Source organism: Eurosta solidaginis, chromosome 4 (genome assembly GCF_040869045.1).
Source record: "Eurosta solidaginis isolate ZX-2024a chromosome 4, ASM4086904v1, whole genome shotgun sequence".
Taxonomy (NCBI): Eukaryota; Metazoa; Arthropoda; class Insecta; order Diptera; family Tephritidae; genus Eurosta; species Eurosta solidaginis.
The window spans coordinates 247172386-247285534 of record NC_090322.1 but is presented as its reverse complement, the minus strand read 5'-3'; the positions used below and the strand labels follow the sequence as shown (position 1 = coordinate 247285534).

Here is a 113149-nt window from a genome sequence, read left to right as displayed (position 1 = left end):
TTCAAATGTCTGGCAGAGGTAGATGTTTCGCTTTTCATTAAGTCCATCAGGGAAAGCACAGGGTTCGGTGAGGACTACTAGGAAGTAATCTGGCTGGACGAATGTGACTCCACCTGGAACTCACTGAGGCCATTCACAATTAACAAAAGTGTGTGCGAGCGAAAGTGTGGGGAATTTTTTTTTTTTGGCGGATCAACTTAACGAATTTTATTTAGTCCTCAGATAAATATGCAATGGCTTTCGCTTTTCGCAAAGCATTTAAGAACTCAATACTGCTAACCACACATCCCATTTCTCCCCTCACCAATGTGAGGGTGCTCCGTCTATCAGCTTGAGCGGTTTATTATCGCGCCGCCACTTCGTGTATACATACGTAGGTATGAGCGCACACATACCCATGCATTACGCCAGACAACAATGCCCACTCAAACTCACGTGCGAGAATGCGTGACTTTTGTGGGGCGCAGCTTTAGAAAGCATTGCCATGGAATTGTCGTAACAAGCGCGCTGGTAATTTTGTTTATTGTTGTTGATTGATGCATTTATTTATTTGCTTTTGTTGTTGTAAAGTAGTAGTCATCAAGCTTGTGTAACATATTTTTAATAAACATTAAACGAGAAAAAATTCTCATTGCAGCGCGGCGCAAATTTCACGTACCAGCTATATCGATTGTTTGACCGACCGGTTGTTTTGGTATCTCTTACATCCGCAGTGGAAATTTCAAGTGGGGAGTTCGGCCGCTATAGACATTGAAGCAAAAATAATGTTTAGATAGGTAAATTCTACAGTGGGCAATCGGTATGTTATTGATAATAACAGTCTTCATTTAAAGCTTAGCTTTAGCTGAACTGAGCGATCTGTCATAACCTCACAAAGACCAAATGTTCCGTCCCCGAAACAAAGAAAGAATTCATACTCGCTGCAACTCAGAACAAAACCGGCTACGCGCCGAGAACGGAATGCAAGTGCTGCCTGCTTACTGATCCTCTGCATTATCCCTAACTACCCGTTATAACTCTTTATAACTCATTTACCTTTTTTTTTCGTTTCAAAAATTCTTTCACCTTCTTCTGAAGAACTCCGAGTTTTTACGCTTAGGTTAGTGAAGTTAACTAGTCAAAAATTTTTTGGAATTCGATGCAGTCCATGTGTTTCTGATTAGTCTTTTTTTCCTTTACTACAAGTTAAGATAACATGCACTGACTACGGGGCTCGCTGGGCGCGACCTGCAAAGGTGTTTATAGACACAGCGTGGATTAGGCATATGCAAGAGGGGAATGCTTGCTTTTGAATCAAAGGGCTATATTGTTATGAATTTCGTCATAGTACTAGTAGGAGAGGTTTCCTTATCAGTACGGGAGGCGGGGCTAGATCAAACAGCTATTTGCTGGCGTGTACCCGTCCTAGGATAGGGTTAGAATATACCCGCGGTAGGTATGCCTTTCGTAAGAGGTGACTAAAATACCAAATAGATTCAAAAGGTTGCCAGCGCAATATATAGCTTCTCCAAACCCAATTGTTAGCCTCACCTATCCGTAGCGAATCCTGTTTCATTAACAGCCGAGGCTCTGGCGACCCCGAACTCCTCATGGATCTAGGGAGTGCAAGGGCTGAATGGCCTAGAAGGTCGCATGTGGTCATAACAAATCGTTCCCGAAACGGTCGGCCTTGGTACCGGAACGTACCGGATCGTACCGGCAAAGGACCATCAACATCGATAACACTCCACAAGGCCTTCGGAGAGTGTCCTTATCGCTACAACAACATTGCAGAGTTTTTGTAGGTTGCATCCTTTTTTGGTGTATCTATATTTTTAGCGATGGATGTAAATAACTAATCGATAGCGCTAGCTCGCCTCATGGTCCTGGCTCTGGGTGTTTACCATCTTATCGCTTTCAGCTGATCGGCGCCCTTTTCATTCTACTCGAAGTTTCTTCCTCCCCTTTCGGGTTGCAGTATTAAGGTTCCCCGAGGCAAATATGTTATCAGATAATTATTTTATACCTGTTTCTACTGGAGAACGTTAAGTGACCTGAATTTGGACTAGTTCTCTTATCATTCTCGATTCGATTATTAGTGTTGTTTTTAACAAACTTATAGAGTTTAGTTTAGGCTAGTTACCTAACGTTGCTATATAAATAAATTTTTTAAGACTACCTGAAAATTATGGGGACGCATCGAAACGTGTAGGAGGGAAAAGGAAAATTTTGATTTTGCCTTATAATTATCGACCGTGAAGCTCCAACTCAGTCTAAAAAATAAAAAGTTAAAAAATTAAATACAAATGGACCAGAAGAAGCGAAAAATATCTCGTTGAAGAGAGACGTAAACTCGTTGAACTTTGATATTCAAATGTTTACATAACTACTGTAAAAATTTGTATTAGGAACAAAAATATATAGGCGGGACGCACTTTGCCGAACTTAGGGTGTTCTGAAGTATGTTCTCAGTTTCAAGAATCTCTAGCTCAACGGGAAGTGACTAATAACTGTCGCAAGGTTCCACATGTTGTAAATAGACCTTCTAAATATCTCTTAATATCTCGATCGCTGTCCAATATAGAAAACGTTTTTACCGTTAATAATATAAGCTAAAAGAACCCAAAGTATCGTTCAAAGTTTCAGGTCACTGGGTTATCGGGAAGTTCACGAAAACTAAATTTACAAGTTTGGTATATTTTTTGAATTTTTTCGGTCCCTGGAGCACCTAGCGAAATGTTTTTTTCCTGCATTGTCATGGGGTTCTGAAGTATGTTCTTAGTTTAAAAAAAATAGCTCTAGGGAAGGTTGCTCAAATAGCTGTCGCAAGTTTCCACATGCTGTAAATGAAATAAAATAAATATCTCTGAATATCTCAATCCCAGTCTATACATTACAAAACCTAATAGAGGCCAAAGTTTCGTAGAAAAATTCAGGTCTCTGGGTTATCGGGAAGTTCCTTAAAAATAGAAAGTAAAATTTTCAAGATCGGACGATTTTTTTCACGATTCCTGAACCACCTAGCGAAAATTTTTTCCTTGATGTTCCATTGTCATAGGTTTTGAAGTTTGTTCTTAGTTTCAAGAATCTAGCTCTACGGAAAGTTGTTCAAATAGCGGTCGCAAGATTCCACATGTTGTAAATTGACTTTCTAAGTATCTCTGAATATTTCGATATAGAAAACGTTTTTATACTTAATATTATAACCTAATAGAGCCAAATTTTTCTTTCAAAATTTCAGGTCACTGGGTTATAGGGAAGTTCTTTTAAACTCGAAAGAAAAATGTCTAACTTCGGACGATTTTTTGAATTTTTACGATACCTGGACCTTCTAGCGGAAATTTTATCCCTCATGTTGCATTGGCATGGGGTTTGAGGTATATGCTTATTTCAAGAATCTAGCTCCACGGGAAGTTACTCAAAATTTCATTGCAAGATTCTCCAAATTCGTACATAGAAAATGTCGGAAAAACATCAAACGAAACTAATATATAGGAAGTAAAAAAAAAACGTTGTACTTATCGCCCCACCTTCCTAGTTAAATATAACTTTTCCATTGAGGTTTGTTACATGAAAAATGTCCTAAAAAACTGTTTAAGACAGAATTTATAAATAAATACTAAATAAACAAGTAAGGAAGGCTAAGTTCGGGTGTAACCGAACATTAAATACTCAGTTGAGAGCTATGGAGACAAAATAAGGAAAATCACCATGTAGGAAAATGAACCTAGGATAACCCTGGAATGTGGTTGTATGACATGTGTATCAAATGGAAGGTATTAAAGAGTATTTTAAGAGAGAGTAGGCCATAGTTCTATGGATGGACGTCATTTAGGGATATCGCCATAAAGGTGGACCAGGGCTGACTCTAGAATGTGTTTGTACGATATGGGTATCAAACGAAAGGTGTTACTGAGCATTTTAAGAGGGAGTGGGCATTAGGTCTATAGGTGGGCGCCTTTTCGAGATATCGCAATTAGGGTGGGCCAGGGGTGACTCTAGAATGTTTGTACGATATGGGTATCAAACGAAAGGTGTTACTGAGCATTTTAAGAGGGAGTGGACATTAGGTATATAGGTGGACGCCTTTTCGAGATATCGCCATTAGGGTGGGCCAGGGTGACTCTAGAATGTGTTTGTACGATATGGGTATCAAATGAAAGCTGTTAATGAGTATTTTGAAAAGGAGTGATCCTTAGTTCCATAGGTGGACGCCGTTTCGAGATATCGCCATAAAGGTGGACCAGGGGTGTCTCTAGTTGTACGATATGGGAATCAAATGAAAGGTGTTACTGAGCATTTTAAGAGGGAGTGGGCATTAGGTCTATAGGTGGACGCCTTTTCGAAATGTCGCCATTAGGGTGGGCCAGGGGTGACTCTAGAATGTGTTTGTATGATATGGGTATCAAATGAAAGATGGTAATGAGTATTTTAAAAGGGAGTAATCCTTAGTTCTATAGGTGGACGCCTTTTCGAGATATCGCCATAAAGGTGGACCAAGGGTGACTCTAGAATGTTTGTACGATATGGGTATCAAACGAAAGGTGCTACTGAGCATTTTAAGAGGGAGTGGGCATGAGGTCTATAGGTGGACGCCTTTTCGAGATATCGTCATTAGGGTGGGCCAGGGGTGACTCTAGAATGTGTTTGTACGATATGGGTATCAAACGAAAGGTGTTACTGAGCATTTTAAGAGGGAGTGGGCATTAGGTCTATAGGTGGACGCCTTTTCGAGATATCGCCATTAGGGTGGGCCAGGGGTGACTCTAGAATGTTTGTACGATATGGGTATCAAACGAAAGGTGTTACTGAGCATTTTAAGAGGGAGTGGGCATTATGTCTATAGGTGGACGCCTTTTCGAGATATCGCCATTAGGGTGGGCCAGGGGTGACTCTAGAATGTTTGTACGATATGGGTATCAAACGAAAGGTGTTACTGAGCATTTTAAGAGGGAGTGGTCATTAGGTCTATAGGTGGACGCCTTTTCGAGATATCGCCATTAGGGTGGGCCAGGGGTGACTCTAGAATGTTTGTACGATATGGGTATCAAACGAAAGGTGTTACTGAGCATTTTAAGAGGGAGTGGGCATTAGGTCTATAGGTGGACGCCTTTTCGAGATATCGCCATTAGGGTGGGCCAGGGGTGACTCTAGAATGTTTGTACGATATGGGTATCAAACGAAAGGTGTTACTGAGCATTTTAAGAGGGAGTGGGCATTAGGTCTATAGGTGGACGCCTTTTCGAGATATCGCCATTAGGGTGGGCCAGGGTGACTCTAGAATGTGTTTGTACGATATGGGTATCAAATGAAAGGTGGTAATGAGTATTTTAAAAGGGAGTAATCCTTAGTTCTATAGGTGGACGCCTTTTCGAGATATCGCCATAAAGGTGGACCAAGGGTGACTCTAGAATGTTTGTACGATATGGGTATCAAACGAAAGGTGTTACTGAGCATTTTAAGAGGGAGTGGTCATTAGGTCTATAGGTGGACGCCTTTTCGAGATATCGCCATTAGGGTGGGCCAGGGGTGACTCTAGAATGTTTGTACGATATGGGTATCAAACGAAAGGTGTTACTGAGCATTTTAAGAGGGAGTGGGCATTAGGTCTATAGGTGGACGCCTTTTCGAGATATCGCCATTAGGGTGGGCCAGGGTGACTCTAGAATGTGTTTGTACGATATGGGTATCAAATGAAAGGTGGTAATGAGTATTTTAAAAGGGAGTAATCTTTAGTTCTATAGGTGGACGCCTTTTCGAGATATCGCCATAAAGGTGGACCACGGGTGACTCTAGAATGTTTGTACGATATGGGTATCAAACGAAAGATGTTACTGAGCATTTTAAGAGGGAGTGGGCATTAGGTCTATAGGTGGACGCCTTTTCGAGATATCGCCATTAGGGTGGGCCAGGGGTGACTCTAGAATGTTTGTACGATATGGGTATCAAACGAAAGGTGTTACTGAGCATTTTAAGAGGGAGTGGGCATTAGGTCTATAGGTGGACGCCTTTTCGAGATATCGCCATTAGGGTGGGCCAGGGGTGACTCTAGAATGTTTGTACGATATGGGTATCAAACGAAAGGTGTTACTGAGCATTTTAAGAGGGAGTGGACATTAGGTATATAGATGGACGCCTTTTCGAGATATCGCCATTAGGGTGGGCCAGGGGTGACTCTAGAATGTTTGTACGATATGGGTATCAAACGAAAGGTGTTACTGAGCATTTTAAGAGGGAGTGGGCATTAGGTCTATAGGTGGACGCATTTTCGAGATATCGCCATTAGGGTGGGCCAGGGTGACTCTAGAATGTGTTTGTACGATATGGATATCAAATAAAAAGTATTAATGAGGGTTTTAAAAGCAGTGGCCCTTAGATGTATATGTGAAGGCGTTCTCGCGATATCGACCAAAATGTGGACCAGGTGATCCAGAAAATCATCTGTCGGGTACTGCTAATTTATTTATATATGCAATACCACTAACAGTATTCCTGCCAAGATTCCAAGGGCTGTTGATTTCGCCTTGTAGAACTTTTTCATTTTCTTCTACATAATATGGTAGGTGTCACACCCATTTTACAAAGTTTTTTCCAAAGTTATATTTTGCGTCAATAAACCAATCCAGTTACCATGTTTTATCCCTTTTTTCGTAGTTGGTATAGAATTATGGCATTTTTTCATTTTTCGTAATTTTCGATATCGATAAAGTGGGCGTGGTTATGGTCGGATTTCGGCCATTTTTTATACCAAGATAAAGTGAGTTCAGATAAGTACGTGGGCTAAGTTTAGTAAAGATATATCGGTTTTTGCTCAAGTTATTGTGTTAACGGCCGAGCCGAAGGACAGACGGTGGACTGTGTATAAAAACTGGGCGTGGCTTCCACCGATTTCGCCCATTTTCACAGAGAACAGTTACCGTCACAGAATCTATGCTCCTACCAAATTTGAGAAGGATTGGTAAATTTTTGTTCGACTTATGACATTAAAAGTATTCTAGACAAACTAAATGAAAATGGGCGGAGCCACACCCATTTTGAAATTTTCTTTTATTTTTGTATTTTGTTGCATCATGTCATTACTGGAGTTGAATTTTGACTTAATTTACTTATATACAGTAAAGATATTAAATTTTTTGTTAAAATTTGAATTTAAAAAAATTTTTTTTTAAAAAGTGGGCGTGTTCTTAATCCAATTTTGCTAATTTTTATTTAGCACATATATAGTAATAGTAGTAACGTTCCTGCCAAATTTCATCATGATATCTTCAACGACTGCCAAATTACAGCTTGCAAAACTTTTAAATTACCTTCTTGTAAAAGTGGGCGGTGCCACGCCCATTGTCCAAAATCTTACTAATTTTCTATTCTGCGTCATAACGTCAACCCATCTACCAAGTTTCATCGCTTTAGCCGCCTTTGGCAATGAATTATCGCATTTTTTCGATTTTTCGAAATTTTCGATATCGAAAAAATGGGCGTGGTTATAGTCCGATATCGTTCATTTTAAATAGCGATCTGAGATGAGTTCTCAGGAACCTACATACCAAATTTCATCAAGATACCTCAAAATTTACTCAAGTTATCGTGTTAACGGACGGACGGACGGACGGACGGACGGACGGACGGACATGGCTCAATCAAATTTTTTTTCGATCCTGATTATTTTGATATATGGAAGTCTATATCTATCTCGATTCCTTTATATATGTACAACCAACCGTTATCCAATCAAACTTAATATACTCTGTGAGCTCTGCTCAACTGAGTATAAAAATCGTGGGCAGCAAACTTAATAGAGAATCTATTGTACGAGTAAAAAAAGTGCAAAATTTACAAACTCGTGCGCTTTCGGAGAAACACACTTTCTCGCAACTTTGTTTGAGTGTATTTCGCATTTATTTATATGTTTGTAAATTTGTGCATAAAATTTCCCACTCAAACTGCACTCAAGCTACGAAATCGTGTAAGGCTGTTTGATTAACGTCTCCAATATTGCCATAAACGATTTGAGTAAACATTTTATGGAAGCAACGTTTCAGTGCTTTTAGGAATTCAAAAGTGACAACTTGTCGGAGCGCATTTAATAACCGTTAAATATTGTGCATTAAAACTGTATTTAATAAAAAAAAATTACAAAAATTTTAAAGTGTCTACTATACACAATCACATTTACATAATAGTGTTTAACGTTCTCTGTTGTGAACAGTTATTGCAAAAAGGGTAAAAAAACATTTCTCGCAAACAGTGTGAATAAAAGTTGTCACTAAACAAATGCAAAGCACAAAAAATAAAAACAATACAAAACAAGTAAGGAAGGCTAAGTTCGGGTGTAACCGAACATAACATACTCAGTTGAGAGATATGGAGACAAAATAAGGAAAATCAATCTGGGGTAACCCTGGAATGTGGTTGTATAACATGTGTATCAAATGAAAGGTATTAAAGAGTATTTTAAGAGAGAATAGGCCATAGTTCTATGGATGAACGCCATTTAGGGATATCGCCATAAAGGTAGACCAGGGCTGACTCTAGAATTTGTTTGTACGATATGGGTATCAAATGAAAGGTGTTACTGAGCATTTTAAGAGGCAGTGGGCCTTAGGTCTATCGGTGGACGCCTTTTCGAGATGTCCCCATTAAGGTGGACCAGGGGTGATTCTATAATGTGTTTGTACGATATGGGTATCAAATGAAAGCTGTTAATGAGTATTTTGAAAAGGAGTGATCCTTAGTTCCATAGGTGGACGCCGTTTCGAGATATCGCCATAAAGGTGGACCAGGGGTGTCTCTAGAATGTGTTTGTACGATATGGGAATCAAATGAAAGGTGTTACTGAGCATTTTAAGAGGGAGTGGGCATTAGGTCTATAGGTGGACGCCTTTTCGAGATATCGCCATTAGGGTGGGCCAGGGGTGACTCTAGAATGTTTGTACGGTATGGGTATCAAACGAAAGGTGTTACTGAGCATTTTAAGAGGGAGTGGGCATTAGGTCTATAGGTGGGCGCCTTTTCGAGATATCGCCATTAGGGTGGGCCAGGGGTGACTCTAGAATGTGTTTGTACGATATGTGCATCAAACGAAAGGTGTTACTGAGCATTTTAAGAGGGAGTGGGCATTAGGTCTATAGGTGGACGCCCTTTCGAGATATCGCCATTAGGGTGGGCCAGGGGTGACTCTAGAATGTTTGTACGATATGGGTATCAAACGAAAGGTGTTACTGAGCATTTTAAGAGGGAGTGGGCATTAGGTCTATAGGTGGACGCCTTTTCGAGATATCGCCATTAGGGTGGGCCAGGGGTGACTCTAGAATGTGTTTGTACGATATGGGTATCAAATGAAAGGTGGTAAGGAGTATTTTAAAAGGGAGTAATCCTTAGTTCTATAGGTGGACGCCTTTTCGAGATATCGCCATAAAGGTGGACCAAGGGTGACTCTAGAATGTTTGTACGATATGGGTATCAAACGAAAGGTGTTACTGAGCATTTTAAGAGGGAGTGGGCATTAGGTCTATAGGTGGACGCCTTTTCGAGATATCGCCATTAGGGTGGGCCAGGGTGACTCTAGAATGTGTTTGTACGATATGGGTATCAAATGAAATGTGGTAATGAGTATTTTAAAAGGGAGTAATCCTTAGTTCTATAGGTGGACGCCTTTTCGAGATATCGCCATAAAGCTGGACCAAGGGTGACTCTAGAATGTTTGTACGGTATGGGTATCAAACGAAAGGTGTTACTGAGCATTTTAAGAGGGAGTGGGCATTAGGTCTATAGGTGGACGCCTTTTCGAGATATCGCCATTAGGGTGGGCCAGGGTGACTCTAGAATGTGTTTGTAAGATATGGGTATCAAATGAAAGGTGGTAATGAGTATTTTAAAAGGGAGTAATCCTTAGTTCTATAGGTGGACGCCTTTTCGAGATATCGCCATTAGGGTGGGCCAGGTGTGACTCTAGAATGTTTGTACGATATGGGTATCAAACGAAAGGTGTTACTGAGCATTTTAAGAGGGAGTGGGCATTAGGTCTATAGGTGGACGCCTTTTCGAGATATCGCCATTAGGGTGGGACAGGGGTGACTCTAGAAGTTTGTATGATATGGGTATCAAACGAAAGGTGTTACTGAGCATTTTAAGAGGGAGTGTACATTAGGTCTATAGGTGGACGCCTTTTCGAGATATCGCCATTAGGGTGGGCCAGGGGTGACTCTAGAATGTTTGTACGATATGGGTATCAAACGAAAGGTGTTACTGAGCATTTTAAGAGGGAGTGGACATTAGGTCTATAGGTGGACGCCTTTTCGAGATATCGCCATTAGGGTGGGCCAGGGTGACTCTAGAATGTGTTTGTACGATATGGGTATCAAATGAAAGGTGGTAATGAGTATTTTAAAAGGGAGTAATCCTTAGTTCTATAGGTGGACGCCTTTTCGAAATATCGCCATTAGGGTGGGCCAGGTGTGACTCTAGAATGTTTGTACGATATGGGTATCAAACGAAAGCTGTTACTGAGCATTTTAAGAGGGAGTGGGCATTAGGTCTATAGGTGGACGCCTTTTCGAGATATTGCCATTAGGGTGGGCCAGGGGTGACTCTAGAATGTTTGTACGATATGGGTATCAAACGAAAGGTGTTACTGAGCATTTTAAGAGGGAGTGGACACTAGGTCTATAGGTGGACGCCTTTTCGAGATATCGCCATTAGGGTGGGCCAGGGGTTACTCTAGAATGTTTGTACGATATGGGTATCAAACGAAAGGTGTTACTGAGCATTTTAAGAGAGAGGGGGCATTAGTTCTATAGGTGGACGCCTTTTCGAGATATCGCCATTAGGGTGGGACAGGGGTGACTCTGGTATGTTTTTGTACGATATGGATATCAAATTAAAGGTATTAATGAGGGTTTTAAAAGCGAGTGGCCCTTAGATGTATATGTGAAGGCGTTCTCGTGATATCCACCAAAATGTGGACCAGGTGATCCAGAAAATCATCTGTCGGGTACTGCTAATTTATTTATATATGCAATACCACTAACAGTATTCCTGCCAAGATTCCAAGGGCTGTTGATTTCGCCTTGTAGAACTTTTTCATTTTCTTCTACTTAATATGGTAGGTGTCACACCCATTTTACAAAGATTTTTCCAAAGTTATATTTTGCGTCAACAAACCAATCCAGTTACCATGTTTCATCCCTTTTTTCGTATTTGGTATAGAATTATGGCATTTTTTTCATTTTTCGTAATTTTCGATATCGATAAAGTGGGCGTGGTTATGGTCAGATTTCGCCCATTTTTTATACCAAGAAAAAGTGAGCTCAGGTAAGTACGTGGGCTAAGTTTAGTAAAGATATATCGGATTTTGCTCAAGTTATTGTGTTAATGGCCGAGCGGAAGGACAGACGGTGGACTGTGTATAAAAACTGGGCGTGGCTTCCACCGATTTCGCCCATTTTCACAGAGAACAGTTACCGTCATAGAATCTATGCTCCTACCAAATTTGAGAAGGATTGGTAAATTTTTGTTCGACTTATGGCAATAAAAGTATTCTAGACAAACTAAATGAAAATGGGCGGAGCCACGCCCATTTTGAAATTTTCTTTTATTTTTGTATTTTGTTGCATCATATCATTACTGGAGTTGAATTTTGACTTAATTTACTTATATACAGTAAAGATATTAAATTTTTTGTTAAAATTTGAATTTAAAAAATTTTTTTTTTAAAAAGTGGGCGTGTTCTTAATCCAATTTTGCTAATTTTTATTTAGCACATATAGAGTAATAGTAGTAACGTTCCTGCCAAATTTCATCATGATATCTTCAACGACTGCCAAATTACAGCTTGCAAAACTTTTAAATTACCTTCTTGTAAAAGTGGGCGGGGCCACGCCCATTGTCCAAAATCTTACTAATTTTCTATTCTGCGTCATAACATCAACCCATCTACCAAGTTTCGTCGCTTTATCTGTCTTTTGTAATGAGTTATCGCACTTTTTCGGTTTTTCGAAATTTTCGATATCGAAAAAGTGGGCGTGGTTATAGTCCGATATCGTTCATTTTAAATAGCGATCTGAGATGAGTGCTCAGGAACCTACATACCAAATTTCATCAAGATACCTCAAAATTTACTCAAGTTATCGTGTTAACGGACGGACGGACGGACGGACGGACGGACGGACGGACATGGCTCAATCAAATTTTTTTTCGATCCTGATTATTTTGATATATGGAAGTCTATATCTATCTCGATTCCTTTATATATGTACAACCAACCGTTATCCAATCAAACTTAATATACTCTGTGAGCTCTGCTCAACTGAGTATAAAAATGTTATTGTGTAAAAACGAATTTAAGAAAACGCTAAATAACGAATAAGTATGTAAAGATATTTCAAAAGAAAACGATTTCTTTTTTATATAAAAAAATATTTTTAACCTCCTCCTTTACACATTTTGGATTTAGTTTTCATTCAGTGTACTCAAAATCCCCTTTTAACATAAAAAGGTTTAACTGGGACTGTGAGCATTCCTTTGTATGTCAACATTTAATTTAGATATGTTTACATTTTTTATACCCAGCTGTACTTTTACACATGGTATTATAACTTTGTTTGTATAACGGTTGGTTGTACAGGTATAAAGGAATCGAGATAGATATATACCTCCATATGTGACCCGGCCTATGAAAATGTGGCTTATGACTCAAAAAAGAAATTGCGAGAAACAGTTGTTAAAGATAAACAATGCATTTCTTCAGTTTCTTAGTAGTTTTCTTGTTTTTTTTTTTTGAGTCATAAGCCACCTTTTCATATGCCGGGTCACATATATCAAAATCATCAGTATCGACAAAAATTTTATCAAGCTACGTCCGTCCGTCCGCCTGTTCGCCCGTTAACACGACAACTGGAGCAAATATTGAGATATCTTTACCGAATTCGGTATAAGGCAGGGATGCACCTTAACTTTAAGCTAATCGTTTATCAAAAAATTTCCACCGTTTCCGTTGAAACACTTCGAAATATTATCGATAAAGAAATTATCAAGATAAATTGTATCTCGTTTTTAACCGAAACGAAAAGCCTTCGTTAACGTTAAAAACTTTTACAAAAACGTGATACTTTATGTTTGAATTGTGCTGGCAATGCTATAGCCATGGTGAAGTCGTAAGGTGGTAACAGCGAGCGGACATACACACAAACAACATGTAATTTGTTTGTGTAATTCGTTGGTGGCAATGTCAATAATACTCTGAGAAATGTTCGTACTGTCAAAATTCATGAGAGTTGCAATCAGCTTGGCTAATGCTTTCACCTTTAATGTCTCCGCCATCAATCAGATTTGCTAGCATAGTTTGAAATTAATAATCAACCTAAACGATTTGATTTCGTTTTGATATGGCAGAAAACGAAACAAAATCATTTCGTTAATTTGACGTTCTTAACGTTAATAAACGAAACGAAATGAGTATGTTTCGTTTATTAACGTTAATTATCGTAACGAAATGATATCGGTTCGTTGGTTAAGCATGCCTGGTATAAGGGAGTGGCACCACCCACATTTAGAAGAAGACAACTTGGAAGTTTAACAAGCCGCAAATCAAAAGCCGTTAAAGGTATTACATTGAAGTTTGGCAGTGATGCTATCCTTGCCAAATTATATAGACTGAGTGAAGGTAACCAAAATCAGTTAAAGACCACGCCCACTTTTCCTAAAGGTCTAACAAAGTTTGCACTAACTCTATTGTATTTAACTACATTATGACTACTGAGGTAAGTGGTATGGTTGCGCTAAGAACGAAACTAAACAAATTTCGAAAATGGGCGTGACCTGCCCCTTTTTTTTTGTTACTCTTTCCAAAATACTTTTAATGCCATAAGTCGAACAAAAATCTCCCAATCCAAAAGAAATTTGGCATACACATTTTTTTCACAGCTACAACTGTTAAACTGCATTTTTACCCGCTCAAGCTCATTAGTGGTAGCCTCTGTATCCTGTTTGCTTCTTTTGAACAAAAATTAGTTCAGAATAGAACCATATATACATTACTGCACAGCCTTATAACACTATTAAGCACACAAAACAAACAACAACAGCGTTTCAAGTGCACTGCTGGGTATGTAATGTTCGGATTCACCCGAACTTAAGACTTTCTTACTTGTTCTTTTTAGTTTTCCATTATTAAATTTAATTTATTTTTTAATTTTAATTTTTTTACTCAGTTGAGCAGAGCTCACAGAGTATATTAACTTTGATTGGATAACGGTTGGTTGTACAGGTATAAAGGAATCGAGATAGATATAGACTTCCATATATCAAAATCATCAGTATCGAAAAAAAAATCGATTGAGCCATGTCCGTCCGCCCGTCCGTCCGTCTGTCCGTTAACACGATAACTTGAGTAAATTTTGAGGTATCTTGATGAAATTTGGTACGTAGGTTCCTGGGCGCTCATCTCAGATCGCTATTTAAAATGAACGATATCGGACAATAACCACGCCCACTTTTTCGATATCGAAAATTTCGAAAAATCGAAAAAGTGCGATAATTCATTACCAAATATGGATTAAGCGATGAAACTTGGTAGGTGGGTTGAACTTATGACGCAGAATATAAAACTAGTAAAATTTTGGACAATGGGCGTGGCACCGCCCACTTTTAAAAGAAGGTAATTTAGAAGTTTTGCAAGCTGTAATTTGGCAGTCGTTGAAGATATCATGATGAAATCTGGCAGGAACGTTACTCTTATTACTATATGTCCGCTTAATAAAAATTAGCAAAATCGGAGAACGACCACGCCCACTTTTTAAAAATTTTTATTTTTAAATTCAAATTTTAAAAGAAAAGTTAATATCTTTACAGTATATAAGTAAATTATGTCAACATTCAACTCCAGTAATGATATGGTGCAACAAAATACAAAAATAAAAGAGAATTTCAAAATGGGCTTGGCTCCGCCCTTTTTCATTTAATTTGTCTAGGAAACTTTTAATGCCATAAGTCGAACAAAAATTTACCAATCCTTGTGAAATTTGGTAGAGGCTTAGATTCTAGGACGATAACTATTTTCTGTGAAAAAGGGCGAAATCGGTTGAAGCCACGCCCAGTTTTTATACACAGTCGACCGTCTGTCCTTCCGCTCGGCTGTTAACACGATAACTTGAGCAAAAATCGATATATCTTTACTAAACTCAGTTCACGTACTTATCTGAACTCACTTTGTATTGGTGTAAAAAATGCCGAAATCCGACTATGACCACGCCCACTTTTTCGATATCGAAAATTACGAAAAATGAAAAAAAATGCCATAATTATATACCAAATATGAAAAAAGGGACGAAACATGGTAATTTTATTGGTCTCTTGACGCAAAATATAACTTTAGAAAAAAACTTGGTAAAATGGGTGTGACACCAACCATATTAAGTAGAAGAAAATGAAAAAGTTTTGCAGGACGAAATCAAAAGCCCTTGGAATCTTGGAAGGAATACTGTTCGTGGTATTACATATATAAATAAATTAGCGGTACCCGACAGATGATGTTCTGGATCACCCTGGTCCACATTTTGGTCGATATCGCGAAAACGCCTTCACATATACATCTAAGGGTCACTCCCTTTTAAAACCCTCATTAATACCTTTAATTTGATACCCATATCGTACAACCACATTCTAGAGTCACCCCTGGCCCACCTTTATGGCGATATTTCGAAAATGCGTCCACCTATAGAACTAAGGCCCACGCCCTTTTAAAATACTCATTAACACCTTTCATTTGATACCCATATCGTACAAAAAAATTCTAGAGTCACCCCTGGCCCACCTTTATGGCGATATTTCGAAAAGGCGTCCACCTATAGAACTAAGGCCCACGCCTTTTTAAAATACTCATTAACACCTTTCATTTGATACCCATATCGTACAAAAAAATTCTAGAGTCACCCCTGGCCCACCTTTATGGCGATATTTCGAAAAGGCGTCCACCTATAGAACTAAGGCCCACGCCCTTTTAAAATACTCATTAACATCTTTCATTTGATACCCATATAGTACAAACAAATTCTAGAATCACCCCTGGTCCACGTTTATGGCGATATCTCGAAAAGGCGTCCACCTATAGAACTAAGGCCCACGCCCTTTTAAAATACTCATTAACACCTTTCATTTGATACCCATATCGTACAAACAAATTCTAGGGTCACCCCTGGTCCACCTTTATGGCGATATTTCGAAAAGGCGTCCACCTATAGAACTAACGCCCCGCCCTTTTAAAATACTCATTAACACCTTTCATTTGATACCCATATAGTACAAACAAATTCTAGAATCACCCCTGGTCCACGTTTATGGCGATATCTCGAAAAGGCGTCCACCTATAGAACTAAGGCCCACGCCCTTTTAAAATACTCATTAACACCTTTCATTTGATACCCATATCGTACAAACAAATTCTAGGGTCACCCCTGGTCCACCTTTATGGCGATATTTCGAAAAGGCGTCCACCTATAGAACTAAGGCCCCGCCCTTTTAAAATACTCATTAACACCTTTCATTTGATACCCATATAGTACAAACAAATTCTAGAGTCACCCCTGGTCCACGTTTATGGCGATATCTCGAAAAGGCGTCCACACATAGAACTAAGGCCCACTCCTTTTTAAAATACTCATTAACGCCTTTCATTTGATACCCATATCGTACAAACAAATTCTAGAGTCGCCCCTGGTCCACCTTTATGGCGATATTTCGAAAAGGCGTCCACCTATAGAACTAAGGCCCACGCCCTTTTAAAATACTCATTAACACCTTTCATTTGATACCCATATTGTACAAACGCATTCTAGAGTCACCCCTGGTCCACTTTTATAACGATATTCCGAAAAGGCGTCCACCTAGAGATCTAAGGCCCACTCCCTTTTAAAACACTCATTAACACCTTTCATTTGATACCCATATCGTACAAACAAATTCTAGAGTCATCCCTGGTCCACCTTTATGGCGATATCTCGAAAGGGCGTCCACCTATAGAACTTAGGCCCACTCCCTTTTAAAATTATCATTAACACATTTCATTTGATACCCATATCGTACAAACAAATTCTAGAGTCAGGCCTGGTCCACCTTTATGGCGATATCCCTAAATGGCGTCCATCTATAGAACTATGGCCCACTTCCTCTTAAAATACTCTTTAATACCTTCCATTTGATACACATGTCATACAAACACATTCCAGGGTTACCCTAGGTTCTTTTTACAACATGGTGATTTTCCCTTACTTTGTCTCCACAGCTCTCAACAGAGTATGTAATGTTCGGTTACACCCGAACTTAGCCTTCCTTACTTGTTTTTTTTTAATTTTTCCACATTAACCAACGAAGTAAGCATTGGCCAAAGTAAAGCAATTTTTCAGACTTAGTATTGAAAAGTTACCGATTAGTTATCGATAAGCTATCGAAGTCGTTGTCGCTAAAAAATTTTCGAAAATTTATCGAAAAAATATGAAATAATAAAAGTTATCCATATTTTATTGAAAGATTATTGATTATTATAGAAACGCTATCGATATGTTATAAAAAAATTATCAATTTGCCATCGAAAATGTATCAAATGGTTATCAAAACGTAATCGATTTCATCTTAAAAAGTTATCGGTTTGTATTGTTACAAATTTGTATCGGCGCGTTATCGACGACTCGTCGGTTTATTATGAAACAGATACCGATAAAAATTCAATATATGTAAAATCGACAGTACATTTGTAACCGATCTGTAAAGCCTATAACAAACCGATTAGTTGACGATAATAGCTCGTTATCCATAATACGCCAATAAACATTAGTTTTCTAGACATACACACCCAACTTCACAAGTACTTGATACTCAGGCAATTGAAGCTCGGCTAAAACTGATTTGCAGATTAGGACACTTTGATTACGGCTTATCGAACTAGGCTTACAATTTGGTAATATTTGCGGTATCGGTATCGGTTTGAATTTCGTTTGTTTTGTTTTAAGTTCCGTATCACGTGTCTGCCCCTGTTTCAATTTCACTTTCGGTTGAAATAAATAAATAAAGTTCTGGTTTTTGTTACTTCTAATTTTCCGATTCATACTGTTTGGCTTTTGTCCCTTTGATGTTAGTTTCGCTTTTTTTTTAGTTTAAATCTTTGTTGAATTCATGTTTTGGTGATGTTTTGATGCGGTCTAGGGTTCAGGTTGGGGCTCCGACTTTAGTCCGATTCTGGCTTTCGGGTCCGTTTTGAATCGAGTTCCTCCCTTTGCTCTCCTTATTTTTATCATATAGAGTAATAGTAGTAACGTTCCTGCCAAATTTCATCATGATATCTTCAACGACTGCCAAATTACAGCTTGCAAAACTTTTAAATTACCTTCTTGTAAAAGTGGGCGGGGCCACGCCCATTGTCCAAAATCTTACTAATTTTCTATTCTGCGTCATAACATCAACCCATCTACCAAGTTTCGTCGCTTTATCTGTCTTTTGTAATGAGTTATCGCACTTTTTCGGTTTTTCGAAATTTTCGATATCGAAAAAGTGGGCGTGGTTATAGTCCGATATCGTTCATTTTAAATAGCGATCTGAGATGAGTGCTCAGGAACCTACATACCAAATTTCATCAAGATACCTCAAAATTTACTCAAGTTATCGTGTTAACGGACGGACGGACGGACGGACGGACGGACATGGCTCAATCAAATTTTTTTTCGATCCTGATTATTTTGATATATGGAAGTCTATATCTATCTCGATTCCTTTATATATGTACAACCAACCGTTATCCAATCAAACTTAATATACTCTGTGAGCTCTGCTCAACTGAGTATAAAAATGTTATTGTGTAAAAACGAATTTAAGAAAACGCTAAATAACGAATAAGTATGTAAAGATATTTCAAAAGAAAACGATTTCTTTTTTATATAAAAAAATATTTTTAACCTCCTCCTTTACACATTTTGGATTTAGTTTTCATTCAGTGTACTCAAAATCCCCTTTTAACATAAAAAGGTTTAACTGGGACTGTGAGCATTCCTTTGTATGTCAACATTTAATTTAGATATGTTTACATTTTTTATACCCAGCTGTACTTTTACACATGGTATTATAACTTTGTTTGTATAACGGTTGGTTGTACAGGTATAAAGGAATCGAGATAGATATATACCTCCATATGTGACCCGGCCTATGAAAATGTGGCTTATGACTCAAAAAAGAAATTGCGAGAAACAGTTGTTAAAGATAAACAATGAATTTCTTCAGTTTCTTAGTAGTTTTCTTGTTTTTTTTTTTTGAGTCATAAGCCACCTTTTCATATGCCGGGTCACATATATCAAAATCATCAGTATCGACAAAAATTTTATCAAGCTACGTCCGTCCGTCCGCCTGTTCGCCCGTTAACACGACAACTGGAGCAAATATTGAGATATCTTTACCGAATTCGGTATAAGGCAGGGATGCACCTTAACTTTAAGCTAATCGTTTATCAAAAAATTTCCACCGTTTCCGTTGAAACACTTCGAAATATTATCGATAAAGAAATTATCAAGATAAATTGTATCTCGTTTTTAACCGAAACGAAAAGCCTTCGTTAACGTTAAAAACTTTTACAAAAACGTGATACTTTATGTTTGAATTGTGCTGGCAATGCTATAGCCATGGTGAAGTCGTAAGGTGGTAACAGCGAGCGGACATACACACAAACAACATGTAATTTGTTTGTGTAATTCGTTGGTGGCAATGTCAATAATACTCTGAGAAATGTTCGTACTGTCAAAATTCATGAGAGTTGCAATCAGCTTGGCTAATGCTTTCACCTTTAATGTCTCCGCCATCAATCAGATTTGCTAGCATAGTTTGAAATTAATAATCAACCTAAACGATTTGATTTCGTTTTGATATGGCAGAAAACGAAACAAAATCATTTCGTTAATTTGACGTTCTTAACGTTAATAAACGAAACGAAATGAGTATGTTTCGTTTATTAACGTTAATTATCGTAACGAAATGATATCGGTTCGTTGGTTAAGCATGCCTGGTATAAGGGAGTGGCACCACCCACATTTAGAAGAAGACAACTTGGAAGTTTAACAAGCCGCAAATCAAAAGCCGTTAAAGGTATTACATTGAAGTTTGGCAGTGATGCTATCCTTGCCAAATTATATAGACTGAGTGAAGGTAACCAAAATCAGTTAAAGACCACGCCCACTTTTCCTAAAGGTCTAACAAAGTTTGCACTAACTCTATTGTATTTAACTACATTATGACTACTGAGGTAAGTGGTATGGTTGCGCTAAGAACGAAACTAAACAAATTTCGAAAATGGGCGTGACCTGCCCCTTTTTTTTTGTTACTCTTTCCAAAATACTTTTAATGCCATAAGTCGAACAAAAATCTCCCAATCCAAAAGAAATTTGGCATACACATTTTTTTCACAGCTACAACTGTTAAACTGCATTTTTACCCGCTCAAGCTCATTAGTGGTAGCCTCTGTATCCTGTTTGCTTCTTTTGAACAAAAATTAGTTCAGAATAGAACCATATATACATTACTGCACAGCCTTATAACACTATTAAGCACACAAAACAAACAACAACAGCGTTTCAAGTGCACTGCTGGGTATGTAATGTTCGGATTCACCCGAACTTAAGACTTTCTTACTTGTTCTTTTTAGTTTTCCATTATTAAATTTAATTTATTTTTTAATTTTAATTTTTTTACTCAGTTGAGCAGAGCTCACAGAGTATATTAACTTTGATTGGATAACGGTTGGTTGTACAGGTATAAAGGAATCGAGATAGATATAGACTTCCATATATCAAAATCATCAGTATCGAAAAAAAAATCGATTGAGCCATGTCCGTCCGCCCGTCCGTCCGTCTGTCCGTTAACACGATAACTTGAGTAAATTTTGAGGTATCTTGATGAAATTTGGTACGTAGGTTCCTGGGCGCTCATCTCAGATCGCTATTTAAAATGAACGATATCGGACAATAACCACGCCCACTTTTTCGATATCGAAAATTTCGAAAAATCGAAAAAGTGCGATAATTCATTACCAAATATGGATTAAGCGATGAAACTTGGTAGGTGGGTTGAACTTATGACGCAGAATATAAAACTAGTAAAATTTTGGACAATGGGCGTGGCACCGCCCACTTTTAAAAGAAGGTAATTTAGAAGTTTTGCAAGCTGTAATTTGGCAGTCGTTGAAGATATCATGATGAAATCTGGCAGGAACGTTACTCTTATTACTATATGTCCGCTTAATAAAAATTAGCAAAATCGGAGAACGACCACGCCCACTTTTTAAAAATTTTTATTTTTAAATTCAAATTTTAAAAGAAAAGTTAATATCTTTACAGTATATAAGTAAATTATGTCAACATTCAACTCCAGTAATGATATGGTGCAACAAAATACAAAAATAAAAGAGAATTTCAAAATGGGCTTGGCTCCGCCCTTTTTCATTTAATTTGTCTAGGAAACTTTTAATGCCATAAGTCGAACAAAAATTTACCAATCCTTGTGAAATTTGGTAGAGGCTTAGATTCTAGGACGATAACTATTTTCTGTGAAAAAGGGCGAAATCGGTTGAAGCCACGCCCAGTTTTTATACACAGTCGACCGTCTGTCCTTCCGCTCGGCTGTTAACACGATAACTTGAGCAAAAATCGATATATCTTTACTAAACTCAGTTCACGTACTTATCTGAACTCACTTTGTATTGGTGTAAAAAATGCCGAAATCCGACTATGACCACGCCCACTTTTTCGATATCGAAAATTACGAAAAATGAAAAAAAATGCCATAATTATATACCAAATATGAAAAAAGGGACGAAACATGGTAATTTTATTGGTCTCTTGACGCAAAATATAACTTTAGAAAAAAACTTGGTAAAATGGGTGTGACACCAACCATATTAAGTAGAAGAAAATGAAAAAGTTTTGCAGGACGAAATCAAAAGCCCTTGGAATCTTGGAAGGAATACTGTTCGTGGTATTACATATATAAATAAATTAGCGGTACCCGACAGATGATGTTCTGGATCACCCTGGTCCACATTTTGGTCGATATCGCGAAAACGCCTTCACATATACATCTAAGGGTCACTCCCTTTTAAAACCCTCATTAATACCTTTAATTTGATACCCATATCGTACAACCACATTCTAGAGTCACCCCTGGCCCACCTTTATGGCGATATTTCGAAAATGCGTCCACCTATAGAACTAAGGCCCACGCCCTTTTAAAATACTCATTAACACCTTTCATTTGATACCCATATCGTACAAAAAAATTCTAGAGTCACCCCTGGCCCACCTTTATGGCGATATTTCGAAAAGGCGTCCACCTATAGAACTAAGGCCCACGCCTTTTTAAAATACTCATTAACACCTTTCATTTGATACCCATATCGTACAAAAAAATTATAGAGTCACCCCTGGCCCACCTTTATGGCGATATTTCGAAAAGGCGTCCACCTATAGAACTAAGGCCCACGCCCTTTTAAAATACTCATTAACATCTTTCATTTGATACCCATATAGTACAAACAAATTCTAGAATCACCCCTGGTCCACGTTTATGGCGATATCTCGAAAAGGCGTCCACCTATAGAACTAAGGCCCACGCCCTTTTAAAATACTCATTAACACCTTTCATTTGATACCCATATCGTACAAACAAATTCTAGGGTCACCCCTGGTCCACCTTTATGGCGATATTTCGAAAAGGCGTCCACCTATAGAACTAACGCCCCGCCCTTTTAAAATACTCATTAACACCTTTCATTTGATACCCATATAGTACAAACAAATTCTAGAATCACCCCTGGTCCACGTTTATGGCGATATCTCGAAAAGGCGTCCACCTATAGAACTAAGGCCCACGCCCTTTTAAAATACTCATTAACACCTTTCATTTGATACCCATATCGTACAAACAAATTCTAGGGTCACCCCTGGTCCACCTTTATGGCGATATTTCGAAAAGGCGTCCACCTATAGAACTAAGGCCCCGCCCTTTTAAAATACTCATTAACACCTTTCATTTGATACCCATATAGTACAAACAAATTCTAGAGTCACCCCTGGTCCACGTTTATGGCGATATCTCGAAAAGGCGTCCACACATAGAGCTAAGGCCCACTCCTTTTTAAAATACTCATTAACGCCTTTCATTTGATACCCATATCGTACAAACAAATTCTAGAGTCGCCCCTGGTCCACCTTTATGGCGATATTTCGAAAAGGCGTCCACCTATAGAACTAAGGCCCACGCCCTTTTAAAATACTCATTAACACCTTTCATTTGATACCCATATTGTACAAACGCATTCTAGAGTCACCCCTGGTCCACTTTTATAACGATATTCCGAAAAGGCGTCCACCTAGAGATCTAAGGCCCACTCCCTTTTAAAACACTCATTAACACCTTTCATTTGATACCCATATCGTACAAACAAATTCTAGAGTCATCCCTGGTCCACCTTTATGGCGATATCTCGAAAGGGCGTCCACCTATAGAACTTAGGCCCACTCCCTTTTAAAATTATCATTAACACATTTCATTTGATACCCATATCGTACAAACAAATTCTAGAGTCAGGCCTGGTCCACCTTTATGGCGATATCCCTAAATGGCGTCCATCTATAGAACTATGGCCCACTTCCTCTTAAAATACTCTTTAATACCTTCCATTTGATACACATGTCATACAAACACATTCCAGGGTTACCCTAGGTTCTTTTTACAACATGGTGATTTTCCCTTACTTTGTCTCCACAGCTCTCAACAGAGTATGTAATGTTCGGTTACACCCGAACTTAGCCTTCCTTACTTGTTTTTTTTTAATTTTTCCACATTAACCAACGAAGTAAGCATTGGCCAAAGTAAAGCAATTTTTCAGACTTAGTATTGAAAAGTTACCGATTAGTTATCGATAAGCTATCGAAGTCGTTGTCGCTAAAAAATTTTCGAAAATTTATCGAAAAAATATGAAATAATAAAAGTTATCCATATTTTATTGAAAGATTATTGATTATTATAGAAACGCTATCGATATGTTATAAAAAAATTATCAATTTGCCATCGAAAATGTATCAAATGGTTATCAAAACGTAATCGATTTCATCTTAAAAAGTTATCGGTTTGTATTGTTACAAATTTGTATCGGCGCGTTATCGATTTGGTATCGACGACTCGTCGGTTTATTATGAAACAGATACCGATAAAAATTCAATATATGTAAAATCGACAGTACATTTGTAACCGATCTGTAAAGCCTATAACAAACCGATTAGTTGACGATAATAGCTCGTTATCCATAATACGCCAATAAACATTAGTTTTCTAGACATACACACCCAACTTCACAAGTACTTGATACTCAGGCAATTGAAGCTCGGCTAAAACTGATTTGCAGATTAGGACACTTTGATTACGGCTTATCGAACTAGGCTTACAATTTGGTAATATTTGCGGTATCGGTATCGGTTTGAATTTCGTTTGTTTTGTTTTAAGTTCCGTATCACGTGTCTGCCCCTGTTTCAATTTCACTTTCGGTTGAAATAAATAAATAAAGTTCTGGTTTTTGTTACTTCTAATTTTCCGATTCATACTGTTTGGCTTTTGTCCCTTTGATGTTAGTTTCGCTTTTTTTTTAGTTTAAATCTTTGTTGAATTCATGTTTTGGTGATGTTTTGATGCGGTCTAGGGTTCAGGTTGGGGCTCCGACTTTAGTCCGATTCTGGCTTTCGGGTCCGTTTTGAATCGAGTTCCTCCCTTTGCTCTCCTTATTTTTCCTTTCGAACCTTGTTTCTTTCCGTTTCCCTCCCACTTTCTTTTTTATTTTCTATTCTATTCTTTTCTTTCCTCTTCTTTTCGACAGTGAGCTAAAACAGTAAAAAATGGAGTGGAATATTTGGTTTAAATCTTAAACTTTTTGGTCTACATATATTACCAAACTTTTTTTGGTTTTAAATATAGACCTTACAAAGTTTAAAACAAAACGAGCTCATATGACTTGTTTGGAATTTAAACATTTTGGGCCAGAAAATTTCCCCTTTTTAAACTTATCGACTAAAAATTAAACCCAAATATATTAAAAACTGAGTTTATCCTTTAATAGTTTATAATATAGACCAAAAAAGTTTAAAAATGCGGTATAGGTAAAACTTTTTGGTTTTAATTTTAAACTATTCATCGAAAACTTATATTTTTTAAGTGTCTGGACTAAAATTAAAACTAAAATATCTAAGAAATTGTTTAAAACTATTAAGTAGTTTTAAAAGTAATATAAAAAAGCTCAAAATCAGCAGTAAACTTTGCTCGGTTTAAAAAATAAGAGAAAGTTTTTGACCGTGTACGAAAACCCGGAATTTTCTAAAATTCTTACCTCTCGGTTTAAGAAAACACCTTAAAAAGAAAATGAAATTCTTTACCGTAAGGGTATGACAAGATTTATAGATTTCGGCAATATTCATTATAGCCAATTAGAAACAGTTGTTAATTCATACAAAAGGTTAGCACCAAATTTGCCTACCAATGATACATTCAATTTGATCCATTTCTTGTAAATTGTAATTCCTTAAAGGAGAAGAGCTGTCGGTACCAATAAGTATAACAAAATCATCAGGATGACGAGCTGAGTTGATTTAGCTTTGTCCATCTGTCTATTTGAACGCAAACTAGCCCCTCAATTCTTAAAATATCTTAAGTAGACTTGGTGAGCGGACTTCTTTTGATGTCCGCTATATGACATGTCGGAACCGATGAGATCGGATAAAAATATTTTCGTCAATTCTCCGTAATATTAGCAGCTTGAAATTGAAATTTCATGAGATGTTTACGTTTATGAAATGTAAAGATGCCTTAAAAAATTGTAAAGATCGGTTATATGCATATACATTATATATCCAATACAAGCGATAAGAGGATCACCATACTGTTATATGCAATGTCCTAGTATTAAAATCTGTACCGTTTTATGGTTGACATTTCCTAGGGGGTTAATTTGCTTACTCATCATCATGTCAATAAGTTACTCATACGCCCCACTCCGTCAAATGACTGCTTTGCTCATAAAACTTAAAAGTTAAAAATATTTACTAAATATTATGCATATTGTCAGAAATATAATTTGTATTAAGTAAAATAGTAAGCTTAATGAAGTCGCCGTTGTATGGAGGTAGCGTACTCGCCTACCATACCGCTGGTCCTTGGATTCAAGGGATTGATAAGCGCAATAAAAATAAATAAATGTAAGGCGCGATAACCTCCGAAGAGATCTAAGACCGAGCTTCTCTTCTAATTTGCGTCGTGCTACTCTTCATTTTCTCTACAAATTGGCCGGACGGGACCTACATGTTTTATGGCGACTCCGAACGGCATCTGCAAGGCAGATGAGTTTTCACTGAGAGCTTTTCATGGCAGAAACACACCCGGAGCGCTTGCCAAACACTGATATGCGCATTACAAAGCTTTATATGTAGCTTCAAAGCTTCCGCAACCCTCAGGCTCTGAGGCTCTGGCGATCCCAAGTACCTCATAGATCTAGGGGGTAGAGGAGGGTGGCTTTATTGCCCTAGAAGGTTTAATGTGGTCATATTAATCGTTCCCGAGATGAACGGGCTAGTACCTTAATCCGGCAAAAGACCATCAACACCGATAACACTCCCCAAAACCTTCGGGGAGTGTGTTTATCGTTAATACAGCAACGACATACCGCTGATCCTTGGTTCATGTCTAGCAGATGCCGCACGGATCCGGCATACAATGTGTACGTTCCGCTAATTTGTAGGAAAAATTGAGAAATAGCACGACTTTACTCTCCTCTACTTATTAAAACAAGTTGCCACAAATGCGGTGTGAAATTGAAAATCGGCTGAACTTGTACCTTGCATGTTAGCGACATTTTTTCTTCCCGTAGTACTGCCGGCGAATGACTGGAAAATATTGTTACAGCTCTTGGTCGTAATCTTTATAGGAGAGAAACTCTGAACGTGATTTCCTGAACTTACGGCAGCAAATGTTGTTAATCGTGAGTAGTTGTCATATGAAATTATTCCGGAGATGGTCGGCTTAGTGCCTTAATGATACTGTAATTCGCAAGCAGAGAAAAGAGTGCTGAAGCTGAACGGAGTGAGTGCGAAGAGCTTGAGATGCTGGCTGATAGTAATAATGCTCGAAAATTGGAAACAACTATACGAAAGAGCAGATTACTGCATTGATGATAATGTCTACCTGATAACCGATGTACGTAGTGAGCATTGCTCCTCCTCACTGCTAAGTGGCGGGAAAAGGAACGAAATCGATACATCAATCCCTGGTGACTCAAAGAGGGACCCGCCGTTACCCGACAATGACGAAAAGATAATATTCCGGAAAAAAATTACACTCGAGCTTTAAATATTGACGCGAAGACGTGGTAGAGAGCATGCATAAACTCCTAAGCAAGAAATTGGCAGCATATGGAATTGAAAGGCGCTTTAAGTGATCTAGCAAACCATGCCAACTACAGCGAAATCAGTCTGCTTGATATCGTATGTAAGTTCTATTAAATGGTCAACGAACCGATTGGACCTTTAGCAGCGGAACTTCAGATCAAGTTAATCTTATATCCAATAGATCTTCACGACATCCCCAATCCTGCAGAAGGTTTATGACAAAAGAGTCAACAAACACAATCTCTTTGTTGACTTCCAAGCAACTTTAAATCGCCAAAGTTGTTCACCTCACTTCAGTTAAAAGTCCCTGCAAATATTGTAAGGTTTTGTAAAATGATGTTGAGTAACCCCATCAACTCAGTAAGGATTAGAAGGGATTTCTCCAAGTCTTTCGGAACTAAACTAAGACTTAGGCAATACAACTCTCTATCGTTCGATTTCTTTGAGGTTATATCACAAGTTATGCCTTCTCTGGTTTTGATAAGGAGGGCAACTTACGAAAGTCTTTTGGTGAACGAGGCCAAAGCTATACTTGATATCTTCAAAAAAAAAGTTAGCGTTGGGGTATATTCACTAGAAACTGTAAAGTACTTTATTCACTTGACAATTAGTAAATGCTAGTATTGACTGAATAGGCCATTAAAAGGTAAAGCTCTCTCGACGAATAAAATCACGCTCTACTACCTTATCATGGCAACCCTAATGTACGCCACTGATTCATGAACGTCGTGATATGAAAGGTGTGTTTAATTAAGATCTCTTGAGTTTTATACATCTCTGAGAGTGTACTTCTATTGACATCCATGTTTGGAAGCAGCTGAAAGTGGATACCTGAATTGGTAGGGGCAGTAGATGATAGATTTGATCTCCTTTGATGTTCCCTGTTTGCGTGATTTATGACCGAACAAGAATGACTTGTATGGCATGTTATGCAACTGCCAAAATCCCCTTTGCCGTTAAGCGCCCTATAATGCTGATGATGATAGCGTCTAGGACATTCGATTTGATAACGTTTTTCTTAGTCTAGGGCTTGCAGATAACAGCCAAATTGCATTTGACTACGAAAGCATGCATAGCCTGTAGTACATATATATGTATGTATGCATTTACATTAGACTGGGTCGAGAAAAAAACTATAGACCCTTATTTGAAGCATTTATTAAGATAGTCTCTGGAAAAAAATGTATCCTTCTGAATAGAGGTGGAATTGTTCTTTGTTATAACAAAGTTTATTGACTTCCGATTTTGATTGGTATGTCATTATTTGGTCTTGAGAAGCTCTTTAAATTGGCCATTTAAAGTATGCTTCCCGTTTCGCCAAACCAGAGATCGCAAATAAAAGATACCGAAACCGATATTTTCAATTACAAAAGTTATTTAATCACCACTCCTTAAATAACTCTTAAATTATAGTAATGCTGGCTTCGGTTTCTCATAGAGAACGATCATTTTGCAAGCCAAATAAAGGAAATAGTCAGGGAACGAGATCAACCGTTTACCAACTAAATCTAAATGACGTTCTGTGAAGATGTACGTATGTATGTGTGTGTTCAGAGTTGCTCCAAGTGAACAACATACCTGTGAACAATTTTTGTGCTATAACATGAAATTTTTGATGCGTGAAGAATAGAAAAGGCAAGGAAGGAAAACAAAATCAAAGGTGAGAAAAAAAGTAGGGGACAAAAGGAAATGAAAGAGAAGAAGGTTAAGGAAAGACAGGAAAGGAAAGAAAAAAAGGGGATAACAATCGTTACTGACGAGCTGTCGGATTTTTGCCGACGCTTTATGGACGTGTCAAAAATTTATTTTGGATAAGTTATCGGTTTGTTATCCATTTGTTATAGGCGAGGTATAGACAAGCTAGCGACTTGTAATCGAAGAGTTATAAATTTGTTATCGGTATTTTCTTATCGAAAAGTTATTACTTTAGTATCGAAAAGTTATCTATTTCCTATCGATAAAAAACCTTTTGTTATCAAAAGATGTCGGATTTGTTATCGATGAGTTATCGGTTTGTTGTCGGTATTTTATCGATAACTTTCTGGTAACAATTCGTTAGTGCCTAGTAACAAATCGTTAACTTTTCGATAATAAACCGATAACAATCCGGTATAACGGCAGCACGATAACTTTCCAAATTCATAAATAATTTTTTTTAAGCTTCGATAAATGATTCCAAATAAGTCCCGAAATTATCACGAAATAGTCGTGCAAATTCTCGAAATGTTTAACTATTATCTCGAAATAGTACCTCGAAAAATCTTTAAAAATCAAAATTAGTCCCGAAATGATCTCCAAATAGTCCCGTAATTATCACAACATTGCTACAAAACAGTTTTGAAATTATCTCCGAACCGTCCAAAAATATACTATCGGGACGTAGTACTATTTTTCTGGTTTAAGTTTTGAGGTATAACATTTATTTGCAGACCCTGATAGTAACATAATGTTATGTTCGCATTATGTTAATTCTAGCAGAGCAGATGAGAGATTTACCGTTCCCGAAACCTATTTCGGTAGCAAAATAACAGTTTTAAAAAACCCTTAGACAATAAATCACACTGAACGTTCTCAGTCATAGTGGCAAAATATTTGAAACAGTACAAAAATAAACATTTTTCACGGAGAAGGCTCTTTTTTGTTCTTGGATATCGATTGTTATCCGTAATAAACCGAATTGCGTTTTCTGGTTAACTTTAAAATACCTTATATGCACCAAGCATTGAAAAAAGGACTGTGAAAAGCGCCGCAGAGTTTAAAAAGAGCTTCTGAAAACAAAAGTAATGACGTATGTATGTATGTACTAATTTTAAATATCGAATATCAAATAAGTAAGATATAATATAAAGACGATTTCAGCTTTATTGCAAAACCAAAAAAATAAATTGGTTCCGCCCGAGCTCCTCCCGGCCCAGTCTAATACACATTCTTATGTATCAACTAACACATGTGGCCAGCGTAACGTATGCGGTTGCACGTGGCTTTTGTGCAATTTAACAAATACGTTTGTGTGTGTAGGTGTATGCGTTCAATTGAGCTAAAGGTGCGCGCACGCTTTTTTAACTGAGGTCAATACCATTTCGACTTGTACTTGATATTATGTATACGGGGTACATATATTCATGTGTATGTACATATGTATGTGTGTATGTTTATTTATCATACAATAAAAAATGTATTCATTTTTCAATCAACGTGATATTTTCTCACGATACGAAAACTTTTAAGCTGAGCGTTCGGTTGCTCACTCCCATACACACACACACATGAGCTATATCAATTTGTTGCTGGTCATGCGCTCTGTGACTTACTTCCGCAACACGCAACATTTAGGTTAGATTAACTTCTCTCTTTTGCCTCACTCTGGTGAGGTATGCAGAGCTCTGAACTTTTCCGTTAAGCACATTTTCATAACCATGGTGTCGTTAAAATTTTTATATAACTCGCAATACATGAAAAAGTGCAATTAGATATTGTGAATGTGGAAAGTTTAAGTTTCATAATCTTTCTAAAGTGTTTGGATGAAATTATGGGGTAGGCACAGTTCAAATAAGAAACTTTTCCTGTCCGCCTATGAACTAGCAATTGCATTTGTCATATCTCTATTTTTTACTGCGCTTAATGTGTTGAGGGATTGGTTAGTGTGCAGAAGTCCGCACAATTCTGGTTTGGTCGAGTGACAGCATGTCTACGCAGATAGGAGGAGGCAAAGCTCAGAGAACAAAACTGGTGTGAAACACAGGAATGCGGCAGGCAGCGCCCTCCGTACAACTTCTAGGGGATGTACAACTCAAAGCGATATAAAGCCATGATTGACCGCCCAAAATCTTGCATTAGAATTTTAACGAGCATACTCACAGTGGCTGTAGACAATGGCTGTAGAATCGAAAGCAATACGGGCAAACTAATCAAATGATCTAGTAACCTACATATGTGATCTGCGATAACGGGACTTAAGAGCACACTTTCTCCTTCTTCTTCTTCTTTTTCTTCTTCTTCTCCTTCAAATTCACTTCTTCTTGTAACGATAAATTTTATCGATGTTGGTGGTCTTTCCTCGAATACAAATCCGATACATTCCGGAAAATAGCATAATCTCAGGAACGCCTTTATATGACCACGTTGAGCCTTCAAGGTCATCCAAATTAACAGGATTAGCCACGGATAGGTGCGGTTGGCAATTGTGTTGGATGAGCTATAACCCCTTGAAAGTGTTACGCTACACAGCCTCTTGAATCACAGCACAACCGGTCGTCATTCTCGGCTTATCGTCCTTGGAAGCTCGGTCTGGGCGATGTGCTGAGAATGGAATGAGGACACAATGGACCGATTGGTCGCAGTGTATAACTGTGCAAGAAAGCTACCTACCTACATATCTACGACTACTTAAAGAATCTCTGTTTTGCAACGATATAAACGGAGAACACAGTTCGTTTGCACAGTTCACAGTATACAGTTCTAATAAAAACTGGACAGGTAATCACAAAATGGTTCGATGATTATACCTTAGTTGTTATAGCATATAATAGCAGAGACTTAAACTATAGCCAAAAAAGTCTTCGGCATGCAAAAGCTGATCGATGATTCAATGTAATCGGATGTGCTCATGCGGACTATGAGATTTTCTTGACATTTGCTGTGATACTGATATGCCTTTCGACTCAAATTATCCTAATTTGTAAATAGCTCGATGCAATCACAAAAGAGGTCAGTACTCCCATACCACCCTCGATAGCACTTAAGTTGACCTCGGGACTTTAATAGCCGCGTAGCTATCCGGTATATGTTAATTTTCTAACCATAGTAGCACTGGAAATCACTCCACCCACTGCATTCTTGATAGCGGCAACTTCCGCTTGGGAAAGGCCAGCTTGAACTTAAAGCTTACGTGGAGCTCCTGCCAGTTCTCACCCGAGAGCCATATATCGGGTCAGACGAGTCCCGCTGCCAAGCATTCGTTTGACTGAAGTGAATCACGATTTGTTATCGAAAAGTTATCGATTTGTCAACAAAATATATCGATTTTTTCTTAAACAGTTATCGACGGAATCACAAATCCTGCCCTGTCAAGTATAATAAGAGTTGAGAGCCATTGGCTGCACCGTGGTGTGATGGTAGCGTGCTCCGCCCACCTACACCGCAGATCCTGGGTTCACGCCCCAGGCAAATCAACATCAAAATTTTAGAAACAAGAGTTTTCAAATAGAAGAAAATTTTCTAAGCGGGGTCGCCCCTCGGCAGTGTTTGGAAAGCACTCCGAGTGTATTTCTGCCATCGAAAGGTCTCAGTGAAAACTCATCTGCATTGCAGATGCCTTTCGACTCGGCATAAAACGAGTAGGTCCCGTCCCGTCAATTTGTATTCGGAGATTATCGCGCCTCACATTTATTTATTTTTTTTATATAACTGGTTTAGCCTTTCCAACTGTTGAGTTATTGTGTTCGTAAAAAAAATATCATAAAAGGATGAATTTCAAAACAAAAATATTGCATGCGCATGCAAAAACAAAGCTTAAGGATATTAAATTACAAATATAGAGCTCTGAAAACGTTTGCGGCGATTGCCATCGTCTTCTTATGCAATGCAATGCAACTTTGAGTTTCCGTATTCTGCTCAATTGGGGGCACTGCACTCAACTTTTTAAAGATGCACGTTTAGCTGCACTTCAATAGTTAAAACCACTAAATCTTCCCTTATTTTCACGAAGATGAAAATCTCAGCCCTTCAGCAAGCCAACACAAATACTTATACATATACGGTATAACAGTACATTCGTGTATGTAGGTGAAGGCAAAATCATTCGGCCATAAATCTAAAAATGGTCAAAAACCACCACCCCCTCTGTCGTATTCATTGTCGTAGTTAAGTGCTCGTTGCTCGCATTGATAAGCACACGACGTACAGTGCAACATTTTCATAGAAATTGACGTCAAAACTATGTAGAGAAATCCTTTCGTATAAACACTGCAAACAAATTTCGGAATTTGTACTTAATATTCTTAATATGTACTTCTTAAAATCTTGCTAATTTTTTTCAATAATTTAATGGCTGTTCAGCTTGTAATGTCCCTTAAATCATTGGACTGACGTGTGAATGGTTTGATATTCATTTATTAATTTCTTTCAAATTATAATCTAGAATACTTAAAACTTCTTTATGCGAATTTCACACCGAGGCGTAATCAAATAATTAGTCAAGTTTTCTACATCAAAGTCCCTATTGAACTCAATCTTCCATTCAAAATACAACTTCTTAATTATCTCATTATTGCTTTAATGAATGCCTAATGGAGATCAAAATCTAGTCGGTTTTGTTTGGTGTTTCGGATTTTATTGTCAATATAACAAATGATAATGACAAACAAAAACAGTAAAACGCCAGAAAAAGTTTTTTTTTATTTCTGCAGCATTTTCAGCGAAGGATAATATGGCTTTTATAAAAATGAACACATACCTTGTTAAGTGTGGCATCTATGAAGAGTTGCGCATGCATTTTGTTTCGATTGTCTTTGGAGCTAATAAAATAATTTTAAAAAAAGTTTAAGTTAAACGGTTTTATTGAAAACAATACTTACATGAAGTAATAATAATACTAAAAGTAGAAAATAATTAGGTAGGTCTTAGGTACCAGTCATCACACTCCTCATCAATCTAGGGCGTTGATAAGACCATTAAATAAAAGCGTTGGGCGCGTGAAATTGCTAAAAATGTGAGGCGTAGCATAACCTGATTAAAGTTCCGTTGGTCTTATATATGACTATCAATAGAAATTTGACGCATCCAACGCTTTTATTTTTAATTGTCTTATCAACGACCTAGATTGATGAGGAGTGTGATGACTAGTACCTAGGACCTACCTAATTATTTTCTAGCTTTTAGTATTATTATTACTTCATGTAAGTATTGTTTTCAATAAAACCGTTTAACTTAAAAAATTTTGTTTAATTATTTTATTTTCAAGTTTTTAGTCTTTATTTAATTGCCTATTATTCTCACTCATTCTATTTAGCTCATTTAGTGACTCATTATTACAAGGACTCTTTCCTGACAATTTGTTACAATCTAAGTACTCAATACATAATCCTTCCAAAGACTTTACTCGACTCTGCGCCACGTATGCTTGTCCCTCCTCCAACTCCAAAATATTTTGATGTCACTTCTGCCGGACTGTATGTAATATTTGTTCCAAATATGAGCCAAATCGGACATCATAGGTTGCTTTCCATTCATGTATGTATTATGTGTTCCAAATATGGACCAAATCGGACCACAAATACGATTTTTGTGCATATCACGATCCTTGCGCCACCTAGCGGCGATTTTTTCTTATTATTGCGTTGTCATCGGGTTCTGAACTATATTCCAAGTTTCAATTACAAAATTCGTGCCAGCCAGCCATCCAACCAACCAGCCTGTCAAGTCAAACTAATTCTATCTTAAATATGACTTAACAACAAATTAAATTAATTAGTTCAATAAAAGTTTAAACTTAAATTTAGTTTATGAAAAATCAATATGCTTCGAGATCACGGGTTATATTCTTTCGCCGCTCTAACAATCAGAGCAATAGAAGCATACATTTTTCTAATTCTATCTAGTGAGAACTTCGCAGGGCTCGACATCCTTGAAATGTATGACTTCAATAAAAAAGCAAATAGAAAAGTGAGCGATAGGAAAAATCCTAAAACTGAATTATGGGACTTTATCCTGAAAATGCAGAGACCAGATTGTAATTTACACAAATATTTTCTAGATCTGCTGCAGTCATTCTTTATGACAAGCTTGATATGGAAAACAGCATATTCCAACTTGGATTGTACTATAGATGTGGTTGAGCACAAGTAGAGCTTACGATTTCTCTCCTTCTCGCGAGATTCTCGAATCTCGAATTACTCGTAAGGCTCGCGAGCTTCTCGACATTCAGTTTAATCGATTAGTTGGCTGTTTTATATAGAGCTTACGATTTCTTCTGGAGCACAAGCGAAAATGTCCACTAGCCACAAGTAAAAAACACCGAAATGTATAGAATATTGCCAATTCAACGACTGAATTGAAAGTCGAGAAGCTCGCGAGTATTTCGAGATTCAAAAATCTCACGAGAAGCCGTGTTCTCGATGTCTCTTTAAAAAAAATATTGTGAACAAGGTTATATCTATAATAAATATGTTTTGAATTAAGTGTCATTGAAAAGCAATATAATCAACAAAAAAGTCACAAGTAAAAAAAACAGGTGTATAAATACTGTCCATACAGCGATTAAGTTTATGTCAAGAAGCTCGCGAGATTTACGAGTACTTTGAGACACGAGAATCTCGCTAGAAGTCGAGTTCTCGATTTCTTGGGTCTCGAAAATCTCGCTTGTGTTCGAGAAGAAATCGTAAGCTCTAAACGCAAGCGAACTAGTACTTTCCAATTACATATTTGAATATGCTACGAAAAATAAACTCAAGGATCTGATATCACATCGACATACATAAGTACAGTAACCAACATGCAAACTAGCAAGTATGATATTTCTGGTTTTTTAGAGCTTTCTTCGCCTGTACTCGATTTTATGTCAAAACATGGGGGATATCTCCAAAAATTGTATACTGGACGTTTAATACTGTTTAGTACTAGTTTGGTGGCAGAAGGTCACGCAAATAACGGCAACAACAAAACTAGGCAAACAGCATCAAATAGTTTGCATTGGCATAGCGGTGCAATGAAAACGTCCCCTGCTGATGCACTATAGTGCTTTAGCTGGAATACCTCCCTTCCCTATTCTGATAGAGAAAAAGGTAACACTAGGCACACTAAGATTTCAAAATATTTCGGAGTTGAAGCTAGAAAACCTGATAGGGCATATGAAAGTAATAAGAAAATGCATAGGAAATCCCATATTACAACTACATGACGTAATGTCCTCTTATAATGACCCTGACTCAGAGTTCCGGTTCACGGATGGATCGAAATTCGATGACGGAGGAACGGGAGCTGACATCTATGTGCCGAACTTCAAGAAATCGATACCAATAGGATGCTACTCCATCATATTTCAGGCACAAATCGAAGCAATAGATGTTTGTGGTGGAGAATGAACTGCTAGTGGCATATGTATTCCCCACTTTGACAGGCAGTCGAGAAGCTGCCTTTAGACAGACAAAGACGCGTGGTAGGCAAATTGCTACGGTTGTGTCCGGTATGAAGTAGGTCTGCGAAACCAGGCCTATCCGGCCTTTTCCAATCTTAACTACAACCATTATCTTTAGCTACTAACGATGCCGACCTAACCTCGATCATCCATGTAATGACGTGTTTAAGAAATAATTTTTTTTATTTAAATGTGACCAATTTTAATCAAAAAATATTTAATTATCATACCCCAAGATGATTAAAAACGTTCAAATTTAAAAGCATTTTCTGTTCGAAAATAAATGTATCGTAGGGAGAAAAATGTACCTTAAATTTGATTATTCTTGAATAATCATTTATGATTCCTATTTCGAAACGCTTTCTATTCATATTTGATATCATTGTAAAATTGAGCTTTAATTGTTTTAGTCATTTTCTGATCATATTCGTGAACATATTTCAATCGTTTTGGTTGAGATTTTTGAATCATTTTAATGCGATTATCATTCATTTATTCTTCATATCTCATTCAAAATAAGATACTACATAATAATCTTATTTCATCAGGGGAAGAAAGCATGCGAAAGTGAGCTATGCGAACCACAGGTAACTAGCAAACAAACTTGACCGATATACACCTGCGACTACAACATCCAACATCAGTATTATCGTCTGCATCTTAAAATACGGATACGATACGGGATGTTGAACACGTATCCAGGTACATACATATGTCAAGATAGTTTCACTTACCTGGGGTTCAAATAGCTCGCAACCTTTGTATTGTCCAATCATTATGTATTTTCTGGGAAGCCGAAAGTGGAGAAATGGTTGGGGAAATCTCACGAGCAGCAATACATTATTTTTTGTCTTGAAGAATATCTTTTGCATAAATAATACAATTTTTATATATTTTTTCTTAGCTTCATGATTGAAAAAATATGTTTATGAGAAAAAAATAAGATTTTTAATGAAAAGTAAAATTTCAACAAGTATAAAATTCATTATTCAGTCAACAAATATAGTCAGAAAATATTCAGAAAGCTGAATGAAAAATGATTATAAATTTTTGATCACCTAAAGTAAACACATTTGATTCAAATATGATTCCAAAATGTGATTGAAAAACTATATTCAGTTATTGTTCATCGAAAGGTAAGCATATTTGATTACTCTTTTTGAAATATTAAAATTTAATCATCAAAGGACTTCAAAAATTATTCCAAAAAGTGATCGAAAAATAATTTTCGGTTTTTGATCATCAAGAGTATTCATATTTGATTATTTCTTTTGTGCAATTGTATGATAACTCAGTATTTAGTCAGAAAGAGAAATCAAATTGTATTGATATGTAGGGGAATTCAAAATTGAATCACCTAAATGCTGAGTGGGTTGCTGGTTTAACCAAAATCAATACACTGTGCGCTGTTGCGATCTGAAAAGCAAAAAGTGTGTGTACGCAACGACAACGCTAGCACGCTAGCAAAAGCTGTCAAACAACGTGCAGGCATTTGTGATATGGCTTTGCTGCGTGCTGCACCGCCAATGTTCAAGCATTTGTGACCGGTCACATCACACAGCACATACGAAAAATGCCGATGGTGCACGGTAATTGTATTGGATGTTGGCGATGGCGATGGCCATGAAACGTGATTGTGTGATAACACATTTGCGAATAAAACCAATTGTATGGACGAGCAGGAGCTCAGTCATAGGAATACCATCAAGCAAAAGCAATGTAAAGTTAACAAAGTGAAAACAATTAATTTTACTCAAAGACTGAAGAATGCATAAATTAAGTGATTAATTGAAGTAACATAAAGTAAAGTGCGTTAAAAATGTGATAATGCGTTAAAAATAAAAATTATTGCGGAAAAATGAATAAATAAAAATATGTGCAAAAAAATTTATAAAATCATTTATATTTGAAAAAAAGAACCAGACATTTAAAAACTGTTCACACTACTGTAAATTTAATCGAACAAACTTCTTGCTAAGCTTAAAAACCTATTAATTAAAAGAATAAAAATTAAAAAAATATATATATAGTTAATATATTCATTTATTTACAGATCTTAAAACTTGTGTAAAAGAAATCAGGCATAAGGTAAATTGTGTATTTCTCAGACAAAAAACTAAAGCTACCCATATGGTAAAAAAGTGATTTGAATTTTTGTGCAAAGAATCTTAAATAAAAAAAAAACCATTTGAAAAAGAAAATAATCACAAAAATATCAAAAATAATCAAAAAAACAAATAATCAACAATGGAGGCCGAAACAACAGAATCAACACACAACACAAAAGTTTCTGACTCTGCATATTCAAATAGCTGCAGCAATTCCCAGTCACAACGCAGGTGAGTTTTGAAAAATATTTTAGTAAGTAAAGCAAATTTAAGTTCGGCCAATTCTGTGGTACAAAATTTTATTATGATTATGTGATATTGCTTCTTTTTAATATCTTAGAAAATAAGTTTTAATGATTATTTATGAAAGAATTTCAAGAAAAAGTATAATCAATTTATTTGCTTTAACTTAATTCAGTTTTTTTATTAATCCAACATTTTTTCCAATTACATTGCTACCAATATTCAACAATTAAACTTTTAATTTTTTCTTTTCACCTACTCAATAATCTTGTTTTAGTTCAGGGTCATTTTTCAATGTTTTTGAATTCATTATTTTACTTTTTAAAATTTTGTTTTATATAACTTCGTTAATATTTCTATTTTTTTTTATTTTTGACTGGTAATTTATTAAATTATTTGTTTTAAATCTTTAATTTAATTTATTAATTACGAAAAAACAAGACCTTTACATTTTTTTTGCAATAATTATTTTTTTTAGTTAGTTAAATTATTTGATTATTCCAAGTTAATTGATTAATTTTTTTATTTCAAGCATTTTTTTCATTTAAGCTGCTCACTAGTCTTATTTTAATTCAAGCTCATGTAGTGTTTTTGAAATACACTTATTAAACTCTTTTTAAATTTAATATTGTCAATTTATTCTAAATTTTGGACCGAAAATTTGTTTATTTATTTGTTCACCCTAAATTTTTAATTTTCCAGTTAAGCGGTTAACAAAAAAAAAAAAAACAAATTAAAATCACTTAATTTTTTGCAATCATTTTTTGACCTCACGAGTTAAATATAGTAATTTAATTACTTAAATTTTTTCTTTACATGACTAAAGACTAATTGATAATTTTGATTATTTCAAAATTTTTAATTTCAGCTCTTCATTTTTATTATTATTATTTTTTTTAATTCATAGTATGAATACATATTAATTCAAATTGTTTATTTTGTTTTTATATGTATGATTAAAAACTAATTGATTATTTAGTTCATTCAAGGTTTTTTAATTTAAATTCTACTTAATTTTAATCGAAATCGCGATTATTAATTGATTATTTTTAATTGAAATTTTCAGTAGTTTTAATTTAAGGTCAGTAAGGATTTCGAATTGAATTTTTGTTCTTATTTTGAATTAATACTTTGCAATGCAGTTAATGCATTAAAACGAAAGGAAATTGGCAAACAATCAATTACCTAAAACATTGCAGTAACGAATAATCATATATATTTTTCATTAATGCTTTACTTTAAATATCAAAACAAAGAAGAAGAACAGTAAATAAATAAATCCATTTAAAGTCAAATCGCACGTTTTATTGTAAACAGATTAACTCAAAATTTTGATTTTTTTAGAATACTAAAAGAGACCAAAATAGTGAACATAAATGCCTTTTAATTTCATTTTTCCTTAAAAAATAATACTTTGTTTTCGTATTCCTAAAATAATTCAATTTTGGATTACATGTCTTTACAATAAAGTGTGCGAAATAATCGTGACTAATTGTCATTTTTTCAAATAGTTTAAAACAACCAATTAATTAAACTAATCACTTATTTAAATTAAAAGCAATCATTGCTATTTTTGATCAATTTTTTAGTTTAACTAAATCTCACATTGCAAAATAGTTTATTCATATATGAGAAAACATTTAAATGAATCAAATAATATGGAAATTTATTTAAATAATTGAAAAGAATAACATAATTTAAACAATCAAATTATTTATTAAAATCAAATAACTAAAACTAGGTTATGGCAAATAATCTTGTTAGTAGTCATTCTTATCTAGTAAACTATTAACGGTTGTGGTTAAAATATTTAAAGTTCAGTTTTTACTGCTATGAATAATAAACGAGTCAATCGAAACATTTGTTTCTTGCAATTGACTTTTGAAATGTTTTCTTGAGTTCTGCATAAAAAAATAGTTGATTCCATCGAAAAAAAACAGTTTGTGTCAATTGGAGATAAAGAAAAAGAAACAGAGAGGTTGTGAGAAGGAGAATCGAAGAAAAGGAAGAGGAAAAGGAAGGTAGGGGAAAGATGTAGTGGAAGTGCGAGCGAGAGAAATGGAGGGGAGTAAGAGATAAACACCTCTAAAATTCATTTAGATAAACCAAAGATAGCCGGGTCTGCTAGTACATACGTACATACATATATGAGAGGGAAGAGAGACGCCCGCTTAGAAAAAAGTGATGTGGGGCCGAGCAGCGAAAGCACAGAGTCTTCAGATGCCGGCTGATGGGAAAAACGCCCGAAATTCACCAGAAAATTGGGTGGATGATGGATGGTTTCAAGACAAAAGCAAATTACTGTAGAATTTCATTACGAGGAAGTGCAGAGTGCGAAAAATAACAACACGCGAAACTATGTTCTATCCTCCAAGCTCTTCAAACAGGGAGGTTAGATATGGTTGAGCTGGCGCATGACCCCAGGCCTAGTAAATATACTAGCTGTTATGTCTTATAAGCATTTGCCAAATTACGTTGAGCAACACTATCAATCTTGTAAGGAATCTGAGGGGCCTTTCCAAGTGCTTAGAAAGCGAAGAAGGCTGTTGACAATGAGACTCCTCATCGAGCGATTTCTTTAAACCTTATGTTGTAGAAGAGATCTCTAGCAGAAAATCTAAAATGCAATTGTACAATCAATTAGAAGAGAACCACACTTTGGACTGAATGGGCAATTTAAAATAAAAGCCTTCTTTTGTCGAACAAAATTTTCTATTTTTTAAATCTCTCATCACACCTAACCTGATGCATGAGTCCGAAAAGAGGGGGGAGGAATTATAAGTCCAAAATTAAGAGGGTGACTTGAATCCTCTTAATGCTCTCCATTTATGTCAGTTATCGCGAAAAAAGAGGGACTTGTTTAGCAAAATCGACGAGCATAGTCATAAATTGTGGATAAGGGAGGTGGCTGCAGGTTATTGTCCATGGAAATGTAAATGCAAATCGAAATTTACATAGCTGAACCTAGTGCTCTGTTAGGATAATTTAGTATTTTAAGAAATATTTAACAATTGAAAGTTGAATATGTGTCTATTTTTTTATTTCTTTATTTTAGTGGCAGTTCGAAATCACGTCTCAGCGGCAGTCATTCATCTGGCAGCAGCGGTTATGGCGGCAAACCATCCACACAAGCTAGCAGGTATGTAATCGGATACGGGCGCAATATGCCCAAATTATCATCTGATTCTAGGTCGTCAATAAAACTTATTCTAATGCGTTGCGATTTCATTTTACTTAATTACCATTTACAGCAGCGACATGCATATTAAGCGTGATAAAACACGCAAGAAGAAGAAATTGAAATGTTCAACACAAACAGAAAATCAAGATGATGTCCCAAATACAAACGAGCCCCAGAACGAAGAACAAATTACGTTGAGCTGCGACACGACAATCGGTAAATTGATACTTTCGTATCTCGTACGCAATTTCCAAAATAAAAATTAAAATAAAAACAATTATATAAATACCTATACTTATGAAATGGTAAATAACGATTATCAATATACCGTTAATGAGAAAAAAAATTATTTATGAATTTGTAGCACAATGCAGTCGCCAAAAGGAAAATAAAGAGACATCCTTGCTATTGGAGAAGGAGACAATTGAACAAAAAGCAGAGATTTCATTACAGTTTCCTATACCATCACCTCAATCCAGTAAGTAAAAAATAAAAACAACTTTTTTGCGGATCTGTTATTGTAGACTAGGTTGTATGTTATGGTGGGTCAGTTTTCAATTAATTATTATTTTACAACTTTTTTAATTATTAATTTATTTAGGTATTTTATTTTACTTACTTTCTTTTATCTTATTTTATTTTATTTCATTTTATTTGGATTCTAATTTCTTTTATTTAATTTTATTATATTTTGTTTTAATTTATTTTATTTTATTTTATTTTTTTTTTGTTTATTTTTTTATTTCATTTTATTTTTGTTTTCTTTTATTTCACCTTGATTTTTTTATCATATTTTGATATTTAATTTTTTTTTTTTTTTTGTTATTTTGTTTGTTTATCTTCGTTTTTATTTAGTTTGATTATTATTTAGCTTTCATTCCAATGTTCAGAAACTTTCATTTTCAAGCGTAAACATCCGGGCTAGGAATAGAAGAAACGGCTCTGCAGGGACGGCTCGAAACTGGAAAAGGGAACTGGGGATAAGTGGTAGTCGAACTATCTGCCGGGCAATCAGTCTAACCGACTTTCTGACTCTTTCAGAGAGAGTGCAGTTAGGCTGCTCGAGGACTATACAGCTTTAAAGACCAATACAATGATCTTAAAGGCGTAAGGGCTTCAGAGACAAATGTGATGATTTTTATTGACAAACAGGCTTCCTTAAGGGCATAAACGTCTAACATGTTGAAACTGAATAGCCTCTCTGCCGTTCCCACGCCATCTCGGCCCGGACCCCATTGAATGGAATTAATTTGCTGATGGAATGGGCACGAAAAATTCAATATAAACTCGGCTCCGTTCGTCTACCACTGGGTTATCGAAGCAGACTCTACTAGGGCAATGAACTTGCAGTGGACAAATCATAATGTCTATGTGGTCTCAAGGACGTTACGGCCATGTTTGGATAGGAAAGGGTCGAGCTTCCTTCCCAATCTAAACAAATGGATAGTAGTACTTACTACCGTTATCAGAAGTCGCTTTGCTATTGAATGGTGCATATCGAAAACCTTTCTTTTGTAGTAGCTGTCTGCATGATGAGGAAGAAAAGCCGTTGCATCACTTCCTTTGCCAATATCCAGGACTTCCAATAAAACAACTTAGTTGGATCGTTCGCTTATACTGAAGTCCATATGCGAAAGCAAGTGGATTTTCAAGACTAATTAGGTAGGAGCCGCCACCCAGCAATCATTGCAGACACAATGAACAAAAATTTCTATGAGTGAAGGTGTGGCAAGCTCCAACGAACGTGCTTTCAATCTAACCCAACAGAACCTCTCCGAAACAGTAACCACCCGAACACTGTGTCATTAAACATATCGTCGGACAAGTTGAAAATCATTCTGTTGAATGTTATAAGTTAAGGAGCCGAGAAACGATGACCTTTTACTTTGCCCATACATGCTTCTGCTTTACATGATTTCCATAACATAAAATTTTGTTTTTTTTTTTTGTTTAATTTCAGCTACAACTCAACAAGGTGGAAAATCCGAGAGAACCTGTGATTCAGCGCCAGGAAAATTGGAAACTTCCGGAAAGGCAGAAAAGCTTAAAGAGGTAAGAGCAAATAATACATCTACAAGAGCTACTTTATATGCTAAGACCGCTTGATATACAAATTGTGGTTAGACGCTTCTAGAAGCGCCCCTAGCCTAAAGTATGTAGGTCAGTGTAGCATTTTCTAAACATAAAAGTTTCCAGTGACATAAACCACGAACGCTACGTCCACAAAAAAACGACATGAGCCAAAGAAAATGGAGTATTGATGAATTGTGTTTCCATAGGTCGTTCCAGAGTTAATTTCGTCGACAAAAGCTACGAGCGGATGTCTGCGAAGACCATGTTTATTAATGTGTTTGAACGTGTGACGAATGTTATTCTGATGATTCTATGGTTCGTAGGAAAAATGAGTGTCTCTACTTGGTTCCAATGTGATACTTGAAACTCTTGTTTTGTGCCTTACATAACCTGCAGATTAATGGTGACTCAAACTTATCTCCCTTTTGAGTTTTATCCAAGAGCCTCGGGAGGAAATCGATTCCGTTGAGTTTATATATTTGAGAAGATTCCCAAGTCTTAAATCCTTGAGTTCTGGGAGGTTATCGAAAATTTGTTACACTTTATTTTGTTTCGACAGTGCGCTGGACCTTCACCCCTTCGCCAACAGGAGGCACGCCGCGCTAACTGATCGGTCACCTCGTTGCGTTGGTTGTATGTTACGATGCCCTGCCACCGACTTCTACGAAATGTTATCGGTGTAATGTTACCGGTATCATTTGTATCGATTCACATACCTAATGAATAGCGAAAATCTCGATTTGAAATACAATCGCTGAGTCCATATGACGCATATATGTGAACGTGGTCGGGAACAAAACAGGCTGTCCAATGTGAGATGCAAAATTTCTGATTGAGCCCTCAAACTTCAAAATCTTTCCTTATAGAAAAGATAATCGTATAGTTTCCATCGAAGACTGTCATAGGACATATGTAGTGTGTATTTGTTGTGACTAAAAAAAGTCTCAGGGCTGCGCCGGCTAGATCATTTTATGAGAATGAAAAGAGACCCTATCGACACCCTACTGTGGAAGTATTGGAAGATCGATATCTCCTCTGAGTTGGGCGAGACAGGTGGAGAAAGGCTTAATCTCCCTTGGTGCTTCCGTCGGTTAAGCAAAACACGGATAGATGACGTGACTTGTCGTGCAACATTCAAAACCGCCTTGACAGTTAACAGTCAATTAATAATGATGATGATGATGATGTTATTTTTGTTGATCAGTGGAATATAAGAAGCTCTTTCAGAAAATATGAATCCTGCACCTTTTAGAAACAGCCGTTCTGCAGCGGGAAAAAGAAATAGGTTTACCCCCTCTAACTTTCACGTCGTTTCTACGTGTTTATCTATTCTTCAAAGGATGTTTGGAGTGAACAGTACTACCTATCGCGTCGAGTTGCACGTTGCTCTTGTAATACTCCCACAAGGTTTCGATGGGTCTTGCGGATGGCCCTTTGCTGGATATCTACATCCCAAAAACAAACAACATTAGGGTACGCCAAACATTCCAAGCCATCAGGAGGGGGTAGCCTTGCGTAAAGAGTCGTTAGAGTCTCCATGAGACCCTCATCCCTGCTAAGTAATTTTTGAAAACTAATCCTCTCCGGCAAATCGCCTTTACTTCTACAACCGTATGTAAATATGGAGTTTTGCGAGGGCTCTACGAAAAATCCTTTTTATATATATTTAATCTCCCCCCACTTTCCTTTCTAAAGGAGAGCTTTTGCTGTGTTATATCAATGCATGATGGCATCGTACTTTTCACTACACCCAGCATAACCGATGTACTCGGTTTTCCACGCGACATGTGGCTGGGACGTTCCTTCATCGATTTTGTACATCCTAAAGATCGTGCCACCTTTGCTAGTCAAATCACAACTGGCATACCAATTGCTGAATCACGCAGTAGTGCACCCAAGGATGCACGCACCACATTCTGTGTTATGCTACGACGTTACCGTGGTCTAAAATCTGGAAGTTATGGTGTCATCGGACGTCCAGTGAGTTATGAACCTTTTCGTTTGGGATTAACATTTCGTGAAGCGCCCGAAGAGGCACGTCCTGACAATCTGGTATCGAATGGTACCAATATGTTACTAGTCATATCTGCTACACCCATTAAGAGTTCCTATATAGGTATGTATGGCGCGTAAGAGATAACTATTTTTCTGGCTAATATAAATCAGTACGTTCTGTTGCACCCTATGTTGCAGTGCCGAATGAGATACTATCGCACAAGAGTCCAAAGTTTTCAATACGTCATACTGCAACGGGGATTATATCGCATGTGGATAGTGCTGCCGTTTCAACATTGGGTTATTTGCCGCAAGATTTAATTGGACGTTCAATATTTGATTTTTATCATCCGGAAGATTTGATGGTATTGAAGGAGATTTACGAAACTGTGATGAAGAAGGGACAGACAGTGGGCGCCTCATTTTGTAGTAAACCATATCGTTTTCTGATACAAAATGGTTGCTATATTCTATTGGAGACTGGGTGGACAAGCTTTGTGAATCCATGGTCGCGGAAGCTGGAATTTGTTATAGGACATCATCGTGTGTTTCAAGGTAAGAATGGGACAAACAAAAACTCGAGTGATAAGTTTTTATCCGAGCGAAAGAAAAATTCAAAAAATAAATATTTATATGATTAACCTCTGTAATATGGATCCATACTTTTAAGGTTTAGCTACCAACCTGTGTAAATATGTTTTTTTTTTTTTTTTTGAATTTCAGGTCCCAAGCATTGCAATGTTTTTGACACGGCACCCGGTAACAAACCCAAACTCTCCGATGAAATACGCAGCCGTAATATGCGCATAAAAGATGAAATACTCAAGCTCCTCGAGGAGACGATATCGCGACCGTCCGACACGGTAAAACAAGAGGTTTCACGACGCTGTCAAGCTTTAGCCTCATTCATGGAAACCCTCATGGACGAGGTAACGCGTACCGATCTCAAATTGGAACTACCTCATGAGAATGAGTTGACCGTTTCCGAACGGGACTCAGTGATGTTGGGTGAAATCTCACCACATCATGACTATTACGATAGCAAAAGTTCGACTGAAACTCCACCTAGTTATAATCAACTCAATTACAATGAAAATTTGCAACGTTTTTTTAACAGCAAGCCTGTTACAGCGCCCGTCGAAGTCGACCCAATGAAAATTGAGCAATCGTACTGTCTTGCCGCCGATGTACGACACACACTCTCACCCGTGCAATGTTTTGAGAGTAGCGGTGGCAGTGGTACGTCAGGAAATTTTACATCCGGCAGCCATATACACATGAGCAGTATTACGTGTGCGGGTAGTAATGCCGGTACAGGCACTTCAACGGGTAGCGCCCAACAAGTGACACTAACTGAGTCGCTCCTAAATAAGCATAATGATGAAATGGAAAAATTTATGTTGAAAAAACATCGCGAGTCACGTGGACGTTGTGGTGAGAAGAGCAAAAAGGCTGCTGAAAAAGTGACGGAGTATAGTGGGCCGGGGCATGGATTGAAACGTGGCGGTTCCCACTCGTGGGAGGGCGATGCTAACAAACCAAAACATCAGCATACAAGCTTAATGGATGTACAACGTGAATATGTGGACCATCATAATGTGGCGGCTAACTCGAATAGTAAAGGTTATGGTACGCTACAAGCGACACTGGGTGACGCTGTTTCTTTTGCTGATACATACGCGGCAGCGGGTATTTCCTGTACCGGCAATGTTAATCTTTGGCCACCATTTTCCGTTGGACTCACCACATCACATAATACTTCGCAAACGGTGGCGACGGCGACAAGTGGTTTTGCGCCGCCTCAGCATAGCATCTTTCCTACAATCTATTATATACCTGCAGCAGCAGCAGCCGCCGCACAAACTCTTAATAAGCCGCCAAGTATTACCGATATGCCAAGCACATCAGCGCAGGCGCTACCTCTACAGTATATGGCTGGTGTTATGTATTCACATCCGTCTCTCTTTTATACACATCCTGCAGCAGCGATGATGTATCAGCCCATGTCCTTTTCTACAGTGACAAACTCGTTGACGCTATCGGAGCAGGCAAACAGTATGAGTGCCTTTAAGACGGTGAGCTTTGAATAAAATAGAAATAACCATAACTTTGCAATTACATTACATTTATATTGCATATACATAACTTTTAAACTACAATTATCATTACAATTGAAATACATTTACATTACAATTGCATTGCAAATACATTACAATTAGGGTACAAGCACATCACAATGATATTATAATATCAATAAAGTACATTCCAATTAAAATTAAGGCTGGGTGCGAGTTCGCCTAAATTTTAAGTACCTAAACTAGTATTCCACTGGAACTTTCCAGCACTGCAACAATTTAGGAAAAAGCTGTCAAAACTGTGCGAGTTCATTTGAAAACCTAAATTGTTTATTTCTGCTAAGAAAATAATAACAATACTGGAAATTTGGTATTTTTGATGCGTTTTCACACTTAAAAAGAACAGAGGTCAATTAGGGTCCGGCTTAAGTACCTATCCCAAGATAGCAGTACAAGAAAATGCAGTGGCTCCGTTTTATAAGGCTTTTTTTCCGGACATATTGGAGCACATGCACAATGACCTTTTCCACAATCTCGAATTCAATACTGTGATGTTGGTGGGCCTCCAATAACTTCTTTATGCCAATTAGTGCACTTGGTTGCCAAACATGTTCAGATTGTGGTCCATATTTGAGAAGGATCCAATTCTTGTGACGCCAACATCAGCTTGAATAAATTTGAGTTCACCATCACGTACAATTGATCGGACCTTAATCGCAGCAGGGATCATCGCTCTATGATCTATGATTTACCTCAATTGAATTGGATCATTTATTTGCATATAAAATATTGAAAAATCCATATTTTTGTTTTTGAAATTTGACATTTGAAATTAGGCTGAAAAGTATGCTCATAAAAATTCTAAATTTTTATTTTGCACTGCCTCACCGACAGTTTCCAGTGATTTAGGGGTTTTCCCTATTTAGGTAGAAATTTAGGTCAACTCGCACACAGCCTAAATTACTTATTAATTGTATAAAGTAATTAACTTCATCAGTGTAGAGCAAACTAGTTTCTAAATTGTTTCTTAATTCGAAAAATCTTAAATAGAGTTACATTACAATAACATTACGATTATAACACAATTGCAATTCCACTACTCAATAACTGTTACAAGTAATCTATCTATTTAGTTTACAAACACTTTTTCAATTCCCGCTTAGTAATTACAGAAGTACTTCCGCTTCAACAGTAAGGCCTTTTTCGACTGCACGGTCCCTAGGGACCTCACATGTTGTTGCTGTTGTAGCGATAAGGTTACTCCCCGAAGACTTTGCTTTAGCTACCTGTTGTTGTTATAACCAACTGGAAAACACTATTTAGAGTCAGGCCCCATGTTATGAAATAACTTGGCAAATACTAGAAGCTTCTGGATCTGATAGCAGTGTCACTCCTTATAGCTGGTGCCTAAATCTGGCGAGCGTTCGACACGAACACGCACAGGAAGGCTGTACACCGACTGGTCCAAAATGAAAAAAAAAATAGGAGGTCGCTGTTAGTCCGTCTTCCTTACTTGGATAGTATCTAACAAACATACATAGTCGATTTCAGGAGATAATGGGTTGCAATTAGTACTCTTCGGACAGCTGAATGGTGGACCTACTTAATAGGTCAAGAAAAAAATCTTTAGAATCAATGCCACAATCGCGATGCACTGGCCGCTGAGCCTGCATGCTGAGAAAAGGGGGTCTCTTTTAACAGCATTTGCAGCAGCTTTGGCGAGGAGGGCTTCAAGGAAGCAGTCACGCACTACCTTTACGAATGCTCCACTATAGTACACACTGGGACTGAACTATGGAGCTGATAAATGCTCCGTAAAAGATATCAGCAGCTCCATTGTCCGAACCCAATGGTTTGAACGGAGTGCCGATTAGCCCTACTGAAATCAGCGGGCTATATCCTTTCAAAGGATTGCCAGCGCAATTAGTTGCTTCTTCAACCCGATTGTCAACCTCAGCTACCAGAGGCGAAACCTGTTTCCTTAGAATCCGAAACTCTGACGACCGCATGCTCTTCATAAATATCGAGCTTGTACCTTAATGGTGCTTGTTACCGGAACGTATCAGATCTATATCTGGCAAGGGACCATGATCATCCATAACACTCCCCAAAAACCTTTTGCGCCAACTGTTTTCAGTAGAAAGTGCTTCAAAATGGAGTTCCATGCGCTGCTTGGGCTCAGGTATTTAATATACGGGCACCACATCAACCAACCAACTAACAAGCCACGAACGCATAACTTGCTCAATCGCTGGCTCACGAGCCATAAGAATAAGCAAATAAATTATTTTAAAAAAATTTTTCGGGATCTGCCAAAATAAACCATTACAACCCCGTTGTTTAGCTCTTTTAGCGACTAACAATTATTTTATTCTTCATCCTTACAGAGTCAACCGATTATGTTGGCTCCCACGCCGACAAAGACACAAGGCGCTTTCCATTCAATCACACCAGCACAATTGCAACGTCCATCATCGCAGGCGACATCTGTAAAGGCCGAACCCGGGTCGAATATGGTGAGAAAACTTTTTCTTAAGTGAACCACCTTTTTTTTTAGTAGGAAATTTATAATTTTTTTCCATGTATATTGTACTAAAGGCACCTTCGGATTCGTCGAAAAAGGGCATTGCGGACTCTCCAATTCCATCGATTATTGGCGATTACGTTTCAAATCAAAGCAATACAAATGGTCTGAAGGTGCGTAAGTCGTAATAGTCGTTTTTCTTTTTTACAAAAATTCCATTCGTCCTTGATGTGATGTAGTCCTGCAAAAGAAATCCTTTTCACATATGCATAAATGTTTTATAAAGTTATTATCCTTCCGTTTTATAGCGCAACACCGACAGCAATGGCAATAGTGATGACATGGATGGTTCAAGTTTCTCATCTTTTTATTCTTCGTTCATAAGGACCACCGACGGTTCAGAGAGCCCACTAGAAAACGAAAAGGAAGGAAAGCACCGAAAATATAAAGTGAGTTTTTTGAATAAAAAATTATTGATATACTTCATTTTAGTAGATATGCGCTCAAGGGCTGAGTATTCAATCCAGATTCCGACAACTTTCAAGCTACTCACTGGAAGAAGCTGCAGGCCTGCCAAAATACTGCTCTCAGAACCGCCACGGGCTGTCTTCTTATGTCCCCAGAACACGATCTACATAATGAGGCGAGAGTACTCCCCACCAGGAAGAGAAATGAGATGCTAACCAAACAGTTCCTGTTGAATACCCAGAAACCTGGGCATCCCAACAGACATCTGATTGATGAGCCAACACCGCCCAGGGGCTTAAGGAGTCATCTCCGTAAACATTATGAGGAAATACGGCACCTGAGAACTCAGCCGTATGAAGCAAGAAAACACAAGCAGGTCCTCAGTGAACTCCAAAAACAGGCGTCGGACCTTTATGCCAGGAATTGCCCGGTGAATCCAGTACTCAAAGAACAGTACCCAAAACTTGCGCAAGAGGAACGCACACTCCCCAGGGAAACGCGAGTCACTCTAGCTCAACTTCGATCTGGATTTGTAACAGGTTAAACTCTTACCTATCCAGAATCAACCCCGACATACTAAATGTATGCCCTGCTTGCAATGTGTCCCCACATGACACCAACCATCTCTTTAGTTGTAATGTGGGACCAACGCCTCTAACACCCCTCACATTATGGTCCACCCCTGTTGAAACAGCAAGTTTCCTTGGACTCCCGTTAGAGGATATTGATGACAATTTGTGATCGGTCGCACCTATTGGATGGGGCGAAGCACTGCTGCAACAACAACAACAACTAAGACATTGCTAACTTCCATCGTGAGCTTCGCAGTTGATGATATCTTTCTAACTACACATAAAACTTGTATGGAGAAGTTTCGGACGACGATTTTTATTCCCCTCTACCCGAAAATGTCTTAAGACCTTCATAATACGTAAGAAAATTATTAAAGTACACATGCTCATATACCAAAATGTCAGGAGTGTATATTCTTTGAGGTCAAATGACCTTTTAATGGCGGATAACGGGAAAGGATCTGTAGTTTCGGCTGTTTTGCCCTTCTATATGCGTACTGAGGACGCCTCAGAAGCGGTCAATTAATATTTTCATATTTTTCTTTATGTACCACGGAATATTGGCTGGGAGGCCAAAACCGTTCGGTTACGAGTGTGGGGGTTTTCGCAGTCGCTTTCAAATCAAATCTTTAGCACGGCTTCATACCTTCAGCAGTGCTGTAGATGAGCAGAAAAAATACCATCCGCTGCTAGTTCTGCACTGAAGACGCCATAACTCAGAGTGGGAAGGTGCAAATTATCCGTGCTAAAATGGGTTCAGTTGCTCTCTGACTTCTGGGCAAAAAATTGAGGTTTTTTGTAGGAACTTTGTTTCGTTTTGTAAAGGACGTACGATGATTCTTAACCGTCACGTTTAGTTTTGTTAAAATCTACTCTATGTGTTAATCCAAATTAGGAGGTCTGTCAGAATAATTTATCTTTTTTAGCGGGCGCGCCCTAACCAACAAAGTTTTACATTACTGACTAGAAGTATTAACGAGGCTTACCGCTGTCATGATCGTTGTCTAAGGCGTTCTTCGGAGTCCTTAAGCCACAAATACTAATATTAGTGATCCGAGGCTCCTAAGCCTTGCCCCCTGCGAATAATGGTGGACTTAGAATATACCCACGGTAGGCTTGCCTGCCGTAAGTCGACTACAATCCAAATCCCGTTCCTGGCTTGTGCGCTACCCACCACCTAGTTCCATTAGCAGCTTGAATTCGTCACGAGTAGGTGAGGTAGGTTGACAAACGGAGAAACTATAAATGGCGCAAGCAACCCTTTGGAAGCGTTACGCTACACCTCCTATCCCGCTGGAGCGGTATCCCATCTTTAGCGTTGCTGTCATCTATCACGCCAATCGGAAATTCAGATTATTGGCTTCGTCCACGAAAGACTGCGTTCAGCCTTCCTCCCCCCTTCGTAATGGCGCTCTACGATGCGGTTACCTGATCCGCAGAACGCTTTCGTTTTGAACTCCTCGCAGCACAGTCGTCAGACCCCGAACGCTAAGTGGCAACACCACTGGTTGAAGCTGTGAAGTGTGAGGATAGCTGCACTGCCAGCTTGCCGAACAACATCTCGGTTTGAATTTCTGGCGTTAGGACTACGCGATCCGGACATTCACTCAGCACGTACAATATTTCACAACGCAGAAATTCGACGGGCACTTCTTCCGTCTTTAGCACCGGTGCAAGGTTCTGCTGTTGCTCCTTTTGCGGAGCTAGCTCCTATCAACTTCATCGAACAGCCAATTCTTCTTATGCCCGGTTTTTCAGTGCGAGTTTAAACTACAGTTATAGTTGACTAGAATTTAATCTTGCCACTTCACTTAAGCTGAGATGCGCAGCAGAATTTTATGTTATAGAACAAAGTGGCAAGGTTAAACTCTAGCCAACTCTAACTGTAGTTTAAACTCGCACTGAAAAAACGGGCTTTAGACTTGATAAACTTACTCTACATTCTTTGTACCCACGTTTAGCGAAAAGGGAAAGTTGCGCCCGGACAAAAAGAGGTCACCGGTCAAATTCGCTGCTGTAGCGATACCAGATGTCTCCACGTGGAGCTCCTCTCCTGCATGGCGATGGGTGAGAGCACCTACGAACCGACGGTTTGGGGCGACACTTGTATATGTATGCAAGATACCCCTACCTATTTTTTGTCATCTGATGCTAATTCAGATTCTGCAGATTCGTTCTCTGATTGGTCCATCTAACGGAGTAGAGGACTCCGTATTCCTGTTGTTGTTGTTGTTATTGTTGTTGTTGTTGTTGTTGGTTTCGTAGCGATAAGGACACTCCCCGAAGGACCTGGGAGTGTTATCGATGTTGATGGTCCTTTGCCGGATGCTGATTCGGTGCGTTCCGTTAACAAGCACCATAAAGGTACTAGCCCGATCATCTCGGGTACGATTTAGTATCACCACATGAAACCTTCTAGGCCATCCCGCCCTCCCAGCCCCTAGATCCATTAGGAGTTCGGAGTCGCCCGAGCCTCGGCTGTTAATGAAACAGGATGCCCACGGGTAGGTGAGGTTGACAATTCTAAGTCTAGATATGTACGTTGAACTATGTTCATGGCTGTGTGGCTCTTCTTCGGTCGAACTTCGAACACATTACCAGCCCGTATATAGTATGTAATATTATGTAAATCACCTACTTATTTACGCTTTTCCTTTCCAGGTACAAACTGACTCCAAGTCAATGGACAATGCCGAAGGAGACCAAACTTTACATGGTGATGGTTAAAATTTATAGAGAGTCAAAAACATGAGAAGTGCATTAATGTTAAGTGAAGGGCAGCCAATCAACATAACGACCTCCGTAAACGGCAATTATATTTACAAAACAATCTCAAACTTCTCTACATTGAAAGAAAATAAATGTAGAAGAACCAAAAGTGTAAGCGCTAATACACCGCAAAATCATGTGAATGGAAATTTATTTTACTTTTGTTTTTAAATTGCAGATTATCGTTAACTTATATTTATCCCTGGTGATATATCTGTACAGATTTATAAAATAAGACAAAGCGCAATGGTTATGAACTGTTCGTTTCGTTTGCTTTTCGATGGACTTTTGCTTTTGCATACATGCTTTTTATATTCAAATGTAAAAACAAAAATTATATATATTTACCTAAATAAAATGTAAAATAAATTTGAAAACTATAAAAAAATAATTAAAAATCGAAATAAGTTTAAGATAGTTTACTTTGTTACGAAACACAATTGTAGTCAAGTGTAATAAAAATAGTTTTTATTTAAAAACCTGAGCATAAATTATATATATTTTATTAAAACCAACAAACAGAACAAAAAAACGGTTACGCAAGATGTTTCGGTTTTATTTTCGTTTCTTTTTTGCCTTAACTTTCCCATTACTACTACTACTACCCTCAACTGCATGCTTGGTTGACGAATCCTTTATTGTTTGTTGAAATTGTTGTAAATCGCCACAAAAGAGCACTGCTTGTGCCCAACCTGCATAAGGGCCGTACACAGTGCGAAAATGATTTGCAATTTCATCGTAAATACGCGGTGTAACAGCTTTTACTTTTGCCAATTCTTCTTTCATATAAAATGCTTGCGCAATTTTATAAATATGCGTATCAATAGGTACTGCTTCCAAATGACCCAACGACATTAGGCAAATACAATCGGCCACTTTAAAACCAATACCAGGTAGACGTACTAATTCATTGCGTGCATCGGCATAGGACATTTTGCGTAGCTTATCAAACCAATTTTCGCCGCCAAACTCAATAATTTTATTAACTGTTTGAGCGATGAATTTTGCACGATAACCGAATTTGGCTTCACGCAATTTGTGGTCCAACTAAAAATAAATTTTGTTGTTAGTAATTTTTTGTTTTAAATACAAGGCTAGAACTGAAAAAAATTTGTTTTTAAATTTGTTACCACGGCGGCCGCCAAAAAAATTTTATTGTAAAAATGAACGTACGTACATCCTTTTGCTTGTCTAGTAATGCTGTTAAAGTAGGGAAAGAAAATTCATCACGCTCGTTAAATGTTCCAATGTGCTGACCATATTTGGAGCAAAACCAGTCGATCATTGTGGAAATTCTAGAAAATAGTATTAAAATCGTAAGTCAGATAATACAGTCTAAGAAGGTAGGTACTGAGTCATGAATCAATCATTATTCATAATTGAATCAAGCACTAAATTGTGATATTGGTATGCATCTTAAAAGTATTATCTTCGGTTTGAATAAATTTTCTGATTGTACTTATTTTTTGGGTACTGTGTTTGTTGTTGTTAAAAAAAAAAACAAATGCAAGGCGCGATAACATCCGAAAGGATTTTAGTCCAAAATCCGTTCAAATTATCGTCGTGATGTTGTTTTTGTAGCGAAAAGGACACTCCCCGAAGGCATTGGGGAGTGTTATCGATGTGATGGTCCATCGCCGGATGCAGATCCGGTACGTTCCGGTACCAAGCGCGACCATCTCGGGAACGATTTGTTAAGACCACATGCGAACTTCTATGCCATTGCGCCCTCCTACCCCTAGATCCATGAGGAGTTCGGGGTCGCCAGAGCATCGGTTGTTAATGAAACAGGATTCGCCACGGATAGGTGAGGTTGACAATTTGCTTGGAGATTATATTGCGCTACACAACCCCTTGAAAACCATTTGGTATTTTAGTCGCCTCTTATGACAGACATACCTACTGCGGGTTATTCTAACACCTTAACCCGCTGGGGGGTTTTGCGTCATCGCTGGAATATCCAAAAACCATGAACCCGCTGGGGTATTTTACTGTCCGCGCTTTATGGATTGAAAGGATTTGATAGTGGGTCATATGAATGCTTAGACCTAGCTGCTATGTGATAAAACCTCTTGTAACAACATAACAACAGAATGTCCAGAGGTCGATTTCCTCCCGAAGTGACCCAGCGCTGGATATTTGATCATTTTCTACTCTTTTTTCTATAGGCAGCTTTATAAAGCTTATACACAGTCCGGCACTGATGTTGTGACAAACCACAAACCAGCTTCCCTGCTTATAACTGACTGTATATTACATCAGCAACTAACAACTTATTAATTGACAAATTTAAACAGTTACCTTTTAATGTGATTATTTTGGCTGCATATGAAAGACAATATATTTTCCAATGGCTCTTGATCTAACACACGTACTGCCTTGATGTGTGGGGTAATTGTTGAAAAATGTTCGTGCGCAGCACGCCAACTATCCAAATTCATATTCAAATCAAAGTCAAGGCGCAAATAACGCCGCAACAAAGCTCCATAGATATCGTCTTTGCATGAGCTCCGCTTAGCATTTAAAGCCGGCGCTGGGTACACTTTGTATGAAATGGCGGCGTCACTTTGACTTAACTGCCAGTATGCATTGTAGGCAACGCCATGTAATTGTGGCGTACTGCCATTTGTTGGATCTATTTTTCTCCATCTTAATAATAAATGGGAATGAAAATGCGTTTTTAATTAAAACGATAGTATAATCACGAGCGAAGAACACTTTGTCTCACCGGAAACTTTGCCCACCCAATAGTGTTACCTGGAGATTTGCTTGACTTGCTGGTATGGCAATTTCACCAACAAAGCATTTTTCCATTTTGCAGTAAATTTTAGTAAAATTACGCGCGTTTTGTTTAAATTTAAATGCAGCCAGTGTATTTCTTTATACATCTGATATTTTACGTTTGAAATGTCACTTCGGGATGTCATGCAATCAGCTGAGCGCTATATACCCTACAAGAATAGTTCTGGGACAAGTTCCTCACTGGAAGAGGAAGTTGGATGTCCTAACAGATTCAATGTGATGCTATTTTCCGTGAAATAACGGATCAAAAAATTACAGTTTTCTGCTTTCCTCGCTTATTATGCCAACCCAGCCTAATAGCATATTTCCACTCGAGCTTTATTCGAGAACGAGGCATCAGGCAACTTTAGCTTAAAATCTTGCAAGTTTTATCATTATTCTCGAAACGCAGAAGATTTAAGTTAACTTCATGAAATCTTCAATAATTTGTTGAATCAATACAATATTTCAGATAATGGAATCTTTTTTTTTTAAGATAGGAGCAGTTTTTATATATATGGATGACATAAGTTTTGAAGACTTTAAGGGCCTATTATTGGTGACTTAAGGCCGCGGTACAATGACATTTTACATACAGATGCGTTCCAATAACATCGCCACAATCATTCGAGATGTTGCGCTTGTAAATATGAAGTAACTTCAGGCCCGGCAATTAAAGTTTATTATGCCTTGCCCATTCACATACAAAATTTCGCGAAGCACTGTTGTAAACATTCTCCATATGCAACCAAAATACTTACTAACATATTTTGTGTTTTTTGTTGGCGCCGTGGGGCGCGAGCAGCAGCGGGTACTTGTTGTGGCTTGCTGAGCAGCGAGGCTGCTGGAAGGTAGTGGAGGGGCGCTTAGGCGTAGACTACGGGACGCCCTTGGGCGTGAGCAGCAAGGAGCCACAAAAGATTTATAAAAGTTACGTGGACGTCGGGTTTTGGGATCAAGCCCAGAACAACCTGTCCGATGCAACCATCCCTTGCACGAGACACACTGAACAGAGTATGACCGTCCTAAAAAGATTCTTTTCTGGCAAATGCAGCAAAACCATTTCTCAGGACCGTGGTCAGGAGACGGACCCGGATTGGGTTCGATACCTTCCCGGAGTAAGAGAATATGTAGCAGTCCTGCTGCAAGGAGCTGCTGGGAGGATGACAATTTGTGGGAGGGACGAAACAAATTAAATGGGGTCACACTGAAATGACAGTCCTTGGTCGGGAAAAATCCCGAGTCGCTCCGGTACATAGAACCGACTGCCTTGGGAAGCGCATATTTTGTGTCGTATTCGATTGTTATATTGCAGTTTTTAATTGTGAAAAATATTAGAAAATTTACCAACCAGTGGGAAATATAATTTCACTTGAAAAGAGTGCCAACACCCTTAGCCAAACCAAATGTCAAATTCTTCTTATGATTTGCTTGGACCGAAATTGGGGAGTTGGCTACTTTTCAATATCAGATGGCGACAGTGTCGCTCATTCTACCATTCTCCACAAAAATACATGCAATCTACTCATAATGCAAAAGCTTGTGTTGCACTCATCTATATGAAAAACTGCTTATGTGTCGCAGCTATTATCTTATATATAAATAGACAAGATGAAAAAATGTGGAACTGTTTTCTGCTAAATTATAATTCTAAGGTATACAAACTATATATGTACTGATAGAAAATTTTGAGGTGCAGTGTTATCGATAAATAAAAAAAAAAATTAAAAATCATTTTAATATAAAAAATTTAACATAAAAGTCACACCACTACACATGCACTTATTCATACTGTAGACACGCTGTGTGTGTATTTGCTTTTTGTGTACTATGCTGAATCGTGAGCATGGCCGAGGAGTTGCTTTGTAGGGAAAAATTAAACAACAGTTAAAAGGAAACAAAAATACACAGCTGATCATGCAACAAGTATTTATAAAAACTAAACAAAGTAAGCATGCTAATTTATTGTTGGTAAAAATACTCAAAGTAGGGGTTAGTATTGTTTTTGCATACTCTATATTGAGAATGAGTGAAGCGAAATCATTTCCAAGAGAATAGCGGCGTACGAATGTATTCTTTGTTTTTGGTTTTGTATGTTTTCTCGATATTCGAATAATTGCTGTATTTTTGTTGCTATTTTTTCACAACTTTATACTGTTAGCATCAAAAGGGGGTTTTGGCGTTCTTTCACTTTAGATTAACTTATTTAATTAGTTTACCGATACGTGTGCCAAAGTAAAAACCTCTTTTATCTCTCTGTAAATGGTACATTAAATAAAACGTGATTTACATAAGCTATAAGTGTTATTAGTAAAATTTAATTTAAAAAAAACCGTCGTAATTTTTTTGCAGAAGGTAAATAAAATATTTCTTAATTAATATGTTAAAATTTGTGATTTTAATTTTTGTACTTATTCAGAGCTGTATTGGCCGTTGAGTTTAAAGCAAAAAATTTAATTTTTCTTTTCTAACTCCGACGCGTTTAGACACGATATTGTGTCCTCTTCAGGGAGTAATTATCTTTATTTAAAACAAGATTTTAATTATTGTATTTGCATTAAGTCCAAATATCCTTCGCTTTCCTGTCCTTCGCTTTCTTTTCCTTTCTTTTCCTTCTATTTCTTTTACTTTCGTTTCCTTTGTTTTCTTTCCTTTGCTTTGATTTCTTTCCTTTCCTTCCTTTCTTTTCTTTCCTTTCCTTTTCTTTCCTTTCCTTTTCTTTATTTTCCTTTCCTTTTCTTTATTTTCCTTTCATTTCCTTTCTTTTTGTTTTCTTTTAATTTCCTTTCTTTTGCTTTCATTTCTCTTCCATTCATATTCCTTCCTTTCCTTTCCTTCCTTTCCTTTCCTTTCCCTTATTTCCTTTCCTTTCCACTCCACTACTTTTCTTTTCTTTCATTTCTTTTATTTTCATTTGATTCCATTGATTTCCCTTCCTTTCCTTTCCTTTCCTTTCCTTACCTTTCCGCTTCCTACCTTTTGTTTTCGAGAAGCAGATTGATTAAATCATACCCCTCCTGCCAGAGCAATATAAAATTTCCCTATTTTGAGCTTACTTATTTATTATATTACCCATCGAATGTTCCTATTATTATATTAAAATGACAAATTATAAAAAAAAAAAAAAATAAATGTAAGGCGCGATAACCTCCGAAGAGATCTAAGGCCGAGCTTCTCTTCCAATTTGCGTAGTGCTCCTCTTGCTTTTAACTACAAATCGGCCGGACGGGACCTACATGTTTTATGCCGACTCCGAACGGCATCTGCAAGGCAGATGAGTTTTCACTGAGAGCTTTTCATGGCAGAAATACACCCGGAGCGCTTTCCAAACACTGCCGAGTGGCGACCCCGCTTAGAAAAGTTTTCTTCTAATTGAAAAACCTTATTTCTAAAATTTTGATGTTGCTTTGCCCGGGGTGTGAACCCAGGGCATACGGTGTGGTAGGCGGAGCACGCTACCATCATACCACGGTGGCCGCCAACAAATTATGACAAATTATATATCTTTTATTTTCATTTCCCTTCCATTGATTTTCTTTCCTTCCCTTTCCTTTCCTTTCCTTTCTTTTCCTTTCCTTACCTTTCCTTTTCCTACCTTTTGTTTACGAGAAGCAGATTGATTAAATCATCACCTTCCTGCCAGAGCAATATAAAATCCTACTTTGAGCTTACTTATTCATTATATTTCCCGTCGAACGTTCCTATTATTATATTAAAATGACAAATTACTTTTACTTCAGTATTGAAATTGTTAAATTTAGCAATATATTAATATTAATAAAAATCTAACGTTTTTAAATAACTCTTTTTCTTACTAAGGTAAATATCGTTAAGTATGAACAATAAAAAATGTATATATTATTTTAACTGCTTATTGGGTTGAATTTTAACCATTGGGCGAACTCCAGTATCCATAAAACCATAACCAGATAAAACAGCTGATCGAACCTCCCTTATGGAAATCAATGTAATCGATTAATGGTGCCATACCATAACGCTAACGCCATAACCATAGCATACATAGCCAACCAATTGGTTTTTGGTTTCTCGCCATATCCATTACCTAAAAATATTTGAGTTGGTGTATTCGATAACTTTTTGTAGATTTTATTCATTGTTTTGGATACGTTATGACTGAAGGGCCAAATAATGGTAACTTATAACCATAAAACCATAACCAGATAAAACAGCTGATCGAACCTATCTTATGGAAATCAATGTAATCGATTAATGGTGTCATACCATAACGCTAACATCATAATCATACCATAGCCAACCAATTGGTTCTTGATTTCTCGCCATATCCTTAAACTAAAAATATTTGAGTTGGTCAATTTAACAACTTTTTGAAGATTTTATTCATTGTTTTGGATACGTTATGACTAAGAGACATTTTTTGTGGATTATGTTTGTAATTTTTTGCCTTTTCTTCATTTTTATTAAATTTTCACGATTTTTAGGTTAAGACACCATTAATCGATCACATTGGAGATGATTATGGATATGGGTATGGTTACGACTATGGCGTTAGGGTTAAGGAAGTTTAATTAGCCCTTTAAGTTAAGAGTTTTATTGCCTTAGTAAAATAAAACATATATCCAAACATAATATTTAGATATAGTTTTGTTGTTTAGATCATGTGAAAATAAAGGTATGTAGTTAGTCCGAAAATTATGGTTTATAGTTTTTTCAATATAAAACGTCAAATAACGCTACACTACAGACAGTGAGCGTCACACGATTAAGCAGTGCGGTTAATAGCAAAGAGGTTGCAAACGTGTTTCGGCCATTTGAGTGATAGAAAATTTGTTCTCTGAACGGCAAGTTGAGCCATCTGCCAAATGCCACTATCAGATAGCCAAATAAAGTCGTTGAGCAAAGGTAGTGAAACTAAAGCTGAAGTCATTGGTGCCGTATGTCGTATGGCTGTATCCGTATCGCTAACGTAATCAGCTGTTTATCGTTACGACGGTAAACCAAAACCCAATTGGTTGGCTACGATACGGTTACGACCTTAGCGGCACCAATAATCGATTGCATTGATTCTCATAAGGTTGGTCGAATCAGCTGTTATAAGGTTACCGATACGGTTACCGATAAAGCACCAATGTCTCCAGCTTAATATTTGCTCCGTATTTTGACGTAAACATATTTTGATCACAAATACCTCACAGTGCTTTGTGCTTTCAGTTGCACCGTTGCGCCATGGTATCACTCTACGAATGACAACACTTCTGTTCGCTGAAAGCGCCCAGTGATTGAATTCCATTTGACATTTCACATTCAGTTCAGAATAAGAAGAAGAAGACAAATCAGTCACAATCTACACTTTTTTCAGATCCACCAATTCATAAATTGATTAGCCTTCATATGATGTGTTTGATAAGAACTTTTCTGGCGCATTTGGAGCATAATTTTAAGTGGTAAATTTTCTCGTGATTAGCTTGGGGTGTAGATAAATTGTGTGTAACTAAATTTGTAGTGTTAATTGAATCGTATTAGTGTCTAATAATTCCAAATATGCAGAAAGCAGAATAAGCAAACAGGAAACAACAAGTGCAGCACATTCATACATACAAATATCGTAGTTTTGCAATTGGTTTGCGATTTGATAATAAAAATTAAACCGTTTAATTACATTATTGTCATGTTTATTGCATTTTATAACAACAATTTTGCAAATGTCTTAATTTATTCATGTGAGCATTGGGAAAATACGTAAGATAGCAAACAGTGGAATAGTTAACAGAATAAATGATATTTGTAGTGTGTGTGTGCTTGTGTGCATGAGAAGCCTTCAAACCTATTGGTGTATAAATATTTAAATTAGTCACACGAAGGGTGAACAAAAGCTAGTATTAAGGCAACAATGGATTTTGAAAGCGGTCAATTTTTAGATACATCAGAAACAGCGACTTCAGCTACAGCAGCAGCAGCTTCAGCAACAACAGCAGCTTTTGGAAAAGGTAATCCAACAGTCAAATTTTTTTTAGCTACGTAAATATGTAAATAATGGAAAATCCCATATCCGCATTTTATTTGCTTTATCTCTTTAATTTTACAGATCTCACTCAACACATTCAATCCAGTTCCGTCCGCCTAAATGGAAACGGCAATGAAATGACAGCACCAGCTGCAGCCGCACAGTCTGTCGTGGGTAACGGCAATACATTAGAACATAAACAAAAAATGCAAAAGCAAGCAATGTCTGCCGATGAGCGGAATGCAACAAAACGTTCTCTAGTCATATTGGCCGCGATCTTTGTGATGAGCCTGTTCGCTATGGTCTATGTGTATATGATATTTCCGCAATTGAATGAGTAAGTATAAGTGGATGTATGTAGATATATAATATTCGCTCTGTAGCCAACATGAGGTGATCGTTTCAAAACATTTATATACATTTGTTATTGTAGATATGTATGTACGCGACTGCAACGTCACGTCTGGCTGAAGCCGTGGTTACTCACGAACGTACGTAGAAAAAACGCGTCAGCTGACACGACCTATCTTATGAGTGTGCAATGTAAACGAAAACTCACCGACGTGCAACGCCCGTACGTACGTAGCCCGGAACGTAGAAATCAAAACAATTTTGATTTTTTCCGTAAGAACGTGTCAGCTGATCGCTCTCTCACTAGACAGAGTTGCCCAGTAAACTTTTGTGCGCTAATTTTTGACCGTTTGCAGTCTTATACAAAAACACCTAATTAAAGTTTGAAAAATTGTGAAAATAATTCGAAATAATTATGTAAAAGTGCAGATTAGAAATATGTAATCTATTTATATATAATTAATATTAATTCCAGCCTTTTACAACATCAAAAATTAAATTGGAAAAAGTTGATGTTTCCATAAACATGCATGCAAAATTGTCAATGGCAATAGTGCTTATCTGTAAACAATACACACACAAATATGTTATGTACATGTACACAGACGAACACAATGATTCCTACGGGCTTGAGAGTTCGGTCAAACGTGCTTCGTACGACAAACGGCCGTACGTACGACACACGTCGGTGGGTAATTGCCGCATGAGTTTTTGTTTATTCAATTGTTTCCATGTGTGTGTTGTTTTAGTAATACACGTTTTAGATACAATTATATTTTGTTCTTACTTTGCCACATATTTAACAAAAATTTAAAATAAGTAACGTGTTTTTAGAGAAGGTCGGGTGAAGTCAGATCTCAATCACTTTTTCCCAGTCCAGTAAATGAAGTAATCGCATATAAAAAATTTGTCATTATTACGGATTTTGAAGCAAATACCATATCTTGCGAGTAGTTATGTACAGATTTAACGAATACTTAAATTTTTCTAGTAAACCGTTGAGCCCCATATCTATATTCTAATCGTGTTCGTCAGGGCTTCAGTAAGTTCTGAAGCATTTTATGTTATTCCGGCAAGGGCTCATTAAAAATCCATTTCTACAATTTGTATGCCCGTCGCATTTTCCTAGGACCCACCTGCCTTTCAACTTTTTCTTTTGGTAGACTTTGGCCAAAACTCAACGCATTTTATCCAGCTTAAAAAGAGTAATTCACGCTGTAAGCATATTTTTGTGGTTCCCGATATAGGACGATATTATTGTTGCTGTTAAGTTCGCACATAAAGCAATCTTGCGTGCCTTTCACACATACAATATTTCTTTATTCTTGTTCAGTCATTTGGTTTATTAGTTTCCATAAACGTAGATATCCCACGTAGTTAAGGCCGTTTAGATATTCTGGTAAGTGTATCAGGCTATTGAGACTTGGTCAAGATATCCTCCAGTCATTGACTCATTATTCTGCGGAAGGACCCGAGAGTTGATAAGTGCAAGACATCCTAGCAAACAACTGCTTGATTTAGCACCGCCTCCACGGCGATTAAGGGAACATCTCCAAGCCCTTAGACAAATCCACACAGAATCGGTAAACGCCTTTGTCAGGACGCGCCCGGTGAACCCCGTTATTAATATGCAATATTACCACCCTTGCAGGAGAAGAAAGCACACTACCAATCGAAACACGACTCACCCTGGCCCAACTTCGTTCTGGATACTTTAACAAGTTAAACTCTTACTTGTCCAGAATCAACCCCGACATACGTAATGTATGTCCTGCATGCGATGTGTCCCCACCACACCAACATCTTTTCAATTGTAATGTAGAACCTACGCCTCTAACACCCATCTCCCTATGGTCCGCCCCTGTTGAAACAGCCAATTTCCTTGGACTCCCGTTAGAGGATCTTCATGACAATTTGTGAGTGATCGTGCCCATTGAGTGGGGCGAAGCACTGTTAATGCAACAACAACAGTTGATAAGTGCGTTCATTCAAAAAAGACCTTTCAGTAGCCTTTTGTTTGCCAGTTAATTATGAAAGATGTACTTGCGACTGACGCGACTAACCTCACATTAATTTTTGGTTCGGTGTTGCGAAATTGGTGATATATACGAAATAAACGCGAGTTTAGTGTCATTAGTTTTAGAGTAAATGTTTTTGATCTCTTAATATTTTTTACTAGCCTTTACCCACGGCATGCAGAAATTGAAATATTAAATTTCATCGAAATAACTATATAAAACTATGATTCACGTTTATGACCCTTAATTGGCCCGTGTCGGACATACCAAGAATAATAATTAAAAAACAACTCTTAAAAAACAGCCCACAAATCAATCCAAAATATTCCCGAGATACTCCCTAAGTATTCCTAAAGTGATAAGAAAAACAATCCAGGCTGATTCGGAGACAAAATAGGATCAAAGGTAACAATCCCAAAATAGTCTTAGCATCACCCTAAAAATAGCTTTGAAATGGGTTCGAAATGATCCTGAAAGCAATCCCAAAATAGTCGGCAAGTAGTCCAGAAAACAACCGAAGTTATCCCGAAATAGTTCCCACACACTTCCGAAAACAAAACCGAAATAATGGAAAGATGGTCTCAAAATGATAGCGGAATCATATTGGCGAACTATCATGAAATAAAACAATCACGAAATTATCGAGAAATAGTTTCCAATATATCCACCCCACGTTCAAGAACTAATACGCTAAAGCTCGTAAGCTTATTTTCATGCGGTATCAATAACTATTTTAAATCTAGTTCTAGCAGGAGAAATAAAGTGTGATGGTATAATCTATAATAAGATTGTACAATTAATGACGTATGCTGATGATTAGAATCGGAGAATAACTCTTGCCAACAAGTGCTACTTTGGACTGAGTAGGTAATTGAAAAGTAAAATCCTCTCTCGACGAACAAAAATTACCTTCTACAAGTCACTTATCATACCTGTCCTGATATATGGCTCGGAATCATGGATGGTATCGAGAGAACATGAGTGTGGAGTGTTCGAGAGAAAAAATCTCCGGAAGACTTATGATCCTGTCCGTGATGCTGACGGTGAGTATCGGAGCAGGTATAATGATGAGCGGTATTAGCTCAGATATGACGATAGTGCAGCGCATAAAAACCCAAAGGCTTCGCTGGCTAGGTCATGTATTGCGAACGGACGAAGACGCTCGGCTAAGAAAGTATTTCATTGGAAACAGCAGTTTGGAAGCAGAGGAAGGTGGATATCTCCACTGAGTTGGGAGGGGCAGGTGGAGTAAGACTTGACCTCACATGGTGCTCCCAATTGGCGTTAGTTGTCGCGAAACCGCCCAAAATCGCTTAAGCGGTTAGAAACCAATTAATGATAATGATTAATTACTATAATCAGCGGGTTAGGGGGTCAAAATATACCCGCGGTAGGTATGCCTGTCGTAAGAGGCGACTAAAATACCAGATTCAAGGGGCTGTGTAGCGCAACCTTTCCAGGTTGCCAGCGCAATATATAGCGTATCCAAACCCAATTGTGAACCTCACCTATCCGCGGCGAATCCTGCTTCACTAACAGACGAGGCTCTGGCGACCCCAAGCTCCTCATGGAACTTGGGGGTGGGGAGGGAGGGATGGCCTGAAGGTTTAATGTGGCCATATAAATCGTTCCCGAGATGGTCGGGTTAGTACCTTAATGGTGCTGTGTTACCGGAGCGTACCGGATCTGTATCCGGCAAAGGACCATCATCGATAACACTCCCCAAAGCCTTCGGGGAGAAACCTTATCGCTACAATAACAACAACATCAATTACTATAAAATAGGGCGTATTTGCATAAACATTGCTCGAATAACATTCGCGTAGTCCTAAACAGCTTTATTTCTTATATTATAAACCTAATCTTTATTAGCGACTGTGATCCTCGCTTGTCTATAAAAAAATATATCGACTGTTGAGTGGAATATTACCCTATTTCGGCTACCGTTTCTAAAACGCCCAATCTCATAAAACTTTTGAAAAATGCCCTTTTTCAGAATTTGTTTCAAAAATGCCCAATCTGAGAACCTGGTTGAAGAAGCCCCTATGTAAGAATTTGTTTCAAAAGTGCTCTATCTGAGCTTAAATTCAATACAAATTTACATTAGCTGGGACGTTTATGGAAAAATTGTTCTTCAATCAAATTTTGATACAGGCTGATTTAAAAAAAAAAAATTCTCAGACAGAGAGTTTTCTAATTGGCAACCGAGATAGGGTGATATTCCATTCACCCGTCGATATAATATATTTTTAGAAATTCGACGCAGTGTGTGACAAATAACAAACATTTTTGTTTGTTATCTAGCTTCACCTGTACATACACTTAACAAAACTCTTCGTATCTAATTCTAATGAGAATTTCCGCATTCATGCTAATGTCACAGAAATTCTTTGTGTTCCCCTGAGTTTTTGAAATGGTCGTTTATATTTAGCTTACATGTGCATATGTTTCTACATATTTATGTATCGAATCTCAGTTTGTATATGTGTGGATCAGTGGAACGCTAGTGCACCAAAGCAAATATATATGTACGTGCTACACTCCAATACATGAGTTATATGGCTGAGTGGATGAAAGCGCCCCATTTCTATACCAGCATGTCTACAGGTACTGAGGCTCGCAACTCACAAATATGTCCTAGCAACCATCGCCGTGTCTATGTAGCTTTATAATTTTTTATATAACTACGGATCCCTTTTTTGCTCTTATTTGGAATCCAAATCTATAAATAAAGTTTTGGTTGTAAAGATGGAGATTCGGGCTTTTAGCGAGCTTTGGGCAATTTTGGTCGTAGTGCTTTTGTTTAGCTATATTTTATTAAAATAATTTGTTAAAAATAAACGATTATGAGCACACGAAGAAATCTATTTGTATTATGGCACTATTGTGAATATTTGCACTGCATTACCGGTAGTTGCTATTTTACGCTAGATGGCAGCGCAGATAGAACAGCTGTTTTCTTTTGATATTTGGTAAGATACTTATATTGGTTGCGCAAGATGCGCACGAGCCAGGCTCGTTTATAATAATAAGTTTCTTTAAACTTAAGTTTTGCAATTAATAAGCAAAATTTAGCTTATAAAGTATTTAAAAAAATTGTAATTCCTCATGTGTAGTATACAAAAGTAATTTGTCTTTTGTATAACACGTGTCATATTAACGTAAAAATACCGCGCTGCAAATTGATTTTTATTGTTAATTAACATCGACACGTTTTTGTTTGATAACATAAATTTTCCGCTATCGAGTTCTGCTCTCTATTGTACATTTGAGCGTATCGAAAAAATTCGCGCACACCCAACCCCAATATAAAGAATTTTTCCAAGAAATATACAAATCCATAATATGCCTCAAAACCTAATTGTAATAAGACAATAGCAGCAACAAAGACAGATTGACAACATGCGTTAGGTAGTAAGGCATCGATCGAGGGAATCCCGATCCAGAATCCCTGATCTCACCTTTAAAAATATCCCGGAATTTCGGGATTTCTTCGGTATCTCATATTGCAAACTAAAATATCTTTAATTGGTTTATTTTTTTAAGTTTCAATTTCGAACCACATGAAATCCTCCTGGTAAAAATAAACAGCCCTCTTTAGACGTAAAAATTTCAATGATCCGATTTCAAAGAAACACAAATTTCTCTTAGACCGGTTTATTCAGAGCGAGTTTAAACTCCCAGTTTAAGTTGACGAGAAAAATCGGACCTAATAAATGTCTTTTGTGAAACTATATTTGCATACATTATACAATTATTTTTGAACCAAAATTTACAGATAACAGTCTCTGTTTGATCTTCGGAATTCGATGCCTTATTAGGTAGGTAACTCCTTCAAATCTAAAGTGTGTCAACGTCGACATGGTAATGCCATCAGAGTACATGTTTTAAGAGGATTTGGCTTTTTCAGTGTCTTATTTGAAATTGGGGGTTGAAATGATTGAGTTGATACTGAAAATAAAGTTCCTAAAGCGAATCAAAATGTTTGGGAGTAAGAGACTTCAAACTTGTACTTTGCTAGACTAAAATTGAATGGACTACAAATCTGCATACTCTAAAAGTGAAAATATCGAAATTTCTATTTGAAACACTTTTGAATTTTCGAATTTTTCCCGTTATGTAATTCCGTTTTTTTTTTAAATTATAAAAACTATACAAAAGACGAAAATTGCACCAGCGGGTTAGGGGGCTTAGAATATTAGAATATACCCGCGGTAGGTATGCCTGTTGTAAGAGGCGACTAATATACCAAATTGATTTAAGGGGTTGTGTATATAGCTTCTCCAACCCAATTGTCTACGCCACCTACCCGTGGCGAATCCTGTGTCAGTAACAGCCGAGGCTCTGGCGACCCCAAACTCCTGATGGATCTAGGGGGTGGGAGGGCAGTATGGCCTAGAAGGTAGCATGTGGTCATACGAAATCGTTCCCGATAGGGTCGGGCTACTACCTTTATGGTGATTGTTACCGGAACGTACCGGATCTGCATCCGGCAAAGGACCATCAACACTCCCCAAGGAAGTGGAATCGAAGATTTTGGGAAATCTCGTTTTCCTTGTCAGGCATCCGACGGACAGATGACAACAGCAAAGGATTTGTATTAGCGACATACGTTGGATATTGTTTTTTCGATACGAACTAATATACATACATAAATAGGAGACATTGTATTTCGTTTTATTACATTATTTCTAATTAAAAAAAAATAGCTTTGAAACAAATTTTCAATATAGTATTACACTCACATCAACGAAGGGATGACGAAACTAGAAAAACAAAATGTGTCACGTCACGGTATCAAATAGTGAACAGTGAAAATACTAATATTCATATTATTTACTTTTGATTTCTTATTTTATTTGGGGCTGCTGTTGTACTAGAGGTTTACGCCGATCACTTTAAGGGCGGCGGCGCGTAGGTTGGCGACGCAACTACATATATTTTACAGTCGGCTGATTTCTTGACTATTATTACATACATATGTATATCTCACAAAAATGTATCCAGCAGAAATGTCCTGCGTAGGTGAGGTTGGCACATGGTATTGATAGGCTTTAATCCCTTGGATCCCTAATACGTCATCAAGTTTAACTAACTTCCTCCTCTGATAAAAAAATATTAGTTGGAAATAAACCGATGCCTGACCGATTTGACTGAGGAATGGCCTATCTTATTGAATTCATTCTGAGATAGAACGTATTTCAAAACTTTGTTCAGATAGGTTGTTTTCGAATCTGAACGCGAGATAGGGTGATATTCCACACAAAAGTCGTAATAGAGACCGATTGTACCCAAAACGAGATTAATGTGAAACAATTTCTGCCATGAAAAGCTTCTCAGTGAAAACTCATATACCTTGTAGATGCCGTTCGGAGTCGGCGTGAAATACGTGACTGCCAGACCTTCGTCATTTGATAAAAGCTGAAATTTCGTCAGCGCTTATTTCCACTTGCACGGTTAAAATTTTGGGCTTAAGTTTTAAACCATTCATAGGTTTCAAACATCTCAGTTTACCACTGTAGTTTTAAATTTTCAAATGTCAAATGTCAAATATTAGAAAATAAAAACATAAAAATATTAAAAATTGTTAAATTAACCAAAGTACCTGGGCGACCAAGCTTTGCTCGGCAACGTTTCGTTGTGCTGGCAACGTTTCTCGAGTATCTCCATGCGCCGAATTATTAATTTCACACATTTTTTTAGTTATACACTATGAAAGTCTCACAATTTTATTACATTCCAAAAACTTGTAAATTTCACGAATGACAACTATCAGTTAGTTTAATTAAATGTCTACTTACTTCCCTAAGCGCCATCTGTTGGTAAGTAGTTAAATGGTTAGATGTCGTTTTCAAATTGAACATATGCCTCTAGTGTTCAACGGTAGCAAATTACCATGGTGAGATATCTTTTTGCTATGGTGAGAAATCTTTCTAATAGTAATCTGTGAGAAATTGCAATTATTCATTTCATATTTGCCAAAAATATGCATTTAAATATATTTTGCTAGAATTTGCCACGGTGCCTTGATATTGTATTTCAATTTTATTAGCGTGTTTAATTTTCCAAATTTCATCATTCGAATCATGTGTAAGATTTTTTTACGAAGATTTTTGACTTTAATGTTCTCCTTAAAGCTTTAATCGAATATGAGTAAGTAGAGTACTATTTCGTCTAACTACCCCAACCCTAAATGGTAACCCTGCTTAAAAATGTCCCTATTGTAATGCGGAGTGAAATACCTTTCGTTTGGTACCCATATCGGCATATCTCATCAAATTTTTTTAATTTCGAATAGGTGGCAACCCTAAATGGCAACCCTACTCAAAAATTTCCCTATTGTAATGCGGAGTGAAATACCTTTCGTTTGATACCCATATCGCCATATCTCATGCAATTTTTTTTTATTTCGAATAAGTGGCAACCCTACTCAAAAATGTCCCTATTGTAATGCGGAGTGAAATGCCTTTCGTTTGATACCCATATCGGCATATCTCAAGCAATTTTTTTTAATTTCGAATAGGTGGCAACCCTAAATGGCAACCCTACTCAAAAATGTCCCTATTGTAATGCGGAGCGAAATACCTTTCGTTTGATACCCATATCGACATATGCAATTTTTTTTTTAATTTCGAATAGGTGGCAACCTTGTGAAACATTCTGAGTGGCAACACCTAGGTAGAAAGTCTTAGAAGGTGATCCATTATCTCTGTGCCAAATTTCATTTAAATCGGTTGAGCCGTTCCCGAGATCGTTCGGCTATACAAACAAACAAGAATTGCTCGTTTAAAGTAATAATAATATTACCTAATCAAGACTGTTAGAATCTCTATATTTGTCAATGTTTTGTTATTGACAATTTAAGAACACGTACTTTTTAAGTTTTTTTTTTTTTTGTTTTCATGATTATTAAATTTTCAATTCGTCGAATTGCTCAAGAATTCAATGTTGTGTCTCAGTCAGCTTTTCAGCTTTTCTAAATTTTCCTGTGAAATAAACATGAGCAAAAGTTGGGTAATTTTGTTCAAAGTGGTATTTTTGATATTTCTATGCAAAGCAAAAACAAAAAATTTACAATGTGCTAAAATGTCTAAACTTTACCATTGGTAAATTACCCAGACCAAATTAGAAGCTACTGTGAGCAGCCTAATGATATTAATTTTTTGTTAATTTCATTGTATGAATGTGTTGCACACAGACAGAGAGACTAATGATATGTTAAATTCGATGATGTGGTAAATAAACAATTTAGATTTTCAAATGAACTCGCACAGTTTTGGCCACTTTTTTTCTAAATTGTTGCAGTGCTGGAAAGTTTAGTTTAAAAGTTAGTTTAAGTGCTTAAAATTTAGGCGAACTCGCACCCAGCATTAAAAGAACATTCAAGCAATTTTATAATGAAACTCAAATACAAAATCTTGAAAAAAAAAACTTGCAAATTTTTTTGGCGTAAAAAAATGTTTAAAGTGGCTGGCTGGAAAAAAGCTAGTATGGAATACAAAATTGTAACGAATTTACTTGCAAATCCTCTTATTTGCAATTCTGCCCAGTTCGAATCACTAAACTGTTGAATAAATAACTCCAATATTTAATAATGCAAAATGGCCTTTATTAAAGTACTTCACAATAAATAACTCTACTATTGCCCGACAGATTGCGTGGTTAATCAAAACTGCTTCTAGCGCCTCTATCTGTCGCTGCCTTTTATACTCTTTGATTTCCTCGTTCGCATCTTCTAGGCGCTTCCATTTCCAGAATCTACCAGTTGACCATCAGCTATCAAATTTCTCAGCTGTAACTACAATTGCACGATTTTATAGCTTCTCTCATTGCATACCTTCGGGAGTATCTCAGATATATGCATGTGGTTATGCGTTGCTTCTCAACTGCGTATACGTACATATGTGTAGACATAATGATTGATTAGTTTATGTAGATACATAATGATTGATTAATGGATGTGCATACAAGGCGCTGCTTAGCATCGGCTTAGAGATGGCAGTACCCCTTAGTGTTGCTAATATTCGTAACAATATATTGGAACGAATTTACTGCAAATCCTCTTATTTGCAACCTTCTGCTAGGTTCGTATCGCTAAACTGTTGAATAAATAACTCCAATATTTAATAACGCAAAATGGCCTTTATTAAAGTACTGATACTTTACAACCAATAGCTTGCTTAAATGAAACTGATTTTCAAAATAATACTGCTATTGCTCGCTAGATAGTGTCTTAAATTCAACTGATTGTAGCGCCTCTACTGTTGCCCCTTTTATACTGATTTCCTCGTTGCATCTCCTAGGCGCTTCCAGAATTTACTTAGTTACTGCTATATAATTATAACTACAGATGTACGTGTATAGCGACACTTCCACAATTATAATTGCATATCTGAGATAAGATATCTGCATGTGTTTGTGCGTTGCTTGAATTATTGATGTGCATACAGTCACTGCTTAGCATCGGCTTAGAGATGACAGTACCCCTTAGTGTTGCTAATATTCGTAACACTGCCCTCCACATAAGTCTGATCGTCCCGATCAGACAAATCTCTCAATCTATCCGCTGCTAGCCTCTCCAAATGAACCACCGTTCTATTTCGTGGCTTCCCAATTGTTTGTATGCGGTAGATGACATCACTGATCCTCTTCCCAACTGCACGGATATTTGGATGGAACACCTTTCCGCCGGTGAGGCTTGTATAGCAGTACCAAATCTCCCTTCCGGAGACCTGACGAATTATTTTCCTTGCCGTACCTGTGTTTCATCTTACTACTCATTATCCTGGGCCGTTCCTTCACACTCTGTTGTTTGGCCAATGAACTACTTCGTAGAGCTTGCGCTTGACGGATTGGCTTCGCATAATCAGTATCGTTCCCACGTTTCCCAACAGTAGTGCGCCCGGCTTGAAACTACCCTCGCATTCTTTCTGGAAAATTCTTTCCTTCGTTTTGGTGCGTCCGTTCGGGTTTGTCAATGCCAGTGTTTCTCTCGCAGGTATCTTTGATTTTGTTTTGTTTGGCCCATTCGTTCCACCAACTTTTACCTTTGACTTTCGTGGTCCTTGTCGACTCTTCTCCACCAGTACTCGATTACTGCTGAACCCCTTTTCCAAACTGAAGCTAAATGGCACATCCTTGTTCTTATACTGCATATTCCTTCTCTGCATATCGATCCTGATGTCATAGTCAACTAAGAAATCCACTCCCAATATGACTTCATCAACGATCTCTGCCACAACTCACATACCACTTCTCCCTGGACTTGGTTATACTCACCAGTAATCGTACGCAATCTTGCTCCAGGTAATGGCTTTACTCTCCTGTTGACCAAATCGGATCGGATTAAAGAATGAGATGCGCCCGTATCTACAGTCAGTTCACGCTCTTTGCCATCCACATTTCCTTTGACGGTAAGACTGCTCGATTTCCTTCCAGTTTGCGAGATAGGTATCACACGACATTCAATAGCTGGGGCAAGTTCTCGAACTTTACATTTGACTCGCTCTTGCTTATCTCCTCCAGCTTTGCGTTTACGACCAGCCAAGTTGGAACTACCATGACCGGTGCTGCAATGACGTGCAATCTGAACGCACTTGAAACACTTCATAACTCGGACATTTTTTTGTTGTAATGCCTTCAGTGCTTCCAAAATTGTGTCTACCAATCTGGCCTTTCCACTTCCACGCGATGAGCTTTGTATGCGGGCTTACTCAAAAGTGACGCTGTTTCCTGAGTCAGTGCATGGGATACCGTTTCAGCAAATGTTGGCTTTGGGTTCGCTCGTTTCGTTTCGGCATCCCGTATTCCTTTTATAAAGCTCTGAATTTTAACCCTCTCGGTGTATTCCACGGGTGCGTCTGCATTTGCGAGATGAGCCAATATTTCAACATCCGACGCAAACTCCTGCAAAGTCTCATTCGCCTTTTGGTAAAGATTTTGCAACTCAATTTGATATATCTGTTTCCTATGCTCGCTTCCGTAACGTTTCTCTAGAGCGCTCATCAATGTTTCATAGTTGTGCCATTCGTACTCTGGAATTGTCTGTAAGATTTCAGCTGCAGGCCCTTTCAATGCCACGAACAGTGCAGCAACTTTATCTTCAGCATTCCAGTTGTTCACTGCTGACGTCTTCTCAAATTGAAGCTTGAATACCTCGAAAGGAACAGAGCCGTCAAAAGATGGAGTTTTTACCTTCAGATTGCTCGCTGGAACAGCTGGGCGATTTAGTTGTAATTGCTGCATAAGACCTTTCAACGCTTCTATCTCGGCATCAATTTTGTCCTCGAGTTGTAAAAGTTTTGCATCCTGCTCTTCCAGTTTCGCAAAGAGCTGCGATGATACCTGTTCCGAAATTTTTGTCGACATTCCAGGTATACGTGCCTCTTGCGCTTCCAGTTGAGATGACATATATGTCTTCTGTTCTTCCAATTGAGATGACACTTGCGACGCTATTTCTGAAATGCGTGCCTCCTATGACTCCAGCTGAGATGCCATTGTCGATGTTTGTACAGATATTGTGCTCGTCACTGTCTGCGGTGTTTCGTTTTTTTCTTCCATTTTTGTTGTTGTTTTGTCGCTATCATAATGAAAGACATACTCCTCAGCATTGATTCCTTCAAATACCATAGCTACACTTAGTCGTTTTTGTAGCTGGGATTTATCGCCAAAAGTAGCCAATTCCACGGACTTCCAACTCCTCCTTCAGTTGCTGGATCGTCAATTCACTCAACTTTGCCATGCCCAAGTTTTATTCCACCAATTGTAACGAATATACTTACAAATCCTCTTATATGTAACCTTCTGCTAAGTTCGTATCGCTAAACTGTTGAATAAATAACTCCAATATTTAATAACGCAAAATGGCCTTTATTAAAGTACTTATACTTTACAACCAATAGATTGCTTAAATGAAACTGATTTTCAAAATAATACTGCTATTTCTCCCTAGATAGCGTCTTAAATCCAACTGATTGTAGCGCCTCTACTGTTGCTGCCTTTTATACTCTCTGATTCCTCGTTGCATCTTCTAGGTGCTCCAGAATTTACTTAGTTACTGCTATATAATTATAACTACAGATGTACGTGTATAGCTCTCATATGCGCGTGTATTTGTGAGCGACACTTCCACAATTATAATTGCATATCTCAGGTAAGATATCTGCATGTGTTTGTGCGTTGCTTCTCCGCTGCGTGTACGTACATATGTGTAGACATAATGATTGAATTATTGATGTGCATACAGTCACTGCTTAGCATCGGCTTAGAGATGACAGTACCCCTTAGTGTTGCTAATATTCGTAACAATATGATAATCAGCTTTTATAAAATGGTATAAGTAAGGTATATTTACTGTACATTTTTTGCACGATATCTACTAAAGCCACTATGACTCAAGCTTCAGGTATGCGCTGACGAAATTTCAGCTTTTTATAAAATAACGAAGGTCTGGTTATCATGGGCTTTTGCTCTATATACCAAAACTATCAGCATCGGAAATGATTTTGATTGAGTCATGTCCGCCCGTCCGTTAACACAGAAAATTGTAACAAATTAATTACGACTAAATCCTCCGCGACCTTATTTCCAACATGCACGTCCCAAATGTCGACCATTTTGAGCATCCACGTCGATGACACTACGCTACCGACTGTCCTACACCCCAAAATCTTGGGTGTGACGTTTGATCAGGATCTACATTTTGGTGAGCATGCAGCCGCAATTGTACCGAAAATCCAGAGCCGTAATAAAATCCTCAAATCTCTTGCTGGTAGTACTTTGGGAAAAGACAAAGAAACGCTCATTACCACTTACAAAGCAATTGGCCAGCCGATTGCATCCTACGCGTCCCCTATATGGTCGCCAAGCCTAAACAGTATGCACTGGAAGAGGCTACAGGCCAGCCAAAATACTGCTCTCAGAACCGCGACGGGGTGTCTTCTTATGTCCCCAGAACACCATCTACATAATGAAGCGAGAATACTCCCCATTAGGGAGAGAAATGAGATGCTAATCAAACAGTTCCTGTTGAATACCCAGTAACCTGGGCATCCCAACAAACATCTGATTGATGAGCCAACACCGCCCAGGTGCTTAAGGAGTCATCTCCGTAAGCATTATGAGGAAATACGGCACCTGATAACTCAGCCATATGAAGCCAAAAAACACAAGCAGGTCCTCAGTGAACTCCACAAACAGGCGTTGGACCTTTATGCCAGGAATTGCCCGGTGAATCCAGTACTCAAAGAACAATAACCAAAACTTGCGGAAGAAGGAGGATTCCCCAGGGAAACGCGAGTCACTCTAGCTCAACTTCGATCTCGATACTGTAAGAGGTTAAACTCTTACCTATCCAGAATCAACCCCGACATACAAAATGTATGCCCTGCTTGCAATGTGTCCCCACATGACACCAACCATCTCTTTAATTGTAATGTGGAACAAACGCCTATACCACCCCTCTCTTTATGGTCCACCCCTGTTGAAACAGCAAGTTTCCTTAGACTCCCCTTAGAGGATATTGATGACAATTTGTGATCGGTCGCACCTATTGGATGGGGCGAAGCACTGCTACAACAACAACAACAACAAATTGTACCTTTATGAAACTCAGTACACTGAACCATTAAAAAAATGCGAAAATTCATTACCGAATACTGATTTAACTAGGGAGTGGATTGACTTTACGATTGCCTGCTGTGAAAGTTAGCGAAATCTGTTGGAAGCCACTTTTGATGCCCAGCTGTACGCTTGTACTTACGTCCGTAGGTTCCGACTAATTGATATGCTTCGGTATCGATCAATATTGGCTCTAAAAATTGATATCGGCATCTGCCTTTTTTTTTAGCTTTTTCCTGGTCCGTTCGTTCCCATCAAATATGCTTCTTACATTATTTGATGTTAATTCGATACCCTACTGCATAGCAGTGGCAAGATAACCAATTCGACAAGCACTTTCTTATGACCCTGCCAAGCCTCTTCGGTGGATATTTCTGAAGGCATCTAGCTTAAAATGGGTGGGGGATGTTGAGAAAAAGTATAGCCCATAATCTGCTCTGTGTTGCAGGACGCCCTTACTGTAAGGGCAAGAGTGTTTCTCAAAGCCTTTAGTTTGGTTCGTGTGGCGCGACGCCAAATGACATGCCAATGTTAAAAGGGCATATAATGTTTATAGACGGTAGAGGTTTACGCCGATCACTTTATCGGCGGCGGCGGCGTAGACTCCAACTCCATTATATACCGTCGGCGGCGGCGTGGGCGGCGCGCCTGTATACGCCGGTGTTCATAGTTTAAAGAGCTTGATTTTTTCTATTTAAAAAAATTATATTTAAGAAAGGTTTTTTTGTATGTATCTAAGGAAATCAACGTGTTGGTCATTTCGGAAAGATCCGGGGGTTTTGCCTCAAGATCTCGCACACCGTTCAAAAATTTTCAGGAGTAGTTACTCCAGACAGACTTCGAATCTAACCCCGGTCTTTGGAGTTGGTACTGCTGCGTCTGCTGAAGAGAAATAGAGATACATAAAATGGTCACACTTTTATCTGTATATCTCGTGCAAAATTTTCACCTGGGGTAACTCCTAATAATCGCCGCGAACACAATTTCTTTAAATCATTTGTGGCTGTTTGGCGGTCATGCACGAAGGCGACTTACGGTTGCTATTAATGGTCTATTAAAACTCATGACTCTCGTGGCACAGGGCGAATCCAGTTTTTTCGTGCTAAAATCCCCGATGATTAAGAGCTACAATTCCCGATGTGCGAACAGTAGCAATCCCGACCACCAGTCGCAACCACGCCTCCTGACCCTCACACCATATGCCATCACAGAAGCTATAGGACTGCGACTTCGAAATCATATGTAACTTCGTCGACGTCAGTTTCCTAGAAGCTCTAGGTGTAGCTCCGAAGACTTTCTAACGGATGTTTTTGTCGCGATATGCTGCCGAGCTACACTAGAGAAACAGCTTGAAACGTTAGGGTGTGACTATTTGGCCAATGATGCCGCCCTCGAAATCATAAGCAGTCTAAATGGATGTCATTGCGTAACTCATGGGTGAAAATCGTATAATCCTCGGCGCATCTACATAATTAAAATTTTACAAGGACTCTGGATAAAATTTTTAAAATGTAGACTAAAGTTTGTAGACGTTTATGTTCCCAACATTGATTTCAATAGTCTTCGTTAAATCAAAACGATATTTTAGAATGAAAGTCGACCGATTTTAAGTTAAAAGATGTTAACTGCTGTTTTCCGGCTTTATGATATAAGAGCTCATTGTGGATGGCCGCGTAGCTTAAATTTTCAGACTAGTTCGACTGTCCACTACGTTGGGGTAGTAGCATACACGGTCATTAGTTCGACTGTCTTGGGAAAGCTTTTGCTTCACCACTTTGAGTGTTCTTGCGAAGGCCAAAGCCTCACCTGGTAACTATATGATCCTACGTATTCACATTTGTAGCCGTAACGGGTAGGTGATATTTAAACTTGGTTGACAGGCTATAACCAATGTGATTCACTCCAAGGTACTAGTTTTGGATAGGGCCGCCAACTTTAGGAAAAGTCAAAACGGGAGACTTGGGTGTTGAAGGATGAAGTGTGAGAATCAAAATTAACATTTCAGACGCTATTGTATAGTTTCGCAAATAAACAACAGATTTTTGAATGTAAGCTTAAGTGATTTTTCAAACCCTTCTCATACGTACATAAATCTTCAACGTAAGTATAAGGTGGGAATCATTCAAAGGAGTGTTTAAACCCCTGCATCCTACTAAAGGATTTTGCATCACTGATTTTGCTTATTATTTCAGCCAATCACAATATAAAGTTTTTAAAAAAATCGCCACCTTTTTTGGGTAATTTGCTTTTTTTTAACAACTCAAGGAAAATTTGAGAACATGTTCACCTTGGGTCATTTTATTTGAATTCATTGTTCGTTATTTTTTGAATTTTTTGAAAAAAATATGCAAAGTGAGCATATACATTTATTATATAACTTTTCTTTTAGTGTTTTGTTTTAATAACTTGGTGAATTGGGTGATGCGAAGTCCGTGTTAAAGTGACATCGAAGTGCTTGTTTTTTTTAAATAACTTTTGAACAGTTAGAAAGAGTTAAATTTCGCAATTAGTTTCTTATAACTGGCAGTGATGCGCATCCCTTTATACCCCTTTCGACCATATCCGCCCAATTTTCGACATGAGCAATAAATGGCCTAAACAGTCTTAAACGATTAGAAAATATAGTAACGCACCGGACGCCGCCGCCGCGTCGATATTTTTGACATTCGGCGGCGGCGTGCGAAAAACGATCAAAATCGGCGTCGGCGGCGGCGTTTATCGGCGGTGTATATCTCTTATAGACGGGGGTTGTCCCTGCTACAACTGGTATGATAATTCCCATGCATAGTGCAAGACTTGCAGGACTACAGGGTATTCTTGTGTTAATATTGTAACGAATATACTTACAAATCCTCTTATATGCAACCTTCTGCTAAGTTCGAATCACTAAACTGTTGAATAAATAACTCCAATATTGAATAATGGAAAAATGGCGTTTATTAAAGTACTTCACAATAACACTTATAGCTTGCTTAATTAAACCAAACTGCTTGACAGCTTAAATGAAACTGATTGCTCGCCTCCACTGTTGTCGCCCTTTTATACTGGTCGACCTCCTTGCATGCATATTTATTGGCTTTTCTAATTCCAGAACTTACTAGTTAGTTATAAATTTCTCAGCTACAACTACAGATGTATAATTTTTATAGCTTCTCTCATACCCCATGCGCTTGTATGTGTGAGCGACACTTCCACAATCACAGTTGCATACCTGTAGGAGCATTTCAGATAAGATATCTGCATGTGCTTGTGCGATGCTTCTCCGCCGCGTACACGGGTATGTGTAGACATAATGATTGATTTATTGATGTGAATTCACGTCACTGCTTAGCATCGGCCTAGAGATGGCAGTACCCCTTAGTGCCGCCAACATTCGTAGCAATATATTTTTCAATCCATATTTTGTAATTTTTATACACAGCTGTACTTGTACACAGGGTATTATAACTTTGATTGGATAATGTTTGGTTGTACAAGTATAAATGAATCGAGATATGTAGATATAGACTTCCATTTGATGAATTTCACATCACAACCGATATGCATTGAACCCGACCCCCTCAGATTTTAATGAAATTTTGCATACAGCCTATACAAACACAACCTCATTTTTAGAAATTGCAGTTTTGAAAAATTGTGGGCGTGGCAAGGTGTCAAAGTTGTGAAAAATGCGTGAAAAATTACGGTAATAGGTACTTTTGAGCTGTGATAACTACGGAATGGCTCAACCGATTTCCAATATCTTGGTACCATTGGAAAGGCTATCGAAATCGTACACTGAGAAAATGTTTATACACTGAAACGCATTTTTATTTTGTTTTTAAATGCTTGATCCTTATAATTTTTTCCAAGTTTAGTTTAAAAAAAAAAATGGTTTTCAGCGAAGTAAAAATTCTTGCAGTATTCGTTTTCGAAAGCCTAATGGTATCAAGATCTTGGAAATCGGTTGAGCCAGTCCGTAGTTATCACAGCTCAAAAGTATCATAATACCAAAAATAAAGAGATGCATTTATTTAAAATTAAAAAAAGGAAAAAATGCCATTTTAGTTTTTGGATATGATATATATATTAAATAAACCTTTCTAATAAAAATATATTTTATTTTAAAACACTTGGCCCTTGAATTTTTTTCCAAGTTGAAAATTTAAAAAAAAAATTTTTTAGTGTATTAAAAATTTTTTACAGTGTATGTTTTTGAAAGCCGATGTGAATAGCTTTCCGTAGTTATCACAGCTCAAAAGTACCTGTTACCGTCATTTTTCACGTATTTTTCACAACTTTGACACCTTGCCACGCTCACAATTTTTCAAAAATGCAATGATGTTTGTATAGGTAAAGTGTACCTGTATGCAAAATTTCATCAAAACTGAGGGGGTCGGGTTCAGAATGTGCCTTTTTTATAGGTTTTGATATGAAATGCATCATATATCAAAATCATCAGTATCAAACAAAAATTTAACACGATAACTTGAGCAAATGTTGGGTTATCTTCACCAAATTCGGTATACGGGCTTATCTGGAGCCAGAATATTGAAAATGAGTGAAAGCGGGCGATAACCACCCCCACTTTTTCGAGATCGAAAATTTAGAAAAATGTAAAAAATTATATGATTCGAAAACGAATACCGCTAAGTTAATGAAATTTGGTAGGTGGATTAGTTTTATGACGCAAAACATAAATTCCAAAAAATTTTGGAATATGGGCGTGGCACCACCCACATTTAGAAGTAGACAATTTTGAAGTTTAACAAGCCGTAAATCAAAAGCCGTTAAAGATATAACATTAAAATTTGGCAGAGACAATATCCTATGTAGACTGAGTGAAGATAATCAAAATCGATTAAACACCAAGTCCACTTTCCCTAAAAGTCTTAAAACGCAGCCTTATAACACAATCAACCATACAAAACAAACAACAACAGCGTTTTCAAGTGCACAGCTGGGTATGTAATGGTCGGTTTCACCCGAACTTAGACTTACTTGTTTGCTATAGCTTGCAGAAAAATTAAAAATAAAATCACAAAAACTTTTTACTTAAACAATAAATCTAACTTAATTCTTCTATATTGCTAGACTAAAATTGACTGGACTTCAAAAGTGAATGCTAAAAAAGTTTCGGGAATGCTAAAAAAGTTTCGCTGCCAGCTTCATATACAATTAACAACTATAGTCTAGAAATTGTAAATAGTTTTGTTGACATGGGAGTCATGAAGAAATCCAAACTTTCTTTCAACCTTCATATTAATGCTACAGTGAATAAAGGCAAAGGTGTTTTTGCATTTGTTAAACGGTGGTCAAAAGAATTTAACGACCCTTACGTAACTAAAGCACTTTTTACAACATTAGTTAGGCCAATATTAGAATATGGCTCAGTAATCTGAAATCCGCGTTATCAAGTCCATGCAGACAGTCTCGAATCAATACAAAAACAATGTTTACTATTTGCCTTAAGAAATTTTCAATGGGACTCTTTATATAATCTTCTATACTAATCGATTAAAGCTTATCAGTCTTCCACCTCTTGCTAGTCGAAGGGAAATGCTTGGTGTAATATTTATGACAACACTTTTAAATGGATCAATTTCAAGCCCATTCCTTCTGAATGAAGTGAGCTTTTGTGTTCCCTCTCGGACTTCGAGACACTTCAAACCTCTCCTGCTGAAACAATGTAAACGAATTTCGAACTAAATGAACCTTTTCGGTGTTTATGCCAAGATTATAACTCTCACTCAAACACATTTGATAGCTCGGACTCCCTTTTTTCTATAACAAAGGCTGTTCTCACCACTCTTAATAATTAATGTATAAAACGATTGCTTCTGTTTGATTATGATATAGATATATATGTAAATGAGGGCAGCACGCTGCCACAACGTCCGTTTAAAAAAAAATTGTGAAGGAACATGTCGAAACTTTCCTGGAGAGATAAAAAAATCCTAAAATTAAAAAAATTGTTTCGAAACTTTTTTGTCATTATACATACATACATATGTATTTTTTTGTAATATTATTTTATAATCGGATATGAGCCGGTTAACAGATATCAGTATCGGCCAACTTCGGCCTCTGAAAAAAAGCCGGCATCAGTCGAACTCTACTTTACCATTGTTTGTACAGAAACGTACTTGAACTCGCAATATATTAATAAAATGGGCGAAATCAGAGTATAACCTAACTGGGTCGATTTATTAACCGATATCGCGCCATCGATTTTTCGATAGGATTTGGGCTCAGGAAAAAAAGTTCCACTACGCATACCCAAAAAAAAATATTTTCGAGCCTGCGAAATTTCATTTTCTTGACTTTTTTCGACTTTAATTTTTAAGGTTTTTTTCATGAACTACTAAAAAAATTTTCATTTGATTGTAAAATTTCCGCTAAAAACGTTGTTGATAACAGTTTTTTGAAAAAAAAAAATATTTTTTTGTTACCGAAACTATATCCAGCAAAGGACCGTCAACATCAATAACACTCGCCAAAACTTATATCACTACTAGACGAAGAAGACGATCTCCACAAAACTTTTAATACCAAAAGTCAAATAAAAATCGTCCAATTCCAACGAAATTGTAATTATGCGTGTATTGTAAAAATGCGTGGTATAATTAAGTTGTATATTTTTGGTTTCATTTTATTTAATGTTCTTGACATATGTGACCCGCCCTATGAAAAGGTGGCTTATGACTCAAAAAAGAAATTGCGAGAAACAGCTGTTGTTTTTTTTTTTTTAGTCATAAGCCACCTTTTCATAGGCCGGGTCACATATTTCTTTGAACGTCTCCTTTAAAGCTGCGTATAAAACGTTCGTTTTCGCCCGAACTAAGACCCTCCCTAGTTGTTTAATCTTTACTAATGTCTGGTTGTTTAAAATAACTCGTTCTCATTTCTGTTTTTCTTTTTTTCAGATCGGAGAAGCAACATATTAAAATCCCGCGTGATATTCAGGATGCTAAAATGTTAGCTAAAGTTTTGGATCGCTACAAGGATATGTATTATTTTGAAGTGATGTTCGGCGTGATCACAGCCTATGTTTTGTATCCTTTATAAAACAAAAAAATAGCTACAAAAACAATTAATTTAACGATGAAGCAATTATCACTCTCGAGTCACACACGCGCCTAGCGTATGCCAAAAGATTGTGTGAGAGCATACTCTCTAGTTAAAATATTTACATTGTTATTTTGAACGTGTCCGTTCTGTGGCCAAAGTCTTTTGTGCTCGATATACTCAATGGTCGTTATATGAAAGCATTTATGGGGGCGGGCAATGAATGTAACAACTGTAGGATGTAGCATCCAAACCCATAGATAGATAGATAATTTATTGAGGATTACACTGCGACTATTGGTCTATTGTACCCTCATCTCCTTTACAGAACCATCCAAGCCGACTTCCTTGGTGAAGCCTAGTAGTTCTCTTGGCTTTATGGATTGAATATGTGAATGCCTTGGCCATGGTGAGCTCAAAAACTTAGCCCTACGTCTTAAGATTGCGTCGCATTCCAAGAGCATATGTTTCGCCGTATCCGCTAATCGATCAGAAAATCGGCATGTATTACTCGCTTGTATGCCCATGCAGAAATTGGCTGTTGAGTCTGCAATGTCCTGTAGGAATAGCTGTTAGAATTCTTAGGTTATTTTTCGAGAGATCCAAACCCATAGGCTATAGTATGATACCAAATTTTAACCCTGTGATTAGCGGTGAATAAATTCAACACATCTTAGCGTTGTCGTCTGGCCAGACGAAATTTGACTCTTTGAACTTTATCCACAAATATTTGAATTTTTATTTAAATTTTGAAGAAAACTCGTCTCACACTGTCATAACCCAGAAAAAAGTGTGAATTTTTATTGATAAATTTTGAAATGAATACGAACTATGAGGTCTTATAGGCTTAAAAAATATGTTCATCTAGCCAGACGACAACGCTAAAATGTGACATAAGCAACTTTGGTACAAACAAAAAAAAGATGAAATAAAAAGAAACAAATATCAATTTCCGAATTATTATAAAGACCGCCTCTAAACTTAAAAAGTCATTATAGATTTTCATGATCGGGTGGGTAGCAGTAAAGTTTTTCACGAAAATAAAGCCTTCTCGTCTGGCCAGGCGCCACAATCTATCGGAGGGTTAAAGAAATCGTTAGGAATGTAGTCGAGAAAGAAATCCTTAGATGTTTTCCTCTAAACATGAGCTGACATATTCGCCTTTTCAAAATCCAAATAAGAACATTAAAATTACCGCATAGTAAATTTGAACATCATTAACTTAAAATTGCAAAAGTAATTTAAAACTTTTTAAATACTTTATGAAATTCTTGAGCGGTTTTGATAATAGTTCTTTATAGCTTTTTCCAATAAGTGCGAAATTTATTATTAACAATATATGTTACAGTCATTATGGCTTAATGCATAATTTCAATGAGCTTAGCTAAACAACCGAGGTCACTAAACTGTATGAGCAACGTAACCAACAACAAAGACCTTGACCTTATTTCGATCGAACATACGCATGCAAGGTCGCACATTGTGATATTTGGTAGAAAGTTGTCTCAAACAAAAAAAAAACCAGTTTGCATAGTCAATAACATGGTTCAACTATATGGTTGGCTCATCTCCACAGCAACAACATATTTTTGTTTAGACCACCAAAATCTGTGTGTTGGTATTGGGCGAATGGAATGGAGAGAAAACATAAAACTTCGCAATTCTTGTGTGTTGTGGGAAAACGATGCGCTAAATTAGATGCATATGCTAAAATAAAATAATTAAAAAAAAAATTTAGTTAAACGGTTTTAGTGAAAACAATATTTACATGAAGTAATAATAATACTAAAAACTAGAAAATAATTAGTTAGTTCCGAGGTACTAGTCATCATTATATACTTATACTCTTTCCACAGCGATCACGATGATGACTAAGTACTTGATATAATTTTTGAAAAGTTAAGAATGGGGAGTCCCCCTTGAAACGTTTTTATAAATCGTTAGAATTATTACAGAGACCACTGATATTTCGTATATGGGTTATATAGTATATCACAGTCTAAGCAATTTTAGAAAAGTGGGCAGAGAAAGACTATTTCGGGACTAAAAATAAAGAAATGTAAGGCGCCATAGCCTCCGAAGAGATTTTAGGCCGAGCTTCTCTTCCAATTAGCGTCGTGCTCCTTTTAATTTTTCCTACAAATTAGCGAGACGGGACCCATATGTTCTATGCCGACTCCGTACGGCATCTGCAAGGCAGATAAGTTTTCAGTGAGAAGTTTTTCATGGCAGAAATACACTCGGAGGGCTTGCCAAATCACTGCCTAGGGGCGACCCTGCTTAGAAAAACTTTCTTCTAATTGAAAAAACTTGTTTCTTGAATTTAGATGTTGCTTTGGCCGGGGCGTGATTCCAGCATTTTCGATGTACTAGGCGGAGCACGCCACAACCACACCACGGCGGGACTACTTGGCATTATATTGAGACTATTTTAAGAATGATCTTGAATTTCGGGATTATTTTGAGACCGTTTGTACCGTGTTTTCAGAATTGTTTCGGAGCTTTTTCTGAATTGTTTTAAACATTAATTTATGCCTACATAGGGATCTTGGTAATATTTCGGGATCATTTCGAGATTGCTTTTGAGGCTATTCGGAAAACTTCAAGAGGAATTTAGGACTATTTTGGATAGGGTCAAAGTTTTTTTAGCGGAGATTTCGGCATTGCTTTAAGGCCTAGAAAATTCTTAATTTTTTTTCTTTCAGGCATCGCTATATATTCTAATTAACATTCACATAAAACATATTTGAAATTAAAAATCGTTGTTTTCCTTAACTAACTTTTTTCCATACACAGTCTACAAACTTTTGCCATTCCAGGTTCATTATTTCTTTCGATTCTCTTGGGATTTCTATACAAATTCCCCGTCGCTCTGTTCCTCATTTGTTTCTGTTCTTCGTTGGGTGCAACGCTTTGCTATAGCCTTTCAAATTTAGTCGGCCGTCGGCTGATACGCCATTTCTGGCCTAAAAAGACACGCGAATGGTCCAATCATGTTGAGAAGCATCGTGATAGTCTATTCAATTATATGCTGTTTTTGCGCATGACGCCCATCTTGCCGAATTGGTTCATTAACTTGGCATCGCCTGTGATTGGTGTACCCGTATACACTTTCGCTTTAGGTACCTTTTTCGGTGTAGCACCACCATCGATTGTGGCCATACAAGCGGGCAAAACTTTACAAAAGATGACTAGTTCTAGTGATGCCTTTTCATGGACTTCGATGGGCTTGCTATTCGTTTGTGCGCTCGTTTCCCTACTGCCTGGACTGCTGAAAAATAAACTGAAAAAGAAGATGGAGTAAAGAAGGCGCTTGCTTTGGAGCTTTTTCAAATTCCATGTCGTTTGGCAGTAGATAACTTAAGACCGACGACGACTTGCACTGGAAACATCGAAAGCAAACGAGTGAACAGTTTTGGTTTTGCATGTTTTGTTGTTATTTTTTGGATTGTATTAAGTGTAGTTGTACGTTTTATATACCAAAAAAAAAAAATGAATTAAAAAAAATACGTTTGTGAAAATAGTGTTAAACAAATGCACGGGTGCACCTTTTTTTCAAATAAATGAATTTATCTATACCTATATGTATTTATCCGTGCTATTTTGTATATCCTCAGTCTATGTACATACATATATTGCATAGCTGCATCATAATATTAATTTGTTCAGTTATTTATAACTGTTTATGTACATACATATCGCACACTAACTACAAAAGAGTCACAACTTGAAAAATGTAAATGTTCAGGAGAGAAGAAAAACGGTTTATGTGAAAACGTCTCTAATGTTATACTGAAATTCAGTTTTACAAAGAATGAGACCTTCATTATAAAATGAATTGACGAAATTTTGTAATTATTTGTTTACGGACAAAATATATCGCAATTTTGAATTATGACTATTTATGACAATTATATATGACAATTATTTCATCAAAAAAGACACATTTCACAATAATACAAGCAAATTTACTTACCCTTTACGTAAAAAAAGACACAATTTTAGTTAATACTCAACAAAGTGAAAACTTTTTTGCAACAAGATAGTCAGAATTTAAAATAATACGCTTTATGCGTAAAAAAAACTGTTCACTTGTTCTTAAGCACATTGACACAACTAAAAATAGTACTCATTAGTTGATACAGCGCAAGCGATGCAATCAACACCAAAACTGGCATAACGGTAATTTTCCAGTTAAAGAAGAAAATAATGACAACGAAATTCAAGGGGCATTGTGAATTGGTTTATGGAAAAAACCGATTTTGAAAAATTTTAAGTTATGACTCTTTTGTAGTTAGTGTGCGATATGTTCTATTATTCCATGTATTATTTAAGTTGCTATATAAAATTTAAGTTAAGTATATCCAATTAAATAAGCTTATTTGCTACAGCAAATAAAAATGAGCCATATGCGAAAAAGCAGTGAAAACCGTTTTGATAGTATCAAAAATTGTCTCACTACCAGTTCTTTATGCATATGGTTCAATATGTACATATCGCACACCTAGATCAATAGGGAGCTAACTGAAAAATCTGGGCCCGAAACGTTTTATACGATACGTGATCGAAATCAATTTTTTAAATCGCAATAGCTCTGAAATGGTGATTCGGATTAAGGAAATATGTCAAATAGTGGCTACGAGTATACACTAGATCCATAACTAAATATCATTTTTTATAAGCTTTTATTTAGTTTCTCTTGGCTGTTGTCTGTAATCAAATCTTGCAAGTTAAATTTGATACACTTCCTGGTGTCCGATTGGGCTGAAATTTTGCACGCATGTATAACTCCGATGACAATTCAATATTACTTTGCGAGAATTCGATAAATTAATCGATAACAAAGTTAGGAGGGGATTCACCATGCTATTTTATATGAGATAATTTTCTTACGTGGTTAATCACACGTTTACTTGCATGTTCTTTGTTTAGAGGGATAGTGAATAACCTACAGCGGCTCAACAACGCAGGAAACTTCGCTTTGTTTGTGTATACAACGAACGTAGAAGTTAGGCTGTTATCGCTAAATGTTGGATACTTTTGTGCGCACTTGATTTTGTTTTATAGATTTTTGGCGATAGAATTTTAGCTAAGCGAAAGTTGGAATTTTATTTTAAAACAGATTTAACCCACAGAGCAGAGATGTGCAATGAGTAGTTGTAAACTGAACGCGACATAGGCATAGTCACAATAAAATATGATTTTAAGTTAGTTAACACTCGAATAGAAGAACTTGACTGTTCAAAGTTGACTTCGAAGAAACTTTGTAATGTTGATGCATTAAAAGAAATGGATAGGATGAGAAACGTTACAAATACCTAAGTAAAGATTACATAACTAATTTAAACAATATTTTACCCTACTAAAAATTTAAAAAAAATCATATTTAAATTAAATTTAAGAAAAAACTTTTCTAAGAACAAGCTTCTATTACTTGTAATAAAACGAACTAAAAAGTAAAAAATAAAATTAAAGAAAACAAAAACTTTTTTAAAAATAAGCTTTTATTATTGGTTAATAAAATTAACTAAAAAGTAAAAAATAAATTGACTGTAAAGAAATATAACACTTTATTATAAGTTCATTGTAACCTTTAACAATAATTAGGCTTTTTCGTCTGCGACAAAAAAATTCCATATTGTACATAATTATATATTTGTAACATTAAAACATTACACCTAAATTATTAAATCTTACAGTTTAAATCACAGTCCTAATTGTTCTAAACTGTAAGATTTAATAATTTTGGTGTAAAGTTTTAATGTTAAAAATATATAATTATGTACAATATGGAATTTTTTTGTCGCAGACGAAGAAGCCTAATTATCGTTAAAGGTTACAATGAACTTATAAAGTGTTATATTTCTTTACAGTCAATTTATTTTTAACTTTTTAGTTAATTTTATTAACCAATAATAGAAGCTTATTTTTAAAAAAGTTTTTTTTAGTTTCTTTAATTTTATTACGAATAGTTAGACAGATTCATGCTTATCGCTTGAGTGAAATTGCTTTTCGATACGTGTTCGTGTAACACGATACGGGCCCTGAAATTTCGTTATGAGTGCTGTATACTCGATTTCCTTATAACTCAAATAATCAGCTAGAAAATACCTTGTAAAAAATTAAAATTGCATTGGCGCATATGAGAGAAGCAGTCAGTTTTCAGTGGAACGCTGTTTTGATATATATAGGTGTGCGATATGATGAAGAGCTCGAAGCAAAAGTGACATCGTTATTTTTGCTCCACGCTCGTTATATTTATATATTATATACTTTTGCAGTATTCTTATTATTATATGATATATCCTATGGTTTATTAGTTATTTTGTTTTTGTTCAGTTTCATATGCTATGCTTAAATCTCGTTCCAATACTTAGTGAGATTTTGCTCTAAACGTAAAGTTGATATAAAAAGAAGTATAATAATAAAAACTCGATAGTATTTATGCAATTTTTAAATTGTTTTAGTTGTAAAAAAAGGATATTTATAAAGTTTAGTTTACAGCGTGATACACAGAACGACTACTTATGCCTGCTTGGCGGTCGGCTTCATCAAAGTTTCAGAAAAGTTTTTTCAGTTAAAAAAAAAACGAATTTTCTAAACGGGCTCGATCCTTTGGCAAACACTTCGAGCGTATTTCTGCCATGCAAGTTTCTTATAAAATATGTATAATTAAAAAGCAACCACATACACAATGGTATAAAGTTCACGTACAGTGCGATGCTGGTCAGCCTTTACTGTAAATGGCAGACTTTTACGATAAATTCGCAGGAGTGAGTTGCCGAGTGTTAATGGGATACGCAACTCCACAAGAGAAGTAGGCGATAATGAGCAACACAAGTTTCTGTGTGTAACAGACGTTTTAGTTAGGCCAGAAGCCTACCACCAAGAAATACATTTCCGAGCTATGCGAATTCAAACAACCACTGTTATTAATGGCAATAAAATAGAAACATGAAACGCTCCGAGATATACAGTAAACTCACCTTCTCGAAGCGGATCTGAGCAGCCTGTTAATGGATTGAGCACCCTATAGCGAATATCAGTCGATTAATGGCAAACATAGGTGGCCCTAGCCATGTACAAGAACACTGCTCGCATCAGCCGGTACAGAAATTTCGACGGATCCAATATAATACTTTGATAAGTTCCGAACCGTTCTCACCGCGTCGAGAAGCGCTACGAATACCTTCAGCCTTCCTCACGATTTCGCAGAAGCTTTCCGGATAGTTTTCATAACGACACTGATATATATTCTCCCTAAAGAAAAAACATGATATGAGCGCAGAAGGGAGTGAACCTGTTGCTGCAATACAGGCACGAGGATCAACCCTGGCAAGAGCATTGCAGATGCAGTTCGCAGGGAAGTCGACCAGGAAATTAATTCCCTAACTGAATCCTGTCAGTATTCTTCGACTTGCAAAAAATGTTTTAACGGGATTGCCGATCCATTTGCCATCCCGAAATCCGAAATTATATTTATTAAAATCCCGAAATTTCTGGATTTTCGTGCAATCTCATATTGCAAATTTAAACAACTTTAACTTACGAATGGTGCCCTGTTTTTCACTTTTGATAGTATCTTATTTTAAATTACAGGAAATTCACTCTTTCGGGTAAAACTCACCTCTTTTTACACGTTACAAAACAATGATCTGATTTCGAAGGAAATAGACATCTTTCCATTCGGTGCAACTCGTGGTATACATTTAGAACTGCTCTCAACAATTTCCTGCCTTGGACGGTGCCATTTTCCTAGATGTTCTGGGCTCTGCGATGGTAGTCCCCCGACGGGTTGCATCGCGCTATACTGCCACCCAACTACACCGGGTGCCCTGATGCTTACCTAGGGACGTCCAGTCCTGTCCAAGGGCCCCAACAGCACTTGCAACCAAGCCCTTCTCAACCCACGCGCATTCACCCGTCTCCTACCCCCAGAGTGGCGATGTCTTCCCCGTTGCACATCAGAATACTGCAGTCAGGCGATGCAAATTTAGAAGTTATCAACTTCGACATCACTCCTGTCACTTGCTGGGCAGTGGATAACGCCCTGATGGCACTACTCACTAGCTAAAATCGCATTATTCTAGGCGATTTTAATGCACACTACGATGTGTGGCATTCTGATTTACAAACACGTAGCAGGGGTGAGATGCTGGCGAATCAAATAGAAGATACGGCGTTAAATCGGGTACGGTAGGAAGCTGACATAGCTCGCCAGACATCTCCATTGTAAGCGCAGGATTTGTAAACTGCATATACTAAAGTTAAGTTGTAACAACAACCACCTGCCTATACTACTCTCGTTTGAGCGATCCGCCGAATTCATTATTTTAGAGAAACGCACTTTCGTAAATTTCAAAAAAAAAAAGGAAACTGGAAGGAATATTAAACATATACAGACACCCTCCCAGGGAGACCGTCACTCTAACTCTACTTCGATCTTAATACTGTATTGTCCAGCTTGTAATGTGTCCCCACATGACTCCAACTATCTTTTCAATTGCAATGTGCAACCAGCGCCTCTAACAGGCCCTTCCCTCTGGGCCAACCCTGTTGAAACTGCAAGTTTCCTCGGACTCCCATTAGAGGATATTGATGAAAATTTGTGAGTAGTCGCACCTATTAGATGGGTCGAACCACTGCTACAACAACAACATAAGGTCCCTGAAAGAACAGACCCAAAAGATTTAAAAATTCAGCATAAAAAACATGTTTTATTTTCAACTTAAAAATGTATATAAAATATTTAAAAATAATAATACAAGTATCATGCGACTCAGATAAAGATATTATGGAAGAATATGTTTTTTTTTTTATTTCTTATTTATTTCTTTGCAATTGATATACTGGCGCTAAAAGGAAATTTGTATATAATTATCTAATATGATTTGGAATGTTTGCTATTTATTTATACACTATCTTTTTCGATTTTGAGATCCATTTCTTCAAAGCATATAAGACTATAATAATGCCAAAATTGTTGATTTCTTCAAAGCAAGCGCAATAATTACCAAAATAATATTTGCTTAAATATATCTATATATGTATGTAGGCGTGATTGTGTACGAATGCATTCATATGCAATATAATATAATAAAAAATACATTTGCATAATGAGATATTCTTTTTGCGTGTATTTATGTAAATAAATTAGCGTTAATAAATATGAGCATTTGTAAAGTGACCAGTTGCCGCTTTCAAAGCTACCAAGGAAACTTTTTTATCTGGCATAGTATTCGAGATTTCGATCATTTGCCATTTTTATAAAAATACTTTTTTTTTTAACTAAAGCTGGTGACATTGATGGCCTGTTCACCCACGTATACGCAACTATTCCGATGGTGTTAGAAGATCTTTTTCTGGTTCGTTTTCATTCAAAATTTGTGATAGTAAATCATGTACTGGTTCAAACGTTTTTTTCGCGCCACTATTCGTCAAGTTCTTATAATCGAACATATCATGATGACTTATGGTATTGTCTGTTTGTAACAGACCTTTGTCGATGCAAACTGTTTGCACTTGATTTAAACCAATTACTCTTTCTTTGACCATTCGATTGACTTCAGCATTTTTATCTCTTAATTTATTTGGTAGTTGACCACGAGGCAGTAGAGTCTACAAATTTGAATTATAAGAATTTATTGCAACGAAAAATATAACTGATTTCATACTTACTGGTAATACGATATAAGTGTCCGGTAACTTTGCTCGTATTCTACATACTATTTCCATAATTCCATCGGCTATTTGCTCTGCAGTATTTTCTATATTGTTAGTGCCTACATGCAATACTACAATCTAGAAAATAAGTAAATCATTTTTTTTATAAGAACACGTCACCCGAATCAAGCGGTGATGCTTTAATAGGCTGTAGGAGGTTCAACATACTTGGAATACAACTTGGTCTATTAGAGATTATATTGATCATGGCGGCCATAAAACCGTGAATCAAAAAAAAAAAAATAGGCTGTCGACCTCTGCGTAAATTCCTTCTTGAGCAGTTATTCTGTTGTTGTTGTAGCGATAAGGACACTCCCCGAAGGCCTTGGGGAGAGTTATCGAGTTGATGGTCCTTTGCCGGATGCAGATCCGGTACCAATCCCGACCATCTCGGGAACGATATGTTATGACCAAATGTGACCTTCTAGGCCATCCCACCCCCTAGATCCATGAGGAGTTCGGGGTCGCCAGAGCCTCGGCTGTTAATGAAACAGGATTCGCCACGGATAGGTGAGGCTAACAATTGGGTTTGGAGAAGCTATATATTGCGCTGGCAACCTGAAAGGGTTGCGCTACACAACCCCTTGAATCTATTTGCTATTTTAGTCGCCTCTTACGACAGGCATACCTACCACGGGTATATTTTAACCCTCTAACCCGTCATTCTATTGACTCTCAGCGTTTAGAGGAATATTACAACAAATATATTAAATCAAGACTTTCCATAATCACAAAAACCCTCCGAAGGCTTGGGGGATTGTTGCGGATGTGGGCAGTCCTTTTCAATGTCAACAAATTGTTCTCGCTGCAGTCGACGATAGTATTAGCGCGTGACGGATGAATCTCCGAAAAAGGACTGCCCATATCTATAAAACACCACTAAACTTTTGGTGCTTGGTTCGGCTTGTTTTTATTAAGATCATGTGAGGTAAACGTCAGAACCTTAGCTTGCAACTTAACGAATTCTAGAGAATAATGTTATTCGATTTTAAATGTAGACTTACCTTAGGCTTGACATTATCCAATTCACCATTTTCAATACGCCACAATACATTTTCGGTACGATCGCCGCGTATACTAAAATTAAGGCAATGCATCGGTGCAAAATATTGATTCCACGTTTCCGTATCTTGCAAAGTTTCTAATACACAATCCCCTAGAAAAATGACGTCCGGATCCTTTTCACGGCTCTCGGAAATAAAGCGACGGTGAATGCTAAATTAATATAAATTATTCAAATTATTTTATTCAAAATACGATTTTCATACCAAATCCAGCGTTCGTCGCCATCATCGTCCGGTCTTTGGGTGGGCACAGCGCATGGATTCATCTTTACTATCCTGATCGAAATTAAAGTCTAATTCCTCGATATTTCTTAAATATACACAAATAATACTTTAAAATTTCTTCTATGTGCATTAATAAACAAAAGTTTCGGCGATGTTTTCGGCGTTTCCCTATTTCAACAAATACTATAAAAGACAAACATGACATAAAAGAAATTTTCACAGTGACGTTTTGCAATGCTTCTTCTTTTCCAACTAGAATTCTCAATATAGAGAGAGGTTCGTTCCGTAACAATTAGATAACAGAATTCTTGTGTTTGGCAGCGGAATTTAACAGAATTCTGGTGCGTGGCAGAGGAATTTAACAGAATCAAAGAGGATAGATAATAAGAGCAAAGAGGATAGATAATAATAATAATAATTATCTATCCTCTTTGACAGAATTCTGGTGCATGGCAGAGGAATTTAACAGTATTCTGGTGCGTGGCACAGGAATTTATTCTTGTACACAACTCCATCTATCCCTTACAAGCCAACCTAATAAAACCGCACTGCGTTTTTTTAGCGCACGCAAACAACCGTCGTTTTTTGCTCTAACTGAAATAAGCATGCGTTGCGACAATATAAAACATGTATGCAAACGTCAAACCAAAATATATTACGCAGATCAAAAATTAAATCGAGTTAGCTTTTTACGCAGTAAATTTAATTTTGGTTGCTCTCATACAATTATATGTGCATGAGACATTTTTGACAGAAAACTGCCGCATGTCTTTATTAGGTTAGCATGTTACTCAGTTTTGTTACTATTGAGAAACCAAAATGAGAGTATAAAAAAGTCTGACAGAAGACTTTGCCTAATTTACATATAACCAAAGAAGAAGTATATCTATCCTCTTTGTATCTATCCTCTTTGTATCTATCTTGCTCTTTGGTTTAACTGGAAAATCTGCTTTTTTGACTGTGTACAACAAAATCACATGAACATTTTCAACTTTAGTTGCAAATCTCGGGTGACATTCAAATCGTGCGATTTTGTATTCCAAATTTTCAATTTTTTATAAAACAAACGTAAAATATTAAAAAAAAAAAAAAAACAGCGCCGCAGGCGAAAATTTGGAATAAAAAATCGCACGCTCTCATCAAAGCCAGTCAGTCACTGCGATTTCTCCCGACCGCGATCTGTCAGTTGCTGTGACTAATACCCAGGTACACAAATATATGCCATCCCTAAAAGCACAAATGTCAAATTTCAGTTAAAATAAATTGTTTATTTTCTTGATATGTGTAGAAATTTTGGACAATAACCCCACGAAATTCTAATTTAAACTAATTATATCTATGAAAGAAACAAACTACGAAACGTTGAGAAAAATGCAAAAGATAACACATAAAAATCTCCATACCTTTTGCCGTACTTGTCTCGAGGAATTTGATGATAAATCGTCGATAATGGGTGAAAAATTTAACATTCAGGAGGACGAGTTACTCCAAGAATGCATGGCATTGTTGTGCTCTTCAATGCCGTTGCTAGATGACATTCAATTACCAAAATTCGTGTGTCATAAATGTTATGAAAAGCTGAAGGCTTTTCATGACTTTCGTTACCAAACTATGCATTCACTTTGCATTCTAAACAATTTAACTAAGGAGTTAAATAAAGCTACCGAAGATTATAGACTAGATAGTGGGCAAGGAAGTGAAATGAAACTTGCGGATGAGATTTGTGGTAGCAAAAATCGGGATGATGGAATTTACATTCAAGAAGCATCAGGTGACACAAATCCAACAAGAAGTCACGAAAAACTGCAAAATTGCATTGCAAATGCGGTAATGAGATTGAAAAATGTAGCTAAGTATATAGTGTAATTTCTATACAATTACAGGTTGCCAAAATCTTGCAAGATCCAATTGATTATGCACACAACCATACTAGTGAAACTCGTAGTGGAGAATTAGATGAGATAGAAATAAATATAAGCGATATGAAAATGCCAGCTGCTGACGCGGAAGCACTAACGATTTTAAAAACTATAAAAAATGAGCCAAATCCACTACCACTCGAACAGTTGCTTAAAACGTCATCAGTACAAGATATTGGATATGATGCAGAATATGGAAAATCAAATGAAGATTACTCTAATTTATCATCTAGATTAGTAACCAAGACCAAAAGCAAAAAATCAGTTTGTATGAATATAAAAAAATCTACAAAAAATATTCAAGGGAAAAAATCTACAAGTAGCCAGAGCAATGCCGTTATTGGTAGTGGGGCGAAATTTAAATGTGATCAATGCCCACGACTTTGTATGACTTGGGAAAATTACGAAGCACATTTGCGCACACATCAGGGTCTTAAGCCATTTGTATGCGAACAATGTGGTCGCAGCTTTAATAAAGCAGATCGTTGCCGTTTACATGTGCGTGAAATGCACGCACCTGTTGCACTGCAATATATTTGTACATATGAAGGTTGCGACAAAGTATTTACACGTGAAGGTACTTACCAAAGGCATTATCAACTCAAACACAAATATGTCAAACGCGAACCTAGGAAATTTGTGTGTGAAGTGTGTGGCAGCACGTATACAAATGCAACGAAATTTAAGGAACATTGTTATAAGCATGCACCTGTCGAGGAATATCCATTCAAATGCAACGATTGTGGTAAACGCTATCGTGCAAATAAATCATTTAAAGAACACCAGTTACGCCATTCTGGTGTAAAAAAATTTATTTGTCCATATTGTGGCATGAAAAAACCTACAAAATATGAGCTACGTTCGCATATTAATTCTCATACAAAAGAGAGACAATGGTCTTGTACGAATTGCTCTAGCGTATTTAGTAGTTCAGCAAATCTTGGTAGGCATTTACGTGTCGTACACAAAGGATTACGCGAGTTTGCTTGTAGTTATTGCGATGAAAGATTTGGCAAAAAAGAGACTTTGAGACATCACGAAATGCGTCATACTGGCGAAAAACCACACGGCTGTGAGATTTGTAGCAAACGTTTTATTCAAGCTGTATCATTGCGTACGCACATGAAAGTGCATAACAAATGTTCCAATGCACGTAGTCAAAGTAAATTACCATTAAATGAAAACTTTGAAACAATTGTAGAAAGAACAGTAAACTCCGAAGCAGATAGTACAGTAATTAATATGTCGTAAATAGTCGTTTTATTAATCTTATCATAACTAAGATTACGTTATTATTGGGTTAGGTTAGGGTGGCTGCCCGAGGGCACACTTAGGCCAGTAGTACTAGGCCCGTTGTGATACCACGAAAAACACCGTTACCTTTCCTCTTCGAACCATTTTGAGGACCTAATGAAAGCTACCAGGTCCTTGACGTCATGCTCCACAACCTGACTCAGTATATCAAGAAATGGAGCTCCCAGAAAGCGCTGCCGTGCTCCGCTTAGTGAGGGCAGTTGCAAATGAGGGTACCACCGTTTCCTCCTCCTCATCCTCTTTACAACTCCTACAGCAACGACGATAAGGCGCTCCTAACCTTTCTGCATGCCTACATATGAGGCAATGACCCGTTAGTACCACCACAAGTGTGGAAATTGTATCCCTTCTTAGGTTGTACACATGACGGGATCTTTTAGGTTCCCATTTAGGCCAGGTTTCTTTCGATGTTCGACACCCCGGTGTTTGTAGCCATCTTTCGTCGGCTTGACGGTAGATGTGCTCTTTTAGCATTAGCTTGCATGTGGGCAGGGGTATACCTAAGCGTTCTTGTCCAGGAAGAACCTGCTTGGTTGTACCCTGCCTAGAGAGTTCATCTGCAATGCAGTTTCCCTCGATATCCCTATGTCCAGGGACCCATGTGAGGTGTACACGGTTCTGTTGAGCCATCTCTTGAAGAGATCGGCGACAGCTTAGTGCTAGTTCAGAATTGAACGAGTGGGAGCCCAGAGATTTTATGGCAGCTTGGCTGTCGCTGAAGATAAAAATTTCTTTGCCGACATTGTATGTCCCTATCCTAGCTGCGGCTTCCATTATGGCGGCAACTTCTGCCTGAAATACACTGCAGTGGTCGGGTAGTCTGAATGAGAGCTGGAGGTCAAGGTCCCTTGAGTATACTCCAACTCTACCGTTTAGCTTGGAGCCGTCCGTGTATATGCAAATGCTGTTGCTCATAGCAAGGCACTTATCCGACTCCGTCCAGTCATCCCTGCTGGGTATGTTTATCTTAAAGTTGGTTTCCGCAACTGTTGTGGTCGCACAGCGATCCGTGCTAGGAGGGAGAAAACTGTATTTGTTTAGTATACTTGAGTGTCCTGTGGTCTTGTTGTTCCAACACGACAACTCCCTTAGACGCAGGGCTGACGTTGCCGCTGCTCGATGACCAGCCAGACGTTATTATTTATGTAAATACATTTTTTCTTTTCCGCCTTCGGATTATTGTTTTCGAGATTAATATGCGTCTTTTGACACCTCTCTCGATATTTTTGGTAGCGTATTAGAAGTCGACCCCTCAACTAGACTTACCTAGAAGAGAATATGTCTTCAATTTATCGAAATAAAGAGATGCTGGCAAATATTTGGAATTTTCATTTTGGAACAAGTGCAGAATACATACATTTGTCAAAAAAAAAAAAATAAAAATAAAAAATTGGACTTTATAGAGATTTGGTAATAGTCTAGTTGAGGGGTCGACTGCTAATACGCTAAAAAAAATTTCGAGAGAGGTGTCAAACGACGCGTCTTGACATCAGTATTAGTAATCCGAAAGCGGAAAATAAAAATATTAACTCGTTCAAAAGATATTAAGGAAAAACCGAAAAAAGACCCGCGGGTACCTCTGAAACCATGAAACCATACCTCTGGATCCATAGTATTTTTGCGCAGAACACCTTTCTGCGTTGGCGGCCTTCGGCCGCGCTTATAAAACATAACTCTGGGCTACGCCATGCCAAGTCCGGGTGTGTGGTATAACCGTGGCTACCGCCACGGTGATGCACAATTTTTTTTGTTTATTAGCTATTTGTATGCAATATTTTACTTTTGGCAACTCTGTTCGATCGTCATCGTGTTGTGATTTTGACCTCGTAAAGGCGCAATCTGGGTAGGTGGTTTGTGGATTTCCATAAGGTTGGTTCGATCAGCTTTTTTATCTGGTTATGGCTAAGTCACCATTAATTGCCCCTTTACTGTTAAACACTGCTACCGCTGTCAAATGTTGTTAAAAGAGGTAGTGGATAGCGCTACTGGAATAACTTTGCCTCTTCGATTTCTTTAGACTCTGAATTCGAGACTTCAACTTCAGCAGGCCATCAGCCATGCGAAAACGACATCCCATAGTCGTCTGAAATTCCTACGTATATGCCAATAATAACGTAGCAAAGTAGCTTTCCAATCTGTGATACGCAATGTTAAAGGCCGTCATAGCCGGGCCCTTAAACTTCCATCATTATTCCGAACAGCTGATCAAATATAACTAATCAATTCCGGCTGTCAATTTTAGTATCATCCCTAAATAAAATTCATATGAAAATATGCAATTTAGTGCATTATTAATCGGCCTTAGTGCGGGAGTAACTTAAATCCCTAAAAAAAAATAATCGGCCTTATATTGTTAAAGAAATTAACATTTAAAAACAGAATCCTTTTGAAATTTTTTAAGATAATAATGTGCTACAAAATGGGTGAAATAACGCCGCAAAATATGCATACATTTTGCCGCACTTGCCTGAAAAAACCGAAGGAAAAATTTAGCATCTGGGAATGTGAGATTTTTGAAGTACTTGCAACATCTTTCACTTGCGAGCCAATTGAGAAGGACGACAAATTTCCTAAGTTTGTATGTAGTAAATGTTATAAGAAGCTTAGGTCGTTTTCTGAATTTCGTGCCAAATCGTTGAACTCGCATGGTATATTAGCTAGTATCGCCGCACAGCTAAATTGTTGCGGGAATCAAAAGGGAAGGGACAGTAATCAAGAAAGTGATAAACCGTTGAAAAATAGTGCAACGGTAAGTATAGAGTTGGAAAACTTTTAGAAATTTTCCCAGCAGCACTTAAACTATTTTTTGTCCCTTGTAGGTTTCGGCAGTCTCCGTTTTACCTGAATTCTCTGTCAAGGGGGCTAAAAACGATTATGAAACTATATTTTGCGGCAATATTGAACCTAAAGAGGAACACGAAATTAATGTTATTAATATAGCTCCATCTTATTTTCATGAAAACTCACCAGATTCCGACGATACAGATAGTGTAGATCGTTTAGAGGTCGACAACAAAGATGCAAACACACAAAATGAAGATGACAGACTGCCAAACTTGAGTGTTTCAATACATACGCCGAATTCGGAAGATGAAAGCAATGGTGCTGGCCTCGATGAAAAGCCAAAGAAGGTATTGGTAAAAAGAACTAGAAAAATAAAAAGTGAAAAGTTACGGCATGAAAATGCGACGGAATCTAATAAACAAAAACAAATGATCAAAAATGTTGGAGATGGTGGTCCTAGATATCAATGTGATCAATGTCCACGTCGCTGTGTTACCAAGGAAAATTATGAGGCTCACTTGCGCACACATCAGGGTCTTAAACCATTCCTGTGTAAGGAATGTGGACGCAGCTATAACAGAGCTGATCATTGGCGTGAACATGTACGTGAAATTCATGCTACTGCAAAGCAGGAATTCAAATGTTCGATCGAAGGATGTGACAAAGTATTCAGTCGTGAAAGTTCGTATAGAGCTCATTACAGAATAAAACATAAACCCTATATTAATCGCGAACCTCAACATTATGTATGTGAGGATTGTGGTAATAGATATAAGAATATAACAACGTTTAAAGAGCATCGTTACAAACATGCGCCCATAGAAGAGTATCCATTTGGTTGTGATGAATGTGGCAAGAAATTTCGTTCAAAACGTAGGCTACAAGAACATCAGTGGCGACATACTGGCATTAAAAATTTCGTTTGTCCACATTGTGGCATGAAAAAAGCAACAAAAAACGAACTACGTACACATATAAATTATCATACAAAGGAGCGGCAATGGCCATGTACGAAATGTACAAGTGTTTTCAATAGTTCAGCGAATCTTGGTATGCATGATCGTGTCGTACATAAAGGAATACGCCGATTTGCTTGTAGGTATTGTGATCTAAGTTTTGGTAAACCAGATACACTGAAGCATCATGAAATGCGACATACTGGAGAAAAGCCGCATGGTTGTGAGATTTGTGGCAAACGATTTATTCAAGTTGTAGCACTGCGTACTCATATGAAAGTACATAGCAAAGGCTCCGCGCATCGTACAAGTAAAGCATCTGTAACGTGACACATCATTAATACCTACATAAATCTGTTTTTATAAATAAACCTATACCCTTGAAATTCAATGCAGTATCAAACCCTTTGAAAATCTGTTAAGTTATGGCAAAAGCACACCATACACCTGTGTGCGAACATGAACGTGAGTATTTTTAAAAAAAGCTTATATTAGGTTCCCTTGTATATTTGCGTGTATGTATGCGTATATGTAACTCTTTTATACCAAATATTAAAAACGCGCCGGTACATGGCTTTTCAGGTGGTACGGCTATATTCCTGGTTTCTTAATGGAAAGTCTGTCTGTACTTAACTCATAATCGGTAAATAAATAAATAGATTTCCTATTTGAATTTGTCTGTTCCATAATACTAGAGATGCTGTTATGGGTTTCAAGGAGTTGATGAACGGAATAAAAAGCAGCCTAACTGCCAACCTCCTATACCCGAGGGGAATCTTGTTACAAACATGGCTGTATCCTAAACATATTTAGCAGGCAAGGCTCTGGCGATCCCAAGTTTCTCATGGAAGTATCATAATCTCCGATTAATGACGGGAAAGAGTTATGGGAAATCTTGTGTTTTAGTTACCGATTAGGTGTTAATTATGAAATGTCAAAACATACTGAGTTGGAGCTCAGTCAGGGCGATTTTAAAAGAAAATCTAAGAGGGCGTTCCCCTAACCCCAGCGGGTCAGAATATACCCGCGGTATAGTTGGAGCTCAGACAGGGCGATATTAATACAAAATCTAATAGGGCGTTCCCCAACCGAAATCTTAAATAGGGCGCTTTTGAAGCAAATTGTGATATAGGGCGTTATTCAAACTATTTCTGATAAAGGGTGATACTCACTGAGGAGTGAATATGTAAACTTATGAACTATTCTTTTCTGCTGATAACTCTCAGCTCTCTAGTAAGTTTGTATGTTTCATTCATAAAATAAGTACATTTTGTAACCACATTTCGACGATTCTTGCATATAAGCGTTAATCTGGGTAGTCTAAATCAGTTATAGAACGGATGTCCTGGGATAAATCTGGGTAGTCTGAATCAGTTATAGGACGGATGTCCTGACTTATTAGCGACTGGGTAGGTATCTTATATTCCCGAATTTCAATGGGCAGTGGTAGAGATCCCGATAAAAATGTTAAATGCAAATGCAACAACAAATTGATCCATATGGCATCGAGTTCCGTGAATACCGAGCCATTTTGTCGTCCCAAAATCCCGGACTACATTTAAATAAATCTCGGGAATTCAAGATTTCTTCGGGATCTTATATTTCAAATTTAAATATATTTAATTGGTTTATTTTGTTTCAAGTTTCAATTTGAAATCACAGTAAATACTCTTTCCCTTGTAAAGTATATTCTTCTCTAGACGTTTCATATTTCAATGATCCGATTTCAAAAGAAACATATTTTTTGATAAATGTTTTTTGTTAAACTACTCATATTTGTATACGTTACATAAATTTTTTAACGAAATTCAGAGGATCCGGTATTGACATTTTCAAATCCCGAAAGGCCGGGAGTGCAAAAGATTTTCCGGGTTCGATGCCTTGTAGGCACATTTCCATGGACCTATCGTATTTTCCTATTGGGATCGTTAGTAGTGGGAAAGTGAAATTCAAATTGATGTGAAATACTCGATAGCAATGTTGGTCACCACCACAAATCACAAGAGAAAAAAGGTAGGTGATTTGTGGGTCACCAACATTCTCGATGGCGGTTGAGGGTTGCGTTTAAAGTGCTAATTAAACTTCCTTAACCCTAACGCCATAGTCGTAATCATATTAATTAATGGTGCCTTAACCTAAAAATCGTGAAAATTTCATAAAAATGAAGAAAACGCAAAAAATTACAATCATATTCCACAAAAAATAAGTCTCTTTGTCATAACGTATACAAAATAATGAATAAAATTTACAAAAAGTTATTAAATCCACCAACTCAAATATTTTTGGTTATGGATATGGCGAGAAACCAAAAACCAATTGGTTGGCTATGGTATGGTTATGGCGTTAGCGTTACTGTATGGCACCATTAATCGATTACAGTGATTTCCATAAGGTAGGTTCGATCAGCTGTTTTATCTGGTTATGGTTATAAGTGCCCATTAATTGGCCCTTAAGGAAGTTTAATTAACTCAGCATTAATTGGCCCTTAATGCATAAGGTTGGGTTAAACTCATCTATATGAAAAAAGCTTATGTGACGGAGCTATAAGTCTTCGAGCTTCAAATTTTTTGAAGAACTTCTACAAAAACAAAATATTTCAGTTGTCACTTCTACCTTGTTTTATTTGCCATGGTCGAAATCGATTAAAGAATACCAATAATTTTTATATTTTCATCATAATAATATTGGACTAAACTAATCAAAATGAATAAGCTTTCGCGTAATAATTTGCAAGAATTTTGTCGAACGTGTCTCAGCAGCCTACAAAACCAAAACAAAAATGAGTGGGAAGATGATGCCCCCAAACACTTAGGAAGTAATACGAATATCGGAAACTATACTAATTCTAAGCACAAAAGATATGATCTGAGTGTATTGCCTCAAGTTAAGAAACTATTTGTATTATTTACATCTTTGGATATACCTAAAGAAAAGGATGAAATATATCCGCGAAGTCTTTGTCAGTTGTGTTACGATAAAATTATTGACTTCCAGGAGTTTCGCAATTTAGCAATTAATTCAGCTGAAGTTCTATTCAAAATTGTAAATAATTTAAGCGATGATAATGTTCAGGATGTTAAAAATGCGAGAATATTCCAACAAACGCCAGATGATTTTGATAAACAATTTAAGAAGCAAGCTCAGATAACTCAAAATGATTATCAAAGCAACGATGATGATGACAAATTGGTAAGATTCCAAATATTATGCTTATTTATAATAGCGTTCAAGTGGCTATTGCTTATTTATTGATAGTTAAAATGAGAAACGTAGATAAGTCATTTATACCAAGCAGTCCACATCAAAACGGCCGGTACGTCAATATAGTTGAGCAAAGTTATAATACATTAATAAGCAAAATAATATAGGTACATAAATAATTATTATTTTTTTGGCGATTTATACCTGGAAATTACAGGAGACCTCGTGGACTTCTATTGAACAGTGCCCTTTTTACATTTGCGCCGAGGACTTGGAGTAAGCAACTGGCCAGAGAGACCCAACATTTGGTCCTCCAGCGGGTTAAGGGGTCAGAATATACCCGCGGTAGGTATGCCTGTCGTAAGAGGCGACTAAAATACCAGATTCAAGGGGCTGTGCAGCGCAACCCTTTAGGTTGCCAGCGCAATATATGGCTTCTCCAAACCCAATTGTCAACCTCACCTATCCGCGGCGAATCCTGCTTCACTAACAGACGAGGCTCTGGCGACCCCAAGCTTCTCATGGAACCTTGGGGTGGGGAGGGATGGCCTGAAGGTTTAATGTGGCCACATAAATCGTTCCCGAGATGGTCGGGCTAGCACCTTAATGGTGCTGTGTTGCCAGAGCGTACCGGACCTGTATCCGGCAAACAACAACAACAACAATCCGACATTTGGCAATAGGTGCTCTTAGCGCACTCATGATCTTCAGAAATTCTTTCCTTCTCGCTGAAAGGCCGGTTGTTGTTTGAATATCTGCTATCTTTACACTCAGATTTATATCTCAAAGGAACTCGCCGTCCACTTAACCGCATCATCAGAAAATATTTTATAATGCGTCCTCTTTAAAATTAAAGTAATACATAAATTTCTCTCCACAATATACATTTGCTCTTTTATTTATTTATTTGTTTGTTAAAGTCAACACAGACACAAAGCGGTCGACTACTGGATATAAGATACAATACATATAACAAGGAAAGAAAACATAAGCGTAAAAAACAAAATTTAAAGTAAAAACCTAAATAATAAACGATCAAATTAATTAAGTTAAATTTTAATTAATACATATATCAAATCAAAAATAAAAATTAGTTAAAATTAATATTGAAATAAAATTGACATCGCATCATTGGTCTACGGTACGATAAACCAATCGATAGCACTACGTTACCGACTGTCCTACACCCCAAAATCTTGGGTGTGACGTTTGATGAGGATCTACATTTTGGTGAGCATGCAGCCGCAATTGTACCGAAAATCCAGAGCCGTAATAAAATCTTCAAATCTCTTGCTGGCAGTACTTGAGGAAAAGACAAAGAAACGCGAGAATACTCCCCATCAGGGAGAGAAATGAGATGCTGACCAAACAGTTCCTGTTGAATACCCAGAAACCTGGGCATCCCAACAGACATCTGATTGATGAACCAGCACCGCCTAGGGGCTTAAGGAGTCATCTCCGTAAGCATTTTGAGGAAATACGGCACCTGAGAACCCAATCGTATGAAGTGAAAAAACACAAGCAGGTCCTTGGTGAACTCCATAAACAGGCGTCGGACCTTTATGCCGGGAATTGCCCGGTGAATCCAGTGCTTAACGAAAATTATCCAAAACTTGCGGAAGAGGAGCGCATACTCCCCAGGGAAACGCGTGTCACTCTTGCTCAACTTCGTTCTGGATACTGTAACAGGTTAAACTCTTACCTATCCAGAATCAACCCCGACATACAAAATGTATGCCCCGCTTGCAACGTGTCCCAACATGACACCAACCATCTCTTCAATTGTAATGTGGAACCAACGCCTCTAACACCCCTTTCCTTATGTTGTTGTTGTAGTTGTAGCGATAAGGTTGCTCCCCGAAGGCTTTGGGGAGTGTTATCGATGTGATGGTCCTTTGCCGGATACAGATCCGGTACCACAGCACCATTAAGGTGCTGGCCCGACCATCTCGGGAACGATTTATGTGGCCACATTAAACCTTCAGGCCATCCCCTCCCTCCCCAACCCCAAGTTCCATAAGGAGCTTAGGGTCGCCAGAGCCTCGTCTGTTAGTGAAACAGGATTCGCCGCGGATAGGTGAGGTTGACAATTGGGTTTGGAGAAGCTACATATATGTTGCGCTGGCAACCTGCAGGGTTGCGCTACACAGCCCCTTGAATCTGGTATTTTAGTCGCCTCTTACGACAGGCATACCTACCGCGGGTATATTCTGACCCCCCTAACCCGCTGGGTGACCCCTTTCCTTATGGTCCACCCCTGTTGAAACGGCAAGTTTCCTTGGACTCCCGTTAGAGGATATTGATGACAATTTGTGATCGGTCGCGGCTATTAGGTGGGGCGAGCATTGCTACAACAACTACAACAACAACAACAAAGAAACGCTCATTACCACTTACAAAGCAATTGGCCAGCCGATTGCATGATACGCGTCCCCTATATGGTCGCCAAGCCTAAAAACTACTCACTGGAAGAAGCTAAACGCCTGTTACATAATGTGGCGAGAATACTCCCCACCAGGGAGAGAAATGAAATGCTAACCAAACAGTTCCTGTTGAATACCCAGAAACCTTTGTATTATTATTATTATTTATTTATTACTGCCAGAAGCCTAATTCTTAAATTGGAATGTATCTATCTTATAGCTAAGGTTTTACGATATTCATAAAATTTAGTTTTAAAGACTGTTATTTGGTTGCAACTTTTTATATCCATAGGCAGATCATTGTAACTTTTCAGACCCTTGTAGAAAATATTCTGTTGATCAATTTCAGTTATAAAAAAACGGCAATTTGAAATTATGTTTGTTCCTCGTATTTATGTTGTGAGTTTGCTCAACTAATGCTATATTTTTATTTTTATTTTATGAGAACACAGCCGTATGAAGCTAAAAACCACAAGCAGGTCCTCAGTGAAATCCACAAACAGACGTCGGACCTGTATGCCGGGAGTTGCCCGGTGAATCCTGTACTCAAAGAACAATACCCAAAACTAGCAGAGGAGGAACGCACCCTCCGCGGGTCACTCCAGCTTAGCTTAGATCTGGATACTGTAACAGGTTAAACTCTTACCTATCCAGAATCAACCCCGACATACAAGACATATATCCTGCTTGTATGTGTCCCCACATGACACCAACCATCTCTTTAACTGTATTGTGGAACCAACGCCTCTAACACCCCTCTTATTATGGTCCACCCCTGTTGAAACAGCAAGTTTCCTTGGACTTCTGTTAGAGGATATTGATGACAATTTGTGATCGGTCTCACCTATTGGGTGGGGCGAAGCACTGCTACAACAACAACAACAGCCAATCCAGTTGTTTATTTGTTTATGACTGTTTTTGATCTTATTGGGAACCCGTTAGATTATTCAATTCTTCAGCTAAATTTTTTTGTTTTCTTAACACAAGAAACTGGTTAAATACAAATTTGTTTCTTTATTTCAGCTTTTACCCGAACTAGCACCTCTCGCGAAACAATCAATTAAAAGTGAACCTCTGGATTATAATAATGCTAGCGATCCCAGTTCTGAAGTAATACTTCCAAATGATGATTGTACAGCGGATGATTTTTCTAAACCATTTGTAAAAAACGAAATCGATTTAGAATATCTAGAAGATGATGATTCCTTATTTAACTCCATTAGCGACGATTCCGATGACCAGGAGCAAAGTTTGCCAATTAAAAATGAAGCCGATATGGAGGAGTCTAGACAACGAACATCCAATGGGTCAACACGAAAACGTGATCGTAATAAGAGAGTATTAAAATGTCCTCTTTGTGATAAACAAGCATATAAACAGGTGTACCTGGACGCACACATACGTGCAATACATGAAGGTCACGAAAAACCATTCCTGTGTGTCGAATGTCAAAAATCCTATACACGTTACGATCAACTATACACTCATATACAGTCCAAACATTGCGTAGAACAGAAATTTATATGTGGTTTAGTTGGATGTGATGCTTCTTTTGAGTCAATTAAAACTTTGGAAACTCATCGGCATGTAGTGCACACTGGTAAGTAGAAGTTTTGATTATTTTTTACTTTTACTTTTATGATGAGCTCTTATAAACTAACTAGAACTATTTAGCTACATCTTTTGAATTCCAACAAATGTTAGAACTGCATCAAACACAACTTAGTATGGAAAAGAAAAATGAACAATGGACTTGCCAGCTTTGCCTGAAGAATTACAGTTCGAAACGTGCACTCTACGACCATCAACGACGTCATTCCGAAGTAAGAAATCACATTTGTAAAGTGTGTGGCGTTGGCAAAGTGACAAGTAGGGAATTGCAAATTCATATGCGTACACATACACCAAATCTAGAAAAGTTTAAATGTAGCCTTTGTCCACAAGAATTTAATCATAAAAATGCAATTTCTCGTCATGTGCGTGTAGTGCATGAGGGTCAGAGACGTTTTGCATGTAACTATTGTCCGAAACGTTTTGGTACACGCAATTCACAAGTATGTCACGAACGTTTACATACTGGTGAACGACCGTATAATTGTAAGATATGTCACAAAAGTTATCCACAAATAGAAGGACTAAAATCTCATATGAAAAGTCATGATAAGAATCTACGCAAACATGTTTGCTCGATTTGCACACAACGTTTCATCACCAAGAAAAATTTAATTGATCATGAAAAGCGACATCAAGGCTATAAACCACATATTTGCAATGTCTGTAGTCGTGGGTTCTTTTCTGCTGTAGATCTGGAAGTGCATAAACGATCACATTCTGCTGAAGAGATTCGCGCTGAGATGACGCGTGTGAGTTATGAGGCATATCAAGAGCAGCACGCAAATGATAGCTATGAAGCGAAAGATGTAAAAGAAGAAAGATATAAATCCACCAATGGACGCGGAAGTGAACAATTTTTAGGCTATAGCAGTTCGATGAGTAGCAACTGAGGTTGCGATGAAATACAAAGGATGAATTACATATACGTTTTAACAATTAATTGCACATATAAATGACCTTATCTAGGGTATAGGCAGTAATTGTATTAAATTTAAATATATAATTTAAGTATTTATTAAACATAACGAGTATGTGATTTTTGTTACGTTGCGTGGGAACATTTAATTTAAATTTGGTTCATTAAATTATGATGATCAGAAGCTTATACGCGAGAGATGTGTTTGACATGGTTAACCAATTAATGGAAGTCGAAAGAAAACTAAACTGAAAACTGAAAATGAACCAAGTAATAGGAAGTCGAAAAGAGAAGAAAAATCCTGAGCAGTGTTAACAGACACGGAGAGAGTGTCATACAAAGTTGCCCAGGGATTGCAAACGCATAACATGTAGACTGCATTCAAAAACGAGGAACAACGTAGAAAAAATATTAAATTACGCTTTTGGCGGGAAGGCGTATTAGAAAACAGGCTGCTTAGATACTTAACTTGCGAGCTCCAACAGAGCAGCAAAAACTCATAAATGTCATAAAGCACCAGAGCCGAACTTTTCAAATTTGAAAACAATTGCTCTCCTAAAAAACCAAAATTAATCATACTCCTTCATATATAACATAAAGACCTGCAATTAATAATTCTGGGAAAAATGGAAAAAAAGAAGAAACACAGGGAATTGAGACGTGGACAAAAATACGACATCAATCCTCAGAGGGCGAACAAATTAGAAACTGTGTCTCTGTTGGAAGGACCAACTGGAAAGCGATTAGAGTCCCCTTGGCGGCTAAAAAAAATATAATAAGTATGTGTAAGAAACTGGTTTGGGATGATTCATGAATCTTAACGTTAAGCTGGGAAGCAGCCCTCTATCTTGCTAACATGCAGGTGACCAATTCTATTTCAATTTTTTCGGGCAGTCAGACTGCCATAAAATCCCTTCAATGCAGCAACACCTCATCACTAGTGGCGTTGAAGTGCAGAGAAACCCTCAACAAGCTAGCTGATAAATGCAACCTGAGCATTATATGGGTTCATGGCCACTGTGCCATTTCAGGAAACTGCGCTGTGGACGAGCTAGCTAGGGAAGGCACCTATAACCTCCGCTGGTTGGGCCAGCCCTCCTCTAAACACCTGCAAACACTCCTTGCGATCTCTATTCACGCATCAAGCAAACTCCAGATGGGCCATGGAACCTACATGTAGAATATCCAAGCAAATCTGGCCTAAGCTGGATGAAAAGAGATCGCAATCGGTGATACTGTTAAACCGTATCTCTATAAGCCTACTAGTGGGCCTTCTCACAGGTTACTGTCTTATTGGCACTCATGGTGCCTATATGGGCCTGCAAACAAATGACTTCTGCCGCAGCTGTAGCGATGTGGAGATAGAAAGCCTGGAGCACTATCTGTGCCATTGTCCCGCACTGTCAGAAACCAGGTACCGATGGCTCCTATATTGACAGTTCTTTGCAGTATATAAATAATAAAATAAATAAATATCCGTTATCAGCTCGACTATATTTTTGCATATATGTTCTTCAAATGATTTTGCGTTAAAAAGTGCCTCCATTGGTATGGCTCTTATGCTACTATATTATCTATGATTAAAATAATTTAAAAAAATCAGTTATTTAAATCTTAACATAAAATAAGTTCAATTAAACTTT

General features: G+C 37.4%; 6 protein-coding genes across 19 annotated transcripts; 4 read left to right on the top strand and 2 right to left on the bottom strand.

Annotated features, from left to right (window-relative positions):
- The first annotated feature begins 759 nt into the window (after positions 1-759).
- per (period) lies at positions 760-55112 on the top strand. 8 transcript variants are annotated; one of them, XM_067785489.1, is made up of 14 exons: positions 760-776; positions 38615-38900; positions 41968-42051; positions 42164-42309; positions 42458-42571; positions 44054-44145; positions 45862-46282; positions 46333-46716; positions 46885-48236; positions 50624-50752; positions 50835-50933; positions 51069-51209; positions 54462-54680; positions 54748-55112. In XM_067785489.1, exons 2-13 carry the CDS (start codon positions 38809-38811, stop codon positions 54525-54527), a joined length of 3120 nt encoding a protein of 1039 aa, XP_067641590.1. In that variant the 5' UTR covers positions 760-776; positions 38615-38808; the 3' UTR covers positions 54528-54680; positions 54748-55112. The 8 variants fall into 8 exon arrangements, with proteins under 8 accessions (XP_067641590.1, XP_067641586.1, XP_067641588.1 ...); XM_067785485.1 differs by lacking the exon at positions 760-776 and adding an exon at positions 8019-8199; XM_067785487.1 differs by lacking the exon at positions 760-776 and adding an exon at positions 8269-8286.
- Ogg1 (8-oxoguanine DNA glycosylase) lies at positions 54704-57481 on the bottom strand. Of its 2 annotated transcripts, none has more exons than XM_067785497.1 (4): positions 57298-57481; positions 56871-57218; positions 55747-55864; positions 54704-55616 (listed from the first exon to the last, which is right to left on the bottom strand). In XM_067785497.1, the coding sequence occupies exons 1-4, from the start codon at positions 57381-57383 to the stop codon at positions 55125-55127; spliced, it is 1044 nt and encodes a 347-aa protein (XP_067641598.1). In that variant the 5' UTR covers positions 57384-57481; the 3' UTR covers positions 54704-55124. The 2 variants fall into 2 exon arrangements, with proteins under 2 accessions (XP_067641598.1, XP_067641597.1); XM_067785496.1 differs by having other exon boundaries at positions 57327-57481.
- Positions 57482-62644: 5163 nt separating this feature from the next.
- On the top strand, positions 62645-91817 carry stas (Transmembrane protein stas). Of its 6 annotated transcripts, none has more exons than XM_067785499.1 (5): positions 62645-63068; positions 63181-63316; positions 63415-63670; positions 85226-85354; positions 88164-91817. In XM_067785499.1, the coding sequence occupies exons 2-5, from the start codon at positions 63220-63222 to the stop codon at positions 88669-88671; spliced, it is 990 nt and encodes a 329-aa protein (XP_067641600.1). In that variant the 5' UTR covers positions 62645-63068; positions 63181-63219; the 3' UTR covers positions 88672-91817. The 6 variants fall into 6 exon arrangements, with proteins under 6 accessions (XP_067641600.1, XP_067641601.1, XP_067641604.1 ...); XM_067785500.1 differs by having other exon boundaries at positions 62646-62773; positions 63118-63316; XM_067785503.1 differs by having other exon boundaries at positions 62647-62773; positions 63248-63316.
- Positions 91818-94064: 2247 nt separating this feature from the next.
- On the bottom strand, positions 94065-96623 carry Paf-AHalpha (Platelet-activating factor acetylhydrolase alpha). The gene is made up of 4 exons (XM_067785504.1): positions 96359-96623; positions 96095-96305; positions 95046-95168; positions 94065-94985 (listed from the first exon to the last, which is right to left on the bottom strand). Exons 1-4 carry the CDS (start codon positions 96418-96420, stop codon positions 94701-94703), a joined length of 681 nt encoding a protein of 226 aa, XP_067641605.1. The 5' UTR covers positions 96421-96623; the 3' UTR covers positions 94065-94700.
- Positions 96624-97619: 996 nt separating this feature from the next.
- On the top strand, positions 97620-111702 carry LOC137248817 (zinc finger protein 585A-like). Its single transcript, XM_067779715.1, has 5 exons — positions 97620-98206; positions 98263-99545; positions 106037-106541; positions 110000-110576; positions 110651-111702. The coding sequence occupies exons 1-5, from the start codon at positions 97718-97720 to the stop codon at positions 111478-111480; spliced, it is 3684 nt and encodes a 1227-aa protein (XP_067635816.1). The 5' UTR covers positions 97620-97717; the 3' UTR covers positions 111481-111702.
- On the top strand, positions 101855-103743 carry LOC137251233 (zinc finger protein 391-like). Its single transcript, XM_067785493.1, has 2 exons — positions 101855-102361; positions 102432-103743. The coding sequence occupies exons 1-2, from the start codon at positions 102020-102022 to the stop codon at positions 103680-103682; spliced, it is 1593 nt and encodes a 530-aa protein (XP_067641594.1). The 5' UTR covers positions 101855-102019; the 3' UTR covers positions 103683-103743.
- Positions 111703-113149: the final 1447 nt, after the last annotated feature.

What these genes read in the sequence shown, in the direction of transcription:
- per (XM_067785489.1), top strand. Translation starts at nt 38,809, where the DNA reads ATGGAGGCCGAAACAACAGAATCAACACACAACACAAAAGTTTCTGAC. An exon ending in CATTAAGAGTTCCTATATAG is followed by an intron (nt 46,283 to 46,332) that starts GTATGTATGGCG and finishes AATATAAATCAG; the next exon opens with TACGTTCTGTTGCACCCTAT. An exon ending in ACATCATCGTGTGTTTCAAG is followed by an intron (nt 46,717 to 46,884) that starts GTAAGAATGGGA and finishes TTTGAATTTCAG; the next exon opens with GTCCCAAGCATTGCAATGTT.
- Ogg1 (XM_067785496.1), bottom strand. Translation starts at nt 57,457, where the DNA reads ATGTATAAAGAAATACACTGGCTGCATTTAAATTTAAACAAAACGCGC. An exon ending in CAAGTCAAGCAAATCTCCAG is followed by an intron (nt 57,219 to 57,326) that starts GTAACACTATTG and finishes TTTATTATTAAG; the next exon opens with ATGGAGAAAAATAGATCCAA. An exon ending in TACTAGACAAGCAAAAGGAT is followed by an intron (nt 55,617 to 55,746) that starts GTACGTACGTTC and finishes ATTTATTTTTAG; the next exon opens with TTGGACCACAAATTGCGTGA.
- stas (XM_067785499.1), top strand. Translation starts at nt 63,220, where the DNA reads ATGGATTTTGAAAGCGGTCAATTTTTAGATACATCAGAAACAGCGACT. An exon ending in ATATTTCCGCAATTGAATGA is followed by an intron (nt 63,671 to 85,225) that starts GTAAGTATAAGT and finishes TCTTTTTTTCAG; the next exon opens with ATCGGAGAAGCAACATATTA. An exon ending in GTGATCACAGCCTATGTTTT is followed by an intron (nt 85,355 to 88,163) that starts GTATCCTTTATA and finishes TTCCATACACAG; the next exon opens with TCTACAAACTTTTGCCATTC.
- Paf-AHalpha (XM_067785504.1), bottom strand. Translation starts at nt 96,420, where the DNA reads ATGAATCCATGCGCTGTGCCCACCCAAAGACCGGACGATGATGGCGAC. An exon ending in TGGATAATGTCAAGCCTAAG is followed by an intron (nt 95,169 to 96,094) that starts GTAAGTCTACAT and finishes CTTATTTTCTAG; the next exon opens with ATTGTAGTATTGCATGTAGG. An exon ending in ACACTTATATCGTATTACCA is followed by an intron (nt 94,986 to 95,045) that starts GTAAGTATGAAA and finishes TCAAATTTGTAG; the next exon opens with ACTCTACTGCCTCGTGGTCA.
- LOC137248817 (XM_067779715.1), top strand. Translation starts at nt 97,718, where the DNA reads ATGAAAGAAACAAACTACGAAACGTTGAGAAAAATGCAAAAGATAACA. An exon ending in AAAATTGCATTGCAAATGCG is followed by an intron (nt 98,207 to 98,262) that starts GTAATGAGATTG and finishes ATACAATTACAG; the next exon opens with GTTGCCAAAATCTTGCAAGA. An exon ending in AGTACAGTAATTAATATGTC is followed by an intron (nt 99,546 to 106,036) that starts GTAAATAGTCGT and finishes ATCATAATAATA; the next exon opens with TTGGACTAAACTAATCAAAA.
- LOC137251233 (XM_067785493.1), top strand. Translation starts at nt 102,020, where the DNA reads ATGTGCTACAAAATGGGTGAAATAACGCCGCAAAATATGCATACATTT. An exon ending in CGTTGAAAAATAGTGCAACG is followed by an intron (nt 102,362 to 102,431) that starts GTAAGTATAGAG and finishes TGTCCCTTGTAG; the next exon opens with GTTTCGGCAGTCTCCGTTTT.